This window comes from Saimiri boliviensis, chromosome 8 (genome assembly GCF_048565385.1).
Source record: "Saimiri boliviensis isolate mSaiBol1 chromosome 8, mSaiBol1.pri, whole genome shotgun sequence".
Lineage (NCBI taxonomy): Eukaryota > Metazoa > Chordata > Mammalia > Primates > Cebidae > Saimiri > Saimiri boliviensis.
The window spans coordinates 122,644,087-122,777,823 of record NC_133456.1 but is presented as its reverse complement, the minus strand read 5'-3'; the positions used below and the strand labels follow the sequence as shown (position 1 = coordinate 122,777,823).

The 133,737-nt window shown below is 42.4% G+C and overlaps 1 protein-coding gene and 1 non-coding gene across 4 annotated transcripts; both read left to right on the top strand.

Annotated features, from left to right (window-relative positions):
- Positions 1-27,433: 27,433 nt before the first annotated feature.
- On the top strand, positions 27,434-104,132 carry MTPAP (mitochondrial poly(A) polymerase). 3 transcript variants are annotated; one of them, XM_074405197.1, is made up of 9 exons: positions 27,434-27,627; positions 35,208-35,380; positions 36,702-36,926; positions 40,364-40,588; positions 46,861-47,072; positions 50,897-51,123; positions 57,590-57,682; positions 57,764-57,837; positions 104,059-104,132. In XM_074405197.1, exons 1-9 carry the CDS (start codon positions 27,471-27,473, stop codon positions 104,110-104,112), a joined length of 1,440 nt encoding a protein of 479 aa, XP_074261298.1. In that variant the 5' UTR covers positions 27,434-27,470; the 3' UTR covers positions 104,113-104,132. The 3 variants fall into 3 exon arrangements, with proteins under 3 accessions (XP_074261298.1, XP_003938441.3, XP_074261297.1); XM_003938392.4 differs by lacking the exon at positions 104,059-104,132 and adding an exon at positions 59,605-65,684; XM_074405196.1 differs by lacking the exon at positions 104,059-104,132 and adding an exon at positions 58,946-59,698.
- LOC120367638 (U6 spliceosomal RNA) lies at positions 73,525-73,626 on the top strand. Its single transcript, XR_005581968.1, has one exon. It is a non-coding gene; the product is annotated as a U6 spliceosomal RNA (small nuclear RNA).
- Positions 104,133-133,737: the final 29,605 nt, after the last annotated feature.

Below are 133,737 nucleotides of genomic sequence, written 5' to 3'. Positions count from 1 at the left end.
GTTTCTGCTATGGAAAATGAATTGCAATTCCGACCTGAAGATGTACTGAGAGAATTGCTGGAGGGGATAGGTTAGCTGAGGTGACAAGCTGGGGCCTCTTTGCAGGACTTTAACTCGCAGACAAGCCCAGGTAGCAAATCCATCGTCGAGGGCTGATTGTCTGACGGGGCACTGCCATCCTCCAAGTTATTTTAAATGCGACAGCGATTTCATATTATACTCATTCATCTCATCAAGCCGGACATTTGCCATTCCCTCCAAATCTCCAGGCGGTCCCTTGCACCTACAGGGGAACAGCTTCCTAAAGGCTGTGCCTTTCTGATCGTGGAGGGAGGGAAGACAGCTTCCACCAACCTGGCTGCACAGACCCGGCAGAAGCAGCCTGGGCCGGGGCTGGAGAGGAGACGCCCGGCTCGCCTGCGCGCCGGATGGGTGGCATTTGGCATTGGCTCAAGCGCTGAAGCAAAAGTTATCAATACACTTTTGGCCTTTTCGCTGGAAACCAGGTTAGCCCAGGTTGCTGCCTCTGATTGTAACGTGAGAGATTGAGAGACGTCTCTTTCTCCTCTGCGGTGTTTAGACAACAAAGGATGATCTTTACACGAGTTTTAAAAATAGAAAGATGGAATCACTACCCTCCCCACCCGCCTTGAGTGAGCTCATTAAAACCACACCTAATCTTCTGGGAACTGCATTATTAGCCTTACTTCCTACATAGACGTCTCCCAAATAAAGCTGCATTTTAGGGAGCTGGTGAAGTGCTGGGCTAGCAGAGTTCTCTCTTGCTTCTCCTGGCTTACACCATAGCAGGTTTCATCTTTTGGGGTGAATTAGGTGAGTTTACTTGAAAATATTTGTGAAGTTTTTAACAAGGAGGTCAAAAGGAAAAGAGAAACTGAAAAGAAAGAAAAAGTTTGTGGGCTCTTTGCATTTATTTATTTATTTGAGACAGGTTCTTGCTCTGTCACCCTGGCTGGAGTGCAGTGGGGCAATCTCAGCTCACAGCAACCTCCACCTCCCCAGCTCAAGTGATTCTCCCACCTCAGCCTCCTAGATAGCTGGAACTACAGGCACACGCCGCTACACCCAGATTATTTTTGTATTTTGGGTAGGGTTAGAGATGGGGTTTTGCCATGTTGCCCAGGCTGGTCTCAAACTCCTGAGCTCCATCAATCCGCCCAGTTCAGCCTCCCGAAGTGTTTGCATTTTTCTTGGTCTGGCTTTTGTTTTGATTTTTATTCCGATTTACAAAAACAATCCTGCTCTTTTAGGGGCATGCTAGCTAAGTGAGGTTTTGTTTCTGTTTGCTTGTTTTTGAGATGGAGTCTTGCTCTGTCACCCAGGATGGAGTGCAGTGCCATGATCTTGGCTCACCACAACCTCCACCTCCAGAGTTCAAGTGATTCTCCTGCCTCTGCCTCCCGAGTAGCTAAAACTATGGGCGAGTGCCACCATGCCCAGCTACTTTTGTATTTTTAGTAGAGACAGGGTTTTCACTACTTTGACCAGGCTAGTCTTGAACTCCTGACCTCGTGATCTGCCTGCCTCGGCCTCCCAAAGTGCTGGGATTACAGGCATGAGCCACCACACACAGCCACTAAGTAAGTTTTAAACCTATCAGTGAGAAGTCCCTTAAGCCAGCGTGCACAACCATAGGGGGTTACTCTAGAAGTGATCCGAAAGCACATTACAAAGCAGCTCTATAGAAGCTTTTTGAAGCAAGCAAAATGCATTTGCAAATGAGGTGGTAACCAGTTGCAGTTTACCTGAAGAGGCTTGCTCCACTCACAGGTGGGGACGTTAATGGGTTTGTAGTATGTAGTTTGGAACTCTGAATTATTTTACTCACAGAAAAAAATATTAACAATGGGTAGGTAACCCTGTTGACCCAGTAACCAATGTAACCACAATTGTGCTCTAGACTAATTAATATATGAGGCATTGTTTCTCAGTTTTTAATATTCATAAAATATGGAATTTTGTGAATAAAATAAACTGCAATAAATTGGAGCATAGCTATGGGTCACCTGGTGAAAATATGCATTTTTTTTTGTAAAATAGAAACACAAAGTATTGAAGGAAAATAATTACATACATAATTTGAATAAAGTTTTAAATGAGATAGTTTTAAAGTTCAGAGGAACTTGCGCATGATTTCATGACTGTAACTTTTTCTTTATGGTTTTGTGTTGAAACAGCTATACATATTTGCTAATCAAGATGTTTGAATAACAACCTCTTCATACTTTTGATAATAACCTTCAGGTGAGAAGCTTTACTGACACCTGGGTAATAAATTTACAGCTATTACTGTTGTCTTAAATTGTAAACAATTTGAAACTGAATTTTAAAAGTCTAGTAGCTCTTTTTCCTTTCATTAATGTGTATAAGTTTCTTTTTCTTTTTCTTTTTCTTTTTGAGATGGAATCTTACTCTGTTATCCAGGCCTGTGTGCAATGGCACAATCTCAGCTCACTGCAACCTCCACCTCCCAGGTTCAAGCAATTCTCCTGCCTCAGCCTCCCAAGTAGCTGGGATTACAGGTGCTCGACACCACGCCCCTCCTGGCTAATTTTTTGTATTTTTAGTAGAGACGGGGTTTCACCATGTCAGCCAAGCTGCTCTTGAACTCCTGACCTCTGGTATCCACCTGCCTTGGCCTCCCAAAGTGCTTGGATTACAGGCGTGAGCCACCGTGCCCGGCAGATGTGTGTAGGTTTCTTATGATAATGTGAGTGGATTTCAGATGTAATTGAAGTTTTTCTGTCCAGGCACAGTGGCTCATGCACAGCACTACAGCCTGGGCAACAAGAGCAAAACTCTGTCTGAAAAGTCAAATAAAATAAGAATAATCAAAGTTTTTGGTTTTTTTTTTTTTTTCTGTTTTTTGTTTGTTTTGTTTTGTTTGACACAGGTTTTCACCATGTTGGCCAGGCTGGTCTTGAACTCCTGACCTCAGGTGATCCGCCCACCTCGGCCTCCCAAAGTGCTGAGATGACAGCCGTGAGCCACCGTGCTCGGACTGTTTTTGTTTTTTGAGACATAGTTTCACTCTGTCATCCAGGCTGGAGTGCTGTGGGGAAGTCTCGACTTACCACAAGCTCCACCTCCCGAATTCAAGGAATTCTCCTGCCTCAGCCTCCCAAGGAGCTGGGATTACAGGTGCCTGCCACCAGCCCGGCTGATTTTTGTATTTTTAGTAGTGACGCCTTTCCCACTGTGGGAACCAACAGCTCCACCCCATGCCCCACCCTTGCCACTGGCTGCTCCTTGGACTGTGGCCATCTGCTCCAATACCTGAAACAGAGGGCAGAGGTTGCAGTGAGCTGAAACATCAACTCCTTCTTCTAGCACAAACGGGGTCCCTGTTCATGACCAAGCAGTGTGTCCTGCAGCTGCTGGCTGGTGAGAACCTGTCCAGCCTCACTTAGTATCTTGGGGTAGAGCAGAGCTGTCCCTTAGACCTGTGGGGACCACAGGGTGCATGATTCTGCTGTCCCCCAGCAGCCCTCTAAGACAGCCCAGGTGAGATTGCAAAGACACCAGGCCCTGGAGCCACAGGCCCACCTGCCTGCCTTAAGGAATAGAGATGAGTATCTATAATGCACTCATGGTACAGCAGTGGGAATGGCTATGTCCTCAGCTCTCAGAACCCACTCCCCTTCCCATCCATCCATGAAGACAAGGTTGAAAGGGACAGTCTTCTCCATTCTTCTCTTTCCTCTTTCCTTCTCCTCCCCTTTCCAAACGTTTCTGTGCTCACCAGGTTTTGCCTTTACCGTGTAAAGTGAAAACGGCAAGTGAGCAAGGGAAATGGGGCCCAGGAGAGATGAGATCCTCCCCTGGGGAAAGGGGAGAGAAGTCCCCGGTAACCCTGGGAAGGGAAGGGGAGTTCCTACACTCACTCAGCTGTGGCTGATGCTTATCTTGAAGGCTGGGTGTACGTCCGGCCGATGAACTAAGACCATCTGTTCTCATGTGCAGAAAACTAAAATTTAGGTCACTCAAAGAGCCTAAATAGCGCTGTTCTGTATGCTAAGTGTTAAGAATTTTACTTACTTAGTGTTGTGGCTTCCCCAAATTTGAGGTTCTTGAACCACACTGTGAAAACAGAAACTACTGGTCTGCTCCTCTGTTCCACCTCCAAAATGGAAAGTCCTTGTGCAGGGTTTCTTAATCACCACCTTCCGAAATGACCACGGCATAGCACTGCCTGCCCCGGAGCTCTGCAAGGCTCTGTCCTCACGCCCATGCTTAGCTTTCACTTGCCACACTTTTTTTTTTTTTTTGAGACAGAGTCTTGTTCTGTCACAGGCTGGAGTGCCGTTGCGTGATCTCAGCTCACTGCAACCTCTGCTCCCTAGGTTCGAGCGATTCTCCTCCCAAGTAGCTGGGATGACAGGCATGCACCACCATGCCTGGCTAATTTTTGTATTTTTAGTAGAGACAGGGTTTCACCATGTTGGCCAGGCTGGTCTCGAACTTTTGACCTCAAGTGACCCACCCTCCTCTACCTCCGAAAGTGCTGGGATTACAGGCATGAGCCACGGCAGCCAGCCTCACTTGCCAAACTTTTAAAGGGGTAAAAAGGCTCAGCAATCGTGCTCCCTCCAGCTCCCTATCGCCCTAAACTGCCTGGGGCTAAATGCTGTGGTGTAGCCCCAGTTGAGCTGGTGGAGATTACCCATATGCAAAGTGCCTCCTGTCACTCCTTTACATATGAACCTCACAGTCCTCCCTCCACCCCAGCTCCGAACAATGCAGGGCCTGAAAATACTGCACAGTGAAGGTACTGCCTGGAAAGGGAGGGAGATGCTGTCAACATATTGTTCAGGCAGTGGGAGGAATTGGTTAAAAAACATTTGCACACTCTGATCCCCATGCTGTACATGCAAGTGTAAATGCATAAACAAAGAAAACAAGGCTGGACACCATGGCTCACCCTGTAATCCCACAGTTTGGGAAGCTGAGCTAAGAGAATCACCTGAGCCCAGGAGACCAGCTTGGGCAACACAGTGAGACCCCATCTCTTAAAAATTTTTTTCCAATTAGCCCATGTGGTGGGGGTACCTGTAGTCCCATCTACTCAAGAGGTTCAGGTGAGAGGATCGATTGAGCCCAGGAGGTTGAGGATGCAGTGAGCTGTGATCAGGCCATTGCACTCCAGCTTGGGTGACAGAGCAGGACCCTGTGGTGGCTCATGCCTGTAATTCCAGCACTTTCAGAGGCCGAGGCGGGTGGATCACCTGAGGTCAGGAGTTGGAGACCAGCCTGACCAATATGGTGAAACCCCATCTTGACTACAAATACAAAAATTAGCTGAGTGTGGTGATGGGCGCCTGTAACCCCAGCTACTTGGGAAGCTGAGGCAGAAAAATGGCTTGAATGTGGGAGGCAGAGGTTACAGTGAGCCAAGACTGAGTCCTTGTACTTCAGCCCGGGCAACAAGAGCGAGACTTCATCTCAAAAATAAATAAATAAATAAAAATAAATAATAGCAACCGCATTTTGAGCACGTACTATGTTCCGGGGCCTCTGCTAACCCCTGTGAATGGATTATCTCCTGTGACTGTCTTGACAATCCTGAGGTGGGTCCTATTCTCTCCATTTATGTGTGCGATTTATATGAGTTTAAAGAGGTTAGGCATCCAGGGAAATCCATTTCTAATCCATGCCTGGCTGACTCTAAACTCAAATAAACAGCTTTCCGCATCTACAGGCAGGGGCTCTGCCGCCCGCAGCAAAGGCGTCTCTGTGTGTGGCTGGGATTTGTTGGTGCCCACTGGGGGAAAACAGGGTTACCATGTGCCAGCTGGGAAATGCCTCAGCCTGCTCTCCCAGCCCAGCTTCTCTCCTATGGTGGCTGAAGAAGTGAATGAGTTTCAGACAGTTTGCGGGTCTAACGTTTTCATCTTTGCTCCCTCACTCAGGGGAGGGGCTGTCTAGGAATTTCAGCTATCTCTTGGGAGTAGGGATGTGGGAGGGCTGAGCCCAGGACGCCATGGAACACTAGTTTTGCTCGCCCTTAAAGTGGTCCTTCCTTAATTTCTCCAGGTCTGCAGGAACCCAGAGAGACGTGCTGCCTCCTCTCACCCAGAGACGCTGAGGCAGCTCTGGATGGGAGACAGAAAGTGGGAGGAGGTATTGCTGGAGCTTCAGGCCTGTTTCTACGGCATTCCCAAGAATGCTTGAGGCAGAGGGAGGCATCTTTCCCCAGTCACCCAGCCAGCAATAGCACAAATCCTCATCTTCCAGGCCAACACTTTTCCTAAAACAACAGTTCCCTGCCCAGAAACTCATAAATGCAGTGGCTTGTTACAGCCTTAACCAAAGCCAGCATCAAACTTTTCAGGGATCTGTGTGTGAGAATGAGTTGTTAAACATAGCCATTATTTAAAATAAAGTTCCAGCCTGGCACGGTGGCTCACGTCCGTAATCCCAGCACTTTGGGAAGCCAAGGCAAGTGGATCATCTGAGGTCAGGAGTTCGAGACCAGCCAGGCCAACATGGTGAAGCCCCGGCTCTACTAAAAATTCAAAAATTAGCCGGGCGTGGTGGCACACGCCTGTAGTCCCAGCTACTTGGGAGCCTGAGGCAGGAGAATCGCTTGAACCTGGGAGGCAAAGGTTGCAGCGAGCTGAGATCGCACCACAGCATTCCAGCCTAGGTGACAGAGCAAGACTCTGTCTCAAAAAATACAAAATAAAATAAATAAAATTCTTGGCTGGGTGCTGTGGCTCACACCTGTACTCTCAGCACTTTGGGAGGCCAAGGCGAGTGGATCCCTTGAACTCAGGAGTTTGAGACAAGCCTGGGCAACATGGTGAAAGCCTGCATCTACAAAAAATACAAAAATTAGCTAGGCATAGTGGCTCACACCTGTGGTCCCAGCTACTTGGAAGGCTAAGGTGAGAGGATCGCTTGAGCTGAGGAGGCAGAGATTGCAGTGAGCTGAGATCGCCCCACTGCACTCCAACCTGGGCAACACAGTGAGAACTCGTCTCAAAAATAAATTAAATTTAATTTAAAAATTCCAAGAAAATAAAGTGCACATTAAAGACATAGATAATAAATACGAAAAACTCACCACTTCCTGATAATTGTGTTACACTCGTCCGTTCTTGAGGCTGTCTGGGTTACTTAGGTCTATCATATCATCTGTGTGTGGAAACACTGCATAATGAAGTGCCTCTCCTTCCAACCCTGCATTCTGTGTCCTCACATTGGTCACTTGAAATACATCATGGTGGGAAGATTTACATCACAGAAATCAGCAAATACTACACATCAGGGCAGGCCTTTCAGAAAGCTGATTTTTAAATATTTACCAGCACACCACTGCCAACGGGCAGAGTTTCTATTTTCTGGTACTTTTGACCTACTTTAAGTTTTCTAATATTTACTTATTTATTTAAGACAAGGCCTCACTCTGCCACCCAGACCGGAGTGCCGTGGTGATGGCAGCTCACCGCAACCCCAAACTCCTGGGCTCAAGCAATCCACCATCTTCAGCCTCCTGAGTAGCTGGAACTACTGGCATGTACCACTGTGCCCGGCGACTTTTTTTTTTTTTTTTAGAAGGAGTTTTGCTCTTATGGCTCAAGCTGGAGTGTAATGGCAGCATCTTGGCACACTGTGACCTCCGTCTTTCCAGATTCCAGCAGTCCTCCTGTCTCAGCCTCCCGAGCAGCTGGGGTTACAGGCATGCACCACCACGCCTGACTAATTTTGTATTTTTAGTAGAGACAGGGCTGCTCTATGTTGGTCAGTCTGGTCTCAAACTCCCGACCTCAGGTGATCTGCCCTCCTCGGCCTCCCAAAGTGCTGGGATTACAGGCATAAGCCACAGTGCCTGGACTTTTTTTTTTTTACAGGTTTTTTAGAGAAGAGGATCTCACTCTGTTGCCCAGTCTTGTCTCAAACTCCTGGCCTCAAGTGATCCTCCTGCCTCCCAAAGTGCTAGAATTACAGGTGTGAGCCATCTTGCCTGGCCCCCTGCCTTTTTTTTTTTTTTTTTTTTTTTTTTTTTTTTTTAGCGTTGCCCAGGCTGGAGTGCAATGGCACAATCTCGGCTCACAGCAACCTCTGCCTCCCATGTTCAAGCAATTCTCCTGCCTCAGCCTCCCAAGTACCTGGGATTACAGGCGCCTGCCACCACGCCCAGCTAAATTTTGTATTTTTAGTAGTGATGGAGTTTCACCATGTTAGCCAGGCTGGTCTCCAACTCCTGATCTCAGGTGATCCATGTGCCTTGGCCTCCCAAAGTGCTGGGATTACAGGAGTGAGCCACCACGCCTGGCCACCTGGCTGCCTGGCCCTTTTCTAATATTTAATACCACATCTGTCATCTTTTTTTTTTTTTTGAGACAGAATCTTGCTCTTTTGCCAGGCTGGAGTGCAGTGGCACGATCTCAGCTCACTGCAACCTCCGTCTCCCAGATTCAAGTGATTCCCCTGCCTCAGCCTCCTGAGTAGCTGGGACTACAGGTATGTGTCACCACAACCGGCTAATTTTTTGTATTTTAGTAGAGACAGGGTTTCACCATGGCCAGGATGGTCTTGATCTCCTGACCTCATGATCCACCCGCCTCAGCCTCCCAAAGTGCTGGGATTACAGGCGTGAGCCACAGTGCCCTGCTACATCTGTCAATCTTACTTGTATCTGAGTAGCAAAATCACAGGCAATAAATGGTGACTGTGTCCTCTATTTGCTAGTGGAGGTGTTACTGTAGCTCCATCCTTATTCCAACAGCTTAATCAAGGGAAGAGGAGATTACCCATCACCTGTCCTGAGGGTCAGGCTGTTGCCTTAGGATAGTCCTCCATGGGAATGGCCAGCCTGTCACCGCAGGCAGTGAAGGGGACACATTCACTCAGAATCTTAATTCCATGCTGATGATGGCTTGGTTTAGGATCAGTGATTTCCATTTGCCTCATAAGAATCACCTAGGAAATTCTCATTCAGTAGGGGCAGGCTTGGGCCCCTGAAATTTGAACTTCAGAAAAAAAGAGGGGAATGTTCCTGGGAAATGCTAACCAAGTGAAAAGAACGTTTTTTAAATTCAAATCTCTGCTTCCCCTTTTTCTGTACATGTGGCCTTGGGCAAGTCACTTAAACTGAGAGAGCTTTGGTTTCTGTTATATAATAGAAAAAAGAAAAGTTACCTTCTTTTCATTTTACTTTTGATAATATCAAAACCTCTTAACCTACCGCTCTGACCAGAGGAGAGAAGTGAAATTATGTATTGCATGTATTTATACGGCACTAAAGTGTTTTTGAAAAACATACTTTCATTTACTCAGTTAATGTCACTGATACAGTGACCCTGAAAGTTGTTGTAACTAGGCTTGTTTTGTATTTGAGGAATCTGAAATTTGGAGATCCAGGATCACTCAGACCATACACATGGCCAAAACTCTAACTCAAATGTGTTGCTTTCAAAATGATATAGCCGTTGTATTATTATATTCTTGGACTTAGCAGGTGCTAAGCCACTTGCTCATTCAAGACACACTTAGGCACATCAGTGGACTCCAGGAATTGCTACAGGTCCCAGAGGTAAAGCCCACATTACTCACCGGCTGCTGTCAACCATGAAGCCAATGGCCAGCCCTCCTCGCTTCTGCATGAGCCCTGAGTGGGAGCCCAGGTTGCCTCCCACATCCTTGTTTGCGTGAAACCCACCATCATGAGTGGTGCTAGCTAAGTGAATTGCTACCCTGTCAGATCTCCCAGCTTTATCCCTCAGATCCAAGATTCACAGAGCATAGACTGGGTGTAGAGACATCCTGGCAGAAGGAGATACTGGAATATTGAGATGTATCTTGTTGGCACTAGTTAGTTAAATCTGGGGAAATTTCAGATGCTCCCCATTCTCATGCACAGATTATAGTTCTAACTGCTCCCAGAAGAACAGCAAATTAGAGAGCACACTAAGAGTTTATACTTTTTAAAAGCTTAAATCTGATTGCAAAACAATTCCTGTTTACTAAAGATGTGCTGGAAAAGAGGGATAATGAAATTTACCTAGCAATCCCAACACTCAGATCAGTGATAAGTGCTGTCAACATTTTAGTGAACATCGTTCTGATTTTGCAAAGCACAGATATTAAGATTTTATAACCTTTATCTCTGGCATCTGCTTCTAAAATCAGCTTTGCAAGCGAGAAGAAAAGAATAACTACAATATCGTTTTAAAGACAATCTGCTCCCTCATCCGTTCATTCAGCAAATATTTGACTGTGTAATGTGCGCAGTCACAGTTTCAGGTGCTGGGGAGTAGCAGTGCACAAAACTCAATGGCCTTCATGGAGTCTAGAGTGTAGTCTGGGGGAGAGAGAGAGAGAGAGAGAGAGAGAGAGAGAGAGAGAGAGAGAAAGGGAGACTGGACAAATAAATAAATGCACGTAAGTGCACAATTTATGACTCCTGCCAAGAAGGAAATGAGCAAGGTGAAGGAAGTAAGTGGGATGGGGAGAGTCGCTTCTGGATCAGAACTTCCTTAGGTCACAAAGGATACTTCTGAGACTGTGACACTCACATAAACATAACGCTACAGATTATAGCAACGTGGTATAAGTCTAAAGTCCCCGTGGTTGAACAATCATTTGTCACTGAAGTCCATGTTTCCATTTTGCTATTAATTGATATGGACAGATTCTCAAAGTAAAGATCTTACAGGTAATCTAATCTAACACTTTTACTTTATAAATGATGAAACTGAGGTCAAGAAGGTGTCTTAGTTAGAATCACATTACTAGAAAATAACACAACTACACCCAGAAGCCAACTTTGTTTGTTTGTTTGATTTGTTTGTTCATTTTGTTTGTTCTTTGTTTTTGAGATGGAGTTTTGCTCTTGTTGCTCAGGTTGGAGCGCAGTAGCATGATCTTGGCTCGCTGCAACCTCCACCTCCCAGGATCAAGTGATTCTTCTCTCTCAGCCTCCTGAGTAGCTGGGTTTACAGGCATGTGCCTTGATGCCCGGCTAATTTTTATTTTTAGTAAAGACGGGGTTTCTCCACGTTAGTGAGGCTAGTTTCGAACTCCTGACCTCAGGTGATCCGCCCACCTCGGCCTCCCAAAGTGCTGAGATTACAGCCATGAGTCACCGCACCTGGCCAGAAGCCAACCTTTTGGGCACACAAATTCCATCTATTACAACTATAACATGCAGCTCCTTTCAAAAAAGAATATTATAGGCTGGATGTGGTGGCTCATGCCTGTAATCCCGGCACGTTAAGAGGCCAAGGCAGGTGGATCACTTGAGGTCAGGAGTTCAAGACCAGCCTGGCCAATATGGTGATACCCTGTCTCCACTAAAAATACTAAAATTAGCTAGGCATGGTGGTGCATGCCTGTAATCCCAGCTACTCAGGAGTCTGAGCCAGGAGAATTGCTTGAACCACCCCAGAGGCTGAGGTTGCAGTGAGCTGAGATCTCACCACTGCATTCCAGCCTGGACAACAGAGTGAGACTCAGTCTCAAAGAAAAGAAAAGAAAAGAAAAGAAAAGAAAAGAAAAGAAAAGAAAAGAAAAGAATATTATAAATAAATGTTGTTTTATGTAGTTCCCATAAACACATTGTAATCAAATATAATCAGTTACATAGTAATTGAACCTGGTTTTTTTTTTTTTTTTTTTTTTTTTTTTTTTTTTTTTTTTTTTTTTTTTTTTCCCCCTAGTGGAAAGTCTGGGGTAGAAGCGAAAACATGGGCTTTAATGTTATATAACATCCAGCCCATCTGCCCATTGTTTTTCTTTTTTTGCCTGATACTAGCCGTTGATTTAGAAAAGCCACTTAATCCCTTTGAGCTTTACTTTCCTTGATTATAGAAAAAAAGAGACATAAATAGAGGGAACAAAATTAACCTCCTTGATCCCAGAAAAATAAAGTAGAGCTTGGTGGTGGTGGGTTTTTCTTGCAACTCAACAGGGCTCTGGTTAGTAACAGAAACCCCACGTGGAGTTTCTCCAGTGCATGGAGAAACCTGGGTAACCACTCGGCAGGTTAAAGCCTTATCACTGTGGTTTTTCTCTTTAAGATATGGAAACTTCCGGTTTCCTTTGGTGCCTCTTTTATTTCACTTACTTTATTGCATCACAAGCTATGTGGCAGTGGTTTCATGTTTACCATGTGAACTGGATTATCCCACTGCAAATCTCCCTTGAGTTCTTGGAAAGATATCTAACATTGATAAGAAACAGTACATTTTAAAGGAAATACCCAACTAAGGAACTATTGAATGTCTGACATAGTTTGCAGAGGCTTTAGGGAGATCTTAACAGCTTCTTTTTTCTCTTTTGTTTTGAGACAGGGTCTCAGTGTAGTGGCACCATCTGGGCTCATTGCAAACTCCGGCTCCTGGCTTAAAACGATTCTCCTACCTCAGCCTCCTGAGTAGCTGGGATTACAGGTGTGCACCACCACAGCCTGGCTAATTTCTGTATTTTTAGTAAAGACAGGGTTTCACCATACTGGTCAGGCTGATCTTGAACTCCTGACCTCAAATGATCTACCCACTTCGGCCTCCCAAAGTGCTAGCATTACAAGCGTGAGTCACCTCCCCTGGCAACAGTTTATTATTTTTAATTTTTTAAATTTGTTTTGAGTTGGAGTCTCACTCTGTCATCCAGGCTGGAGTGCAGTGGTGTGATCTTGGCTCACTGCAACCTGAGTCTCCTGAGTTCAAGTGATTGTCCTGCCTCAGCCTCCCAAGTAGCTGGGATTACAGGCACCTGCCACCAAGCCTTGCTAATGTGTGTGTGTGTCTGTGTGTGTGTGTGTGTGTGTGTGTGTGTGTGTGTGTGTGTTTTAGTAGAGATGGGGTTTCACCATGTTGGACAGATTGGTCTCGAACTCCTGACCTTTGGTGATCCACCTGCCTTGGCCTCTCAAAATGCTGGGATTATAGGCGTAAGCCACCATGTCCAGCTAACAATTTCTTTAGAAAGGTCATTTTAAAGGCCCATTTTTGTGTCTTAGGGAGTGTTCATTTTTTCAACACAGGGACAAAGAAGAGCAAACCTAGTGTTTCACGTCCTGAGCCTTTAGCTACGCAGCTGCCCAGGCGGGCTCTTCCTTTTCTAACACAGCTGGGTTGCCATAGATGAAAGGAAAGTGGCTTGACCCAGGAAGAAAACATGGGTTCCATCTCCAGGAGTGGGGTCAGACTATTTCCCAGATGCGGATCCCCATCCAACTAGAGGCTGTGTCTCCTGCCTTGCAACCCACTGGAAGGTACAGTCACTTCTGCCCACAGGAAGACAGTCAGGCAGCAGTAGCATTTTCTAAGGGAGCCAGTGACAGATGGCTCTGACGGTACAACAGTTCGCAGAGGAAAGAAACATGGGACAGTGATCTCTCTTCTCTCTTTCCTCTTCCAAGGATACTTTCTTCCTTTCTTATTTTGAAGAAAAGAAGACATGAGTTAGTATTAAATGTGGCAGGACTAGTGAGCTAGGTGCAGTGGCTCACTCCTGTAGTCTCAGCACTTTGGGAGACTAAGCTGGGGGATTGCTTGAGTCCAGGAGTTCAAGACTAGCCTGGACAACATAGGGAGATGCTGTATCTACAAAAAAAAAAAAAAAAAAAAAAAAAAAAAAAAAGTAAATAAATAAAATTAGCCAGGCACCGTGGCGCACACCTGTAGTGCCAACTACTCTGGAGGCTGAGATGAGGGGATCACTTAAGCCTGGACAACAGAGTCAGACTCCATCTCAAAACAAAATGAAACAAAGAATAGAAAAGAGTAGTGCTGTACTTTCATGAGTGACTCTGCATCTGAACTCATGGGCTTATTGGGGTCTAAGTTCATAGAATTTATTATTAAAGAGGGGATAATGATTGAAAATCACATGTAAGTAAAGTAATAAAACTCTCTGTAATCTAAGTCAAAAATTAATATGGAAGCAATCATAGAAAATAAGCATTCTTGGTTTGCATGGAGAAAAGTGCTTCATTTCCGTATTTTATTTGACTTTGACATGTTTGATCATTCATTGAACACTCAGGCATTTGACAAAGGAGGTCAAGAAGTCCCCAGCCTTAGAGCTGTGGATCTCACATAAGAGCACAGGAATCCCTGGCAGGCAGGGCTGGGGAAAGCATGAGAGTGGAGGACTTTCAATTGTACTCAGCCAATTTGAGGAGATACAAAGTATTTTAATTGTATCGTTAGAGAAAGCGTGATTGTTACACTGTAACAAACATAGAAATAATAAAGAAAATGCAAAACTTCCATGATTTTAAAAATAAAAGACACAGTTTCATAGAATTTGCAAGAATATAATAGTTCATGTGTTTCAAAACTGTCATGCAGCTGGGACGACAGGCATGTGCCACCACACCTGCCTAATTTTTGCATGTTTTGTAGAGACAGGGTTTGGCCACATTGCCTAGCCTGGTCTCAAACTGCTGGGTCAAGTCATCGACCAGCTTTGGCCTCCCAAAGTGCTGGGATTACAGGCATGAGCTACTCTGCCTGGACCAATATATTTACTTATTTATGTATTCAGCTTTTATTTTTATTTATTTATTTTGGAGACAGGGTCTCACTCTGTCATCCAGGCTGGAGTGCAGTGGTATGATCTCAGTTCACTGCAACCTTCGCTTCCTGGGCTCAAGTGAACCTCCTGTCTCAGGCTTCCAAGTAGCTAAGACTGCAGGTGTGCACCACCACACCTGGCTAATTTTTATATTTTCAATAGAGATGGGTTTCACCATGTTGGCTAGGCTGGCCTCGAACTCCTAACCTCAAGTGATCAGCCTGCTTCAGCCTCCCAAAGTGCTGGGATAGCAGGCATGAGCCACCACGCCTGGCCTCTCTGACATTTTGGACTAGATAGACCTTTTTCCAATCTAGTTCTTTACCCCAATGCATGATAAAGGTCACAATGCCAGGCTAAGGCTTTCTAGTAAAGCTCCTGGTTGTCAGGTAGTGGGAGAGCTGAAATCAGGATTATGAGATGTGGCTGAAATGTCTGCTGCAGCTCCAGATAAGAGAGTCCCAAGACCTAGGACAGCAACAAAATCTCCCAAGATCTGCAAGCCAAGCAACCTTCTACTTTCTGGATGTTCCCCGCTGACACATAAAGATCACACTTTTGTCACCCAAGGTGGCTCACGCCTGTAATCCCAGCACTTTGGGAGGCCAAGGCAGTAGGATTGCTTGAGCCCTTGTTTGGGACTAAACTCGGCAGCATGGCGAGACCCCATCACTACAATTAAAAAAAAAAACAAAAAAATTAGCTAGTCATAGTGGCGTGCACCTATAGTCCCAGCTACCTGGAAGCTGAGGTGGGAGGATTGCTTCAGGCTGGAAGGCAGAGAGCTGAGATCACAACACTACACTCCAGCCTGGGTGACAGAGTGAGACCCTGTCTCAAAAAAAACAAACACCACCAACAAAAAAACAAAAACGAGCTTTTGAAAAGTGACAGAGTGACAAAGATCACAGAACAAAGGGTTAACAAAAAAAAGTAGGTGGTTCTTCCATTAAGAACAACCAGAGCTGGGCAGAAGTGAGGCTGTTCCCTCCCAGACAATTGGACCCCTCACCTTTTAGGGGCAGGGTCTGGGTGGGAGTGGTGAGAAGCCTCCTTCAAAACCAGTGTTCAGAGGCCTGGATGCCTTTTGGAGAGGACTGAATTTGGGTTAGCCATTCACATTTATTTCTGCCCATTTGCAGTTACTTCATGGAAGCAAAATCATTTCTTAAAACCAGTGTTATTTCCACCTCTTCCGAAAGGAGCTTTATCATGTAAACTGAGGACTTGCAGCTCCATCCTGTAATGACTTGATTAGTCCTGGGCAAGCTCCTGCCTTTCATCCTATTCTCCCTCATCTCCTGGTGCTGGGAAGGGCCCCCACAGGACCCTCCCAGGTCTGGAGGTGTCCCCCTCACTGTCACTGTCTCCTCCCTTATCACCTGCTAGTCCCTGAGGCCTTCTGAGTGATGGGGAGGGTTCGGCCCAGATCCTCATGGGGAGCAAGCCAGGAGATTCTTCCCTAGGTCAGTCCCTGGGGAGGCCTCACTTGCTTCATTTCCCCATCCATCCAGTTAACACATGCTTAGTGCTTCTCTTATGCCAGACACTGTGCTCTGCACTTCACTCTGCGAGCTCTGATCACAGGGACTGGTATTAGCTTTCATTTATGGATGAGAAAAATCAAGGCTTAGAGGGGTTAAGTTGCTTGCCTGAGACCACATGGTTAATGAGTGGCTTTGCTGTCTTGGGACCTAGTCTGAATCCAGCCAAGCGACTTTCAGTGCCAAGCTCACACCAGATCCACACTCGGAGCAGAGGAAGCCACATTGCAGTGGGCAAGGGCTTCCTGGAAGTGTGTGGCCCAAGGCCAGGAAGGACCAGGCTGGGACAGGGCTACCGACTGCTCACTGTCATCAGCTTCAGATTTTCAGCATCAGCAAGGCAGAACCCCAGTGAGACGGGCCAGGGTGGCAGGAGGCTCTTGGTGACTCTGGACAGGCTCTGCTGGTGGGAATTTGATCCCATCATTAGTTTTTGAGCTCTTGCCACATGCCAGGTACGGGCCCTGCTCCAGGAATCCCACATACCACCATGTGCCACGGCCTGAGTCTCTGCTATGGCTTCAGTAGCTCATGTTCCCCTCTTCCTGGACACCCATCTTGAAGGACCCTAGATCCTCAGGCCAAGGCATCCCCAGAATCCCCAAGCTTCCGGGCCCCTGCCTGCGAGACTGATGCTGATCACAGTCCTTTCCCCTCCCCCTGCTCCCAGTCCAGGCCGGGCATGGCTTCTGTTTACCTGGGTCTCCCCAGCTCAGCTGAGCTCCAGCTCATAGTGAGTTACATGTTGGGAATCAGCTGAGAGCTGGCTCTGAAGATCCCTGAATAATGCATCAAAGCCCTTCTCCCCTGCAGAGCCATTAGGGTGGGGGTGAGGGGGATAGTGCAGAGGAGTCACTGTGTCCCTCACCCCAGGAAGAATACTAGGGCTCCTGGTGTGCATGGTCTGGAGACTCTTTAAGTTTCAAGGAAAAGGATCAAAGGCAGGCACTTTCCCAGGACCCATCAAGTCATTATAGGATGGGATCGCAGGTGCTCATTTTAGTTGATAAAGCTCCTTTTGGAAGGACCAGTCAGCAGGGCTGAGTGACCCAGTACATAAGGAAACTGAGGTAGGTTTGGGGTGACTACAAAACCAGTACTTCCTCCAAAAGAGGGCAAAGGAGGTTCAGCTTCCAAATAGTCAGACTTTTGCCATTGAAAACTTTAAGAAAAAACTTATTTTTAGCATCCACATAAAAGTTGTGTTGGATGGTTTATGGTTTTCTTTTCATTTTGAGTTTTCTCCCCTGCGGAGAAGCCCAAAGCATTTTCAGTGCTTAGACCTGGAAAAGTCAAAGTCCTTCCTGGAGATCCAGTCACAGCCACAGAAGGGCAGAGCTGGGGGGGCCTGCTGAGTTCACTCCATCTACCCCACCCCACTCCCAGAACTCTACAGGCTGGGCAGTCCAGGCCGATTCAGGCATCCCCTTCCAGTCCTATGAAGAAAGTCTAGGAGTGGAGTGGACAGCTTAAGAGAAGAAGGGAGGGGATCAGAGGGAGGAGGAAGAGCAGAAAGAGGGAGGGGAGGGGGAGGGGAAGGAGAGTGCCAGATGGACAGAAATTTTTGCTCTTCCTGGCACCCTGTCCTTCCCCTAGACCTAATTGAGCCTTCCCAGGTGCTGTGCATGGAATGTTTGTATCCTGCATGATGGGATTAGTGCCCTTATAAGAAGAAACACAAGTAAGCAGTCTCTCTCTCTCTCTCTCTCTCTCTCTCTCTCTCTCTCTCTCTCTCTCTCTCTCTCTCTTTCTTTCTCTGTGCCATGTGAGGATATAGCAAGGAGGTATCCATAGGAGAAACCAAGAAGAGAGTTCTTACTCAACCCAAACCATTGCTGGCAGCCTGATCTCTGACTTCCCAGCTCCAGAACTATGAAAAATAAATTACTGTCTAAGCCACCTAGCAATTTGTTATCATTTGTTATCAAAGCTGGAGCTGACGAAGGCACCAGGCCACTATGTGACTTGACTGCCTGCTGTCTCTCTCTTTGCTGTCCAGCCCCTGGGGACGCTGGTTCTCGGCCCCTGATCTGCCTGCTCCTTCCCTGTGTGCTGTCCCTCCCACAGTCTGCAGCTTCTGCTTCTCCTTAGTCCACTGCTCTTGGCCATCTGTTCCACGTGTGACCATCCCATTCCCTCTGGGATGAGCTCACGCCCTCCTTTGGTGCCAATTACTATCATGGCATTTGTGTTGCTATAACAAAACAGCTGAGACTAGGTAATGCATAAAGAACAAAAATGTATTTCTCACAGTTCTGAGGGGTGGGAAGTTCAAGATCAAGGCTCCAGCAGGTATGTAGTCTAGTGAGGGCTGCTCTCTGCTTCCAAGATGGCGCCTTGAATGCCAAGTCCGCCAGAGATGAGGAACACTGTATCCTAACATGGTGGGAAGGACAGAGAAGCAAAAGAAGAAAACTGAGCGAGGTCGCTGCTTCAAGCCCTTCCATAAGGCCACTAACCCTTTTGCTGAGGGGGCTCTTCCCTCCAGACTTAATCATCTCCTAAAGACTCCACCTCTGGTCCCCCCGCCCCCCACCCCCAGCCAGAGTCTCACTCTGTCACCAGGCTGGAGTACAGTGGCACTATCTCAGCTCACTGCAACCTCCAGCTCCTAGGTTCAAGCAAGTCTCAGCCTGCCTCAGCTTCCTGAATAGCTGGGATTACAAGTGCGTGCCACCACGCCCAGCTAATTTTTTTGTATTTTTAGTAGAGACAGGGTTTCACCATGTTGGCCAGGATGGTCTCTATCTCCTGGCCTCCTGATCCACCTGCCTTGGCCTCCCAAAGTGCTGGGATTACAGGCGTGAGCCACTGCACCCGGCCAAGACTCCACCTTTTACTACTATCACGTTGGGGTTTAAGTTCCAATGTGAATTTTGGGGAAGACACAAATATTCCAACCATAGCAAATATACTTTACTAAAAAAAAAGAAAAAAGGAGAATCTCGTCTCTAAACATGATATTTTAAGAGTTCATATATTTACAGCCCAATTTTCCACTTCCTTACATACATATTTGTGACCACGAGTGTCATTCTTAGCTGAGAAAAGTTTCAGTCAAATGTTTTTAAAAGTCTCACATTATCTATTAATATCTTACTCGGGTAAGATCAAATTTCTAACCTAGATTTTAGGGTAAGACAGAAACCCATAGTCATTTGTTGCAATGTGAGAATGACATAGAGACATTAACTAGCAGAATCCAACTATAAAAATAAATGTAAGGGCACAATTCTCTACTAATGACTCCCCCAGACAAATCATTACTTGGCTAGCAATGAATCAACTAAAAACGGAAGTGAGAACAGTTGGAGTCCTTTTGGCAATGGATGGATGTTTATGAGCCCGTCAAGTGAAGAGAGATCAGAAACAAGGGATAAATGGCACGCTAATTTGGGATCGAATGGAGTAATGGGATGATCTTGGAAACAGAAGCATCCTGCTTAATGGGGATTGTCTACTTGCAATTCGATAAACTAATATACGTAAATTCAAAGAGATAAGGACATGAACATTCAGAACAAAATTACAGGAATAAATTTAACAAAGAGGCACCAAAGTGGAGATAAGGGCCACTGTTCCGCATCTGACATCTTTAATTCTTGAGTCATGGGGATGGTAAGGTACAGACCGGAGTCTTCTGACTGGAAGCTAAAACCAGCCTTTGGGGTGGCTTCAGAGACTGCTGAGATTCAAGATGCGAAAGCACATATTGTATGGCTGAAAATATCCCGAATGCGAGGGCATTTTCAAAGGCTATGGTGCTCGGGGGAAAAAGAATGCTGTGTGTTTAAAAAGAAAATAAAAATAAAAGAATGGAAACAAGGAAGAAACAGTGACTGGAGCATAGGGCGACCATATGTTCTGTTTTGCAAGGTACAGCTAGCGTTCTGTCTGCTCTCGCAGTGCAATTATAATAGTGGCCCTTTCACTTTCCAAAGTGTCTGGTTTGGGATGATAAATTATATGATCGCCCTACCAAAGAGGGGAAATCAGCCGGAAGACCCAGGGTGTCGATATCAAAGGGTGTGGACTGATCCGCAGTCGCGCTCCTGCCGCTGCGCAGCTGAGTGATGTGCACCTGCCTCGCCTCACCCCCCTGCCCGCGTCTCCAGGAAGGCTGGAGCAGAACCCTCGGCTTCCGCGCTGCTCTGGTGCCACCTGCTGGTCACGTGGGGGAACTGCTTCTCTCCATCCCGCTACCCATCACCCCGCCTCACCACCCCATCCCGGACAGGCTTTACTTGACCACAAGGCATTCAGAACACGCGAAGCCCTGGCTGGCGAGTGGGCTGGACCCGCCGTGAAGAATCAGACAGGCCCAGCTTAAACTAACAAAGCCAAGCTCCTCCTCTTCTACCCACTGCTGTCCTGTCTCATTTTGTAGAGGAGAAATTGAAGCCCCATTCCGAATTTTCATTGGTAGGATTGTGAGGCGTGCAGCTGGAGTCTCCCAGGTGCCATTGCCAACATCTCTGTCTTTCCCCTAACACATTAGGCTAGCGGGGAAGCAAGAGCACTTAAGCTTACCAAGCGCCTACTGTGTACTGGGCAGAGTGGGCACTTTTCTCGCCAGCCTGGCAATTGATGGGAAATAGGTGATTATACACCTGGGATATAGGATCAGAGTGGGCTTGTGATGTGCGCACAGTCTCTCAGCTGAAACTGGAACTCAGGGGTCTTTGACCCTAAAGCTAGTGCTCGTGTTGGGTCTCCAGCTTGAGCAATAGTTGCAAAATGCAAAGAACACCATGAAAATCTAATACTGATCCATATAAGACTGTATTGCAAACAAAAACACAGAGTGTCCTATGGGGGTGACGGGGAGATAGGGAGATTATCTCAATTCTATGTAACCAGGGAATTCTCTGAGGAAAATGAATGAAGCCTGACGGAGTGTGATTTGTCTGATAAACAAAATCTGTGAAGCCTGACGGAGTGTGATTTATCTGATAAACAAAATCTGTCAGACACGTGGGGCCTTGTGGGTCCTGAGTGAAGGTGAGAATCCATGGTGCTGGGCATTTCCTAAGGTGTTCTTTATGAAATTACTCAGGGCGGGGGTGCGTGGTGGCTCACACCTGTAATCCCAGCACTCTGGGAGGCTGATGTGGGTGGATCACGAGGTCAGGAGTTCGAGACCAACCTGGCCAATATGATGAAACTCCGTCTCTACTAAAAATACAAAAATTAGCCAGGCATGGTGGCACACGTCTGTAGTCCCAGCTACTCGGGAGGCTGAGGCAGGAGAATTGCTTGAACCCAGAAGGCGGAGGTTACAGTGAGTCAAGATTGCACCACTGCACTCCAGCCTGGGCAACAAAGGGAGACTCTATCTCAAAAAAAAAAAAAAAGAAAGAAAGAAAGAAAGAAAAAGGAAAACAAAGAAAATACTCAAGGCCTCAGTGCAAAACCCCATGTCTGCAAAAATTACAAAAATTAGCCAGATATGGTAGTGTATGCCTGTGGTCCCAGCCACCCAGGAGTCTAAGGTGGGAGGTTCACCTAAGCCTTGGAAATCAAGCCCACAGCGAGCTTTGATTGTGCCACTGTACTCCAGCCTGGATGACAGGGTAAAACCCCATCTCAAAACAAACATGGGCTGTGTGCAATAATTTTTGCAGTGTCCTGGGTCTCTAAAGATCTTAATTTAGGCCCTAAACTCAGATTAAGATTAGTGTAGACTGAGATAGGGTAAGTCTCAGGAGAGTGGCTGATATGCCAGTGGTTCTCAATGGCTGCACTTGGAGAGCTTAGCATCACCTGGAGGCTTGAAAACATTCTGATGCCCATGCCCTGCCCATGTTTACATGCCAATTTGGTTGCAAGTTGGCCACTCAAAATTGGTAGTGATGGGAATTTCATGTCATGTTATTTTACCACAATTTTGAAAAGAAAAAAGGAACTTAAGGGAAGTAAGAATGTGAGATCCAGGAAAGTGTTACCCGTGGCAGGGAGAAGTGATAGGGAGCCGGGAACACGGGGAAATGCTGTGTGTCCTGCTGTAAGTTGTCACGGTCCTAACTTTGATTTTGCATAGTAAGCTGCCTTTAAAAATGGTGCTTATTATATTTTTAAAATAAACAAACATATTAAAATGCTCTTGCATTTTGCCAGTGGGAGAGTGTGCCATGAACAGGGAGGAGATCAATCCAGTTATCTACACCTGAAGAGAAAGATAATCAACCTCAAAATTATCTGTGGGAAATTATAAATTGTTTTAGAATTTAAAACAGACCTGAACAAAACCCTGTTAAATAACATCTGATAACAAATCTGAATCAGAATAAATCAATTATCACATTTATTATGGATCAATTCTATTAAAAAGTAGAGATCAGAAATTTTGAGTGGCCAACTTGCAACCAAATTGGCATGTACGCAGCTGTGCCCCATCTCCGAGAACTCTTTCCATCTTGCAAAACTGAAACTCTACACCCATCCATAACTCCGTTTTCCCCTCCTTCCAAGATGCTGGCAATCACCACACCATTTTACTTTCTATTTCTGAGTTTGACTACTCTAAATAACCCCTGCAAGCGGAATCATACAATGTTTGTCTTTTTGTGCCTGGTTTATTTCAATTAGCATAATGTCTTCAAGGTTCACTCATGCTGCAGCATGTGCCTTTTGGCTACTGTGACTAATGCTGCTATGAAATGTGGGTACAGATGTCTCTATTCCCCTAGGGATCCCTTTGATACAGTTTTTTTGAGACAGGGTCTCACTCTGTTGCCCAGGCTGGAGTGCAATGGTGCAGTCATGGCTCCCCGTAACCTTGAACTCCCCGACTCAAGAGATCCTCCCCCCTCAGCCTCGTGAGTAGCTGAGACTACAAACCTGCACCACCACACCTGGCTGATTTTTCTAGTTTTTGAAGACACAGGTTTTGCTATGTTGCCAGGATGGTCTTGAACTCCTGGCCTCAAGCAATCCTCTTGCCTTGGCCTCCCAAAGCGCTGGGATTACAGGCATGAGCTACCATGCCAGGCCTATATATACATTTTCTTTTCAGCTGTTTTCCAAGTTATATAAGATATGTTGTATACATCCTTCTGGAATTGGTTTTTTGCACTTAATATTATATTGTTAACATTCATCTTATTATTTACAGCTGGCGCTCATTCTTTTTGACTGCTTGTGACATCACAGAAGATCGAGATTCTGAGATCTCTTAAGGACCAGTGCTGGGAGTGTGTACTGCTCTGACCACTTTGGAAAACAGTTTGGCTCCATCTCATAAGGTTCACACTCCTCCCAGCCCAGCAATTCTACTCTACATCCAAGAGAAATTCTTGCCTATATAAAACAGGGGATGTGGACAAGGAATGGTCCTAACAGCTCTGTTCAAAATAGAAAAAAACCTATTGCCCATCAACTGGAGAGTAGGCGGCTAAATTGTGCTTTTTATTCCCTTTGACTTCCTGTAGTCTTATGATGCAGGTGGCTTTCCTGTGGCTATCTTGGGAAGGAGGATGCCCTTGGCCATTGAGCCTGTAGTGGCAGTCCTGCTTAACCCTAGGGGAATCAGTGCTGCCCAAATCAAGAGTAAATAGAATAAGGTGCCCCACTGAGCCAATGCCCTGGGTCCCTGAAGGCACAGGTGTGTACCTGTAGGGAATAGCCATCATACAATTCAGTCGTTTCAAACACTTCTGTCACTGGGCTGAGTCCAAAGGACACCCTCTCTCAAAACATTACAAAGTTTATTGGGGCTACCATTTCTAGGGGACTTATCATGTGCCTGATCATGTGCTAGTGTACTAATTGCATGCATTATTTCATGTATTTATTTATTTCTTATTCATTTATTTGAGATAGGATCGCTCTCTGTTGCCTGGTGCAGTGGTGCGATCATGGCTCACTGCAGCCTCAAACTCCTGAACTCAAGTGGTCACATCTCACCTGCCGAGCAGCTGGGACAACAGGCATAAGCCACCAAAGTCCAGCTAATTGTTTTAAAAAACATTTTCATAGAGATGAGGCCTGGCTATGTTGCCCAGCTAGTCTCGAGCTCCTGGCTTCAAGCAATCCTCCTCCTTCGGCCTTATGATTTCATTCAGTCTTCACCATCACCCTGTAGGTGCTCCATACAGTAGCAATGTTATCACCTCCACTCGTAGTTGACAGCGACTCAGTATAGTCAAGCAACGTCTCAAAGGCTACACAGCTGAAGGGTGGCTGAGCCGGAATGAAGATCTAGGACTCTAAAGCTAGTGAGCCAGTAAATGAGAAAAGTCTCTGATGGTTCAGGATAGCTTCCTCCCAATAAATCCTTCTAAAACAATGATAGGTCCATCTTTCATAAAGCAAACAAGACTAGCAGCCCCTTCATTTTAGGTAGTGGGGTGGGGGGGGGCTAAATAAAGGTTAGCTAAGCTCCAGGACATCCCATTTCAATTCTATTTATTTATTTATTTAATTTATGTATTTATTTACTTATTTTTGAGATGGAGTCTTGCTCTGCAGCCTAGGTTGGAGTACAGTGTCGCGATCTTGACTCACTGCAACCTCCGCTTCCCGGGTCCCGGTTCAAGCAATTCTCCTACCTCAGCCTCCCAAGTAGCTGGGATTACAGGCATGAGCCACCGCGCCCAGCTAATTTTTGTATTTTTAAATAGAGACGTGGTTTCACCGTGTTGGCCAGTCTGGTCTCGAACTCCTGACCTTGTGATCTACCCTCCTCTGCTTCCCAAAATGCTGGGATTATAGGCGTGAGCCACTGCGCCCAGCCAATTCTACGTATTTATAAGCTACATGCCAGCACAGCACCCCAAACATAAAGACCCTGCACAGCTCTCTCTGTAGGGCATGGCGTGTCTATGGATGTAAACATTTTCCAGTGTGTGCTTATGGGCCAGTGGCATCACCCCCAGTCACAGTTTAAAAGGCAGCTAGGCCTGGCCTGCTAGGCACCATCAGGAGAATCTGCCAACCTTTCCAACTAATTTATCTGTTGTTTGCAGTCAAAGACGCCCTAAAATGTAGGGGGTGTGGGTGGGAAGAGTTCTGGTTTGAGATCTCCTGATCCAGGCGTGATCTCCTTCCCCCATCTCAGTCTCAGGGATCAGGGGACTCCATCTGTAAACACAGGCTCAAGCCATGTCCCCCAGCCCCCTCTTTCAACCAGGTGCCACCCTCTGCTTCTCTTCCATAGACAGCCTAGAGCTGCCAGCAGTCCCTTAGGATCTGTGGCCTTAGGCCTGGCTGAACTTTTTCCTCTCCAAAGAGCCATCTGCAGGGCCAGAGGCCGGCGAAGCCTGAGTCATTACTGGACACCAGTTCTTTTGTCTGACTGTCAGTGATTCCTACCTTCCCCTGGGGTTTTATGTTTCTTGTCTCAATGCTATCATTTCTCATTCTTCTACCAGTTGAATTGCTCACTCCAGCCAACTGAAGCATGCTCTTCTTGACACAGACAGCTCTAGGCATGTGGTTGGTGCTTAAAAAAAAAAAAGAGCATTATGTCAATTTCATCGATCAACAAAAGTGATGGCTCCACTGCAAAGTCAACTTGATACTGCCTGGGCCTCTGAGTTTAAGAACCTTCTAGATAAAGGGCTTTGACCTGAAACACGAGTATACACACATTGGCATCTCTCTCGGTCTGATGAGATAATTTGGGTACTTGGTTATTATCCTTGAGCATTTTCTTGCCTCATTAATGCATGTGTAGCCAACACAATAATAATCATAGCTAATAACGGCTAAAGCTGAGGACTTTGCTGAGCCAGGCAGTGTACTTTAAAGTTTTCACAGACTCTCACTGAGTAGCATCTGTTTTTCAGATCAAGAAACTGAGGCTTACTATCACATTTGGGATTAAGTTAAAGGAAAAAAAAAAAAAACCCCAAAAACTGAGGCTTAAAGCTGTCAAGTATTTCACAGCCAGCAAGTGGCTAAGTCGGAACTTGAACCCCGCAGTCTAGCCCTGGGATCCTGTGCCCTTACCCATTATCCAGTATTGGCTACACAAAATTAATATGCACATATTTTCGACTATAGGTTAAGTGGGTGACATATTTTTCACCATATTTTATGTATGTGACTTTCAGTTTGAGGGTATTCTACTTACGCAATCTACTGAGCTGGATATTAACTGAGAACAAACAGAAACTAGTGAACTCTGAGAAACACAAAACATGAGCAACATGACATCACTGCAGAAGACAAAACAGCACATAGCCTTCTTGTGAATGTATTTTGCTGACAGTTCACGAGCTAATGATCAGCCTGAACTCGGCAGTGCTCTGTTCCCTTGGGACACACACACACACACAGCACACACAGAGTTGGCGGTTTTACCACCTTGAGCCTCCAGTCCAGAATGGACCAGATGGGTGAGGCAGAAAAGTGCTGGGTCAAGGAGAGGAGGGGGCAGCCGGGAGTCAGCCTTCAGTTGTAGGTTTCTTTGCTCTGTTCCGTATGTCCGTTTCCCAGGCACCAGAGCAAGGACCACTGGTTGGGATACAGGCACTGAGGAAGAGCTTTGAATCAAGGGCAGAGCTCTGACTTTAATCTGTGACTCCCCAGGTGTGACCTGTGGCCAGTCCCTGTCTGATCTGTGCCCAACTTTCTCGTGCCCAAAATGAGAAGACTGAACCAGTCCTCTCCAATGCCTTTCTTATGGCTTTAAGATGAAGTATGCACTTCTCACTTGGAGGAGGGGCTGGCAAAACCACTTTAATTTTAATTTGAAGCGAGGCATCTTGGCAGAGGTTATAAAATGTCCTCACATGGTTCAAGGAAGAAGATGATGTCCTGCCTGCTCTTGGTGCCCCTTTCAGAGGTTAAAGGCCTTTCCATTATTTCAACTTTTTTTTTTTTAGAGACAAGGTCATGCTCTGTCTGTTGTACAGGCTGGAGTGCAGTGGCTCCATGTCGGCTCACTGCAGCCTCCGCCTCCCGGGTTCAAGTGATTCTCGTGCCTCAGCCTCCTGCGTAGTTGGAATTACAGGCGTGTGTCACCATGTCCAGCTAATTTTTTGTATTTTTTCAGTAGAGACAAGGTTTCCCCACGTTGGCCAGGCTGGTCTCGAACCCCCGACTTCAGGTGATCCACCCGCCTCGGCCTCCCAAAGTGGTGGGATTACAGACGTGAGCCACTGCGCCCGGGCTCTGGCTCTATTTTCGTGACGCTCTTTGAAGAGTAGGTGGCAAGCTCCTTGTACGGAGCTTTTCATGTGGAGAACTGTAGAAAGTAAACCGTGTCCGAAAGCTCGGCCATTTTGGCCTCAGTTTCTTCTAAAAGCGAACTTCTTTCGCCTAGTTTGACCCTCGAGGCTTCCCATTGCTTCCGCTCCGGGCGCATGCGCGGAAATGCACTGACCTTTCATCTTGGCGCATGTGCTGTTTTTTTTTTTTTTTTTTTTTTTAACAATGGCGGTACCCGGAGTGGGTCTGTTGACCCGTTTGCACCTATGTACCCAGAGAAGAACTCGGGTCCAGCGGCCTGTCCTCAGGCTCCTGAGTTGCCCAGGAACTGTGGCCGAAGACCTCAGGAGAGACGAGCAGCCTCCGGGGAGCGTGGAGACAGGTGAGGGCGCCGCGGTCTCGGTTTGTTCTGTAGCCCGGTCCCACCGCGGCCGAGGTAAGGGGGAAGAGTCTGGGATCCCGGGCGAACGCGCGGTCTGTGGAAACGGCGTGGACCCTTTGGGAAGAGGGCGGGACTGTGTCCTGTCCTGTCCTGTGATCTCACTAGGGGAACCCAGGGTCGCCGCCGTTGCTGAGGCAGAAGTGAGGTGTGTGACGTTTCTTCGGGGGCGACTCCTGTGTACGGGAATGGACTTGTTTAGACTTCCGGGAGCCCTGCTTGCTGGCACTTTGCAGTGTGACTGAGCAGCGTTCCCAGTGGTAGTGATGCTACACACCTGAGCCTGTCGCTTCGTCATTTACGTATATTTCTGATTTTGATACATTAAGTTGTTGCTGGACGCCGAGTATAGTGTAGCCTGATGCGTGACGAGGATTCTTGGTTCCTAGCTGTGAAGTTTACTGGCGTTTACTTTATTCTTTTTGGCCATTTTGAGCCATATCAGTCTGGTAACAGATTTGCATTCACTGCCACAGGCTATTGTCCCGCGTTCGTTCTACATTAATATGCTTCTTTGTTGAGACGCCACTGTTACCTCTTTTGTGACTCAAGAGCTTATATATGGTATTTACAGTTCTTAAAACAATATTGCAAGAAATGTATCACTGTGTCCATTTTTTTTTTTTTTTTTTTTTTTTTTTGAGATGGAGTTTTGCTCTTGTTACCCAGGCTGGAGTGCAATGGCGCAATCTCGGCTCACCGCAACCTCTACCTCCTGGGTTCAGGCAATTCTCCTGCCTCAGCCTCCTGAGTAGCTGGGATTATAGGCACGCGCCACCATGCCCAGCTAATTTTTTGTATTTTTAGTAGAGACGGGGTTTCACCATGTTGACCAGGTTGGTCTCGATCTCTCGACCTCGTGATCCACCCGCCTCGGCCTCCCAAAGTGCTGGGATTACAGGCTTGAGCCACCGCGCCCGGCCACTGTATCCATTTTACAGATGTAGAAAAAGGCTCAAAGAGCTAAATAACTTGGGCAACGTCACTAGCTCAATTAATTTAGACGTTTAGTCAAATCATCAAACAAAATGTATTGATTTCTACGACTCCTTGGAGCTATTTTTCCCTAAAGTAAGCTGCTGTCTCTATCAGGTTGTAAAAAAGACATATTGACACGCAGTGAGAAATCTTACTTTATATGATGTTTTATTGAACTATTGATTGGATTGTATTTAGTGGAAGCTGCGTCTGTTGAAAATTTCTAAGTAACACTGAAAATTTAAGGATTCTGCCAAAAAAAAAAAAAAAAAAAAAACTATTGTAATTTAACGTTTGTGTAAGAGTTTAAATTTGAGAGTGTGTTCATATGCCCTTTGAGACATGAAACAACCCTGCGGCATAGATGTGGAAGGAAATACTAATACTCCATCTTATAGATTAAGAAACAGGATAGTCCAAGGGTAGCTTGAGTAGTTCAAGCTAAACTCAAGTATTCAGTGGCAAAAAGAGTAAAATTCCTTTTTTTCTTTTTTTTTCCGGTACGGAGTCTTGCTCTGTCGCCCAGGCTGGAGTGCAATGGCACAATCTTGGCTCACTGCACCCACGGCCAGTAAAACCCACTTCTAATTCCAGGGCTATACTCTTCATTTACTGTAGCTTTGATATTTTTCTTTTTTAAGGAAATGTTTCATTTTATATCGTTAGGAAAACATGACTGAATATTCGGGGATTCTTGTGGGACATAACAAATAGCAAAATTCTCATTTGGATGTCTTTACTATTTTAAAAAAGAGCAGATAACTACGCCGTATACTCACCTAGAAGTGTGTAATTTTGTAATTGGAAGGAACTTGAGAAATATCCAATTCAGTTTTTCTTTCAGTGTGAGGATTCATTACCAAAACATTCCTAGTAACAGTTTATAGCAATAAGGAACATTGTTTCATAAATCAGTCAGTTCCATTTTTGGTCAGGCTCTAATGGTTGAAAAATATTTATAATGAGTTAAAATCTGCTAATTTCCCATTTCCTCATTGGTCTTAGTTTTGACACAGCTTTCGTGTGACTAGTGGAAAGAGCTGTAGTAGAAAGAGAACAAGAGTGTGTACTGTATTATTCAGGATTCTTTCTGATACAGGTAACAGAAACTAACTCAAAATAGTTTGAGTAGAAAAGGGAGACTATACCAATCTATGTAGCCAAACTCCAGAAAGAGACATATATCATACTTTAAGGTCAATTGGATTGATGTGGTCAGTGTGAGGTATTTTCATTTTCCTTAGCTATTGTTTAGCGGCCTTATAATCTCAGACTTTTCTACATGGGATGATGATGGTGGGGGTGATCATCACCAGCAGCTTGATGTTCACACGTTCGGGCTTCTGATTGATCACATGCCAACCCTTTGGATGAAGAGGAGGTACCCAAAATAGTCTGATAATCCCTATCTCATGGGGTGGGGGTAAGTGTGACAGTTTCATCACGACCACATCGAGTGGTTTTTTACTAGCAGGGGTGTGCTGTGTGTGCTAGTATTACCAGAACTGTTACCTGAACAAGGTTTAGCTGCTGTTTGGATGCCAGCAGCCAAGGTAGGGCTATCTTTAAAGATAGAACTATCCTATCTATCTTAAAAGGTTGTTGTGAAGTTCAGAAGAGTGTGTATGTGACAGTGCTTGGAAGGCTGCTAAGAGAAGGTGCTGTATTATGTTTAAAGGCAGTGCTCAGCTCTCAGATTCTCATTAGTTTGTTGTTTTATTTTATTTTTATTTTTTTTCAGGCTGTAAATTCCCTCTTTTTCTGTAATGATTGTATATTAGAGTTTCTAGACATTCTGTTATTCCTCTCTGGAGGCACTCTGGCTCATTAATATCCTTCATATCCATTACATCCAGAGCAGAACATATACTCTCTATGTGGTCTGATTAGTAAGTAGCAAAGAAGTACTGTTACCCTTTAAATTTGGATTTTTAGGCCGGGCACGGTGGCTCAAGCCTATAATCCCAGCACTTTGGGAGGCCGAGGCGGGTGGATCACGAGGTCAAGAGATCGAGACCATCCTGGTCAACGTGGTGAAACCCTGTCTCTACTAAAAATACAAAAAATTAGCTGGGCATGGTGGCGTGTGCCTGTAATCCCAGCTACTCAGGAGGCTGATGCAGGAGAATTGCTTGAACCCAGGAGGCGGAGGTTGCGGTGAGCCGAGATCGCACGATTGCACTCCAGCCTGGGTAACAAGAGTGAAACTCCGTCTCAAAAAAAAAACAACCAATAATTTGGATTTTTGAAAACATTTGTCTTAAAAAGGCTCGAAGTTTTATGTACATATTCAGTCTCTTCCTATCCTCAGTCCAGAAGTTAAGACATTCCTTTGATGCATTTCAAGCTGCATCAAATCAAACTTTCGGACCTCTTTTATTTTCAATTTTTCTTTTTTACCATCTAAATGTATTCATAGCAAAACAGTTCAGGCCTCTTATATAAAACTGTGCTAGGTTAATTTTTCCCCCATCATGTGTGTGCATCTTTATTTTGTTTTTAATTCTAAATGAAAGATAGTATTCAGCCTTTTTCTTTTTTTTTTTTTTGAGAGTCTCTCTGTTGCCCAGGCTGGAGTGCAGTGGTGAGATCTTGGCTCAGTTCAACCTCCGCCTCCCAGGTTCAAGCGATTCTCCCACCTCAGCCTCCTGAGTAGCTGGGATTACAGGTGCACGTTACCACACCTGGCTAATTTTTTGTATTTTTAATAGAGATGGGGTTTCACCATGTTGGCCAGGCTGGTCTCAAACTCCTAACCTCAAGCGATCCACCCTCCTCTGCCTCCCAGATTGCTGGGATTAATGGCATGAGCCAACCACACCGGCCTATTCAGTCTTTCTTTTTTTTTTTTTTTTTTTTTTTTTTTTTTTTGTGAGACGGAGTTTCGCTCTTGTTACCCAGGCTGGAGTGCAATGGCGCGATCTCGGCTCACCGCAACCTCCGTCTCCTGGGTTCAGGCAATTCTCCTGCCTCAGCCTCCTGAGTAGCTGGGATTACAGGCACGCACCACCATGCCCAGCTAATTTTTTGTATTTTTAGTAGAGACGGGGTTTCACCATGTTGACCAGGATGGTCTAGATCTCTCGACCTCGTGATCCGCCCGCCTCGGCCTCCCAAAGTGCTGGGATTACAAGCTTGAGCCACCGCGCCCGGCCTCAGTCATTTTTTTAACGTTAATTTGTGTTTACCATATCGTATTTTAAGACCATTGCACATTTCAGTCTGTCACAAAATATTAGCACTTACTAGTTCTTCCTCTTAATTTTGTTATTTATAGATTTGATAAACCTTTGGTAGGCTGTAAATTACCTCAGCGTTTTGTTCCGCCTTCACAACTTTGTCATCGTGTCTGCGTCATTCTTAACCTGCTGTTGCTCAAGTCTTTAGATTCTGCCTTTTTCATCTTCTCAAGCACATTGCTCCATTTTTTCAATCAAACTTTTCTATCTTGTTCTCAAATGTAATCCCTGCTCTTTGCCTGCCATTCACCTGCAGGGATATATTTGCATAGATGTGCAAAGACATTGCATACAGATAACATTGCTGTATTGTTTGTAATAGTGAAAAGCAGTAAACCACCTAAATATTTATCAATAGAGACTTGGCTAAACTGTGATATATTTAAGAGTATATATTTTAAAAGAAATAAATATGTATGTACTGATATGGAAAGATGTCTCCAGTGCATTAAATATCTTACAGCATGTTACTGAATAGAATATATAGTAAGATTTCAGTAAATTTCAGTTGTGTAAAAGATGTTTATATGTATATGTTTACATATGCCTTGAAAATGTCTGAAAAGATAAGTACCACAACTTAATGGTTGGCTGTTAGGGTAAGAGGACTGGGGGAAAACTTATGCTTCTACTTTAGAAAATTCTACACTGTTTGGGCTGGGCACCATGGCTCACGCTTGTAATCCCAGCACTTTGGGAGGCCAAGGCAGGTAGATCACCTGAGGTCAGGAGTTCAAAACCAGCTTGGCCAACATGGTGAGACCTCGTCTCTACTAAAAATGCAAAAATTAGCCTGGTACAGTGGCATGTGCCTGTAATCCCAGCTACTCGGGAGGCTGAGGCAGGAAAATTGCTTGAACCCCATAGGCCGAGATTGTGGTGAGCCAAGATCACACCACTGCAATCCAGCCTGGGTGACAGAGCAAGACTGTCTCAAAAATTAAAAAGAAAATTCTACACTGTTTGACTTTACTTTTGCAACAAGCAGTTAGATATCAGTTTAGACTCAGTAAAAGTCAGAGACAAGAGTGTGTAGGTGGCAGTCACAACTGAAAAAATGGTAAGATGGTCTAGGCAGAGCCTGTAGCATAAGAGAAGGAAATAAGGACCACTCGGAGGAAGGACAGTCGGTAGACTGAGATCACACGGAAAAGTCTCTGTCCTCAGTATGGAAGAAGGTATTCTTCTTCCATATTGCCGTAACCTGGGAGGCAGAGATTGGAGTGAGCTGGGACTGTACCACTGCACTCCAGCCTGGGACACAGAGGGAGACCTTGTCTCTTAAAAAAAAAAAAAGAAGAAGAACAAGAAGGTATTCTTCCATATTGTTAAGTAAATAAATATAACGCTGTGAATTATACGCTTTCATAGTTGTTAAAATTAGGTAATAAAGAGGTGGAAAAGATTCTACCATGACAAGTCAGAAGTTTTCACAGACCTAAGCAAGATTTGCAGGATGAATGAGAGTTTGCCAGACAGAAAATGCGAAGGTGGGGATTCCAACCAGAAGGAGGAAGACATAGGTAGTTCATAGTATGTGATAGTATTGTGTGTGTAGAGTACCATATGTGAAAAGTGCAACAGAAAGAAATGGTATAAGTGACATGAAAGAGAGGGTTGGGACATGGTGCAAGCACTTTATACCCAGGCTATGGGGTTTAGATGTGACCTTAAACGCATTGGGGAAGCTATTAAAGGATTTAAGCAGGGAAGTCAAAGAAAAAGACTTAAGAACAAAAGACCACCCCCCGCCCCCGGTTTTTTTTTTTGAGATGGAGGCTCGCACTGTTGCCCAGGCTGGAGTGCAGTGGCACCATCTCGGCTCAATGCGTCTCCACCTCCTGGGTTCAAGCAGTTCTCCTGCTTTAGCCTCCCGAGTAGCCGGGACTATAGGCATGTGCCGCCACACCCAGCTAATTTTTTTGTATTTTTAGTAGAGACGGGGTTTCACCATGTTGGCCCTGATGATCTTCATCTCCTGACCTCGTGATCAACCCACCTCCGCCTCCCAAAGTACTGGGATTACAGGCATGAGCCACCATGCCCTGCCAAAAAGACCATTTTATAAAGAACACTTTGGCAGTTATGTGGAGGATAGGTTGAGAAAAACAAAACTAGAGTGAATGAGACTAGTTTAGGAGTCAGATTATTGTGATAGAGGCCTAAAATAAGAGATTGATGTTAAAGAATTGTCGTTGGGAATGGAGGTGAAGGCACATAGTTAAAAGCTGTATTTTCAGGCTGAGCATGGTGGCTTCATGCTTGTAATTCTGGCACTTTGGGAGGCCAAGGAGGGAGGATTGCTTGAGGTCAGGAGTTCGAGACCATCCTGACCAACATGGTAAAACCCTGTCTCTACAAAACATAAAAATTAGCTGGACAGGAGTGGCATATGCCTGTAATCCCTGCTACTGGGGAGGTTGAGGCATGACAGTCACTTAAACCTGGGAGGCAGAGATTGCAGTGAGCTGGGATTGTGCCACCACACTCTAGCCTGGGTAACAGAGGGATACCTTGTCTCTTAAATTTTTTTTTTAAAAAAAGATAGTAAAATAATGGGTATGGAGTATTTCATTGATCCATCAGCTTTATAGCCTTTTGGAAGAAAATGAGGCTAAAAGTTTCTGCTGATTTCTGTATATACGTAATTTACATTTTCTGTTCTATTTCTTCAGAATTTTGTTAAGGTTTTTTTGTTGTTTTTGTGTTTTGAGATGGAGTCTCGCTCTGTCACCCAGGCCGGAGTACAGTGGTGCAGTCTTGGCTCACTGCAAGTCTGCCTGCTGGTTTCAAGTGGTTCTCCTATCTCAGCCTCCTCAGTAGCTGGGACTATAGGCTTGTGGCAGCATGTCTGGCTAATTTTTAAATTTTTAGTACAGATGAGGTTTCACCATGTTGGCCAGGCTCGTCTTGAACTCCTGACCTCAAGTAATCTACCCACCTCAGCCTCCCAAAGTGCTGGGATTACAGGCATGAGCCACCGTGCCCAGACCATTGTTATTAATCTCTTATTGTGCCTGATTTATGAATTAAACCTCATCATAGCTGTATATATGTAAAATAAAACATTGTATATATAGGAATTGGTAGTATCTGAGGTTTTTAGGCATTTATCGGTGTCGTGGAACATAACCCCTGTGGGTAATGGGGGGACTCCTGCAGTATAGTTTAACACTTACAAAGGAAGAGAAGAAAATAATAGATTAGGTAAAGTTGTTTTTAGTCATGTATAAAGTCTTTGAACACCTTATCAAAATATTTTTAAATTTTGTGTGTGTGGTGGAAATGTTTTTGTCTCATTCATAGGCTTTGAAGACAAGATTCCCAAAAAGAGATTCTCTGAGATGCAAAATGAAAGACGAGAACAGGCAAAACGGACTGTTTTAATACATTGCCCAGAGAAAATCAGTGAAAAAAAGTTTCTTAAATATTTATCCCAGCATGGACCTATTAATAATCATTTCTTCTATGAAAGCTTTGTAAGTATTTGAAGAACAGTCTGACCTAACGTCTGTGCTTTTCGGGGTAGTCGTCTCCATTAGTTGTTTTTTCTTTTGCCTTTTGCAGTATGGTAGTTAGGCTTTCTTTGCTATACTGCTTCTTCCTTATCTAGATTTCTTTAATGAGTTTTGTTTTTGATATGAGAATGGAAATTCTTAGAGCAGTATTTTAGGATTATAAGTCATTTATGACTGATTTCATTATTTGAATGCTTAATTTTATTTTTTAAGAGACAGGGTACACTATGTTGCCCATGTTGGAGTACAGACTATTCACAGGTACCATAACAGTGCACTAAAACCTCGATTCCTAGGCCCAGGTGATCCTCCTGCCCCTGGAGTAGCTGGGACTGGAGTCCTGCACCAGCGCACCCAGCTTGAATACTTAAGATAGTTCCTTTAATTTGGAGATGAAGCCAGTGGGAGGGGATCTTTGTTTTGCCTTTGGATTTTTTTATTTTTCTGCTTCAGTATTCTTTTCAGCTTTTCTTTTCTCTCTCCCTTTTTTTTTTGGAGGCAGAGTCTCACCCTATCACCCAGGCTAGAGTGCAGAGGTGTGATCTTGGCTCACTGCAACCTCCATCTCCCAGGTTCAAGCAGTTCTCCTGCCTCAGCTTCCCAAATAGCTAGAATTATAGACACCCACCACCATGCCTGGCTAATTTTTGTATTTTTAGTATAGACGAAGTTTTACCATGTTGGCCAGGCTGTTCTTGAACTCCAGACCTCAGGTAATCTATCTGCCTTGGCCTCCCAAAGTGCTGGGATTACAGGCGTGAGCCACCTTGCCCAGCCCAGTGTTCCTCCTTTTCTTAATCTACTTAAAATGGGTAAAAATAGTGCTGTGTTAGGATCATATCATTTGTAAATTTTAAAAGCTTGATATTTTATAGCATGATAATTGTTTTAAAATAAGAGCTAAGGCCGGGCGCGGTGGCTCAAGCCTGTAATCTCAGCACTTTGGGAGGCAGAGGCGGGTGGATCACGAGGTCAAGAGATCGAGACCATCCTGGTCAACATGGTGAAACCCCATCTCTACTAAAAATACAAAAAATTAGCTGGGCATTTTGGCACGATCCTGTAATCCCAGCTACTCAGGAGGCTGAGGCAGGAGAATTACCTGAACCCAGGAGGCAGAGGTTGCGGTGAGCTGAGATCGTGCCATTGCACTCCAGCCTGGGTAACAAGAGTGAAACTCTGTCTCAAAAAAAAAATAAATAAATAAAGTAAAAATAAGAGCTAAAATATATTAGATATTTTGTGAAATGTGTTCGGTTTTTTTCATATATTTTTGGTATAGGGTCTGTATGCTGTCGTAGAATTTTGCCAGAAGGAAAGTGTACATTCACTGCAAAATGAGACTTGTGCTCCAAGCAAGGGCATCGAGGCAGCAATTCCATTCCGGTCACGTTTCTTCAATCTAAAGTTGAAAAACCAGACTTCTGAACGGTCATGTGTGCAGATGAGTAATCAGTTGCCACCTTCAAGCAAGAAGCTTTTTCAAGTACTTTGTGATGCAGAAAGTGTAAGTTTTTAGGTATACTGCAACTTATAGAGATGTGTATTTTTTTAATGTATGATAAAGATTCCTGTAAAATATTTAAGCTACATTACTGTTTAACTGATATAGATCTTCAGTTTTAAAAGGTGAAAAGAGTTACGGAGATGGATGGTGGGAATGAATGCATAATGTGATGAAGGAAGGTTTTTTTTCTATTTCTAGCTTTCTAAGAATGTCAGGGCTGGGCACAGTGGCTCACACCTGTAATCCCAGCACTTTGAGAGGCCGAGGGCAGATAACCTGAGGTTGGGAGTCTGAGATCAGCCTGATCTCAGAGAAACCCTGTCTCTACTAGAAATACAAAACTAATCAGGTGTAGTGACGTATGCCTATAATCCTAACTACTCAGGAGGCTGAGGCGGGAGAATTGCTCGACCCAGGAGGCGGAGGTTGCTGTGAGCCGAGATAGCACTGCACTCCAGCCTGGGCAAGAAGGGCAAAACTCGGTCTCAAAATAAATAAATAAATACATAAATAAAAAGAATGTCATCATGCTCAACACATTGAGCATTGAGCAGATGTTGAGTTTTGACATTTGAGATTATCTTTTTTGTTTTTTGAGACAGCGTCTCCCTGTGTCGCCCATGCTGGAGTGCAGTGGCACGATCTCAGCTTACTGCAGCCTCAGCCTCCCAGGTAGCTAGAACTATAGGCGCATACCACCACGCCTGGCTAATTTTTTGTAATTTTTTTTAGTAGAGATGGGGTTTCATCCTGTTAGCCAGTATAGTCTCAATCTCTTGACCTCGTGATCCATCCACTTCGGCCTCCCAGAGTGCTGGGATTATAGGCGTGAGCCACTGCACCTGACTGAGATTATCTTGATGACTGGCATATGATCTTGAGATGATATTTGGTTTCTCTCCTAATGTCTTTTCCCCCCTCCTCATGTCTTAATGTAGTGAACTGTGGATTCACTGTAGATTTCCTCATGTCAAGTCATTCTTGCATTCACAGAATAAACCTTAGTCAAGGTATATTAAAAAAATACATTATTGCATTTGTTGTGCTAATATTTTTATTAGCATTTTAATATCTCTATAAATAAATGGGATTGCTTTTAAAAAATTCAAATTGCAGGATATGTTGAATGAAAAGTGGTAATAATCCTCTCCTCCCGCCATGCCCCGTTTGTACTCCCACATTCTTCCGAAGTTTTGGGCCTTTTTGAACAATTTAGGTTTTCTTTCTCTTTCCAGCATAATGACATAAAATTGTACATGGTTTTCTGTCCATTTTGAAATGTCTTCTTTCTGATTCTCTCTTTTTTTTTTTTGAGATGGAATCTCACTCTTGTTTGCTGGAATGCAGTGGCACAATCTTGGCTCGCTGCAGCCTCCACCTCCTCGGTTCAAGCAGTTCTCCTGTCTCAGCCTCCCAAGTAGCTGGCACTGTAGGAGTGCACCACCACACCCAGCTAATTTTTGTATTTTTACTAGAGACAGAGTTTCACCATTTTGGCCAGGCTGGTCTGGAACTCCTGACCTCAGGTCATCTGCCCACCTCAGCCTCCCAAAGTGCTGGGATTACAAGCATGAGCCACTGCCCCTGACCCAAGATTCTGTCTCTTTTCTCTGTTCAAATATTGTTTGTATTTGTCTTGGTATTTCTTACTCTGACTTGCCAGACCTTGTTAGTCTTTCCAGAGAATCAACTCACGGCTTTTTATCAAAATACTATTTTTAAGGTTTAATTTTCTCATAAGAAAATTTTTGCTTCTAATCTATTTCCTATACTTGCTTTTATTGTTGTTATTATTTGAGACAGAGTTTCGCCCTTGTTGCCCAGGCTGGAGTGCAATGGCGTGATCTCAGCTTACTGCAACCTCCGCCTCCCACGTTCAAGGGATTCTCTTGCCTCAGCCTCCCAAGTAGCAGGGATTATAGGCACCAGTCACCACACCTGACTAATTTTTTGTATTTTTAGTAGAGACAGGGTTTCACCATGTTGGCTGGGCTGGTCTCGAACTCCTTACCTCACATGATCCATCCTCCTCGGCCTCCCAAAGTGCTGGGATTACATGTGTGAGCCACCAAGCCTGACCTTTTTAATTATTTTTGAGTTGAATGCTTAGTTCAGTTATTTTGTGTTTTTTTGAGACAGAGTCTTGCCCTGTCACCCAGTCTGGAGTGCAGTGGTGCAATCTCAGCTCACTGTAGCCTCAGACTCCTGGACTCAAGTGACCCTCCCACCTCAGCCTCCTGAGTAGCTGGGACTAGATATGCATGCCACCATGCCCAGCTAGTTTTTGTATATTTTTAGTAAAGCCAGGGTTTTGTTATGTTGCCCATGCTGGTCTCAAACTCCTGAGCTCAAGCAATCTTCCTGCCTTGGCCTCCCAAGGGATTACAGGTGTGAGCCACTGTGCCTAGCCAGTTGATATTTTCAGTGTTAGTTTCAAATAAGAGGATTTGAAGCTATCTTTTTTTTTTTTTTTCATTTCAGATACTTTTCACAGTTTCAGTATGGTATCATTTTAATGCCAGTCTTCTAGTGAATAGACAGGATTGTTATTCTGAGAAACTGAGAGGTGCTGGACCTTCATTACTTAAGTGTTTCTAGTTTTTCTTGCCCTTTAACATTGGTCCTTCATCCCCTTGGGTTTAAAATGTCTGCTTTATGGTTGTTCTGACGTCTTCTGGGGTGTGCTAGTACTTTCACTTTCCTGAAACAATACTTTATATTCATTGCTTACAAAGTTTTAATTCTAGCCAATTTTTATTTTGCTAATGGCATTCCTCAGAGCTTTTGAAAATTTTTAAATATTCTATAATTTATTTCTTTAACGAAATAGAGATGAGGTCTTGCTGTGTTGCTCAGGCTGGTCTCAAACTACTGGCCTCATGTGATCCTCCCGCCTAGGCCTCCCAAAGTACTGGGATTACAGGCATGAGCAACCACACCCACCGGCATCCTCAGTGCTTTTTAAAGAGTATTTTTTTTAATCCACTTTTAAGACTGAACAAAAAAAAAATATTGCATATTTCTTTTTTTTTTTTTTTTTTGAGACGAAGTTTTGCTCTTGTTGCCCAGGCTGGAGTGCAATGGCGTGATCTTAGCTCGCTGCAACCACTGCCTCCTGGGTTCAAGCGATTTCTCCTGCTGCAGCCTCCCGAGTGGCTGATATTACAGGTGTCCTGCACCACGCCTGGCTAACTTTGTATTTTTAGTAGAGATGGGGTTTCTCCATGTTGGTGGGGATGATCTCCAACTCCTGACCTCAAGTGATCCGCCGCCCTCGGCCTCCCAAGGTGCTGGGATTACTGGTGTGAGCCACTGTGCTGGCCTTGCATATTTCTAAGGTAGGTCTCCAAAGCCACCAAATCTTTTGAAGTAAATGGTAAGTCTTTTATATGACCTGTACGTTTTCTATCTTTTGTTGTTTTGTTTTGGCCAGCTAGATTGATGATCAGCTGAACACTCTCTTGAAGGAGTTCCAGCTAACAGAGGAGAACACTAAGCTCCGATATCTCACCTGTTCTCTTATTGAAGACGTAGCAGCCGCTTATTTCCCGGACTGCATAGTCAGACCCTTTGGCTCCTCAGTGAATACTTTTGGGAAGTTAGGATGTGACTTGGACATGTTTTTGGATCTCAATGAAACCAGAAACCTCAGCACTCACAAGGTAAGCCTATTTCTTTTGACCACTGTAATCATTTAAAGTTAAGAAAGTAGAAAAGGAAAATCTTTGAACTTAATAAAATTATAAGTGTTGATTTCTAAATTTATTAAACATTATTGTTAAAGAATAAGGTATATTTGTTATTGATTCTTTGGAATTGTATACAGCTGAGATGGTAGGTCAAAAAAGAAAAAAAAATAAAGGAATTGTAAAGTCTTTCTTTGTATTGTTCTATGTGATAATTTTTGTGAATATTCTGTACATATGCAATAAAATAGTTATTCTTTTCAAGGGTTCAGAAGCTTTTCAGTTAGGTCAGAGTTGCCTGTTGTGTTATTCAAATTATGTATCTTAACTAATTTTTTCTTTTAACCCTTGTGATCTAATTACTGAAATATTTTTACATCTCATGATTCTTGGTTTTGTTAACTTTTCTTTAAAATGCTTTTGATTTTTGTTTTATCCAAAGGCTCTATTAGCTACATATAGGTATATGATTATTATATTTACTTGTTGAGTTGCTTTATTATTAGATTATGTCCCTCATACATGCTGTTTTCATCTCTACAAATGCTTTCTTCTTAAGTTCTGTAATATGTTAATATCGCTGCTTGCTATTTGTCTCACATGTCTTCTGTTTATTTTCAGCCTTTATATATGTTACTTTATTTTGGGTGTATCTCTTATAAACAGCAGTATGCTTTTACTCCAGTCTGTCAGTCTTTGAGTTCAATATGTTTATTGTTACTCTGATCATTCTTGGACTTATTTTTCCTGTTTTATTTTTTATTTCCTGTTTTCTGTGCTTTTTCTTTGCTTTTTACTCTGACTGAGGTGGAGTCTTGCTCTGTTGCCCAGGTTGGAATCCAGTGGTGCAGTCTTTGCTCACTGCAACTTCCGCCTCCCATGTTCAAGTGATTCCCCTGCCTCAGCCTCCTGAGTATCTGGGATTACAGGCATGTGCTACCATGCCTGGCTGATTTTTGTATTTTTTGTGGAGATGGGATTTCACTTCATTGGTCAGCCTGGTTTCAAACTTCTGACCTCAGGTGATCCACCCTCCTCAGCTTCTTACGGCGCTGGGATTACAGGCATGAGCTGTCGTCCCCTGTAGCTTTTCACTTTCTTTCTTCCTTTTATTGGATTACTCCTACTTTATTCCTGTACTTCCTCTTTACCCCTTTTTTTCTCTTGCAAATTTGGATATTTTTTCATCCATTATGTTCGCTCTGACATGCATGTCTAACAAGGTAAAGTTAACCAGTATCTCTTCCATCCTCCCGAATAATATAAGGAACTCTCTAATTTAATTATACTGTTAAAAAGGCTATGTGTTTTTGTTTTGTTTTGTTTTGTTTTGAGACAGTCTCTCTCTCTCTCGCCTAGGCTGGAGTGCAATGACATGATCTTGGCTCACTGCAACCTCTGCCTTCTGGGTTCAAGCAATCCTCCTGCCTCAGCCTCCCTTGTAGCTGGGACTGCAGGCACGAACCACCATGTCTGGTAAATGTTTGTATTTTAGTAGAGATGGAGTTTCACCATATTGGCCAGGCTGGTCTTGAACTCTTGACCTTAGGTGAACCACTGCCCTGCGCCCAGCCAAAGCTATGCTCCCGGGACTTCAGGTACATGCCACTACGCCCGGGTAAATTTTGTATTTTTAATAGAGATGGGGTTTCGCCATGTTGGCCAGGCTGGTCTTGAACTCCTGACTTCAAGTGATCCACTCGCCTTGGTCTCCCAAAGTTCTGTGATTACAGGTGTGAACCACTGCACTCAGCTCCCCCTTTTCTTAAATAATTCTAAGTAAAAACAAAACTAAATTATAAAATAAAATTTATGTTTTTTGGGGAAATGACACAAAACTTCCATGACAGCTGAAATTAAAATAGTTTATTTCTAGACTTTCCTGTGTGTGTGTGTGTGTGTGTGTGTGTGTGTACACACACACTCGTCCTTGGTTAGTGCCCTATGTGTGTACTTGATGTATCTACTGTGTCAAGTGAAGAACTGAGCATCAGCTCCTGAAATTTCTGCCTGAAAGTGACACTTAAAATCTCTGATCACATTTCACTGGCCAAAGCAAATCACATGACTTTGCTTAACCTTAAAGGGACAAGAACGTGAGGTCTTCCAAATGCCAGAAAGGTGATGCAGAACATTTAGTGAGCAGCTTCAATAACTACCACACTCCTGCTCATAGTTCAGTTTGCCAGTTTCCTGCACCCAGTTCCATTATTCAGACCTATTTTTTCTTGTCATTTTGACTTCCATTACCTCAAAGATTTTATTCTCTCATTTATAATACTTAATTTAAAAAATCTCTATTGCCTCTCTCCTGAGTGATTCTAATCCTTCTGAGGCTTCTGAGATTGAGTCCACCGTGACTTCTCTTGATGTAGTCTAATACCGCTTTCTCAGTTGACCTCATTTTGCCATCGTGAGATTTATTTGACCCCACATCTGTCTTTACTTTTGTTTGGATTCCTCGTCCTAATATAAATTGTGTGTGTTTGTATTTTAAAATAGAATGGACAGGGAAAAAGGTTATGGAGGTAAATTATGACAAACTGGCTAAGAGTCTTGAAATTTTAATTTTTTAAAGGAAAATTTTTTTTAGTCCTTTTAATGTAAAAATAAACAACAAATCAGTAGAGAAAATATCACGTTTATGGGGATTGTTTGCATACAGTAATGGATTTATTTAATCTATTTTTTTTCTGATTATAAAGCGACAGATACAGAAATATATAACAGAGGTGTCTCTGATGGTCCCACTGCCTCCAGAGATAACCCTATGAATAATTTAATATATTCTGGATTTTTTTCCTTTATGTATAGAAATGCTTGGGAAAAAAAAAAGAAAAAGAAAAAAAAACTCCAGAACATAATCCTTACAGATGATAACTTTATATATACAAATTATAACTTGATTTTTTTCTTCATTAGTAGTGTCTTGACGATTCAATCTACTGTATTGTCCTCAGTGGCTGCAAAATACTCCACTGAATGAATGTATCGTAATTTAATCAGTCATCTTTTTGTAGATAATGAGGGTGGTGTCTTTTATTCTCCTCTTTGAGTGAAAGTGCCAAATCCTAGGCACTAGGCTACCAGGGAACTTTACTCCTCTTTATTGCCAAATATATATTAGTTAATATTCTTTGATTATACATACCAGAAACAACACAAACTAGCTTCAATAAAGAGGTAGAGGAGGCATCGCAGAACACAGGGCCAGGAATATGGAGGAGTCTTGGGAAAGGACTAGAAGTAAGAAGTGTAAACCATCAAGAACCCGGGAAGTGGCTGGGCCTGGTGCTTCATGCCTGTATCACAGCACTGTGGGAGGCCGCGGTGGGAGGATCACCTGGGCTCAGGATTCAAGACCAGCCTGGGCAGCATAGGCTGGGTGAGACCATGTCTCTATTAAAAATAAAAAATTAGCCAGGTGTGGTGGTGTGTACCTGTAGTTCCAGCTACTCTGGAGGTTGAGGTGGCAGTGAGCTGTTTTTGTACCTCTGCACTCCAGCCTGGGTGACAGAGTGATACCCTCCCTTTTTTTTTGAGCCTCTCTCTGTCACCTCAGGCTGGAGTACAGTGGCACAATCTCGACTCACTGCAACCCAGGCCTCCAGGGTTCAAGCAGTTCTCCTGCCTCAGCCTCCCAAATAGCTGGGGCCACAGCCACCATACCTAGCTAATTTTTTTTGTATTTTTAGTAGAGATGGGATTTTACCATGTTGACCAGGCTGTTCTCAAACTCCTGACCTCAAGTAATCTGCCTGTCTTGGCTTCTCAAAGTGTTGGGATTACAGGTTTGAACTACCACACACAGCCTATGATACCCTGTTTCTTTCTTTCTTTTTTTTTTTTTTTTTAAAGTTGGGGTTTCTCCATGATGGCCAGGCTGATCTTGAACTCCTGACCTCAGGTGATCCACCCACTTGGGCCTCCCAAAGTGCTAGGATTACAGGTGTGAGCCACCGCGCCCGGCAATACTTGTTTCAAAAGCAACAACAAAACAACCCAGGAAGTGTTCTGTTCCTGTCTACATATTTTTGCTTCATTTATTGCTTTCTCCCTGTCCTTAACTCCTTCCTCCCCAGCCCCAATGATTTTCTTTACTTTTTAATGCTTATATAGATATGCCTGCCCCAAAGCTTCTGAGTTAGGTGTTTTAGCCACGTGGTTGCCTCTGAACCTTAGTTCCAGTTCTCAGTAACCAGTTCCCAGTAAAGATCTCCAGATGAATGTGGGGTACACTCCTGCAGTGCTTAGATCAGCTGTCTTGCCCAATCCATTCAGCTGGAAGGAAAGAGATAGATTTCCATGGTAAATAAGGAGGTTGGAATTCTAGAAGAGGGAAAAGTTGTCGATAGGGAACTTGATTAAGCTAGATAAAACTCCCAAAAGGTGTATAACCACATGATTAGTACTGCGGTGAGTGAACATCTTTGGAAATTGGCTCATCTGTGCAAATATTCCTTTGACATGATTTATTTATTTCTTTCTTTCTTTCTTTCTTTCTTTCTTTCTTTCTTTCTTTCTTTCTTTTTTAAGGACATTGATAGTAGTTCTCAAGGAATGACATAATTTCTAACCATTTTAATAGCCGACGTTGTTATAGAAGTTTGAGTAGATATGGACAGGTTCTACAAGAAGTATGTCCCTTGTTTACACTCCTGTCAACAGTATATACATGTTTTCCCATACCCATTAGTTTTGGTCACCAACCTGTTTGTCTTTGTTGGACTAAAAAATAAAAAATCTCATTGCTGTTTTAATTTCTATTTAGTTACTAGAAAATATGCACAACTTTTACTGTGGTTTTTAGCCATTTTTATTTCTTCTGTCAATTTTTCTTTGTCTTTTTTGCCCATTTTTAGAATGTAATGGGTTCCCCCTTTCATGTGCATAAAACTGTCATAAATTACTGGTTTGTATGACGTGTTATTTGCCTTGTTTTTTAGTAGTGATTATATGCTTTGCCTTAAGGTGGTTTTAATTTTTTATGCAATCTTATTACTTCTTTTATGTCTTCTCTAAATTTGTGTTATGCTTACAAAGTCCTTCCCTACTCTGATTGTAAAAGCATTAACTCTTTGTCTTGTAGTACTTTACTGATGTACTTTTTACATTTTAGTCTTTGATCCATGTTGAATTTACTTCAGTTTTGTTTTTGGTTTTTATTTTTTTTGAGATGGAGTCTTGCTCTATCGCCCAGGCTGGAGTGCAGTGGTATGATCTCAACTCACTGCAACCTCTACCTTTCGGGTTCAAGAGATTCTTCCTTCTCTATTTTTAGTAGAGATAGGGTTTTTCTGTGTTGGCCAGGCTGGTCTCAAACTCCTGACTTCAAGTGATCCTGCCTCCCAAAGTGCTGGGATTGCAGGTGTGAGCCAAAACACTCAGCAAATTTAACTGAGTTTTAGTAATTTTTTTTTTTTTTTTTTTTTTTTGAAATGGAGTCTCACTCTGTTGCCCAGGCTGGATTACAGCAGCGTGATCTTGGCTCACCTCAATCTCTGCCTCCTGGGTTCAAGCGATTCTCCTGCCTCCACCTCCCAAGTAGCTGGGATTACGGGCACTGGCCACCATGCCTGGCTAATTTTTTTGTATTTTTAGTAGAGATGGGGTTTCACCATGTTGGTCAGGCTGGCTTCAAACTCTTGACTCAAGTGATCCACCTGCCTTGGCTTCCCAAAGTGCTCTAGGAGTACAGGTGTGAGCCAGCTCACCCGGTGAGTTTTAGTATTTAACAAAGGATCTAGTTTATTTTTTTTTTTGATGGCCACTTAACTCATATGTTGAATAGGAATTTTCCCCTAGTAATTTGCAGCCCTAAATATTAGTATTAAATTGCTGTATACAAGCCTATTTATACTGCCTGTTTTCTTCTACTGATACACTGTTCTTGTGCCTGTACTTCCTCACTGCTGTGGGTTTATAGTGTAAATTATAATGGCCAATTAGGAAGGGGTAAGTGTATGCTCACTGAATGTGTAGAGTGAGTGGTTCTGTGCATATTACTTTATGATTCATGTTGTACTGTAGTTCATAATTACAAAAACCAGCAATTGTTCAAGTTAGTGCTTTGTATTCCTCTATATTCTGGAGAAGCAAAAGGCAACTGAGGACCTTTTAAGTTTGCTTTTGGCTGTGATTTCATGAAGAGTTTTGTCAGCAATGATTTAGAGCATCCTTTTACAAAAGTTTATTAAGGAATTATTTTTTACCAAAAGCTCCTATTTAGAAATGTTTTGATTTTTCAGACCTCAGGAAATTTTCTGATGGAATTTCAAGTGAAAAATGTTCCTTCCGAAAGAATTGCAACTCAGAAGATCCTGTCTGTGCTAGGAGAGTGCCTTGACAACTTCAGCCCTGGCTGTGTGGGTGTGCAAAAAATACTAAATGCTCGCTGTCCGCTCGTGAGGTTCTCACACCAGGCCTCTGGATTTCAGTGTGATTTGACTACGAACAATAGGTACCATCTCTTTACGTTTATTATTTTAAATACGAATATTCTAATGTATTAGCTTAGTTTTTCTCATACAGAAACAGTGGCTTTGGAATCTTAAACATGCTTGAACAATAATTTTTAAAAATTTCGAACACTTGGATTGAAAAGTAAAAAATCTTTTATATTATACTTGATAATTTGGTGTTCCTAAATAGTGTTAGGATATTGTGTTAAAATGTTCATGTATCTAACCTCTAAGAAGAAATGTATTTCATTATTTTTGTGCAGCCTGGTAGTGTGTAGTGTGAAAGGTGGCCTACCTTTTAGCATGAATTTCTGATGGCAAAAAAAGAAAAAAGTACAATTAAAAAAGAAAGATTCCTATTTATAGTATAAGTCTTCTAAGAATACTTAGAAAATAAAATAACCACTTGAATTTCACCTTTGAATTGCCTTTAGATGTATAGTCAACTTTGTGTACTAAACAAATGTCCTCTTTACTTAGGTCCGAAAGTGGTTGGAAGAGCTTAAGACTGGATGGTTTTTGTTCAGCCTATGTGTATTGTATTATCCTAGTCATTTGTTTGCTAAAAACAAGTGGAGTGGGAATAATTACTTTTGTACTGATGACTTTTCCTGGATTCATAACAGGGAAAATTTATTTTATTATTATTATTATTTGAGACATAGTATTGCTCTGTTGGCCAGGCTGGAGTGCAATGTGGCTCATGATCTTGGCTCACTGCAACCTCCACTTCCCAGGTTCAAGCTATTCTTGTGCCTCAGCGTTCCAGGTAGCTGGGATTATAGGTGCCTGCCATCATGCTGGGTGAATTTTTGTATTTTTAGTAGAGATGTGATTTCACCCTGTTGGCCAGGCTGATCTTGAACTCCTGACCTCATGTGATCCACCCATCTTCGCCTCCCACTGAGCCTGGCCCACAGTAGGGAAAAATTTCTTAATTGAGTTTATTTCCTAAATTCTCATTGCATGAGTTCAGTTTCTCTATAGTTATTTGTTAGATAAATAATCATTACTGAAAATAGATTCAGAAAATCAAGGCTAGAGCAGTTTGATTAAACTCGTGTTCACCAACAAGCGAATCCTCAGTATTTTTGAATTTCTCTCAAGTCAAACTTATGGAGTAAAGTCTGTGATTTCTTGTCAAATTTTAATATAGAAAATAAAGATATACACTGTACTTTTTATCATCATTGTATTTTCTTTATAGTATGTAAAATAGGACAAAATGACATTTATCTTTGTAATTGTGTAATCTTCTTTATATCCGATACCTTATGCTTTTTGATATTTATTTTTAGCTTAATTTAGCTTCATTTTCATAAAATAATCACCATGAATTTTTTTTTTTTTTTTTTTTTGAGACGGAGTTTCGCTCTTGTTACCCAGACTGGAGTGCAATGGCGCGATCTCGGCTCACCGCAACCTCCGCCTCCTGGGTTCAGGCAATTCTCCTGCCTCAGCCTCCTGAGTAGCTGGGATTACAGGCACGTGCCACCATGCCCAGCTAATTTTTTGTACTTTTTAGTAGAGACGGGGTTTCACCATGTTAACCAGGATGGTCTCGATCTTTTGACCTCGTGATCCACCCGCCTCGGCCTCCCAAAGTGCTGGGATTACAGGCTTGAGCCACCGCGCCCGGCTTCACCATGAATTTCTAAGTTGCTGTTTCTTCTTTATTTTTTTTGAGACATAGGCTTGCTCAGTCACATAGGCTGGAGTGCAGTGGCAGGATCTCGGTTCACTGCAATGCAACCTCCGCCTACCGGGTTCAAGCAATTCCCACCTCAGCTTTGCGAGTAGCTGGGATTACAGGCACACTCGATCATGCCTGGTTAAATTTTGTATTTTTGTAGAGATGGGGTTTCACCATGTTGGCCAGACTGGTCTTGAACTCCTGACCTCAGATGATCCGCCCACCTCGGCCTGCCAAAGTGCTGGGATTATAGGTGTGAGCCACGACGCCTGGCCTTGTTTCTTCTGTTCTTTTTACTTTTTGATTGGGGCATTTAGTCTGTTCTTTTTACTTTTTAAATGTAAATGCCACTTCAGAGACAGTTTTAACTTGATGCTGTTAAATTATTTTTTGTGCCCTTTGTTGGTTCTTTGAGAAATTGTAAGACATGTTTTGATCAGTAGGAACTTAATATTTTTAATTCTGTTTTTACTTTTTTAGAGACAGCTTCTCACTCTGTTGCCCAGGCTGAAGTGCAGTGGTGTGATCATAGCTCACTGTAGCCTTGAACTCTTGGGCTCAAACAGTCCTCCTTTCTCAGGCATGCATCTGTAATCCCGAGCAGCTAGGATTACAGATGCATGCCACCACACCTATCTTTTTTAAATTAAATTTTTTAAATTTTGTTTTTATTTTATATATACATTTTTTATATTTATAGAGACAGGGTCTTACTGTGTTACCAGGGTGATCTCGAACTCCTAGGCTCAAGCTATCTGCCTGCCTTGGCCTCCTAAAGTGCTGGGACTACAGGAGTGAGCCACCATGCCTGGCCAACGAACACCTCTCTGTCTTTATCGATTATATGTATGTATATGTATGTACATATACATATGTATATATATGTTTATGTATATATAGTTTGAAATGACATCTTACTCTGTTGCCAAGACTAGAGTGCAGTGGCTCAATTTTGGCACACTGCAGCCTTGACCTCCCTGGGCTCAGGTGATTCTCCCACCTCAGCCTCCCAGGTAGCTGGGCCTAAGGTGTGTGACACCACACTCAGCTAACTTCTGTATTTTTTGTAGAGACAAGGTCTCCTCATGTTTCCCAGGCTGGTCTTGAACTCCTCAGCTCAAGCTGTCTGCCTGCTTCAGCTTCCTAAAGTGCATGAGATCACAGGCATGAGCTACTGTGCCCGGCCATTTATTAATAATTATAAAGAGCTTTGTGTGTTTTACTTATTATTTAAAATCATGTTTAGAAACTTTGATTTAAAAATTCTAAGTTCTAGAACATTTTCTTTCTTTTCTTTTGGAAGTAGGGTCTTGCTCTGTTGCCCATGCTGGAGTACAATAACGTGATCTCAGTTGACTGCAGCCTCCACCTCCTGGGTTCAAATGATTCTCCTGCCTCAGCCCCCCAAGTAGCTAGGATTACAGGCATGCATCACCACGCCCAGCTAATTTTTTTATTTTTAGTAGAGATGGGGTTTCATCACGTTGGCCAGGCTGGTCTTGTCTCCTGACCTCAAGTGATCCATCCACCTTGGCCTCCCAAAGTGCTGGGATTACAGGTGTGAGTACCACACCCGGCCCTAGATCTACATTTTCTTTTTCTTTTTTTTTTTTCCATTCTTTCACCAGGCTGGAGGGCAGTGACTCGATCTCAGCTCACTGCAACCTCTGCCTCCTGCGTTCAAGCAATTCTTGTGCCTCAGCCTCTTGAATAGCTGGAATTACAGGCGCACACCACCGTGCCTGGCTAATTTATTGTATTTTTAGTAGAGAAGGGGTTTCACCATGTTGGCCAAGCTGGTCTTGAACTCCTGGTCTCAAGTAATCTACCCGCCTCAGCCTTCCAAAGTACTGGGATTACAGGTTTGAGCCACCGTGCCCAGCCTATATTTTAATTATCAATTTTAAGAGGATTAAGAGGATATTTTAATGGGAATAATTGTATTTGATATTCAGTCATTAATACTAAATTTTATATTGCAAATTCATAATGCTTTTGATTGCCTAATATGATATTCTGAATATATTCAGATATAGTAGGATGTTTAGATATGTTTCCTGGCATATGTTTAATTTTACCCCTAGTTTATAATTTGGGGATTTGAAAATTTTTCTGTTTTTATTTTTGAAGGATTGCCTTGACAAGTTCTGAACTCCTTTATATATATGGTGCCCTAGACTCAAGAGTGAGAGCCTTGGTGTTCACTGTACGATGCTGGGCTCGAGCACATTTACTAACAAGCAGTATTCCTGGTGCATGGATTACAAATTTCTCCCTTACAATGATGGTCATCTTTTTTCTCCAGACAAGATCACCCCCTGTTCTTCCAACACTGGACTCCTTACAAACCCTAGCAGGTAAGACTAGAAAGAAAAACTTCTCCATTTTCTTTTTCTGATGTTAGGAGCAAATATAATTACAATGTGTTGCTAAAGCCCCGTCTGTTTTTTCTCTTAGTCACAAAATTTGTCTTGACTTTTAAAGCCTTGTGAATCTAAACTTTTTATCATTAGAATTATTATTATTATTTAAAGCCTACCGGAGTCATGAGAGCAGATAATTTGGGAGGCTAGGGCCTTTAGGATTTTTGAGAGTTCTGTTTTCTTTGAGTCAGTTGGCGAGGTTGTTCACCACAGTCATGAGGTCGCTGGAGCTTCTCCCCCAGTTGGCCGAGTCTAGAATGACCTTTTCAGATGCAGCTTCTTCAGATACAACTTTTGATTGGATCACAGTCTCGGAGATGACTTTCAGATCTGAACCTGTGTTTAGACTTGGGTTAGAGATACTAAAACTGTTTCATGATGTTTCAAAGATTCTAAATGTGTTTTTAATTAAAAGTTTATAATCAGTCTTAGGTGTGTTATTTTAAATTTGACATACTATTTAGTTTGTATTATGAATGATTTTATAAATGCCTCCCAAGTTCAGGTGATTCTTATGTCTCAGCCTTGCTGAGACCTGCTGGAGAAGTTATATTATAAAATCTTGCAATTGTAAATGCTGAAAGGAAGATAATTAAGGGGTACATACATTGAAAATGCATGCTCTGTCTTCTACCCATCTGATATAATTGCTGCCTGATAATTCGATTGAATGCTTTCTTGAATCTTCCTATTTAAAATAACCTTAAAAGGGATTATTCCATATAGAATAGACCTCAAACTATTTCCATCGCTTGGTGTTTAAAATCTTTAGCTCTCTAGACACAGCCCAGTTTTCCAGCCTCTCCTCTGCTTCTCTTCATGTGTTCCACATTCCAGCCAGTGCTGTGATTACTCTTGGAACGTTTCATTGTAGCTCTTTGTTCACACTGTTTTCTGCCTGGAGTCTGCTTTTTTTCTCCCAGATTAAATTATTTCTTCCACGCTACCATCCCTCATTATCCACTTTAGAAGTGATCTCTTCCTGTCAACACTGTAAGTGTTTGATGTAGTTTGAAATTGACCTTTAAAAAAGCTCAATTTGTGTTTACAACTAATCACAACCAGTTACAAATGTCTTTGTTCCTTCTCCACTCCCACTGCTTCACTTGACTAGCCTAAAAAAAGAAATAAAATCTAGATTTGATAGGTTAAGGGAAAATGGAAAGTTTTCAGTGGGGTAGAGTGGTGGTCATGTATCTCACTTTTAAAATTAAAATGGCAACATGCATATCTGAGCTCATTTCAGCCCTTAGTGTCATTCATTCAGTATTTACTGATTACTTCTATGCGTCAGGTGTTACTGGAGGAGTGGGGATATGAACAGTATTCTCAGATAACTCACAATCTAGTGGAGAGGTAAGGCATACATAAGATATGGGCAAATCTTCACTGCTAAACTACCTGCTGTGTGCACTGATGCTTACTGCTAATCTCATAGAAACCATCATGCGGAAAAATCACAGAACTTTTGGAGTTCAGAAACTAAGAAACAGTAGGTGTAAAAAAGAGGAGCGGAAGAAAGTCGACACTGGGGTAGGCTACTCCTGAGCGTCTTGGTTGCCTCCCTCGGTCTTAAAAGTCCTGCCACCCCTGCCCATGTCAGGCCCCTGTTCTCTGCCTGGGAAAGTTTCTACTGTCTTTCTCACTTATCTCCATTTTGGTTCCCATCAATCCATTCTTAGTTAACAGAGTGATTTGCAAAAATAATGACAGTATTATTCTCCTTTTCAGTCCTTCAGTAACTTTCTATTATCTTTTTTTAAAATGTCTGATTTTTAAAAAATTTTGTTTATTATTTATTTTGAGAAAGGATCTTGCTCTGTTGCTCAGGCTGGATTGCAGTGGCACAATCTCAGCTCATATAGCCTCGACCTCCCTGGCTCAAGTAATTTTCCAACTTCAGCCTCCTGAGTAGCTAGGACTGCAGGCACGCACCCCCACACCTGGCTAATTTTTTTATTTTTTGTTGAAACGGGGTCTTGCTGTTTCCTATACTGGTCTTGAACTGGGCTCAAGGGATTCTCCCACCTTGGTCTTGCAAAGTGTTGGGATTACAGGCGTGAGCCACTGTGCTCTGCCTTATAGGCAGGCTGGAGTGCAGTGGTGCAGTCTTGGCTCACTGCAGCCTCTGCCTCCCAGGCTTAAGTGATTCTCCCACCTCAGCCTGCTGAGTAGCTGGGATATACAGGCTTGTGCCACCACTCACTCAGCTAATTAAAAAAAAAAAAAATTTGTGGAGATGGGGTCTCACTGTATTGCCCAGGCTGGTCTCAAATTCCTTGAGCCCAGGCTCAAGTGTTCCTTCTCGGCCTCCCAAAGTGCTGGGATTATAGGCATGAGCTACTGTGCCTAGCTTCCACTAATTATTTTAGGAAGAGAATAGGATATGTGCACAAATTTTAAATGACCTGTTGAGTTTTTAGTCCAAATCTGCTTTAAAATAAATTTAAATGTGTTCACATCTTACGGCATCAAAACAAGCAAAACTAGCTTGGAATTCTTTAATATTTCACTTGAAACATCAAATTTGACTGTTTTGAAACTTTTGTGCTAGTTTTTAAATACAGTAAGATAATTTTTCAGACTATTTTTTGCAATTGCTGCTTGGCATATAGCACATTGTAGGTGCGAATTGCCAGTAAATGCCCAGCAAAATTTGATAGCTTTTTGCTTTCTGTCACCTGTGGTTTTTGAAGTTGCTATAAAATAACTTGTCTTAGATTAATGTGTGTTAAAAATGTGGTGAAGATCATTTTGAGGAGAATTTATCAACATTTTCCTCCTCCTTTTTCTTTTTTCAAAATCCATGGTTTTTATACTTTCTAATTTTTACCAGTAGTTCAACATTGGTGGACATTAAACCTAAGGAAGAAAACAATTTTAAACTGTGAAACAATAAAAAACCCATCTTGAATACTCTGCATTTAATCATCTAAGTGACTTGAATCTTCTGTACAACCATTTCATTTCTTCTAAGCTGTATCTCTCATTTGATGTACAAATAAAGTATTAATTTGTTCTTTTTTAAAAGAAAAAAATACTTTGCTTCCTTGCTTGTTTATTAATAGAAGGCAGCATGAATTTCTAGAATATCTTCCAGAACGTCTAGGACTTTGTAAAGTACTGTTTAGAACCTAAGCTAAGATAAAGACCAAACTTTTTCGCATTGTGTGCAGGGCCCTCTATCAGCCTTTTCATCCTGTTCTCTTAAATTGATTCCTGTGTACCGGTTGGAAGCTTGAGCCACTCCTGATCTCCTTGATGAGCCTCAGATGTTTCATGCTTTTTTTCATTGCTCCATGCTTTTGCCTGAAGTGGCCTTCTCCCTGCTCCCCCTTTTCAATGGAGAACCTCCTCAAGATTAAGCCAGAGAAGACACACAAACCCAGTACAGGATCTCATTTGTTAGGTCTTTTCTTGCCATGCTCTCTGCTTCCCAGTGGGTAGTGCTTTCTTGGTTTCCAAGCCCTTGGTACACATCTATATTGTAACAACTGTTAGATTGTTGTAGTTCTTTTATCTACCTGCCTCAGTGTGGTCAAGCTTTTCTGGGGCTGGCTGTCTTTGCTTCATCTCTGCATCTTCTATTCCTGGCATAGTATTGGGTTCATAGCAGGAGTTCACTGTATAGATTTCGAAACGATTGGATGACCATTTTAAAGTTGAGGGCTGTTTGTACTGAGCAAGATGGACCATGATGTTAGCTTTCATATTTGGTTCCTCTTGAATTGTTCTGTTTCTTTGTGTTTTCTATAATCTCCATTACTTTCTCTCATGTCTTTTATTTTCTTGTGTTTTCCATGCTTTCTGACTTCGCAGCTTTTCTTACATTTACTTCTGTGCTTAGTGCTTTAATGGAAGATTCATTCCTGAAAAAAGACACAGCAGCTAAAAGAGCATCAATATATGTGACTAGCACTGCATCACAAAAAGACAAACTGTTAATCATTTGACATAGTAATACATGTGCCCAGGTTCCTAAAAAATGGATCTAAGTAGAAATACACACACACACAAACACACACACACACACACACTAACTATATAGCTCTTTCAGCATACTATAAATTGTATAGTAGAACACATAAAATGTGCTGTTTAAAATATGTTAGAACGTAGAATAATTTTTGAGAAATTACGTAAGTAACCAGGTCTTGACAAAAAAATAAATAAATAAAAACCACAAAAATGAGAGACAGAAATGTATAGGAGTCTTATTTATCTTTCTGGTGATTACAGGCATTTAAAATCAAATATCAGGACTGGGTGTGGTGGCTCATGCCTGTAATCCCAGCATTTTGGGAGGCCAAGGCGGGCAGATCACTTGAGGTCAGGAGTTCAAGACCAGCCTGGCCAACATAGTGAAACCCTGTCTGTACTAAAAATGCAAAAATTAGCCGGGCATGGTGGTGCTCACCTGTAATCCCAGCCACTCAGGAGACTGAGGCAGGAGAATTGCTTGAACCTGGGAGGCGGTTGCAGTGAGTTGAGATCGTGCCACTGCACTCCAGCCTGGGTGATAGAGCCAGACTCTATCTCAAAAGAATTTTAAAAAATAAAAATAAAAATTTACCAGCAGTCATTCAGATTATTGATTATATGCCTGCTATATGCTAGATGCCTGTTGGGGGCAGATAGGTGGTGGGGAGGTGGGCAATAATGAATAGGAGAGTGACTTCTGTAGTTCCAGACTGGGGCACAGAGTGGACAGCATGCAGACAGTCAGAGTGCAGTCAGACAAGTGCACATGGTGAGTGGAGCAAAAAGGATGGAGAACCAGTTTGGAATTACCAAATACTTCTAGATAGGAAGGAGCCGTTGACGAGATTTCTGAAGAGTAGGAATTTGCTCTTGAAAACAGCTTATTATCTATTGTAGATAGCATGGGCCATGGATTTCACGGTGATTGTGTATTTATCAATAATTAGGAAAATGAATACATCTAAAGATATAAATACTAGTAGGAAAGGTGAACGCCTGAGTCTAATGTGCTGTTACTGAGTTTGTGTTACTGAATTACCGAATTCCAGTTACTCTAGATCAGGCGTCCCCAAACTTTCTACACAGGGGGCCAGTTCACTGTCCTTCAGACCTTTGGAGGGCCGCCACATACTGTGCTCCTCTCACTGACCACCAATGAAAGAGGTACCCCTTCCTGAAGTGCGGCGGGGGGCCGGATAAATGGCCTCAGGGGGCCGTATGCGGCCCGCAGGGCCGTAGTTTGGGGACGCCTGCTCTAGAGTGCTACGTTTTAGAAATTACCTGAAGCTTTTTCAGTTAGCATTCAGTTTGCGTCATGAATGAAAATGGTAAGAATGGAATTTGGAGATGTAAATTGAGTATTGACTTAAAGATAGTGCCAGAATTTAGTTTGGTGGATGATGGGGGAACTCTCTACATTTTCATCTACTACTAGAAAACTGATTACCTCAAAAATTGATTAGGAATCATTGGGTTGTTGATAGACAATAATTCTATTATGCTAAATTAAATGTTAATTTTACTGTGGTATAACTAGTCTCAAATCTTTTTTTAAATTTAACTCCATTAAAAGAAGATAAAAAAATTTGAGATTAGTTATACCATAGTGAAATTAACATCAAGTCAGACAAGAAATCATAGATTAAATCATTATTAAATCATAATTATTCAATCATTTATAAAATCTATGATTTAAATAAAGAATAGAGTAGAAATTTATTTAAATTTGTTTGTTTGTTTTATTTTGTTTTTTTAGACTCCTCACTCTGTTGCCCAGTCTGGAGTGCAGTGGCCTGATCTCAGCTCATTGCAACCTCCATCTCCTGTGTTCAAGCGATTCTCATGCCTCAGCCTCCCCAGTAGCTAGGATTACAGGCATATGCCACCATGCCCAGCTAATGTTTGTATTTTTAGTAGAGATGGGTTTCACCATGTTGGCCAGGCTGGTCTCCAACTTCTGACCTCAAGTGATCTGCCTGCCTCGGCCTCCCAAAGTGTTGGGATTACAGGTGTGAGCCACCGTGCTCAGCCTTAAATTTATTTCAATCATAGATTTTTATTATGAGGTATGGAATATCTTTGAAACCTGTGAAATAGGCCAGACATGGTGGCTCTCGCCTGTAGTCCCAGCACTTTGGGAGGATGAGTCAGCCAGATCACCTGAGGTCAGGAGTTTGAGACCAGCCTGGCCAACATGGTGAAACCTTGTTTCAATTAAAAATACAAAAATGAGCCAGACCTGGTGACATGTACCGATAATGCCAGCTACCCGAGAGGCTGAGGCAGGAGAATTGCTGGAACCTGGGAGGCGGAGGCTACAGTGAGCAGAGATCATGCCACTGCACTCCAGCCTGGACAACAGAGCGAGAGTCTGTCTCGGCGGGGGGGAAAAAAGAAATACTTTTCATTTGTGTTTAAGATGCAGAAGATAAATGTATAATAGAAGGCAACAACTGCACATTTGTTCGTGACTTGAATAGAATTAAACCTTCAGAGAACACAGAAACATTAGGTAAGTGTTTTTCTTTTCACTTGATCCTTTTTGGATTGAAATAGGCTTTCTGCTGATTGCCCTTATTTTATTTTCTTACAGAAATACTACTGAAGGAATTTTTTGAATATTTTGGCAATTTTGCTTTCAATAAAAATTCCATAAATATTCGACAGGTAAGAAATGTTTTATTATTTAGTTATTAGAATCTGGTCTTCCACTGTACTAATATTTAATTAACTGTTTTCAAAACACTCTAATAAATGTAATTTTCTTTCTTTTCTACGGTAATGGGTGGTAACCAGGAGGTTGATGGCCAGAGAAGTCACGTGACTTGAGTAAGATCAGTCATCATGTTGTACTAAGAGCAAAAGCCGGCTCTTTGGCATCTGCCTCTGTCATTATGCTTATGGGACTTCTGTCCTCACTTAGTGCTAATGCTATTTGCCTCACGATGTGGAATACATTCTAGAAAGTTTTCGGAAAAATATAATTTACATACAGTTGTTTTTAAACTGGATTTGTGTCTATGGAATAAATTTAAGTCCCAAAGATAGATTTCAGTGATTCCCTCAGTTTGAGCCCTCAGGATTTAGATGTGTGTGTGTGTGGTTTTTTTTTTTTTTTTTTTTTTTTTTTTTTTTTTTTTTAGAGCAAATGAACTTATGATTTGGATTTCTCTGAGCAGCTGGGATGAAAGATATTTCTTATTTTAAAAAAGAAAATCAGTCAGGCAGAAGCCTAGACAAAACTTGTTTACAAGTGGGAAATGACTTGCGATAGTCCTCTGTTTGGGTTTATTCTGTTTAGCATTTGGCTACTTGGTTACAAACCTGACCACATCGGCTTCATAAAACACAAACCCAGATATTCTTTCTCCTTACTTCTTCACCTCTCCTTTTCTCATTCTTCCCTCTTATCCTTCTCATGGACTCTTTGTCAAAATAAAAGATTGGAAAAAGGAGAGAGAAAGCACTGCAGATGCAATCTAGAAGGAAAAGGTCATCAAACATACAAAATTCTTTGCCCTTTTTGTAATCCAGAGTTCAGAGGTGCCAACCATGAAATGTTAGGGAATAAACAGTTGCTGCTTACATTGGGGAATTCTGACCGTTGGCTTTGTAATACTAATTAATATTTATGGTATCGTTTGAAAGAGGAAAAGATATATAGACTAATGGCTTATGTTGGTCACATGATTCATAGCTTTAGCGTATCTTTTTTTTTTTTTTTTTTTTTTTTTTTTTTTTTTTTTTTTTGAGACATTCTCACTCTCTTGCCCAGGCTGGAGTGCAATGGCATGATGTTGGCTCACTGAAACCTCTGCCTCCCGGGTTCAAGTGATTCTCCTGCCTCAGCCTCCCAAGTAGCTGGAACTACAGGCATGTGCCACCACGCCTGGCTATTTTTGTACTTTTAGTAAAGACACGAGTTTGTTGATCAGGGTGGTCTTGAACTCCTCACCTCAAGTGATCCACCTGCCTCAGCCTCCCAAAATGCTTGGACTACAGGCGTCTTTTTATGAGATACCATCTTATGTGGCAGGGCCCTGTTGTATTGTTGGATCTATAGGAATGTAATGGAAACTTTCTAGTGTTTTAAATAAATAATGAATAATCCTTTGTTTCTTCTTTTTTTTCCTCATCTCATACTTGGGAAACATTAATATATTTAAAGTAGGGTTTCTAATTCGGTGTGTTTCTGTTTCCAACATAATAGGTATGTTTTTAGCAAGTCTCAGAAATAAACACATCTTCATCTTCCTTCTGCTGTTTTTAATCATTTTTTCCCCTTTCATGCTCCACCTTGTTAGGTAAAAGTTACATTATTTTAAAAATACGTTTGTTGGTTGACTTAGTGCAGATACCTCTTACCTGAGCAGTGGTGTAATCATAAACCCTTCACATACTTACTCACTTTTTCTTCTGTGTAATCATCTATAGGGAAGGGAGCAAAACAAACCTGATTCTTCTCCTCTGTACATTCAGAATCCATTTGAAACTTCTCTTAACATAAGCAAAAATGTAAATCAAAGCCAGCTGCAAAAATTTGTACATCTGGCCCAAGAAAGTACCTGGATTTTACAACAGGAAGATCTAGATGGACCTGACACATCAGGCAATCGGTCCTGGGGCCTGGTAGCCCTGCTGCTACCATCTGGAGCAAACAGAAAATCCGTTGGCAAGAAGAAAAGCAAAAAGGCTACAAGTGAAAAAATCAAAGTCTTGTTAGAATCCATAAAAAGTAACAGAACAGAAAATTTCACAGATACCAATGGGAAAAGAAATGTTAGTACTCAAACATAATGGCTGCTATGTTGTGTAAAGAACTGGTCTTACCTTATCAAATCATCTGTGGACTACTAGGAAAAACTGGTTTGAAACTTTCACAGATCTCAACTTTCATCTGATGTCACTTTTCATGATCTTCTCATTGGCTCCCTTTACCTGGTCTAAAGTTCTGGGATGTTTTCAGTCTGATACTCAGTGGCACTTTATTACAACGTCAGCTGTGGAGTGTGAGTGCATTCCTGTAGTCCCAGCTGCTCAGGAGGCTGAGGCAGGAGGATCTCTTGAGCGCAGGATTTTGAATCCATCATGGACAATGTAGCAAGATTCCATCTCTAAAAAAATGAAAATAAACTCGCCACAAGGAACAGTAAAAGATTATTGTAATGTGCTTTAACTAAATAGATAAACTGTATTAAACAAATGCTAAAACTCAGTTTTAGGATGAAACCGTTGTTGATATCCACATCAGTCCCTGTTTAGAAAACATTTAAAATGACTTTTAATTGTGCATAATATGCTGGCAATGAATACATTAGCTTCAGAATTTGGTAGTGCTCTTGAATATGTATATTTGTATTTTTCAAGCAAAGTTCTCTTATTTACATATACCTTAAAGTGGGTTGGTACTGATATAAAAAAATGTTTGTGTTTTTAGAACAGACACTTTAGTTACTGCATTCTTAGGTATTCCAAGCCAAATATGATGACATCAGTAGATTGTATTTTTTAAATATTGTTCGATTTTTCTGTTTTCAAAAATAAAACCGTGTTTCTAACTACAATGTGATATTCGCAGTATTCCTTCACATCTCTTTTGAGAACTCCCGACTTCACGTAGAAAATAGACATACTTGTTTCTCAGTATCTGCAGAGGATTGATTCCAGGATGATCTCATGTATACCCAAATCTACACACACTCAACTCCCTCAGTCAGCCCTGTAGAGCCTATGCGTGGGAGAATTCCACCTTGCACATAAGCAGATTTTGCATCCTGTGAATACTGTATTTTTAATCCAAGTTTGGTTGGAAAAAATTTGTGAGTAAATGGACTTGATGCAGTTCAGACCCTTGTTTAAGGGTCATCTGTGTATTGAAATGTAATTTCCATTACATTCTCTGTGGAGTAACTTTTTTCTTTTTCTTTTTCTTTTTTTTTTTGAGACAGAGTTTTGCCCTTGTCACCCCAGGCTGAGCGCAATGAGTGTCACAATCTTAGCTCACTGCAACCTCCACCTCCTGGGTTCAAGCCATTCTCCTGACTCGGCCTCCCAAGTAGCTGGGATTACAGGTGCATGCCACCACACCTGGCTGATTTTTGTAGTTTTAGTAGAGACAGGGTTTCACCCTGTTGTCCAGGCTGGTCTCAAACTCCTGACCTCAGGTAATCTACCTGCCTTGGCCTTCCAGAGTGCTGTGATTACAGGCGTGAGCCACTGCACCCAGCCTCTGTGGAGTAACTTTCTATTTAAGAAGCAAGTAGGGCCTGCGTGTGGCAGTGCACGCTTGTAGTCCCAGCTACTCAGGAGGCCAAGGCACAAGGATTGCTTGAACCTGGGAGGCAGAGGCTGCAGTGAGCTGAGATTGGGCTACTGTACTCCATCCTGGGCAAAAGGAAGACTCTGTCTCAAAAAAAAAGAAAAGAAGCAAGTAGTATAGTGTTTAAAAAGAGTCTTGAGCCAGACTGGCTCCATGGCAAGTTACTCAGTCTCCTGGGGCCGCCGTTTCATCTGTAAAATGGGGACCATGATCAGGGCATCGTGAGGATTAAGCGAGGGATGTAGGCGTGTAGTAAATGTTACTTCTCTTTAACTTACTTTTCGGTGTTTGTGGCATGTAATTATCTTTTTTGCTACTCAAATTCAGATTTAGAGTTTGTAGTACTTAAAAAATTTTTCCCATTTAAATTTTATGTCAGGAATTGTAATGGGTTTTGCTTGAGATGTTTTAAGAAACAGTAATAGCATCATTATAAAGCAAATGAATTCTGTGTCCTTGTGGCTGTGCTATTGGATTTCACATTTGACAGCAGCAAACATTAGTGTTCTTCTCTACAGGCAATGTCCTGAAAAGTCATTTTAATTTGTTCTTTATTTTTTTGAGCTAAAAATTCATATTGATTTAAAAAGTTTAAAAAGCATTAACCACTTAAGTGTTTCTAAATGAATTTTTTTTCTTCTTTTCACAGATATTTAAGCAGATATTTTCTTTTTTAGGTTGGTGCTAGGTACAAAATGGTCATAACTAGCATTATACTGGTTATACTAAGCACATAAAGTATGTGTATGTGTTAGCATTTTCTTTTTGGTAATTTGTAGGACAAGCATGACACTAAGCTGTTTTACTTTTCAGAATCAGATTTAATTATGTGATTAATTTTAAATCCACAAAGACCTTTATTTATTTATTTTGGAGAGAGAGTCTCACTCTGTCACCCAGGCTAGAGTGCAGTGGCGCATTCTTGGCTCACTGCAACCTCTGCCTCCCAGGTTCAAGCGATTCTCCTGCCTCAGCCTCCCAAGTAAGTGGGATTACAGGAGCTCGCCACCATGCCTGGCTAATTTTTTTATGTTAGTGTTAGTAGAGACAAGAGTTTCACCATGTTGGCCAGGCTGGTCTCAAGCTATTGACCTCAAGTGATCCACCCGCCTTGGCCTCCCAAAGTGCTGGGATTACAGGAGTGAGCCACTGCATGAACTTTTTTTTTTTCTGAGATGATGGGTCTTACTGTCACCCAGGCTGGAATGCAGTGGAGTGATCACCTCATTGCAACCTCCACCTCCTCGGTTCAGGTGATTCTCCTGCCTTAGCTTCCCAAGTAGCTGGAATTACAGGCTCATGCCACCACACCCAGCTAATTTTTATATTTTTAGTAGAGACAGGGTTTCGCCATGTTGGCCGGGCTGGTCGCAAACTCCTGACCTCGGGTAATCCACCTGCCCAGGCCTCCCAAAGTGCTGAGATTACAGGTGTGAGCCACCACACGTGGCCACAGAGACCTTTTAATACACAGTTTTAAAGTTTATTTATCTGAATAGACTATAGAAAAATATATTTTCTCAAAACTTTAGTGTATTGTACCCCAGATTTTAAAAATATTTTTATTATATGATAATGATAACTAGCAATTATTTGTCATTGCCATTTCTTAATTAAAAATAATTGCAATGATAAGGAAAACTTTTTTCTTTTCTTTTATAACTATTACTCGGCTTTCATTCAGTAACTTTCACCTACAATGAGTTTTATTAAATATGTGAAAGTAGTTTTGTTATGAGACTGTCCAGATCAAGTCGATTTCAGCTATAACCCACTAGTATAATTTCCTGAGCTATTACCCATCTTTAGAAAATTAGAGAATTGGCTAGAGACTTTGTAGGAAATAATGATTAGCCTGAGACATTATAAAAAAACAGTGTGTAATTATCTCATTCACCAAGGCTTCAGTTACTATAAAGGAGAAGCGAAAGAAAGTTGAAATGACTTTCTTCCTGCTGTCATTTTCCTACTGGCCTCTTTCTTTTGCTCTAGTCAGGTGTAGAGCCCTAGTCAGGTGACTTAACACTGTAGTCAGGTGAGATTAGAATAATTAGATTTTTCCACCTCATTTCATGCTCTGAGAATTTCCTTGGCCTTCCAAGGACAGCCATATTCAACTCCTTAGAGCCTGATAGTGCTGTGGTAGGGAAACGCTTTCTTTGCCTGTGTCAATAAGCAACCGCTGAATATCTGCAGCAAAGCCCGAAGGGGAAACCAACCAGATGCATCTTGTTGAAGTAGCAACTCCACTTTCCAGAGTCTGACATTCAGCTGGTGAGTAGCTATCATGGGTTTGGAGAATTGGAGGTCCAGATTGGCTAGGATGTAGTTTTTAATGTGATACTCAGAAGTTAAGATTGAGCAAGATGGGGAAGAACTGCCAATTGCAAGTTAAGGAGGCTGAGTGTATCTTCACTGGTAAATCATGAACGGTTTTTTTTTTTAATTTTTATTTTTTTGAGACGGAGTCGTGCTCTGTTGCCCAGGCTGGAGTGCCATGGTGCGATAGCTCACTGCAACCTCCATCTCCCAGGTTCAAGCAATTCTCAGGCCTCAGCCTCCCGTGTAGCTTTATAGGCGCACACCACTTCACCCGGCTAATTTTTGTATTTCTAACAGAGATGGGGTTTTGCCATGTAGGCCAGGCTGGCTTTGACTCCTGACCTCAAGTGATCTGCCTGCCTTAGCTTCCCAAAATGCTGGGACTATATGTGTGAGCCATCACACCCAGCCCATGGATGGTTTTCATGCAAAGGGATAATAAAATAGCAATGCTTTCAGATGATTAATCTGTTGATACCTGGTAGTTTTAGATCATGGTTCCCTTTTTTTATTTTTTATTTTTTTGAGACAGGATCTCACTTTATTGCCCAGACTGGGCTGGACTGCAGTGGCACAATCTCAGGCTCACTGCAACCTCCACCTCCCAGGCTCAAGCAATCCTCTCACCTCAGCCTCCTGGGTAGCTGGGACTACAAATGTGTACCACCATTCCCAGCTAATTTTTGTATTTTTTTTTTTTTTTTTTTTTTTGTAGAGATAGGGTTTCATCAAGTTGCTCAAGCTGGTCTCGAACTCCAGGACTCAAGCAATCTGTTTACCTCAGCCTCCCAAAGTGCTGGGATTACAGATATGAGCCACCATCCCCTGCCACGATTCCTCTTTAAAAAATAACAAATTTTAGGACTATAGGTTTTATCATTCACTTAGATAAAATTTGGCTATTAAATTTTTCACAAGAGGCCAGAAGGTAACTGGCTTTCATATGCCTCAGAAGAGTCTTTCTGCTTAGTGTTTAATAAGAAAGTAAAGCTTCAGTAGTTTAAAGCTATCAGCGGGAAGTAACAACTCATGGCTTACATAATGATTGTATGTAAAGCCTTATTAATGATAAATTCTTTACAGTATATACTTGGAAAGGAATGAAAACATGAACAGAAAAATCACTTTTCATTTTGGTATGAGGTTGGAAACTTTATTTTAAATACTTTAAAGGCTTATTTGGGTTTCCACAATGAATTACTTGTGGATACAGATTTCAAAGAATATAAACATTATAGCATTCCTCTAGAATTCCCATGTAGCAACTCCCAGAAAGTGTCTACTGTAGATAGAATCTTTAATCTGTAGTATCTATGATACAGGGTATATGAGATCACCACAAATGATTAAAAAATGCACTTGATATTTTCAGTGTGGTTGCTTGTGTTTTATGTTATCTGTGTATGTGTGTGTATCCACCCCTTTCAGTACTCAGTGGAATCAAAGTGAGATTAAAGGCATTATTCACGTTTCTAAGATGAATATATTGCAAAAATATGTAGCAAAGTTTCTAAGCTTCTAGGATGTGGTGCCAAGACATATTTTAAAGAGAATATTAAAAAGGTCTAACTTGGCCAGGTGCAGTGGCTCACGCCTGTAATCTCAGCACTTTGGGAAGCTGAAGTGGGTGGATCACTTGAGGTCAGGAGTTCAAGACCAGCCTGGCCAATTTGGCAAAACCCTGCTTCTACTAAAAATACAAAAATAGCTGGGTGTGGTGGCAGGCATCTGTAATCCCAGCTACTTGGGAGCCTGAGGCAGGAGAATTGCTTGAACCCAGGAGGCAGAAGTTGCAGTGAGCCAAGATTGTGCCACTGAACTCCAGCCTGGGCAACACTGAGACTCCACCTCAGAAAAAAAGAAAAAAAGAAAAGGATCAAAGGATCTAACTTGAAACTCTAGATACTATACTGTACTATAGATAGATAGTATAGTACTAGATACTATACTGATGAGTACATGGTATGGGGAAAATAACCTAATTTGGAACAGGCCAAGTCTAATGAAAAGTAGGCCGGGCCCAGTGGCTCATGCCTGTAATCCCAGTACTTTGGGAGGGCAAGGTGAGCAGATTACTTGAGGTCAGAAGTTTAAGACCAGCCTGGCCAACATGGTGAAACCCTGTCACTTCTAAAAATAACAAAAATCAGCCAGACGTGGTGGCAGGCACATGTAATCCCAGCTACTCGGGAAGCTGAGGCAGGAGAATCGTTTGAACCTGGGGGTTGAGATCACTCCACTGCACTCCAGCCTGGGCAGCAGAGAAAGACTTTGTCTCAAAAAACTAAATAAATTTAATTAATTATTCGTGAAAAGTTAAATTGTAGGTTATTATTTTTGCCTGGGTTTATTTTGAAGTATGGCACATTGAAAAGTTACTGTAATGGATGCTGTCAAATAAAATGGGACAAACTAATGAAAAGATCACACATTAAGTCTATATCATGCTCCAGGTCACTAAAATCCTTTAACATGTTAAACTTGTTAGGTACGATGGAAGTGTTACATTTCTGAAGCTTTCCCTCTTACAGAGTTAAAGCATATTGACATTTCTCTCTAGTTCTACACTGTCTTGACAACTGGCAGTAAAAGGTGGATTATTAGCAAGGAAACTGGCTGATTAGCGAGGAAAGCAAGCTCATGAATAATTATGTAAAACTTTACTATGTAGAATTTTGAACACAGGCAAAAGTAAATTGAAAAGTCTAATGAATTTGGCACACATCCATTACCTCTTTGAACAATTATTTTATAACCAATTGCCTTTAATTTATAACCCATTAACTTACCACTTCTGTATTATTTTAAGCAAATTCCATTTTGCCATTTCATTGGTAAATATGCATATGTCTAAAAGATAACTTTTGTTCTAACATAATCACAAAATCATTGTCAGACCAAAATGCAACAAACAAAAACAGTACTTCTCTAAGAATATCATCATATTTGATTACTGTTCAAGCTCCCCATTGTCTTTTGGACATCACAATGGTTTTTTCCTAGTGCATTTGTTTGAATCAGTATCCAATTACAGTCCACATATTGTGATTGGATGATCTGTTTCTTAACTGTCTTAGACTCCAGGTTTCTGCTTCACCTCGTTTTTCTCTTGCAGTTTATTGAAGATATGGAATTGTCTTGGGGAGTTCCTACAACATAGATTATGCTGATGATGTCAGCACATATGATTGTTCAACATTGTTCACATGTGAGCTGTTCAGCATTACTTAATGACTTGAAAATATTTTTTATTAGTTTTAGAAAACAATTTTCAAATATTGCTTTGGCTACATTCGCCTTCATTCCTCTGGGATTCACCGTAACATTTATTAGGCCTTTTTGCTTACTTCCCTGTGTCTCTTCTATACTTTCCTGTATTTTCTATTCTTGTGCCTCTCTTTACTCTGAGAATTTACTTCTGTTTGTTGTTTTTGAGACAAGTTCTTGCTCTGTTGCCCAAGCTAGAGTGCAGTGGTGTGATCTTACCTCACTGCAACCTGGGGTTCAAGCAATTCTCCTGCCTCAGCCTCCTGAGTAGCTGGGATTACAGGCACCCACTACCTCACCCAGTTAATTTTCGTATTTTTAGTAGAGATGGGGTTTCATTATGTTGGTCAGGCTGGTCTTGAACTCTTGACCTCAGGTGATCCACTCAGCTTGGCCTCCCAAAGTGCTGGAATTACAAGTGTGAGCCACCATATTCGGCCAGAATTCTGACCTATCTACCACTTTATAAATTTTTTTCATCTGAGTCTAATTTAAAAAATCCATTTATTGAAGTCTCAATTTCAGTATATGTTTTCAGTTTGACACAATTATTTTAAAGCCTGGGTCTGATAACTTGATCACGTGGTTCCCCTGTGATCTCTTTGTTTTTCACGATGTTGACCTCTCTCCTGCTATACCTGATGGTGGCAGTGGTGGCATTGTATGTTGGCATTGGATGGGAGAAGTAGTAGGAATTACTTCGAGGGAGGATGATGTTTTCTCTTCAGAAAGGATTTCCTTTTGCTTCTGGAAGTGGGTAGGGGTGTTTATGATCCTGGATCACTAACCAGAAAGGCTTTGAGATTTTGAAGTTGGATGCAATTCCAGATTCTCGTTCATCTTTACTCGCACTGTGGCAGGGAGGATCCCAGTCCAAAGCCTGGAGTGCTGACCAGGGGCCCTTTTCCTCGGCAGGTCCTGAAGTCCGTTTTGTCTCCTATCCCCGTGAGTCTTTTAAAACCTCTACTCCCCTCTGATCTACCTCATCAGCAAATGTCTCTCGTGGGGGGAAGCAACCCCAAATGCTAGGCTTACCTGTTTAAGTCTACTTCTCCACAATTTGTTAGTTTTTCACTGCCTTGTTAGCATTCTGATGCTTTCAAGCAGCTGTTTTTGTTTTTCCAGGATGCTTTCTCTCTCTCTCTTTTTCCCTTTTCCCTTTCCCTTCCTTTCCTTTCCTTTTTTGAGATGGAGTTACACTCTGTCAGCACATGCCACCACACCCAGCTAATTTTTTGTATTTTTAGTGGAGACAGGGTTTCGCCATGTTGGCCAGGTTGGTCTCGAACTCCTGACCTTAGGTGATCCACCCGCCTTGGCCTCCCAAAGTGCTGGGATGACAGGCATGAGCCACCTCATCGGGCCTATTTTGCCAAGCTTTTCTGGTGGTTTTCCTTAAGTGAGAGAGTTGATGGATATTACCTAGTCTGCCATTACTGGACATCATTCTTTTTGACTCCAGCTTCTGATCCTTATATATATTTGATCTCATAGAAATGTGCACTATTTATTTAGTTTGCTTCCTCGTGGGTAGCCTTCAAATGTGTCACCTGCCGGTGCCCGTTCAATTCGGCTTTGGATAACAGTACAAAATCGGGCTGACATGAATGCCTAGTTCACCACTAAAGTAAGCTGGGCACTGCAAATGTTCTGTGCTGTGCTTCAGAAATCAGAACTTGCCAGCTTTTATATCTGGACTGTGATTTCCTCATAGAGGATTTCATACATGCGAATTCAAAGTTTAAATTTGTGCCGTGTGTGAATATGTGCACAAAATGCCCAAATAGGAATGAGAAAAATATCACTTTTTCCCATCCACATTGAGATACCTCAAACAACTATGAAATACAAATTTTCTTTCAGTTTTCCAAAATACCTACCTGAGTTGAGCTCAAGAATAGAGCATTTTAGGCCAAAATGCTTCTTAAAAATTTTATGATTTATGAGTTTAGAAAAAAATCTCTTTTGAACTTGAGGCATATGTTATTTTTAGGATATCTTATCATAAAAAAATTTAGTGTATTTTTTACATAGGTGAAATAATTTATGTGTTTGTATGAATCAGTTATTTCTGTGACTTTTATTTTTGTAGTTTTTCAGCTGCTTTCAGTAGCCTACATTTGTTTAGTAACAGAATTAACAAAAACTACTGTCATTATTTTGAGTTAATTTTCAATTCATATTTTTAATTTGCTAAATACATTCTGGCACAATTGTGTTATCAGAGACCTTAATTCAAGTCTTTAAATATTTTATAAAATTATATGAAATTATTTGATGTTTTTATTTTGGTTCCTCTGGACTACAACAGTATTTCCAGCTTCTTCATGCTTCCAGATAAAAGTTGCATCAAACAATATTTGAATCTAAATGTGGTTTAAAATATTTCTTAATTCTAAAGCTTTTTGTAGTTCCCATTTTCTAAGCAACATTAGCTATATTTGATCTTCTAGATGAAGAAAGATTTGACTATGATTAAATATGTACAGTACCATCCTGGAATAGATTTTATTCATAGATTAATAAAATATGTGCAGCATGATTTAGGAGAAAATATTTTGGGACATTAAATTTAGTTACATAATACAGTCTGTTTTTAATTCTGTGCAACTAAAATCTGGTTTGCTGTAAAAAGAAAAAATGTTTAAATTTCACTGGGAAATGTAGAGAATTTGTTTTCCAGGCCCATCAAAATCATACCCAATCATCATTTTAGGGAATTTTCAAAATATTAGATTTAGCTTTTCAACCTAATGATTGTTGTCTAATTTTTTTCTTTTTTTTTTTTTAAATTATGCTTTAGATTCTGGGGTACATGTGTAGATCGCGCAGAGTTGTTGTATAGGTACATATATGGCAAGGTGGTTTGCTGCCTCCATCCCCCCATCATCTGTATCTGGCCTTTCTCCCATGTTATCCCCGCCCACCCTCCTCACCCCTGGATGTCCCTCCCCTAGCCCCCTGCAACTGATCCCAGTGTGTGATGCTCCACTCCCTGTGTCCATGGGTTCTTATTGTTCAATACCCGCCTATGAGTGAGACTATGCAGTGTTTGATTTTCTGTTCTTGTGTCATTTTGCTGAGGATGATGGTTTCCAGATTCATCCAAGTCCCTACAAAGGATATAAACTCATCATTTTTTATGGCTATGTAGTAGTCCATGGTGTATATGTGCCACATTTTCTTTGTCCAGTCTATGATGTCTAATTTTCTGACCTGTACTTACCATTTGGTTACATAATTCTTATAGTACCTCTTTGGTTCAAATGTAGTTCTTTTCTGATATTGAATAAACTGTAATGTAAAGGACCTAGCACAATGCCTGGCATATATTTGGTAATCAATAAACATTACTTTCTTTCCCTATCCTCTCGTGTTCTTAGCTACTGATTTTTAAAGGTATTGAGAAAATGGCAGCAAGAAAAATTTAGGAGCTCAACTTCCATTCTAAATCTTTAAACTTTTTTTACTAAAAGAAAGATTCAAACCAATGCATGATGTTTTAGGCATAATTCTGTAATGACCTTTTGAGACTTCTATCCTTGGTGCACACATCCTGGAAAATCTCCTCCCCATGAGTGTGATTGCAATCTGAATTTGATGGAATACTCATTCCCTTGATTGGGTTGCATTAAATTGTAAAGGTGTTGGTATAATTATTCCTGTGATTGTTATATAATATGACTCCTTCTTAGGAGGCTGGAGAGAGAAATTCCTGCTGGCTTTGAAGAAGTAAACTTCCATGTTAAAGAGGGCCATATGGCTAGGACCTGAGGGTGGCTTCTAAAAGTTGAGAGCGATCTCTGCTGTCAGCCAACAAGAAGTCAGGGGTATCAGTCCCAGCCAAAAGGAGACTGTGAGTGCTTTATTCATAAGAAGTTTGCCACCAACATATAAGTATTGTGAAAACCACTACTAAATTAACCCATTTATTCCTAGTGTTCCATTATTGGAACTCTAAACGTGTGGGAGTTATTTATATCCTACTGCTCAAGGTCATTGTCAAAGTCTGATTTCTCCCCATCCCCCCAAAATTTGCAACCTTTGGCATAAATGGGTTAAGGCCAAAATGGGAAAAGCAAAGAATCGTATCAACATTACCATCATTCGACATGTAGGTTCAGGCAAGCCCACCGTCTGATCAACAAAAGAACCATCAAAAAAATTCAGGGGGAGCCTGCCAAGGTAGAAAAATACATCCTTCACGTATGTCTGAGTCTTGTAAAAACTGAAAGCTGAATGTCAGCATAGTCTCACCATTGACAACCCCTGTGGAAATTGGAGACCAGCGAGTATTATGTAACCATCATTGTTGCTCCAAAACAGACTTTAAAGAAATGATTATAGGCACATCAGAGAAACATTCTCCATAGGAGTACAGCTCTTCCAACACTTCGATTTTAGGATTTCTGGCCTCCAGAACTGTAAGATAATGATGAATTTGTGGTATTTTAAGCCACTAAGTTTCTGAGAATTTGTGCAGCAACAGAGAAATAATGCACTCGATATCTGAGAAGAGCCTCTTAACATGGAAGAAACCAAAACAAACTCGAAGGATAGAAACTGTACAGGAGCAAGAGCCCCTCAAAGATGAAAACTTTTCCTAATATACGTGGAGAGACAAGTGAATATATGCATCCATTAGAGAACAGAATCATACATAGTAAACACTCAGAACAAAACGATTCTTGAAAAGTGAAATATCATAGAATTTTAAAACACAATGTAAGTGCTGGTGGATAAAGTTAAGGAAATTTTACCCCCACCCCAAAATTAAAGATAATAGGAGAGAGAAAACAAAAAAGAAAAAGCAAAGGAGCAGAACAGTAGGTCCAAAATCTGAATAATAGAGGAAATCATCAACAAAAAAATGTGTCAGAATTGAAGGATATGCATTGTCAAGTTGACAGCATTCACTGAATAAGCAGCACAATGTGTAAAAATAAATTCACACTAAAGCACATTACCGTGAACTGGGATGGGTGCAATTAGAAGATTCTGTAGGTCTCCAAGGAGATGTCGGATGGGGAGAGAAGGAAAGATTATGTACAAGGAAACCAAAGCGCATATGAAGAGGAATATATCAGGAATCAGAATCGGTTTGACCTTGTTAACGTCAGCATGGAGTAGCAAGATAATGGTCAATGCCTTCAAAGTTCTGATGGAGAAGTAATTCTAACCTAGAATTCTATACCTAGCCAAACTGTCATAAGTTGATGCTGGAATAAATATTTTTATAATAAAGTACCCTTACTACGTCACTGAGGGGTATCTTCCATCAAAATGAAAGAGCAAATCAAGAAAGAGGTAGATGGAATTCAGAGAGAAAAGGAAATTGAAGAGAATACCATATGATAGGAGATCTCTGAAATGCCCAGGGAACAGTCCCTGAAGCTCTTTTCTTTCTTTCTTTTTTTTTATTGATTTATTTTTACCATCCCCATGGATACCATGGATGAAGCTCTTTTCTATCAACAATAACTTGCCATGAAATTATTTCCTTTTTTCAAATTGAGTATAATTGGCATATTGGAAACTGCATATCTAAAACGTACAATAGTGTAAGTTCTGACATATACACCGATCACCAAAATCAAGATACTAAATATGTTTGTCACCTCCAAAGCCTTCATGATGCATCTTTGTATCCCTTCCTCTTTTTCCTTTCTGCCTCTGCTTCATTCCCAACCCTAAGCAAGCACTTACCTGCTTTCTATAACCATAGATATTTGTATATTCTAAAAAATATTATAAGGGGAAGATACAGTATGTATTCTGTCTGACTTCTTTTAATCAGCATAATTAATTTGAGTTTCATTCATATTTTTGCTTATATTGATAGTTCAATCTTTTTGGGGTTTTTGTTTGTTTGAGACAGGGTCTTGCTCTGTCACTTAGGCTGGAATGTATGGGTACAATAATAGCATAGTTCAATCTTTTATTGCCGAATAGTGTTCCATTATATGAATCATTTGGGTTGTTTCCAGTTTGGGGATGTTATAAATAAAGCTGCTGTGACTGATCGTATACAAGTCTTTATATGAACATATGCTTCCTTTTTCTTGGGCATATGCCTAAGAATGGAAGTAATGCATCACATAGTAGATATATATTTGGCTTTTCAAAAAATTGCCAAATTGTTTTCCAAAGTCATTTTAAACTTCACTTTCTCATGATACCTATATAAATAGTTTCACTTCCTCCTCATCTTCACCAACATTTAATACAGTCAGGCTTTTAAATTTTAGCCATTTAATGATGTTATAGTCACTCTTTATAAGAAGAATGGACCGTCACCCAGAATTTGGTTCAGAATCCAACATTGATAATGCCACACACACACACATATACACACACCCCAAAAGATGTGAAAGGATTTGTTACATAATGAGTCTCTGAGAAGATCAGGGAAGGCTTCCCAGCTGGTTTGAAAATGGGTTGAAAACTCACTTCAGCAGCACATGTACTAAAATTGGAGTGATACAGAGAAGATTAGTATAGGCCCTGAACAAAATGACAGGCAAATTCGTGAAGCATTCTATATTTAAAAAAAAGAAAAAGAAAATGGCTTCAGAGTCCAGGTGCAATGGCTCATGGCTATAATCCCAGCACTTTGGGAGATTAAGGCAAGCACCTTGCTTAAGCCCAGGAGTTCAAGACCACCCTCGGAAACAGAGTGAGACTTTGCTTCCACAAATAATTTTTTTTTTTTTTTTTTTTGAGACAGGGTCTCTGTCGCCCAGACTGGAGTGCAGTGGCATGATCAGAGCTCAGTGCAGCCTCAATTTCCATGGCTCAAGCAATCCTTCTGCCTCAGCCCCCAAGTAGCTGGGACTACAGGCACACACCACCATACCTGGCTAATTTTTCTGAATTTTAATAAAGACGGGGTTTTGCTATGTTGACCAGGCTGGTTTTGAACTACTGAGCTGAAATGATCCTCCTGCCTCAGCCTCCCAAAGTATTGGGATTACAGGCATGAGCCACCATGCCTGGCCTACAAATAATAATTTTTAAAAATTAGCCAGGCTTGGTGGTATGTGCCTGTGGTCCCAGCTACTCAAAAAGCTGAGGCAGGAGGATCACTTGAGCCAGAGAGGTTGAGGCTGCAGTGAGCTGTGGCTGTCCCACTGCATTCCAGCTTGAGTGACAGAGTGAGATCCCCATCTCAAAAACAGCAACAAAGAAAATGGCTTGAAAGAACAAGGGAAGGAGACTGACTTAGGGATTCAGTGGTGATTAAGAGGTGGGTGAAGAAGTGAAGATTCTTAAACATAGGTCAGGTTTGTGCGGTTTACTTCTCGCTGACATTAAAGAAGGGAACACCAGTTTTCTTATCAGCTTTCCCAGTTGTTTGGCAGCAGATGGAGAGGTGAACTTCAAAGCTATTAGCTACCAAAATCAAAACTGGAGTCAGATACTTTATTACAAATGAGCATGTAATGGGGTCTTATTTTAGCATTAATCTGCATTTTCCTTGTAATTAATGATGCTTAGCATCTTTTCATGTGCTTACTGGCCATATTTACATCTTTTTTATTGTGATGTTTGGTCAAATCTTTTGCATTAAAAAATGAGTTCTCAAAGTATTAAAAGCATATATGACAAATCCACAGTCAACATCATACGAAATGGGGAAAAGTTGAAAGCATTCCCTCTAAGAACTGGAAAAAGACAAGGATGCCCATTTTTACCACTTCTACTCTGTTCTATTCAATATAGCACTGGAAGTCCTAGCCAGAGCAATCAGACAAGAGAAAGAAATAAAGGGCATCAAAATTGGAAAGAGGAAGTCGAACTCTTGCTGTTTGCCAATGATATGATTGTATACCTAGAAAACCCTAAAGACATCCAAAGCTCCTAGATCTGATAAATGAATTCAGTCTCAAGATTCAAAATCAGTAGGTTTGCCATACACCAACAACAATCAAGTTGAGATTCAAATCAAGAACTCCATCTCCTTTACAACAGCTGCCAAAATAAATAAAATAACATAAAATAGTTAGGAATGTACTTAACCAGGGAGGCGAAAGATCTCTATGAGGAAAACTACAAAACAGTGCTGAAAGAAATCATAGATTTCACAAACAAACAGAAACACTTCCCATGCTCATGGGTGGGAAGAATCAGTATTGTGAAAATGACCGTGCTGCCCAAAGCAACCTACGGACTCAATGCAATTCTCATAAAAATATCACCATCATTATTCACCAAACTAGAAGAAAAAGCACCCTAAAATTCATATGGAAGCAAAAAAGATCCTATGTAACCAAAGCAATGCCAAGAAAGAACAAATCTGCAGGCATCATGTTACCTGACTTCAAACTATACTACAAGTCTCTATTTACCAAAATGGCATGGTACTGGCATAAAAACAGGCACATACACCAATGGAACAGGATGGAGAACCTAGAAATAAACCCAAATACATACAGCCAACTGATCTTCGACAAAGCATACAAAAACATAAATTGGGGAAAGGACACCCTATTCAATAAATAGTGCTGGGGAAACTGGTGAGCCACATGCAGAAGAATGAAACTGGATCTCCATCTCTTACCTTATACAACAATCAACGCAAGATAGATCAAAAACTTAAATCTAAGACCTGAAACCGTAATCATTCTAGAAGATAACATCAGAAAAACTTTTCTGGTCATTGGCTTATACAAAAAATTCATGACTAAAACCCCAAAGCAAATGCAACAAAAATATAACTCACTAAATAAATGGGACTTAATTAAACTAAAAGTCTTATGCACAGCAAAATAAATAATCAGCAGAGAAAACAGACAACCCACATAGTGGGAGAAAATATTCACAAACTATGCACCCAACGAAGGACTACTATTTAGAATCTACAAGAAACTAAAATCAGCAAGAAAAAAAAAAACAAATAATCCCATCAAAAAGGGGCAAAAGGACATGAATAGACAATTCCCAAAAGGTGTACAAATGGCCAATAAGCATATGAAAAAACACCCAACACCACTAATTATTGCAAGTGAAAACCACACTGAGATACCACCTTACTCCTGCAAGAATGGCCGTAATTAAAAAGTCAAAAAGCAATCGACGTTGGCATGGATGTAGTGAAAAGCGAACACGTTTACACTGCTGGTGGGAATGTAAATTAGTACAACTGCTATGGAAAACAATATGGACATTCCTTAAAGAACTAAAAGTAGAACCACCATGTGATCCAGCAATCCCACTACTGGGTGTCTACCCAATGAAAATAAGTCATCATATGAAAAAGACACATGCACATGCATGTTTACAGCAGCACAACTAGTAATTGCAAAGATATGGAATTAACCTAAGTGGCCATCAACCAAATGGATAAAGATAATGTGAGATATATATATATATATATATATATACATACATATATATATATACACACCATGGAATACTACCCAGGCATAAAAGTAATGAAATATGTCTTCTGCCGCAACTTGGATGGACTTGGAGGCCATTAGCGTAAGTGAGGTAACTCGGGAATGGAAAACCAAATATCATGATCTCACAAGTGGGAGCTATGCTATGAGAACACGAAGACATAAGAATGATACACTGGACTTTGGGGACTTGGTGGGGAAAAGGTTGGGGGGGAGCAAAAATAAAAGGCTACCTATTGGGTACAGCGTACACTGCTCAGGTGACAGGTGCACTAAAATCTCAGTTATCATCACTGAAGAACGTATCCATGTGATCAAAACCCACCTGTACCCACAACACTATTGAAATAAAGAGTCCTTACTGAATTTTGAGTATTATTTATATATTCTGAATACAAGTCCTGTATCTGATAGATAATACGCAGATATTTTCTCCCAGTTTGTAGCTTAGCTTTGCAGTCTGTTATCAGTATTTTTTGAAGAGCAGAAGTTATTAATTGTGATGAAGTCCAGCTTACCATCTTTTTCTTTTCTAAGTCATGATTTTGGGATCCTATCCTGGCCTAACCCAAGGCAACAGATTTTCTCATTTATTTTCTTCTAGATATTTTATGGTTTTACTTTTACTTTAGGTCTATAGTTCATCTGAAGTTGATTTTTATATTTGATAAGGAGTATGGAATGAAGTTTTTATGGGATACAGGAAAAGCAGTTTTAAGAGGAAAATCCATACCTGTAAATGCCTACATTAAGAAAAAAGAGGCTGGGCATGGCCTGTAATCCCAGCACTTTAGGCTGAGGTGAGTGGATCACTTAGGTCAGGAGTTTGAGACCAGCCTGGCCAAATGGCAAAAACTCATGTCTACTAAAAATACAAAAATTATCTGGGCATGGTGGTGCATGCCAGTAATCCCAGCTACTCAGGAGGCTGAGGCAGGAGAACCGCTTGAACCCAGGAGGCGGAGGTTGCAGTGAGTAGAGATTTGCCACTGCACTCCAGCCTGGATGACAGAGTGAGACTCCATCTCAAAAAAAAAAAAAAAAAAAAAAGAAAAAGGAAAGAAAGAAAGATCTCACAGAATAGCCTAACTTTACACCTAAGGGAAATGGAAAAAGAACAAACTAAACCCAAAGTCAACAAAGAACCCGAGATGAGGAAAACAATTGGAAAGATCAGTGACACTAAGGATTGTCTTTGAAAAATAGAAATAAGATTGGCAAAACTTAGTTAGACTAAGAAAAAGAGAGGACTTTGCAGGACAGTGACCTCTTGAGAGTGATCTTGGACCAACTCAGTTCTTTCCCTATCTCACTTGCAGTTTTCAAGAATAACTATAGAATGTGGTAGGAATGTGTTATTCTGAGGCAGGGGGAAATTGCCTGAAACAACCCGTGCCTCAGTCCTGTCCTTCCTAGGGAATGTAACATCATAAGTTAGGGAGGAAGTACCTGGGACAGCCTGGGCTTTGTTCCTCTCTCCCCTGGAATCAGGATGTCCTTCAAAGCTTTGCCTAAGGTGTCATGTGGCCCTTGAGATATATAACCTGAGATGGGCTGCCTTTCAAAGTCCCTCAGCTGTGGTGCAAATGAGGCACATGCAATCCAGATTTTATCCATCTGATGCAGCTTTCATGAATGCTGGGGGACTGGCTCATAGTGGATCCTAGGCTTATTTTTTTGTGGCAGAGTCTCGCTCTGTCGCCAGGCTGGAGTGTAATGATGCCATCTCTGCTCACTGCAGCCTCCGCCTCCTGGATTCTCCTGCCTCAGCCTCCTGGGTAGCTGGGACTACAGGCATGCACCACCATGTCTGGCTAATTTTTGTATTTTTAGTAGAGGCGGGGTTTCATTAGGTTGGCCAGGATGGTCTCTATCTCTTGACCCCTAGGAATTTTTTATTGGTCCCTTGCAATCCATCAGGTTCATATAACATGTGTTTGTTCTGTCTTTCCAGACTCAGGGAAATGTTAATTATAGACTCAAACAAATAAAATTAGCAGTGAAAGAGGAGAGCTTACAACAGATGCCACAGAAATACAAAGGATAATAGACTAGTATAAATAATTATATGCCAACAAATTGGATAACCTAGGAGAAATGAATAAATTCCTAGAAACATATATGCAAACTAACAAGACTAAATTATGAAGAAATAGAAAATCTTAACAGACCAATAACAAACAAGGATATTAAATCGGTAATCAAAAATCTCCCAACAAAGAAATGCCCAGGACCAGATGAGCTCACTAGTGAATTCCATCATCCTTTTAATGAAGAATATGCCAATCCTTCATAAACTCTAACAAAAGATTGAAGAGAGAATACTTACCAACTAATTTTATGAGCCCAGCATTACCCTGATACCAAAGCCAGACAAAGGCATTACAAAAAAGAGAACATCAGAGGCCAATATCTCTAACGAGTACAGATTCAAAAATTCCCATTGAAATACTAGCAGACCAAATTCAACAGCACGTTTAAAGGGCCATCCACCATGATCAAGTGGGATGCAAGGATGCGTCAACATAAACAAATTAATAAAAATACAAAAATTAGCTGGGTGTGGTGGCACATGCCAGCTACTCAGGAGGCTAAGGCAGGAGAATTGCCTGAACCCAGGAGGTGGAGGTCTCAGTGAGCCAAGATCGTGCCACTGCACTCCAGCCTGGGCGACAGAGTGAGACTTCGTCTCAAAAAGAAAAAAAAAAAAAAAGCAAGCACTCAGAGATTTCATCACCACCAGGCCTGCTTTACAAGAGCTTCTGAAAGAACCACTACACATATGAAAGGAACAAACAGTATCAGCCTTTCTAAAAAAATTATCAAAAAGAGCATCAATATAATGAAGAATTTACATCAACTAATGGACAAAATAGTCAGCTAATGGCAGTATTAAACTCACATATATTATTATTAATTCTAAATTTAAATTGACTAAATCCCCCAATCCAAAGACAGGCAATTTGAATAAAAAACTAAAACCCATCAGTATGCTGCATCCAGATCCATCTCACATTCAAGGATACACAAAGACTCCAAACAAGGGATGGAGAAAGATTTACCAACCAAACAGAGAGCTAAAATAAATAAATAAAAAGCAGAAATTACAATTAAGCAACAAAGATCAAAAGAAGCAAAGAAGGATATTATATAATGATAAAAGGATCAATGCAACAACAAGAAGAGCTAAAGATCCTAAATATATACGCACCCAATACAGGAATACGCAGACATACAAGACATAAAGAGACTTAGACTCCCACATAATAATAGTGGGAGACTTCAACATTAATATTAGACAGATCAATGAGACAGAAAATTAACAACGATATTCAGGACTTGAACTCAGATCTGGAACAAGTAAATGTAATTAACATTTATAGAACTCTGCACTTTAAATATACAAAATATACACTCTTATCAGTACCACATCATATCAACTTAGAAGTTTAAAAGAAATCTTGGTTGGCTCCTTGTTTGCTATTCTCTTCCCTCATTTTCTTTCATGTCTCCATTATTAAGGACAATTATAGGCATACCCATATTTAGACTGCATTCTAGCCCGGGCAATAAAGCAATACCCCCATCCTCTCTCCTTCTTCCTCTTTCTCTTTCTTCCTCTTCTTTATTCTTTTAAAAAAAAAAAAGGAAAAGAAAAAGAAAAGAAATGTGATGCACCACATTAACAGACTGAAGGGTAAAAATTATAGTGTCATCTTGTTAAAAGAAAAACTTCAGCCAAATTACATTTAAAGGAGTTTAATTGAACAATTAATGATTTGCGAATCAGGCAGCCCTCCGAATCACAGCAGATTCAGAGAGACTCCAGGGTTGCCTCATGATTAGGACAAATTTATAGACCAAAATGTAAAACTGACATACAAAAATCGGAAGTGTGGTACAGAAACAGCTGGATTGCTTACAGCTCGGCGTTTGCCTTATCTGAACAAGGTTTGAACCCTCCAAAGTATATGAGGGGAGAGAGGAACAAAGCCCAAGCTGTCCCAGGTACTTCCTCCCTAACTTACGATGTCACATTCCCTAGGAAGGACAGGACTAGCAATACCATTGATGTATTCAACTTTACACAAACATAACCTTAAAATATAATTTTAATTTTTTTAAGGGAGGAAATTTTTTTAATGCCTATGAAGACAAAAGCACCCAGGGTCTTAAGTATTATTCAAGGTTCACGACTAATAATGCAATAATAAGGTTACATATTTGTTATCTATGACCAGGAGAGGGTATGTTACAGGCAGAAAATTTTAATAAGGTTAAATGAGAGGAAAAAAGGCATATTGGGAGAAAAATTTGCCTCGTGATGAAGGTCTTGCTTCTGACATTTGCTTTTCTTGATTTCTCCATCATTTTTACCCCTCCCTTGTTTGATATAACTGGTGTCACTGGTCATCGGAAGTGACACGAGTGATGTCGAACAAGCGAGGGGTAAAAATGATTGTCATGTAGCCATGTGGAAGCATGGATGGCTCCAAGGTAGAATTCTCATCTGCCATTTAGCCATGAGGGATAAGTGAGAAAATAAGATAAAACAAGTAGCCCATGACCTGAGACACAGCGAGTACCTAGGAGATCATCTTCCTCCCCCTTGCCCCTCAGCCTTCATCACTCCTCTTCCTTCCTCCTTTCCTTTCACTGTCTGCCTCATTCCTTCCCTTCTTCCTACTCAGTGCCTCCTTCCCTCCCTCCTACTTTCCTGGCTTCCCTGCTCCCCACTCCAGCCCCATGCCTTTCCTTGCACCATGCCTGCTGGAGCCAGAAATAACACCGAAAGCAGAAACTCAAGCCTGGGAATTAGAAGGTACATGCAAAGCAATGTTCTTGAGTTATGCCTGCCTTTCCCAAAGGACTCATCTCTTGTCCTTTTACATGCAAGTCAGTGTGCGTGTGAAGCTGCCTGCTTTAGTTTCTCAAGACGTCTTGCTACAATTTTTTTTCAAAGTTTCCACACTGCTTCCCTTAGACATATCTTAAAAAAATATTTCTGTGGCTTGACAGCAAGCTGAGAAACATGACAGCTGAGGACACTGAATGAACGTAAGTCATAAAAGTTTAACCTCCATGAGATTCGCTCTTGAGACCATAAAACCGTAGTCAATGGAAAAATAGCACTTGACAACAAGCATGGGGGTAAATAAATTATCTTCTGCATTTTGCTCCAATCTTGGGTGCAGAGTGGGCATCATATTACCTTTGGTACAAAACTGAGTGTGTAAATAAACATGATTTCGACTCAAAAAATTGGGTGGGGCAAAAGTTGGTTGCATACAAACGAAGGTTTCTAAACCGTTAGATTCAGGACAGTTCTGAAAGGAGGCTTGGTCTGGTGGAAAGTTGAACCATATTTAAACACTGACTCTGCCGCTTGCTGCAGGGGCCAGATAGACCTCATCTAGACCTCATCTAGAAGAGTGATATTCTGGAATTTCTGTCATCTCTTCCTAAAAGAGCCCAATAATCTCAATAGAGAAGTTTGAGCCTGTCAGTTATTATACCTAACATAGAACATAAGGCATGTAAGGTACAAAATAGACATAGTTTATAATAATATTATTTTGACAAACCTTTTATTTATTATGAATATATTATGCAAAGTAATTAAAGATTACATTGGTTTCTAATTACCCACATGTTATTATTTATCTAAAATATCTGCTCACTTGAAAATGAAAAAACCCACAAAAATATAGGGAGAGGGTAAAATAGGAGGAGCATAAGGAATTTTTTAGCATGGTGAAACTATTCTATAATGGTGGATTCATTGCACTATGCATTTGTAGAAACCCAGAGAATGTTAGAGCATAGAGTTAAGCTTAATATATGCAAGTTTTAAAAATTATGTAGAAAGCTAGATGATCCCAGGATGGCAGGCAGACTATGACAAAGACTCTAACTCTATTACAAATCTGTGATATGCCTTCACTAGAGAAGGTGGGGAGAAAAGGTGCTGATTAGGTCAAGGTCACTGGGGGAATGAATGCCGACTCTAAGACCAATGGCAAAAGGCACTCACTGTTCATTAGTACATTAGACCCACACAAAGTGCTTAAAATTCAGATTCCTAAGCTAAACTCCAGACCAGTTGGAATAGAATCCCTCCAAATAGAACCAAGACAACAGAGCCAGCAGGCAGAAGCATTTAAGTGTGCTGACGCCATGCCCACAGCCACTACTTCGCCTAAGTGCTCTCTGCCCCAGGGAGATGGGAGTTTTATCTATAAGCCCCTTCTTTCAGAGACGCCCTGCCCAGTGAAGAGGAATCTAGAGAGGCAGTCTGGCCACAGCCACTTTGCTGCACTGTGTCGAGTTCTATGCAGTCTGAACTTCCAGGCCTCCTTGGCGCTGTCAGGGGAAAACCACTTACTCAAGTCTCAGTAACGGTGGATACCCCTGCCCCCATCAAACTCGAGCACTCCAGGTCGACTTCAGATTGCTGTGCTGGCAGCAAGAACTTCAAGCCAGTGGTTCTTAGCTTGCTGGGCTCTGTGGGATTGGAACCCACTAAATGTGACCACTTGGCTCCCTGGCTTCAGCCCCCTTTCCAGGGGAGTGAACGATTCTGTCTCGGTGGGGTTCCGGGCACCACTGGGGTATGGAAAAAACCTCCTGCAGCTGGCTTGGGGTTTGCCTGAACAGTCACCCAGTTTTGTGCTTGAAACCCAGGGCCCTGGTGATGTAGGCACACGAGGGAATCTCCTGGTCTGTGGGTTGCAAAAACTGGGAAAAGCATAGTATCTGGGCCAGATAGCACAGTCCCTCACAGCTTCTCTTAGCTAGAAAAGGGAGGCCCTGGCTCCTTGCACTTCCAGGCGATGCCCGACCCTGCTTCAGCCTGGCCTTCATGGGCTGCACCCGCTACCTAACCAGACCCAATGAAATAAACAGGGTGTCTCAGTTGGAGATGCAGAAATCACCTGCCTTCTGCGTGGCTCTCACTGGGAGCTGCAGACTGGAGCTGTTCCTATTCAGCCATCTGCCAGATCTCCCGGACTCTTAAACATGCTTGAATAATAATTTTTTTAAAATGTGAACACTTGGATCGAAAAGTAGGAAATCCTTTCTCTTACATTATACCTGTTGATGATTTGGTGTTCCTACACAAAGGGTTAGGGCATTGTGTTATGAAAACCATAATTAAAAACCACAATTACTTTTGCACCGACCTAATGTTAGCATATCTAATCTCCTCTGAGAAGTATATTTCATTGTTTTTACTTGTGTAACCTGGTAGTGTGAAAGATGCCTATTTATAGTATAAGTCATCTAAGTATACTTAGAAAATAAAATAACAACTTGAATTTGACCTCTGGATTGCCTCCAGAAAGAGTCAACTTTGTATACTAAACAAATGTCATCTTAAGTCAGAAAGTGGTCTAAACAGGGCTTTTATGTTCAGCCTGTGTGCGTTGTAATATTCTAGTGATTTGTTTGCTTAAAAAAGTGGGGTTGGAATAAGTTCTTTTGTACTGATTATTTTTTCTGGGTTCACAATAGGAGTTTCTTAACTTCTCATTGCATGAGTCTGATTTCACTGTTATCTATTAAATAAATAATCATTACGGAAAATTGGTTCCGAAAATCAAGGGTAGAGCAGTTTTAATTAAACTCAAGTGTTCACCAATAAACCAATCCTAAGTACTTGTGGATTTCTCTCAAGTAACCCATGGAGTGAAGTTTTTGTGATTTCTTGCTACATTCTAACATGAAAATAAAAATATGTACTGTTCTTTATATCACTATTATGTTTTCTTTATAGTATATAAAATAGGACAAAATGTCACTTATCTTTGTTATAATGTTTTCTTTGTCTTGTTAGGACGGTTTTTAATACTTTGTTTTAACTTGCTCTCTACAGATGGTTATACTCTTGCAGTGTTTCTTTATATCAGATACCTTGTGCCTTTTGATATTTATTTTTAGCTTGATTTACCTTCATTTTCATATGTAAAACACTTAATCCTCATGAATTTCTAAGTTGCTGTTTTTTCTGTTCTCTTTAAACTCAGGATATAAATTCCATTTTAGAGAAGTTTTAAGTTGACACTGTTAAATGATTTTGTGCCCTCTGTTGGTTATTTGAGAAATTACAAAGTATGTTTTGATCACTAGGAACGTAGCATTTTTCATTTCATTTCATTCTATTTCTAGTTTTTAAGAGATGGTGTCTCACTCTGTTGCCCAGGCTGGAGTGCAGTGGTGTGATCATAGCTCACTGCAGCCTAAAGTCTTGGGCTCAAATAATCTTCCTGCCTCAGCCTCTGGAGCAGTTACGATTATAGGCACATGCCACCACACCCAACTAGTTTTTAAAATTAAAATTTAAAAATTTTGTTTTTCTCTTATGTGTATATTTTTTATTTTTATGGAGACAGAGCCTCACCTTCTCACCCAGGGTGGACTTGAACTCCTGGGCTCAAGCAATTCTCCTGCCTTAACCTTCCAAAGTGCTGGGATTACAGGCGTGAGCCACCATGTCCAGCCGAGGGTGCCTATTACTTTAAACCCTCACCAAGAGAGTAGCGTCAATTTTTTTTTTTAAATATAAGTTAAAACTAATGTCATCGTTTTACTTTGCATTTACTTTCCCATAAGTTAGGCTGAGTATCTTTTAGAGTTTTATAATGTTTTAATATCTGAAATGGCTTATCACACTTATTTTCAGAAATTCCCTTGCTTTTTTTTTTTAACTTAGAAAAACATTTATTTAATTCAAAGCAAGTCACATATTAGCACATTATGAAAAATCAACATTCTAATAAGTCTAATGTACATTTTAATAGAATAATTTCAAAAATGTAAAACAATACCATTGAATGAAACAATGCTTCGTTTCTGTTTGTTTTCTTGAGATGTAGTTTTGCTCTGTCACCCAGGCCGGAGTGCAGTGGCACCGACCTGAGCGATTCTCCCGCCTCAGCCTCCTCAGTAGCTGGGACTGCAGGTGCATACCACCATACCTGGCTAATTTTTATGTTTTTAGTAGAGTCAGGGTTTCACCATGTGGGCCGGGCTGGTTGCTGTTTGTTTATTTTTTAATATGAACTTCGCCAAGTTCCATCAAAACCTGGCTGGCATTTTTGTTGGGATTGTATTAAATTAACAGATGAATTTAGACAGAGTTAACATCTTCGTGATGTTTTGTCCGCCTGCAAACGCGAGGCTCCCTCCCATTTGTTGACCTTTTTCTGTTTCTCTCAGTAGCGTTTAAAGTTTTCTTCATATAATTCATGGAAATTTCCTGTTAGGTTTGTTCTTAGGTTGTTTATCTTTTTTATTGCTACTATAAAAATGGAGAATTTTTTCCCATTATGTGTTCACATCTACTGTTTTTTGTTTGTTTGCTTGTTTTTGTTTTTTTAAGAGACGGGAGTCTCACTATGTTGCCCAGGCTGAGCTCAAGCAATCCTCCCACCTGGCTTCCCAAAATGTTGACCGACAGTTTTCAGTATTCTTTTTCTTTTTCAGACAGAGTCTTGCTCTGTCACCCAGGCTGGAGTGCAGTGGCACAATCTCGGCTCACTGCGACCTCCGCCTCCCAGGTTCAAGCAATTCTCCTGCTCAGCCTCCCGAGTAGCTGGGAAATACATGCATTTACCACCATGCCCAGCTAATTTTTTATTTTATTTTATTTTTTTAGTAGAGACAGGGTTTCGCCATTTTGGTCAGGCTGGTCTCGAACTCCTGACCTCAGGTGATCCATCTGCCTCAGCCTCCAAAGTACCGAGATTACAGGGGTGAGCCACTATACCTGGCTCAGGTATTCTTATTTATACACATGAGGAGACTCACACTGATATAGATAACTCACTCAAAAATCTCACCATGAATTATGGCGGAGATGGAACTTGACCAGAGGTCTTCCGATTATGCCCTCTATACCAACTTGGAGATAGAAACCATCTTCTCTTTAACATACACTTTGATGACAAATACCTATAATGTCTCTCACATGTTTGTTCCTTCTCAGAGCTTAAAGGAACCTCAAAACATGATCTAACCCAGTCTCATTTTATTTATGCAGAGAATGGTGCGGTATTATCAAGGAGCAGACTGAAATTCATAGGTGCAAGAGGAAAAATAAATTTCTATGTGCTTCTGTCATCTTTGACCAATTTCTTTCTCATGAGAGCAGCTTCAAAATGTCAGGGAGGCTTTTCTCTATTGGAGTTGGAAATCATACCTTGCAGCCTGGATTATACTTTAACTTGGCAATGCTATTTTATTCACTCTCTGCTGAATTTTTTCATGAAACTGACATTACCAGGACGGTTTCTATTTTACGTACTTGTTTAAAATACTGCATTTTGCTCTGCTACTATAAAATGCACAACAGAAAGTCGTTGGTTTTTTTTTTTTTTTTTTTTCTTTTTTGGTTGTGGCACATTTCGTTTTATTTTAAAGTAATTGTAGTTTCTGGTGACCACCGTCTTCTGTTTTTTCAAAGAAGCCAAGAATGGAAAGGTGGCCAGTTATGACTCTCAGGGACCTGCAGAGGGAGCTCAGTGGTTGGTTCGTTTATTTTTTCTCCAACGTCTGCAGGTCCATTAGTTAATGTGGGAGAATTTAGAACTATGTTATCATTAGCTTGTGCCTTATCAACTATGTTTTTTGTTTGTTTGTTTGTTTGTTTGTTTGTTTGTTTGTTTTGTTTTGTTTTAGACAGAGTTTTGCTCTTGTTGCCCAGGCTAGAATGCAATGGCACAATCTTGGCTTACCACAACCTCTGCCTCCCGGGTTCAAGCAATTCTCCTGCCTCAGCCTCCAGAGTAGCTGGGATTACAGGTGCGTGCCACCACATCCGGCTAATTTTTGTATTTTCAGTAGAGACAGGGTTTTGCCATGTTGGCCAGGCTGGTCTCAAACTCCCGACCTCAGGTGATCCACCCTCCTCGGCCTCCCAGAGTGCTGGGATTACAGGTGTGAACCACCACACCCTGCCTCAACTATGTAGTTTTGAGGAGTCAAGGTAATTGTTCCTTTCCCTACAGCTTCACTATATAATGGTTACCACTATGGAACCGGGGTCAGCGCATAGGTAGTTTTAGTCAAATATACTCTGCAGTGCTTCTGAAAACCTCTGGAAAATCTCCCTTCTAGGGCTGGACCACAAGACATCTTCTGGCTTGGGTGCTGGGGAAATGTGGTACTAGACCAGGAAGCCCCAGAAACAAAGAATAATTCTCTTCTCTTCCCTTCTCTCCTTCCTCTCCTCTCCTCCACTCCCCTCCCCCCTCCCCTCCCCCCTCCCCTCCTCTCTCCCCTCCTCTCTCCTCTCCTCTCTTCTTTTTCTTTCTTCTTTCTTTCTTTTCTTTCTTTCTTCTCCTTATTCACAGAATCTTGCTCCACTGTCCAGGCTGGAGTGCAGTGGTGTGATCTTGGCTCACTGCAAACCTCCGCCTTCTGGATACAATCAATTCTCTTGCCTCTGTCCCCAAGTAGCTGGGAGTACAGGCATGTGCCACCATGCTGGGTTAATTTTTGTACTTTTAGTAGAGATGAGGTTTCACCGTGTTAGCCAGGCTGATCTCAAACTCCTGACCTCAGGTGATCCGCCTGCCTTGGCCTCCCGAAGTGCTGGGATTATAAGCATGAACTATACTACCCCCAGTCGTCTTCTTCTTTCTTAAAAAATAATTAATTAGGCAGCAGGTGGTGGCTTGCATCTGTAATCCCAGCACTTTGGGAGGCTGAAGTGGGAGGATCACTTGAGGCCAGGAGTTCAAGACCAGCCTGGGCAACATAGTGAGATCTCGTCTCTACAAAAAATAGAATTGGCTGGGGTGTTGTGGGGTACACCTATAGTCCCAGGTACTCAGGAGGATGAGGTGGGAGGATTGCTTGAGCCAAGAGGCAGAGGTTGCAGTGAACTGAGATTGTGTCACTGCACTCCACTCTGGGTGACAGAGTGAGGCCCTGTCTTGAAAATAAATGAATACTTTTATTTGCATTTTCTCAGATTGATTGCTTCTTGGTAAAATGTTTTCCTGTTTAATTAAGTGAGGTACCCTTAGCATCTCAACAATGAAGAGTAATAGAATTCATAACGGATTAAAAAACATCCATTTTAAGAGCAGTATTTTATTTTTTACATTTTAAAGATGAGGTCTCACTATGCTGCCCAGGCTGGGCTCCAACTTCCGACCTCAAGAAATCCTCCAAAGTCAGCCTCCTGAGTTTCAGGTGTGAGCCACTGCACCTGGCCCAAGGGCAGCATTTGAAATCAAGGGCACTATGATTGCAACGTGTTCTGACCTGTTGACCTGCATAGTGCTTTTGTAAGAGGTGCTGAGAAGCTAAGGTCCTACAGAAGTTGAGGAAGATTTTTTTAAAAAGTGATCTCTCTGAAAGATTGAAAAATCCCCCAGGTTTGCCTCCAAAGAGCTGAGGGTAGTTCCTGAGGGTGAAGTCAAACCTAAAAGGGCTATCATGCTAGTCAGACTGAGGATCAGACTTAGGCAAATTGAGATGAAAAATGTTCTTTCAGCAGGAACCATTTTCGAAATTTCAGTTATGCAAGTTTCATTCAAATGGGACCATCAATTCTCCAGTTGAAATGTGAGACTAGAGAAGTAATATTGTAGGAGCACATTTCCTATGTATCACAGACTTGATTTTATTTCAGTAATAGGAAGGGATGCTGCACAGCCTTGATTAAAGACTGAAGAACTCAGCCGGGTGCGGTGGCTCACACCTGTAATCCCAGCACTTTGGGAGGCCAAGGTGGGTAGATCATCTGAGGTCAGGAGTTCAAGACCAGCCTGACCAACATGGTGAAACCCCATCTCTACTAAAAATTCAAAAAATTAGCCAGGCGTGGTGACGCGCACCTGTAATCTCAGCTACTCTGGAGGCTGAGGCAGGAGAATCGCCTGAACCTGAGAGGCGGAGCGTTTGCAGTGAGCCGAGATTGTGTCATTGCACTCCAGCCTGGGCGACAGAGCAAGACTGTCTCAAAAAAAAAAAAAAATAAATAAAGACTAAGGAACTCGATGAAGGTGCTAAATTTTAAGTTGCAACAGAATAATTCCTGGGACTTTTGTTAGCATGCATGAATTTAAGAACCAGGGAAGCCTTATTCTCAAAGGTAGAATTTTTGTAATCTTGCTAGAGGAGGAGTTTATGGTTTGTATCTATGTCAAACATTATTGTTGCGATCTTGTTTAATATCAACGAACAGCAGCAGAACAGTAGAGTGGAAGAGGCTGATTAAATTCATAAGTTAATGTCCTTGAATTCAAGGTTGCATGACCTAAAAGCATGGTGTTTGTCAATGTCTGGGTGCTCAGTAAACATATGTTGAATGAATTTAATGAATCACTTTTTTTCTGCCACTATGAACTGCACACCTGGGCCCATTTCCTGAGATGACATAAAGGAAGCACCTATGTGCCTCTACAGGCCATTGGGTGTCTTCTTGGGCTGGACTCAGAAAACAAAAGGTGAGCAGCTGACCGGGGGTGGCCCAGATAGCTGCCAAGAGACACAGCTGGAGATGAGGGGCTTTCGGAAAAGAACCTGGCTGGCTTGGGTGCTGGGGAAACATGGCTTTAGACCAGGAAGCTTTAGAAACAAAGAAGCTTCCTGCTGGGCCAAGGGATGATTATCTTCATTCTTCTTCTTTTAAAAAAAGTAATTAATTAATTAGGCCAGGCGCAGTGGCTCACATCTGTAATCCCAGCACTTTGGGGGACTGAGGTGGGAGGATTGCTTGAGCCCAGGAGTTTGAGACTAGCCTGGGCAACATGGCCAAACTCCATCTCTACTTACCAAAAATACAAACAATTAGCCAGGCATGGTAGTCTACACCTATAGTCCCAGCTACTCAGGAGGCCAAGGGAGGAGGATCACCTGAGCTACGGAAGTGGAGGCAGTAGTGAGCCATTATTGTGCCACTGCATTCCGGCCTGCGTGACAGGAGTGAGACTCTGTCTCAAAAACAAATAAATAAACAAATAAAATTAATTAATTATCCCAGCTTTATTAAGGTATAACTGGCAAATAAAAATTATGTTACAGTATACAATATGATGTTTTGAACTACACATACATTGTAAAATGCTTAAATTCAGCTAATGTACGTATCCATCCCCTAACATATTTACCATTTTTAAGAATATTTTTAATTTTCACTTTTGAGGCACAGTTTCCATCTGTCACTCAGGCTGAAGTACGGTGGCATGATCATGGCTCACTGCAGCCTTGACATTCTGGGCTCAAGGGATTCTTCCACCTCAGCCTCCCGAGCAGCTGGGACCGCAGGTATGCACCACCATGCCAGGCTAATTTTTTTGCTTTTTGTAGAGATGGTGTTTCACTATGCTGCCCAGGCTGGTTGAACTCCTGGGCTCAAGTGATCCTCCCTCCTTGGCCTCCCAAAGTGCTAGCATTACAGACATGAGCCACCGCACATGGCCTTTATCACCTTTTTTTTGGTGATAAGAACCTTTAAAATATGTTCTCAGTAATTTTCAACTATAGGCTACATTAGCTACATTATTATTAGCTACAGTCTTCATGCTGTGCAATAGATCTCCACAACTCTTTCATTCTAACTGAAATTTTTGTACCCTTTGACCAACCTCTTACCATCTGCTTCCTTCTGACCCTGACTTCCACCCCTACCCACCCCCACCCAGCCACATTGATTTCTTTCCTTTTGAAATTATGTGTTCTTTGTTTCAAATCTCAGGAGAACTGTGTGTTCCTTGTGAAAATAAAGAGTAAAGCACAAAGGAGAAAGTTACCCATAATCCTGGTACCCAGAGCAGGGATCATTCATGTTTCAGTGTATGACCCTTTCATACATATTTCATTCGTATTTAGGCTTTTGCCTAAATATGCCTGTGTATACATATGGATTTTTATAGTAGCATACCGGTGGGATTTTACAATATTAGGATTTCTGATACATAGTGTTTCACATGGTTAGTGTTATTAAAACACAGTATTTCTTAGAACATGTGTTTTATGTCTGCATAACCTAACCAGTGCATGAGACTAACTCCATCGGTCAAATGCTGGCTCTTGGCTCTTGGCTCTTCTATTTGATCATTATGTGACTTCAGACAACTTACTAATTTCCATGTACTTTAGTTTTCTTTTCTTTCTCTTTTTTAATAAAATGTTAGTTCCATTATTTACGTATTGAGTTTCCTTATCTGTAAGATGAGAAAGATAATACCTATTTCACATTGTTGTAATGGAGATTGAAATATGTTAATCAGTAAAGTGTTTAGAATGACACATAGTGAACTCTTAATGTTATCATTTACTGCTAACATTAGTAATATGAGCAATAGCATGAGTAGTAATTTAACAACTCTCTTAATTGTGGGATATTTAGGTCTCAGGTTTTTGATACTATAACTAATTCATTAGAACATTCTTGTAGATAAATTTTTGCACACAGACCTGATTATTTCCTCTAAGTGTAACTGCTGGGTGTGCATAATTTTAAAATTTTGGTCCATTTTGCAAACTGTTCTCTGGAAACTTTGCACCATTTCACTTCGCAATCAACATTGAAGAGAATGCCAATGTGCTCCCTTTAAAGGTTGTTATTTAAAAATCTGTATGTGAATTCATTTTTTCTTTAATTAGAAGTAAGAGAATCTTTCCATGTGTTTATAATCAGTTGTATTAAATGTTTGGTGGGTTGCATCCTTTTCCATGAACTGAATTAAACTGAACACATAAGTTTAATCTATTTATGTTATATATAGTTATATTGTAACATATTTTATATAACCCACACTTATTGTAAACACTTCATTTCTGCCACATTGTTTTGTGTTTTCTGTTTACAATATACATACAGCTCTTTTCTTCGTATTTTGCCCTTTTCTGCTGGAATGATTACATTTTCTTAATTCCCTTTTCTTTCTTACTTGGCTGCTGTTTTGGAAGGTATATATTCTATTCAATTTCTATTATTCTGTGGCTACTTTCCAATTTTTAACTTTGTTTCTGAATTAACAAAGGCTTTACTTGTTGTTCTACTTTTTTTTTTTTTTTTTCAGATCGAGTTTCACTCTGTCGCCCAGGCTAGAGTTCAGTGGTGCAATCTGGGCTCACTGCAACCTCCCCCTCCCAGGGTTGAAATGATTCCCATGCCCCAGCCTCTTGAGTAACTGGGATTATAGACATGTGTGACAACACTTGGTGAATTTTTGTATTTTTAGTAGAGATGGGGTTTTGCCATGCTGGCTAGGCTGGTCTCTAACTCCTGACCTCAAGTGATCTACCACTTCAGCCTCCCAAAGTGCTGGAATTACAGGGGAGAGCCACCAACCTTACTCAGTAGTTATTTCTGCCTTCCTCTTGCACAGTACACAGTCCCTATCCCTCCGACTCAGTCAAACATGTCATGGTTGTCTAGTATTTTATTTCACTTTTGTACTTCATTCCTAAACACTGTCATCATTCTTGTATAGCTGTTCCTTGTTTCGATTTTTCTGAATGCTTACCAATTTCATTGCCTACCATTGCTTTTACATCATATTAGTTTCTTCTGAGATTGTTTCTTCCAACATTTAAAGAAATTAAAAGAATTTAAAGAAATTTAAGTGTTCATTCAGTGAGAGTTAATGGGCTAAAGGCTCTCAGTCTTGGTTTGTATGAAAAAAATATATATTTTTGTTTTTGTTTTTGTTTTTTTTTGAGATGGAGTTTTGCTCTGTCACCCAGGCTGGAGTGCAGTGGTGCAATCTCAGCTCACTGCAATTTCCACCTCCTGGGTTCAAGTGATTCTTCTGCCTCAGCCTCCCAAGTAGCTGGGATTACATGCACATACCACCACACCCAGCTAATTTTTGTATTTTTAGTAGGGGATTTCACCATGTTGGCCAGGCTGGTCTTGAACTCCTGACCTCAGGTGATCTGCCTGCCTCAGCCTCCCCCAGTGCTGGAATTACAGTTGTGAGCTACTATCCTGCCATGAAAATATTTTTAAGTTTCCTTCACACTTGAACAATAGCTTTAATGAATGTAAACATCTAGATTAAGAGTTGCATTCTTTCAGCACTCTGAAGGTATTATCCCAATGCCTTTTGGTTTTTATTGCTGCTGTTAGAATGTATTTACTATCAGCCTAAAGAATGCCCTCTCTGGTGACTTTTAAGATCTTCTCTTTGTCTTGTATTTTGCATTTTTATTTTGATGTATTCAGATGTGGACTTGTTTTATTTATTTTTCATACAGTGTGTTGCACTTCCTGAATCCACAGATTCATGTCTTTGATAAATTCCAAAAAATGTATAGCCATTCTCTCTATAAATACTGGCTCTTCTTATTCTCTCTTCTATTAGATGTGTTTGGATATTTTCATTCTATCTGAATATCTTTTTCTTAAAAATGTATTTTTATTGATGTAAAAATTCACATAAAATTATTCATTTTAAAGTGAAAGTACAGTCACAATGTTATGTAACTACCACCTCTATCTAGTAATAAATATTTTCATCATTCTGAAAGAAAGCCTTATACACAAAAAGTAATTGGTCTCCATTCTCCTGTTCCCCCAGACCCTGACAACCAGCAATTTGCTTTATTTCTCTATGGATTTACATATTCTGGGTGTTTTTGCATCTTTTGATCTGTATACTGCATGTTGTATGATTTCTTCAAATTTACTTTCCAGTTCACTGATTCTCTAATCAGCTGTGTCTAATCAGGTGAAACCTAGCTGCTGAGTTTTTCATTTCAATTACTCAATTTGTTTTTTTTGTGTTTTGTTTTAGAGACAGAGTCTTACTCTGTCACCAAGGCTGGAGTGCAGTGGCACAATCATTGTGCACTGCAGTCTTTCATTTTTCTTTTATTTTCTTTCTTTCTTTCTTTTTTTTTTTTTTTTTTTTTTTTTTTTTTTTTTGGTACAAGGTCTGGCTCTAGTGCCCAGGCTGGAGTACATACAGTAGTGTGATCTTGGCTCACTGTAACCTCTACCTCCTGGGCTTAAGCCAATTTCCCATCTCAGCCTTTCAAGTAGTTAGGACTACAGGTGCACATCACCATGCCTGGCTAGGTTTTTGTATTTTTAGAAGAGATGGGATTTCACTGTGTTGCCCAGGCTGGTCTCAAACTTTTGAGCTCAAGTAATCCACCTGCCTCGGTTTCCTAAAGTGTTGGGATTATAGGCATGAGCCACCACACCCAGCCACAAACTGCAGTCCTTAATTCCTGCACTCAAGCAATTCTTTTCCCTCAGATCCCCAAGTAACTGTGACTCCAGGTGCATGCCACCATGCTAGCTAATTTAAAAAAATTATTTAGAGATGAGGACTGGCTATGTTGCTTAGGCTGGTCTTAACTCCTGGCCTCAAGTGATCCTCCCACCTTGGCTTCCTAAAGTTCTGGGATTGCAGGCGTGAAATGCTCTGTGTGGCTAGATCTTTATTTTTAAATTTTGTTTATTTCTTATTTTTACCTGATTTCAGTTTTGATAATGTTCTAGTATTTCCTCATGTTTTGATTTCGTTTCTGACATTAATCATGTCAAATACTCTTAGTTTATAATCTATAAGATTATCCAATTTTCTGAAGTCCTTGGGTTCTAATACTATCATTTATTATGTCTGCTGGTTCTTAATCATGGTGGATTATTTCCTCAGGCATTTTGGAGGTTTTGATTGTGAGCTCATCCTCTGTGAAAATCTTGTGCAGCCTGAGTTTGGTCCCCTGGGGGGTTTTATTGGCTGGAACCATTTTCATATTCTTTTCTTGGCTTTTCGTGAACCACGCTGATAGTGTGAATTTGAACCCAAATTTGAATGAAGTGCAGCTATAAATTTCCAGGAAGGACTTTTTTTTCTGACTCCCAGTGCACTAAGTGACACAAAATCTCTCTCGTAGTGCCACTGTGTATTACATGGATATTTATCTAGTCTAATATTTTATTGAGATTGTTGTTCTTTAAGTGTTCCTACTTGCTGTAGGAGTCTTTACTTGCATGAGACGAAAACTCTGCCTTCTATCTTAGCAGGGATGCTAAAACCCAAGCCCCAAGGTTACTGAGGCTAATTATTTCTGGGCAGTCACAGTATCAGCTCACTCACTCATGGCTCTGGTATTCAGCTCGCTCTTTAAGCTGCATTTAAAATCATGTTTATCCTACATTATGCCGTATTACCAGATGTTTGTAATGGTTTGGTTTTCAACCCATCTCTTTAAAAATGGAATTTCCCCTCTTTTGGTTCAGTTGCAGCTGACATAATATTTCCTGTAGGATGGAACTGGAGCTTCAAGAACCACCTATGCGTTCTCCCCAAAGACTCACAAACCTGAATTCAGATGCAGTCTTTCTGAATACTTATCACGAATGGAGGGCCTTCCTGTCACACCGAGAGCATACTCTCGCTGAAGTTTTGCAATGTGGTAGCCTTGGGAGAAGGTTCAAAGGCACAGCTCAGGACATGCTATACAGAGACTTGGTGTGGTGCCACCAAGTCGCTAAGAGGAAAGATAAAGCAATGGCAGACAGACCTATCTGAGCCCCAGTGCTTTGAGATGAGCCCCAACCTCTGGAAATAGAAGGCCTGGGAGAAAATGGTACAAATCCAACATGGCTCTTGGCCTTGGAAAGGTGAATTTATATAATCTGCCTTGTGTAGGATACTGGCTGAGAAGCACAGGCAGGGGACTGTGTTAGTCTCTTTTGCTTTGTTATAAAGGAACACCAGAGCCTAAGAAATTTATACAGAAAAGAGGTTTATTTGGCTCGTGGTTCTGAAGGCTGTATAAGCATGGCACCAGCATCTACTCAGCTTCTGGTGAGACCTCAGGAAGCTTCTAGTCATGGTAGAAGGGAAAGAGAGTCAGTGTGTCACATGGCGAGAGAATGAGAAAGACAGAGAAAGAGGCCCATGCTCTTTTTAACAACCAGCTCTCATGTGAATTAACAGAGGGAGAACTCACTCATTACCATGAGGAGGGCACTGAGCCATTCATGAGGGATCCATCCTCATGATGCAAACACTCCCCACGAGGCCCCACCGCCAACACTGGAGGTCACATTTGAACATCTGGGTGAGACAGACTTCCAAACTATATCTGGAATGTTCACTTTCTAGTCAAAAGCAACCAGAAAGATAGTAGTTCTAAATCTGAGTGTTAAGTGTCTCACTTATGAGGATGATCTGTCATAGATGTAATACTGGTTTTGTATGTTGCAAATAATGACTCTTCGAGCTTGCAAAACAACAAACCCCATTTGCTCTAGATCAACCAATGAAGTTAGCAGGGCAAACTTAGTGTGAAAAAGGTCATATGTTGGCCGGGTGTGGTGGCTCACGCCTGTAATCCCAGCACTTTGGGAGGTTGAGGCAGTGGATCACTTGAGGTCAGGAGTTTGATACCAGCCTGGTCAACATGGTGAAACCCCATCTCTATTAAAAATACAAAACGTAGCTGGTCATGGTGGCACATGCCTGTAGTCCCAGCTGCTTAGGAGGCTGAGGCAGGAGAATCGCTTGAACCCAGGAGGCAGAGGCTGCAGTGAGCCAAGATTATGCCACTGCACTCCAGCCTGGGCAACAGAGAGAGGCTCTATTTTAAATTAGTGCCATGGAAGCTTCTTGAACTCCAGGTTAAAAGGCTGAAATGGAAGATAGTTTTAAGAAGAAAGATAGTTTAAGGGAAAAAATACAGGTCTCCAGACCTCTTAGTCGATGTACCTAATCAGTTCCTTAGAGTGACAAGTATTTTTATTAACTTCATTATAGAGAGTCTGGAATTAATGGAATCAGATCAAACTTTGGGAAAAAACGGATGCTCAGAAATAAATAAATGATGCAGTCAGTTTTCCAGTAGCTCGCTGACTGGGGGCAGGAGGTCTTTTATATAATTGAAGTATGGACGTGGGCCTAGGATTACACAGAAATGTGCTGGGGAATGGTGAGGCAGCTATCTCATTATTTCATCTATCCGAAATGAATGTGCACAACTTCACGTCATTCCCTGGCCTCAGGTGCTGTGAAAAAAACATGCCACTCTATAAAATCCAGGCTTCCCTTCCTGAATAAACAGCTAGATCTCCTTTCCCAGACTTCCTTGTGTAACTGAAATGCAGGCTCAGTTACTTGCTGCTTGCAGAGTGCAATTAACAGGGGCGAGGTCTGGTATAAAGAAAGTGTCTTTATTTTAAGTCTTAGCTTAGGGGAAGGTGTACAGACTCCCACCTTTAAGGGGACTGCTTCCCTCTGGGGGCAGAAAGCAGAGCTTTTAGATGGGAGCCTGGTCTGAGCAGCATGCAGAGAGGGAGTGAGCAGGTGCAGGGCCTACCGACTCACTTTGTTGCCTTATCTACTGAGTGGTCCAGTTGGTGCCATCACGGGCAGAGCTAGGTTGTAAGGTGGCCATTGTCTTGAGATTCTGTCCAGGTGGGAGCAAGTTCCATCTTGCTCCTTCAGGTTGCAAATTGCGTGTTGTCTCTTGAGGTGATCTCCTGGTGGGAGAGAGTTGCGGCTCTGGAGCTTCTAAGTAAACAGGTAGTTAGATCATCTGGCCATGTAGGGAGTGTCTGGCAGGTGAAGGTTTTAATTGCATTTCGAAAGAGCTAAGTGGGAAGTGGGGAACAAGGAAAAAAAGGAGGAAAGGGAAAAGAAGAAAAACGTAATTAACAAAATAACCATTCTCTTTCTCTTGGAGAAATGGGGGTACTCGGTTATACCTGCAGTTCGGGTTTTGTTTGTTTGCTTGTATTTTGATGGAGTTTTGTTCTTGTTGCCCAGGCTGGAGTGTAATGGCTTGATCTCAGCTCACCACAACCTCTGCTTCCTGGGTCCAAGTGATTCTCCTGCCTCCCAAGTAGCTGGCATTGCAGGCATGCACCACCTCGCCCAGCTAATTTTGTATTTTTAATAGCGTTTGGGTTTCTCTATGTTGGTCAGGCTGGTCTTGAACTCCCGACCCCAGGTGATCCACCCACCTCAGGCTCCCAAAGTGCTGGGATAACAAGTGTGAGCCACCATGCCCGGCTGAGCTTTTATATTTCTATGATGTTGAGCTAGTGCACATTTGGGTTTATTTTTGTTATCTCAGCCTAACCTCCCTGAACTGATGCAGAGTATAACCAGGATGCCAAGGATATTAGATGTCCTGGGAGCCTGTGTGTGTGCCTCCCAGTATAATTATTTTTTCCTAGTTCTTTGATAACAGGTGCTGTGTAGTGTCTCTGGCCATCACCCAGAGCCTGGCACCTGTGCTCTCTGTTCTTGCCATCTATGGCAGCCCAATCGCCAACCAGCCTTTGTCTAAATGTGCCTGGAGATTCTGGACACTTGATGATTCAAATCCCTGAGCATCTGAAACTGGGCCATGTGTTCCCCTGCCACACCCTCCTAGAGCGTTGGGTTTGACTGAATGATTTTTAGAGGAGAAAAAGCATGATTTTCATATTAAAATAAACATTCATGGGTAGAAGGCAAAACTAGATGAATTTCAAAGACCAGGCATAAGACTTCAAAGAGATCTTAGGCTTGCATTTGCACTTCTGGATCAAGCCTGCAGAACTCTCCTGGGGTACACGTTCACTGTGTTTTGGGTTGTCAGAACTGTACTTTATTTATTGTTATTCTAAGGGCTTTTAGGTTTTAATCCAATAGCCAAATATTTTCTTTCAATACAGTGCAGACACCTAATTCAAGGGTTGTTAAATATTATTAGAGCATCAAATCACTTGTTATTGGTCTCTTTGCTCTTCCCGTATCACCACGCCCCCCCCCAAAAAAAAAAAAACGAAGAAAGAAATTTACTACCCTAGAATATAAACTATGAAGTCGATTTTAGATGTGGGTCTCCCAGCCCACATGGGGAAGAACCAAGCTCTCTTTCAGCCTGTGGCTTCAGAAGCTCCCTCTCCTCTGCAGGATGAGCTCCCAGCTCCCCACTTTTCAGGGAGGCAAGAGTAATCCTTCAGGCCCACAGGCCAGTGTTTCTTCACCCTCAACCTGGATAAGTCTCGAGTCTGTGTGTTGGAATCCGTAGACACTTTATGATTATCACTGTGACAGCATTGGTCTGGGTTGGATCTTCATTCTTTAAGAGGATCACTCACTCACCCATAAGACAATGATTGATCGCCTATCCCTGTGCCAAGCCACAGTCAAGGGGTACATGTGCTACACTAACAGCAGCATCTCCCAGGAGGGACAAATACCCTTTCCACTGTGAAAGCCACCGACATTAGAGCTGAGGGGGATCTTCACACTTGGGTTGTCTGAACTTGGCTTCAATTCTGGCCCATGTTTTATCAATTTAAAAAACGGGGGTGGATTGGCTCACATCTTTAATCATAGCACTTGGGGAGGCCAAGGCAGGCAGATCACCTGAGGTCAGGAGTTCGAGACCAGCTTGGCCAACATGGTGAAACCCTGCTTCTACTAATAATATAAAAATTAGCTGGGTGTGGTGGTGTGCACCTGTAATCCCAGCTACTTGGGAGGCTGAGGCAGGAGAATTGCTTGAACCCGGGAGGTAGATGTTGCAGTCAGCTGAGATTGTGCCATTGCACTCCAGTCTGAAAGACAGAGTAAAATTCCATCTCAAAAAAAAAAAAAAAAAAAAATTACTACCCAGTAACAGTCAAGGTGGGTCTGAGGGCCACTTGGGGTTTGGGGAGCTGCCGTTAAGATGATCTGGGTTATATATCAAACTATGTTTCCACTTTCTTTTGGGAGGAAATTGATCATTTTCATATGCTTTGGCAAAAGCAACTTCAACCATGCCATTCGTTCTTGTCAGTTTTGGGTCTGCTGAAAATGCTGACATTTAAAATGGCATGTATTTTGCCCTGTGATGAAACGCACAGAGTGAAAATCTAGAAAGCCTCTGGTTTACCATGCTCCTGTCATGTGGGTGTGTGAGTAGGACCAGGGTGGAATTAGACTGTGGCCTGGTCACCAATGGTAACGTGAACTTGGAAGGGTGCATCAGGAGCTGTCCAGTGACTAAAAGTGAGTGAAGCTCACTGCAGAGACCGTGACCCTGAAGTCAGACAGCCCAGGCTTAGTTGAGCCTCTCTTTGACTAGCCAAGGGGACCTTATTTTTCTCAGGTATAAAATTGGGATCATAAGACCATTTCTGAATTTTTAATAAGAGATCTTAGGTAAAGTGGCTAAATGATGGCCAGGCGCAGTGGCTCACACCAGTAATCCCAGCACTTTGGGAGGCTGAGGTGGGCAGCTCACCTGAGGTCAGGAATTTGAGAGCAGCCTGACCTACATGGAGAAACCCCATCTCTACTAAAAATACAACATTAGCTGAGTGTGGTGATGCATGCCTGTAATCCCAGCTACTCAGGAGGCTGAGGCAGGAGAATCGCTTGAACCTGGGAGATAAAGGTTGTGGTGAACCGAGATTGTGCCATTACACTCCAGCCTGAGCAACAAGAGCAAAACTCTCTCTCAAAAAAAAAAGCGCCTAAATGAACATCAGTTATAAATGAAAAATTATAGGGAGATGGGACTTGATACCAATTCCAAAGCAAAAAATATACTAGGAAGAATAAAAGATTTGAAAAAGGCAAGGCTTCTATAAGAAACATATACTTTAAAGGGTTATAAAAATAATATATGCTAAAGCACTGGTTATTATTATTATTATTATTATTTGAGACTGAGTTTCGCTCTGTTGCCCAGGCTGGAGTGCAATGGCACAATCTCAGCTCACTGCAACCTCTGCCTCCCAGGTTCAAGTGATTCTCCTGCCTCAGCCTCCCAAGCAGCTGGGATTACAGGCGTGCACTGCTATGCCCAGCTAATTTTTTATATTTTATAGAGATGGGCCTTTCACCATGTTGGTCAGTCTGGTCTTGAACTCCTGGCCTCAGGTGATCCACCCTCCTCAGCCTCCCAAAGTGCTGGGAGACAGCACTTTTTAAACGGTGTGAAGAACTGCATAAATTATAAATCTATTATGATTACCATTGTGACAGCCTCAGTCTGAGTGAGATCTTCATTCTTTAAGAGGATCACTCATTCACTCATCAGACATTGATTGAGCCTCTGCTCTGTGCCAGCCACTGTTGAGCTATGGAGCAGCGGCCAGCACAGGTGAGGCTCCTCCCCTCAGAGGGCCAGGAGGCCAGCAGGACAGACAGACAATCAGCAGCAGTGACAAGGTGATGAAAGTTAAAGACCCCGAGGGTGTAACAGGACTTCAGAGCAGAGGCCTAACTGCTTGAAGAAGTCAAAAGCTCCGCTCAGAGGAGATGACTTACCTAGAAGAGCTCCCAGGAAGTCAGAGCCAGGGAGGGGACCTGGGGCAGGTGTGTTCGTCTGTTTTGTGTTGCTATAAAGGTACCTGAGGCTGAGTAATTTACAAAGAAAAGAGATTTGTTTGGCTCACCGTTCTGCAGGCTGTACAAGAAGCATGGTATCAGCATCTGCTTCTGGTGAGGGCCTCAGGAAGCTTCCATGGAAGGTGAAGCGAGAGCAGTCATGTCACATGGTGAGAGAGGGAGCCAGAGAGAGAGAGAGAGAAAGAGAAAGAGAGAGAGAGAGAGAGAGAGAGAAAGAGAGAGAGAGAGAGAGGAGGAGCCACATTATTTTTAACAACCGGATCTCATGTGAACTCATGACCATGGGGACTGTGGGGAGGGCACCAAGACATTCATAAGGGATCCGCCCCCCATGACCCAAACACCTCCCACTAGGCCCTCACCTCCAACATTGGAGGTTATTTCTTCTTTTCTTTTCTTTTCTTTTCTTTTCTTTTCTTTTCTTTTCTTTTCTTTCTTTCTTTCTTTCTTTCTTTTTCTTTCTTTCTAAGATGGAGTGCAATGGCACGATCTCGGCTCACTGCAACATCTGCCTCCTGGATTCAAGTAGTTCTCCTACTCTCCTGAGTAGCTGGGACTACAGGCATATGCCACTACAGCTGGTTAATTTTTGTATCTTTAGTAGAGATGGGGTTTCACCACGTTGGCCAAGCTGGTCTTGGAACTCCTGACTTCAGGTGATCCGCCCGCCTCAACCTCCCAGTGTTGGGATTGCAGGTGTGAGCCACCACGTCCGTCCTGGAGGTCACATTGCAACATGAGATTTGGAGGGGGCAAACATCCAAATTATTTGACAGGCACGTGTTCGGGCGTCCAGGCAGAGGGAACAGCCCACGCAAAAGCTGGGTGATGGGAGACAGAGTGGCACAGATGAACTGAGACAAGTACTAGTAATATCAGCATGGAAGCAGCAGGAGCCACAAGAAAGGGGAAAGGATTGGAAATTTACTGGGAAAAGAGGAGCACAAACATTCTCTTTGGAGGGGAACATAGATATTTTAGGACACACCGTCTGAGACAGCTCTGAGGGTCATGAGATGTGACAGGCACCAGCTCTGAAGCAGGTTTGCTGAGGGGTCTGCAGGGAGCTCAGAGTGTGTCGCATCCACTGGTCAGGGCAGTTCCCAAAGTGTCAGCAGCCCGGCTGGGAAGGAGGGACGTAGGAGGTGAGGGACCTTGGAGCTGAACGGTGTGGGGCACTGGCATTAGCACTGTGGCCACTGCAGTGGCCAGCCGCAGGGCGGCACTTACATATTAGGGTTACGAAAGTCTTGCACAGGCAAAGGGATTTCTCTAGGGGCTTCCACGAATCTTTTGTGACATCCATGGGTGCCAGAAGGCAGGATCTGTTCTTTGACATTTGCTTTCCAGTTCACACAGGGACCCAAAATCAAGCTGGGCAGCTATCCAGTGGTTCCTTGGCCTCATTCCACATGGCTTTGTGTTTTTAAGGTTCGCTTACTCCAAAGAATTAAAATGCTTTATAGACTTCATGTAGCAGCCTCGTCAGGAGGAGGCTGTTTCAAAGGGAAAGTGACATTCATGCACGTGACTTGGGGGAAATGGGCAAAGGTAGGCATTGAATGGGAGCTTTAGGCCCACTGCAGTGAGTCAGGACTTTGAAATCCGATGCACCGTGTCTTTTATTGCTGCTGTTTTCTTTGAGACAGAGTTTCACTCTTGCCACCCAGGCTGGAGTGCAATGGTGTAATCTCGGCTCACCGCAACCTCTGCCCCCTGCCTCAGCCTCCCAAGTAGCTGGGATTACAGGTGTGCACCACCACGCCTGGCTAATTTTGTATTTTTAGTAGAGACAGGGTTTCTCCAAATGGTTCAGGCTGGTCTTGAACTCCCGACCTCAGGGGATCTGCCTGCCTCGGCCTCTCAAAGTGCTGGGGTTATAGGCGTGAGGCACTGCACCTGGCCTATTGCTGCTGTTTTGTTTGATGTTGTTGTTTTTAGAGACAGGGTTTCACTCTGTCACCCAGGCTGGAGTGCAGTGGTATGATCACAGCTCACTGCAGCCTCATATTCCTGGGCTGAAATGATACTCCTGCCCCAGCCTCCTGAGTAGTCAGTAGCAGGAAGTACAGATGTATGCCACCACACCCAGCATTATTTTTTCTTTCACTTTTTGTAGAGATGGGGTCTTGCTATGTTGCCCAGGCTGGTCTCAAACCCCTAGCCTTCCACGTAAGCCTCCAAAGTGCTGGGATTACCGACACGAGCTACCATGCCTGGACTACACCTTGATTTTAACTCTTGCTTTGCCATTTGCTTGCAGGTACTTGACCTTGGACAATTCATTTCCTATGAAGCTCAACTTCTTTGTGTGTGAAATGGAATAAGATGGCTTCATTACAACATGGAGATTACTAGGTAAGTGTCTATCAAGTATCTGGCCCAGTTCCTGTTTGTCTCGGTGTCTCCAGGTGCAGTCTGTGCATTATGGAAATGTCTGTGTGTCTGATACCTTCGGCACGGAATGTTCTGCGGCACCAGGGTGTTCCTTGATGTAGTCTGTGCGTCATAAAATGCCACAATGGCTGCTTCGTTTATTGGCTTTCCCCAACAGCAATGGGGAAAATTGCTGCAGAATATTTTTGCATTTATAGAGAGCTGCTCTCCATATATGTGCTGCTTTTATATAGGATTATGGCTCAGGCTGGCTGGTGTGCATCTTATTGTTCCTGAATAGGGAAAAAGAGCGTCCCACTGTCCCCTGATGAATATACAAACTGAGGGCAACGGGAGCCTGAATAACCTCCCTGCATTTTACACTCAACCGGTGTTTTCCCATCCCTTATACACCTCCTAATTCAAAGAGGATTCCAGGCAACTTACAGAGCTAGAACCAAGGTAAGAAGAAATCATGAGTCACTGAGGCAGGAGAATGGCTTGAACCCGGGAGGCAGAGGTTGCAGTGAGCCGAGATTGCACCACTGCACTCCAGCCTGCTGACAGAGCGAGACTCCGCCTCAAAAAACAAACAAAGAAACAACAAAAAAGAAATTATGAGGATGCAAAAATAAGAATAGTAACCCAAATGCAGGTCATAAGGCTTTGATTGTATTGGTAGAGGTGGCCTTCAAATTTGGCTCTGAACATCTCAGCAGCCCGGGTGGAACAGAAAGCAGATGTAGCCTGCTTGTGATACCATCCGGCAAAACCATGTTCCAAGTACAAAAATGAGCGTACATTGTTTTAGCTGGTATTAAGCGTAAATATATTAAGTACTCATCAGGCACACGGACATTTTATGGAGAAAGGAACTTGTTGGATTAACAAAAGCAACAGTCTTATCGCTGGACTCAATAACATTCGTAATCTGATTTTTCAAGGCAATTAGTTTGTAGAAAGCTACAAGCGATATTCAACAGATTTCACGGAGGCAATGGAGCAGTGGGGCATTCTGCAAGGTGCTCTGCTTCTGGTCTCTTGTCTCTTCTCTTTTATGACTGCTCAGGCGGCATCAGCTCGTCTGAACCTACCATTCGTGGCACAGCTGAGCACAGGAATACAAATAGATTCCTATCCAAAAGATGAGTGCCACCCTCTGTGTGTATTTTAAACCAGTTAGCTTTGACCACACCCTTTCAACATGGATGAGGTTTTTGCTTGTAGTAAATTAAAAATAGTCAATTCAATAGAGAACCTGAAAAATATGTGATTCTGTTTCACACCGTGAAACCATAATTCTTTGTGCTCAGTTGGGAATCTCTAGGTTTACATGTGGTTCTTTCAAAACCCCAGTAGCCTCATGATGTAATCCTAGCACTTTGGAAGGCAGACGCAGGTGGATCACAAGGTCAGGCGTTAGAAACCAGCCTGGCCAACATGGTGAAACCCCATCTCTACTAGAAATACAAAAAAATTAGCTGGATGTGGTGGTACGCACCTATAATCCCAGCTACCCAGGAGGCTGAGGCAGGAGAATCACTTGAACCTGGGAGGTGGAGGTTGCAGTAAGCTGAGATTGATTCTGTCTCAAAACACACACACACACACACACACACACACACACACACACACACACGCACAAACACACACACACACACAAAACAAGCGAACAACAACAAAAAATTCCAAAAAACAGTAACAAAGGAGGCTTTTCAGGGAAGGCTGGGCCTGAGAGCCCTGAGCAGGCAAATTGAAGAAAATAACTGCACAGGATTTCTTTTAGTGATGTGGAGGAGGGAGAGGGTACAGAGGCCTTGGAAATCATCGAGCACATTGAGGGCAGAGAGGGTAGAGGCAGGTGAAAGAACTGAAACACACTGAGAGGTCACAGAAAGTCCTCTGTAAACAAGAAGAGCCAAAATATCTCCCGGACATTGGGAAGCATTGCTGTTATGTATAAACTTCTATTAAGCTTCCAGCTCGGAGCCCACGTGTCTTCCTTCGGCTGCACATTCCTTTCCGCCGCTCACTTTGCTGCTTTCTCCTCCTGTCTGTGTAACTGACGAGTGATCTCTCAAAGCCAAGCCTGGACTTGACTTCCCTCCTTGACCCTTGTTCCAAAAAGAGACCCTCTCATGCTGCAAGCTTTGGCTCCCCAGAACATGAAGCTGCCCAGGAAGAGTGCCCACTGCTTTCGTAGCAATGGCCCGGGGCACGTGGATTCGGTTTGCCATTTCACATTAGTGCTGCACACAGCCTCACAGGGTGATCCCCGACTGACAGCTGTGCCCCTCCCCGGCTGTGGGGGAAGTTACTATTCTTATCTGAGCGCACGGGTTCATCATTACCTTTCCTGCAGCAGCCTCACTCGATTTTCCCCAAGTATTATCATCAGGACCTTCCTCCCAATTTCTCATTTTGAAAATATTCAGACGTGCAGAAAAATGGAAAAAATCGTAAAGTGAAATTCTTACACTTTGGACTGGAGTCACCAATGTTGCCACATTTGCTTGCTCTCCCTCCAGTACACACTTGGGTGCACCGCTCTCTCTTCACCCTCCCCTCTCTCTCTTTCTCTTTCTGTTCCTCTCCCCCTACTACTCCCTCCCTCTTTTTTTCTGTATACATATATATATCTATATATAGAGAGAGAGAGAGATAGATACATATATATATATCTCCACTTCTTTTTGCTTAATTATTTGAAAATAAACTGTAGTCATCAGAACAGTTCACCTCTAAACACTTCAGCATTCATCTCCTTAAATTAGAATGTTTTCCTACCTAATTGTAGTATCATTGTCATACTTGATGAAATGAACAACTTCGGCCAGGAGCGGTGGCTCATGCCTGTAATCCCAGCACTTTGGGAGGCTGAGGCCGGTGGATCACCTGAGATAAGGAGTTCGAGACCAGCCTGGCCAACCTGGTGAAACCCTGTCTCTACTAAAAATATAAAAAATTAGCTGGGCATGGTGTCACGTGCCTGTAGCCCCAGCTGCTCAGGAGGCTGAGGTAGGAGACCTGCTTCAACCCAGGAGGCAGAGGTTGCAGTGAGCCAAGATTGCACCACTGCACTCTGGCCTGGGCAACACGACGAGACTCCATCTCAAAAATTAAATAAATAAATAAATCGAATGATTTCATTCTTTCTTCTCATGCAATATATATTCCTTTGTGCAATTCAGGATCCTATTCAAGTTCAAGCACTGCACGTGACTGTTACTGCCCTTTAATTTCTTTATAATAGAACAGTCCACATGCTTTTCTATCTTTTGGGATGCATTTTTTGAAGAATTCAGACCAATGGTCTTGTGCCGTATTCTGCCTTCCAGATTGATCTGGTTGTCTCTTCGTGGTGGTGGTTACCACGTCCCTGGTAGCTCCTGTTTTGTCCCTGTCAGAGTACTCGAAGTCTAAATGTGTGATTAGATTCAGCTTAAACAACATGGTAAGAACATTACAGAAGTGACCTTAAGGACTTGTTTCATCACATCAAGAGGCACATGCTATTCGGTGGTCCTAATATTTGTGATGCAAGTTTGCTATTTTGGCTAAGACTGGGACCACCAGACCCCTCCATTAAATAGAAGCAGTTTGCTGTTGTTTTTAACTGTCAGATTATCTGTAGGGGGGATACCTTGAGACTGTATATATACTTCGTCATGAACAATATTGTGTCCAGCTGTTAAAGCATCCCTGTAGATCTCTGCCTGAATCAATTATATTGAGAGCTGCAAAATGATTTTTTGAATTTGAGAATCTTTTGTACATTTATTAGCTGGAATTCTGTAAAAGAGGAGCTTCCTTTCTCCTTCCACATTTATTTCTCTTTCTCTCTCCCTCTCCCCCTCCTCCCCACCCCCTTTCTGGCACAAGTCATCTCAGGCTCATCTTGGGCTTTCTCTGCCCCATATCTAAAGTCAGCCATTTCTTTGGGGAGCCCTGGTTCCTTTTAGTTTGAATGACACTTAGAAGCCAAAACCTGGGCACTGGCTGTGTTCTGGCCATTTCAGTGAGCAAAGCTGGGAGATGCGTTTTCAACATGATCATGAGTTCTTAATGTCATTTCCTGCACAAATGTCAGGGTATAGGGCTTCTCTCATCTTCCTTTATTTTGTATTTTTATCTCTTTTCTTTTACAGAGAGAACCTTGTTTCCTAAGTAGATCATTACAGTTCCTTATTTGTTTATTCAAAATAAAAGTAGAACTGTTTTAGAATTACAATAATGTCTTCGGGTTTCCCACAGAAACAGAGCCAAAAGGATTTGTGTGTATGTGTTTTTATATATGTATCTATAAACATGTATATAAACATATATAATGTTTATCAGCCAGGTTTGGTGGCTCATGCCTGTAACTCCAGCACTTTGGGAGGCTGAGGTGGGTGGATCACTTAGGCCCACTAGTTTGAGGCCAGCCTGGGCAGCATGGTGAAACCTCATCTCTACTAAAAATACAAACATTAGCCAGGAGTGGTGGCACATGCCTGCAATCCCAACTACTCAGGAGGCTGAGGCACAAGACTCACTTGAACCCAGGAGGTAGAGGTTGCAGTGAACTGAGATCGTCCCACTGCACTGAGATCGCCCCAATGCAATGAGATCGCACCACTGCACTGAGATTGCCCCACTGCACTGAGATCGTCCCACTGCACTGAGATCGCCCCACTGCACTGAGATCGTCCCACTGCACTGAGATCACACCACTGCACTGAGATCATCCCACTGCACTGAGATCACACCACTGCACTGAGATCACCCCACTGCACTGAGATCGCGCCACTGCACTGAGGTCACACCACTGCACTGAGATCACACCACTGCACTGAGATCGCCCCACTGCACTGAGATCACACCACTGCACTGAGATCGCCCCACTGCACTGAGATCGCACCACTGCACTGAGATCACACCACTGCACTGAGATCATACCACTGCACTGAGATCGCCCCACTGCACTGAGATCATACCACTGCACTGAGATCGTCCCACTGCACTGACATTGTCCCACTGCACTGAGATCACCCCACTGCACTGAGATCACACCACTGCACTGAGATCACACCACTGCACTGAGATCACACCACTGCACTGCAGCCTAGGTGACAGGACGAGACTCCATCTCAAAACAAACAAACATATATAATGTTTATATGTACATATATAAACATATATAAATAAGCATATATTTATGCAATAAATATATGTATAAGATATCTTTATATACAGTAAACAAAGATTTACTCTAAAGAACTGGCTCGTGCAATCACGGAGGCTGACAAATCCCAAGATCTGCAACTGGCAGGACCCAGGAGAACCAGGCCAAAGGCCAGGCAGCTTGAGACCCTGACAGAACTGATGTTTCCGTTTAAGTCTGAATGTAGGAGAAGGAATGATTTCCCAACTTGGAGACAGGCAGGCAGGAGGAGTTCTCTTTTATTCATGGGAGAGTCAGTCTTTTTGTTCTGCTTAGGCCTTCAGCTGATTGGATGAGCCCTGCCTGCAGGACGGAGGGCAGTCTGCTTTTATTCATTCTACCAACTCATAGGTCAATCTCACCTAGAAACACCCCCACAGACCCACCGAGAGTGTGTGACTAAATGTCTGGGCACCACATGGCCTGGTAAAGTTGACCCGTAAAATGAACCATGACAAATACCAACATTACTGCTATCAACAAAACTAGCAAGTCAAGTTTCAAATTTATTTGCCATTCTTTTTGGCCTTAGCAGATTTCCCATTATAGATGACAGTCAGAAATAAGAGTAAGTTGAGGGCTGAGCACAGAGGTTTGTACCTATAATCCCAGCACTTTGTGAGGCCAAGGTGGGAGGACCACTTGAGGCCAGGAGCTCCAGACCAGCCTGGGCAGCATGGCAAGATCCCACCTCTGCAGAAAAAGGGAAGAAGAAAAAAAAGTAAGTTTATTTAGCCAGAATCACAAGATTTTTAAAATTAAAAGTTACTTAAAATGCTTTTTTTTCTCTTTGTGGTTACTTCTGAACTTTGATATATACATTTATGCTTACTCGCTTCTGTTTGCATTCAATTTTAGAATTTGAAAAATCCATTTGAATTTAATTTTGTTTTTGAACATGTAAAACATTTATATGTTTCAAAAATCAAAATGATATAAAAAGTTGTACTCTGAGAAGGCTCATTTCCATCCCCACCTCCCATCCTACTCCTTCCCACTCATCCATTTCATGCTTATTATTTTTGCATTTCTTTTAGCAAAAATAAGAAAACACTCTCTCCACTATTCACTGGAGGCTTTTCTAATTGATTCCTTTCCATTTTTGATCACCAAAGTATTACAAATTCACAGTAGTCATTTCACAAAATGCACAAAAGTGCCTAAACACCACAGAAACATTTTGGACACCTATTGTTTGATAAACTGTGTTAATTCACTGAGCTAAGTCAGATATTCATACGATTGGATTGAGATTTGGTTCAGTTGATTCTTTAGTTTCTTTAAAAACCTCATACATCTTATTTGATTTACATGATTTAATTATTTTTTCTATTTTTGCAAACACAGTTCCTCTCTAAAGTCAGTATTTCCTTACAAGGATGACACCCCGGAGAATAGGATGCAGGAAGTCATGAGGCACCTTCTTAGCCTAACAGAAAAGAGGCTTCAGTTAGACTAGTAACCCCAGGGAAGACCTCAGCCTGGGCTCCACCCTGACTCCCGGGAGGAAGTGCTCATCTCCACAGGCCAGGGTGTCCTCTGACAGCCGACTCCCTGGAGGAGGGAAACACGCTTTGAAAGCACACTCACTGCATTTCGGTAGCAACCCAATGCTGCGTTTAGCCTCGCCAGGTTGTGTACAGTTTCAGTTGGTCGTATTTCTCAGACTAAACACGACACGGCACAATTGGGATTGTACCAGAGCTGGAGGTATTTAGAGAAATAAGAACAGAAAGTGTCAATGGGGCCAGGACTGGCTGCTAAAAACGAAACATTTCATGTGGGTGCAGTGCTTCATTTGCTGAAGGTGGTTTTACATGTATTATTTCTACTGGTGTAACTCTGAAAAGTAGGGTGGAAACGATCAGATCTTTTTTAAAGACGAGGAAAGTGAAGGTATTTAACCCAGAGATGCTCTGTCAGTCAGCCGTGGAGCTGGGGGGCTCAGGGAGAGACATCCTGGGTCAGAGCCACTGACTTTTCCTTCAAGTATGAACAAACGTTTCAGAGAGTGCAAACACTCTTGAAGCCAGTCTTACATAAAGGCAAATACCGTGTATTACCAGTACTCAGTATACTAGCTATCTATTGCTATGTAACAAATAACCCCCAAACACAGTGGATGGAAGCAGCAGACATGCATTTCAAGACTCTTGTCTTACAGGGATCAGGATGCAGTTGCGGTTAATCTGGGTGTCTGAGACTATCATAAGCTTAAAGAAAACACGGGATCTCTCACAAGAGGGACTGACATCAAGGTGTCGGCCAGGGCTGCAGTCCTCTGGAGGCTTCCTAGAGGACACTGCTCCCAAGCTCATTCACGAGGCTGTCGGCAGGCCTCAGAGCCAAACTCACGATTGGCCGCCGACTCCAGTTCTTTGCGAATCTTCCCACAGGGTTATTCACAGCATGGAAGCTTGCTTCACCCAGAGTAAAGGGGAGGCGAGAGAGAGACAGAGAGAGACAGACGACAGACCAGATAACAGGAGAAAACTCAGAACCCGAATCTTTTTGTAACCTAATCTTGAAAGTGACAATCCATTGCTTTCACCATGTTCTTTTTGTTAGAAGCAAGTCACTAGGTGGGTCTAGCTCACACTTGAGGGGAGGGGATTAAACAAGAGCAAAGGCATGTATGTCGAACGGTGAGGCTCGCCAGGAGCCGTTCTAGAGGCTGTCCGCTCTATTCAGCAATTCAGTTAAAGATTTTTTTTAATTAATTTTTTTTTGGGGGGAGACCACAGTCTTGCTGTGTTGCCCAGGCTGGAGTGCAATGGCGCCATCTCAGCTCACCGCAACCTCCACCTCCTAGGTTCAAGCTATTCTCCTGCCTCAGTCTCCTGAGTAGCTGAGATTACAGATGCCCGTCACCATGCCCAGCTAATTCTGTGTTTAGTAGAGATGGGGTTTCACTATGTTGGCCAGGCTGGTCTTGAATTCCTGATCTCAGGTGATCTGCCTGCCTCAGCCTCCCAAAGTTCTGGGATTACGGGCATGAGCCACTGTACCCGGCCTTAAAGATTTCATTTTATAGTAGCCCTTATGGTGTTGTTTTTTTAGAATTTCAACAATTCAGTGAGATCTTTTTCAAAGAAAATTAAAAATATTATTGTCCTTAGAAGATACAGATTACTTTCCTTTACCCAAATGACAGCAGAGATTTATCATAAGGTATCCAATGTGATTGAAATTAATTTTGTAGCCCCCCAAAAAAACCAAACACCTAAAAACATCTAATGGATAGGAGGAACTTCATGGCTGCGGTGTGAGACAAGGGTAATGTTCATTAGGAATTCACAGGTCTTCAGAGAAAGATGATGGCAGGTATCAGTCCTTCTTCCTGGAGAATAAGTGCTATTACAAGCTGGGATGGCCCTGACCAAGGCTTAGTGACAGATATGTGCAATTGAGGCTCTCTGGATAAAATTACCCCAAGGGCAGAAACTGACGTGACAGTGGCCAGGCCCCTTGGCCAAGTCCAGGGACGAAAGGAGAACCATGCTTCTGGCAGCGGATGCTGGAGCCTCCCCTCCTCAGTCATCCTGGGCAATGCCTTTTGCCCGATGGGTAAGTCCTTAGCAGTGAAGCTAAAGCGCTCTGACACTGGGAGCCCAGGGCAATTCTGGCATGGGACAGCCCCGGTCAATTGTAGCACTGGAGAGGGGGAACTTGTCCTCTTCCCACACTAGTGAGCCACTCTAGCCTGAGCACCCCGGACACCATTGGTATTGGGGGTCTCAGAAGCAGGAAAGTCAGCACCATCCATGTTTCTTTGGACCCACCAGTGACAACCTATTCCAGTGCCAACAGCTGCAATGGTGACGGGAGTATTATCTGGGATTTGTTATGTCCAAGCAACCAGGGCTGGTCCGTGGATGTGAGTGAGGGAGTTTCCTGTGAGAGCCTTGGGTTTATAGGGAATGAGGTGTTCTGAGGGTGGGAAATAGATTCCCTACGAATGTGAAGATCTGTTTATCCCACTGTGGTATTTTAGACGCCATTGCATGACCTTGGCCTCCCAAAGTGCTGGGATTACAGGCATGAGCCACCGTGCCTGGCCTAAATTATTTCTTTTTAACCCATTATTCTTCCTCCCCCTTCTTTTAGCTTCCATGCCTGGTTTTTATATCTTATCTATCTATTTATTTATTTATTTATTTTTACTGATGCTGGGGACTCTGTGTTCAGCTAGAAATACTCAACATAAACTGGCGTTTATGCTTCATCCACCCTGGGCTGCAATTCACAAGATGAAGAGCACAAACTTCCTCCCAGCTTTCCTCTGCCTCCCCTTTCTGATTTTTGTTTGATATGTTATTAAACCTTGTGATATTTACCTCCATTTCTCTTCAATCATGACATGCTCAGAACAGGCCTGTAGCATAGTGGATCATGAATTTCGTGTACCTAAGAATCAGGCATGGTGGCTCATGTGTGTAATCCCAGCACTTTGGGAAGCCGAGGTGGGCAGATCATGAGGTCAGGAGTTCGAGACCAGCCTGGCCAATATGGTAAAACCCAGTCTCTACTGAAAATACAAAAATTAGCCAGGCTTTTGGCACATGCCTGTAGTCCCAGCTACTTGGGAGGCTGAGGCAGAAGAATTGCTTGAACCTGGCAGGCGGAGGTTACAGTGAGCCGGTGAGCCGAGATTGCACCACTGCACTCCAGCCTGGGTGACAAAGTGAGACTCCATCTCAAAAAAAAAAAAAAAGAATCGAACAGGAGGTCCGGGTGGACCTCAGGAATCTGCATTCTAAACAAGCACCTTAAGCAAGTATGTCATGAGGGTTCTACAAGGCCAGACTTCAAGAACTGATGCCCCAGAGATGGAAGTTGCTCTGGTGCCCAAGAGTCTACTGCCTTGGGTGGTAATCTCAAGGTTAGAAGCAGCAGGCATGTGGGGTAGCTACTGCCTTTTCTTTTGCCCATTTACAAATTGTATCTCTTCTTAGATGCCTTCATATACACTGAGGACAGGAATGGTGATGGTGTGCCAGCTAAACCATTGGGTTAGTTTTTCAGCCTAGATGACTTACCTGCACTATGCTTCATCGAGTTAAAAAAGAAAGCCACACGCTAGGAGCAGTGGCTCATGCCTGTAATTCCAGCACTTTGGGAGGTCAAGGGAAGTGGATCACCTGAGGTCAGGAGCTCAAGACCAGCCTGGACAACATGATGAAACCCTGTCTCTACTAAAAATACAAAAAAATTAGCTGGGCATGGTGGCAAGTGCCTGTAGTCCCAGCTACTTGGGAGGCTGAGGCAGGAGAATCGATTGAACTTGGGAAGAGGAGGTTGCAGTGAGCCGAGATCATGCCATTGCACTCCAGCCTGGGCGACGGGCAAAACTTCATCTCAAGAAAAAAAAAGAAAAGAAACAAAAAAAGACACAATAACATACTCAGTTATACCATAGGTCACTCCTAACCATCTGAAGAGATGGTTAACATTCAAGTTATGTTTTGTATTTGTCCGATAAGATGAAGAAAAGTGACATGTATATGATGTATATATCCCTTAATGATTGCCTTGTACTGTATTTAAGGTTTGGGCTCTGAACCAGCGCAGCAGCATACACCTACGTCCCAGCCACTCAGGGGGCTGCGGCAAGAGGATCATTTAAGGTCAGGAGTTCAAGATCGGCCTGGGCAACACAGGAAGTTTCCATCAAAAAAAAAAAGAAGAAGAAGAAGAAAGAAAGAAAGAAAAGGTAGGAAGGAAGAATTCACCTAGTGTGGTGATGCATGCCTGTTGTCCCAGCTGCCCAGAAGGCTGAGGCAGGAGGATCGCTGGAGTCCAGGAGTTTGAGGCTGCAGTGAGCTATGATTGCACCACTGCACTCCAGCATAAGCAGCAGAGTGACACCTTGTCCCTTGTCCCTAATGGAAAACAAAAAATGATTCAGGCTCTGGTATGAGACATATGAGTTAGAGTCTCAGCCTCACCACTTAGGAACCTGACCAGTTTCTCAGGTTCTCCAAGCCAGAGTTTCCTTATTTGTAAATGAAGAGAAAGGTAGTTCTCATTTAATCCTCAGGTATTATCTCATTTCATCCTAACATGAATCTCCACAGGATAGTATTAAATGAGCTAATATGTGTAAAGTGATTGGAACAGTACTTGGAACATAGTAAGTCCTTATTATTATAAACATGCAGAGGAATCACTAAGTGCAATTCCTAACAAATGGAAAGATTGTTGGCAGCTTTTATACATTTGGAAAAATATAAAAGTGGATACACTTGGCTGTAACTAAAAAACTATGAATATAACCACGCTCAAGTTTCGGTCCTATTTCTTAGACAAATATAAACCCTTTATCTTATTGTCCACCTGGTCCCTTTCCCCATACTACTCGGGACTACTGTGGTTCATTTGTAAGGGAAAATACCAAGGTCAGATGCAAGGAACTGCAGAGTTCAAGTATTTTTGTTGGAACTGTTAGCAAGCTCTTCCCCTGGTGTGAGTGCCTGGGGGTTTAGTGACTATTGTGGTTTTGCAGAGCAACATGGGGGCTATCTAGGGGGCAACAGGAAACAGTGGCCCCTTTCCCAACTTTGATTTTGGCATTCAGATCTGAGCTGCCATTTCTGGCCCTCGCAGCAATGCCTGCCTCACGTTCTGCTGAAAGACAGTGTTAGAATGAATGGAATGTCTGCAAAGTGGGAATTGACCACCGTCACTGTCATCGAGAGCATTTACTAAGGGCCTGAGGCTATATATAGGATAGCCAGGGAAGCTGGGTCATTAGGAAAGATCGCCTTGCTCTTGAAGCTAGGCTTTGAAGTGTGGACAAGAAACATCAGTGATAATAAACCACAGCTGTTTGCAGCTCCCTTTCTAAGGCTGTTCAGTTTGCACCCGGCTCCTTTCTGACTTCTTATCCTTTATGCCCCATCAGGTATCTCCTCTCTCTCTGTGTCTCGGCATAGTTGATCTCTCTGCAGTGGCTTCGCTGACTTCTGCAAATGTGCTCAGGTCTCCGCTACCCTAAACAAAACCTCTCTGGGCTGGGCTGTCACCCTCAACACCTGGCCCATCCTGCCGTCCACTCGCTGCCACAATCCTCACGCGCTGCCATAGCGTTTCCTTCACACGTGCTTTGCACTGCTCTTCGCCACGTTTCTTACCCGTACCTTGAATTAACACTCTGTTAAGAGCGACCTCCAATTGCTACTGGCCACTTTTTCATCCGGTCCCCTCAGTGGGATTTTGACACCCTTTCTCCCCTGGCTTCTGCACCTGTGTGCCCTGCCCTGTTTTCCTTCGTTTGGCACCAACTATTTTCCTCTTGTTAGGACTATGTGAATGTAAATGACGTTTTTCAGAATTCTCTTTTTGATCTTTCTCGCTCTCTTGCTACATTCGTTCACCCGTTGGCGGTATTATCCTCTTTCATGACTTCGGATCTGGGCCAAATAAGTTAAGTTTTAATTTCTATCTATCTATCTATCTATCTATCTGTCTGTCTATTTCATCAGTTGCTATTACTTCAGGATGGGCTAAATCAGGTAAGATTGACCTCTAATTCTTAAATCTACTTAGAAGTCATCTCCTGAGAAGTAGGCCCCTGTTTTCAACTATGCACTCAGATGTGGCATTTGGGATGCCAAAATTAATATTTCCCAAAGCCGCCCATCTCCTGGAGATCAGTTCTTCTGCCAGCCCAAGCTAAACCTGGGATTCCATTCTCTTTCACCTTCTCCTTTTAGTTTGTTGCCAGGAACAATGGATAATTCCATTATGATGTCTCCTCCCCTTTCTTTCTAGTGGTGCTACCTTGGTCAGTGCCACCTCACACCTGGCTTGGACAATTCCAATAGCAGGCTCTTAACGGGTTTCTTCACCTCCAGTGTCCCTGTCCCCCTGTCCTGCACACCATCTTCTGATTGATCTTAAAGCCTTACATGGGTCTTGTTACATAAGTCTCATTACCAACTAAGTCAAGTTTAGTCACCTTACTGGGATAGTCAGGGCCTTTACAATCTATTCCTATCCTATCTCAGGTTAGTGTTTTCGTCAAATCAAACCATTCCCTTATTCAACAACTCATTTCCTCACAGTGCTTCATTCATTGGACAATGAATTAGTGAATACCTCTTATGGACCAAACACTGTTTTTATTTATTTTTTAATTTTAGTTTCAAGGGTACATGTGCAGGTCTGTTAATGTGGATGTATTGAAAGATGCTGGAGTTTGGGCTTCTGTTGAACCCATCACCTGAATACTGAACATGGCACCCTACAGGAAGTATTTCAACCTTTCCTCTCTGCTCTTCTTCCTCTTTTGGAGGCCCCATTGTCTGTTGTTTTCATGTTTATGTCTATGCGTCTCCATTGTTTTGTTCCCACTTATAAGTGAGAACTGCAGTATTTGATTTTCTGTTTCTGTGTTAATTGACTTAGAAGGATGGCTTCCAGCTCCAGTTGCTACAGAGAACATGATTTCATTCTTACTTATGGCTGCATAGTACCCCATGGTGTGCATGTACCACATTTTCTTTATCTAGTCCACTGTTGATGCGCACCTAGGTTGATCCCATAACTTTGCTATTGTGAGTAGTGCTGCGATACACATATGTGTGCAGGTAATGTTTTGGTAGAACAATTTCTTTTCCTTTTGGTACTTACCCAGAAATGGGATCACTAGGTCGAATGGCAATTCTGTTTTAGTTCTCTGAGAAGCCAAGCACTGTTTTAGATGCTGATGATATGCAGTGATGAGCAAGACCCACAGTCTCTGCAGTTATAGATTCTACAGTCTACTGGGCTTCAGAAGTGGGCTTTGTGTTTGGTAACAACAGTGACCTAAAGAGACTTGCATGAATTTTACTACTTACTACCATTCCCATTTTCAAATTCCACGGCATTCATTAACTTTTGCTGCAATCGCAGACAGCCCTAAAATCTCAGTATTCTAAAACAGCAAGTATTTCTTTCTCACTCACTTGACTCATGGATATGTAGGTAGGCTGGGGCTGATATGCTTCGATCTGAGAATTAATCAACTTTCACATGTTATTTTCATACTAAAGGGTAGAAACTCCCAGGGACATGAATGGAAGCATACAATGTGTCTTCAGGTTTAGAGTCCGAACTAGCTCTTCTGCTCTGATTCCTCTGATCAGAGAAAGTCTCATGGTCAAGACCAACATTACCGGGTGGGACCAGCATACCCCCTTATGGTGGGAGAAGGAGAAATATAGTCTGCCACACCTACAACCTTCAAGGAGAAGAGCAAATCCTTTCTTTCTAATGTATGTTTTAGAAGTTGTAGGGATTGAGATATATAATCTTCACATATCGTGGTTTGCTTATAGTTAATATGTACCTGATGATACATATTAACATATTTAATTTGCAAAAATTAAAAGTGCAGTAATATCTAGGACAATTAAGATGCAGAGAAATAGACATTGCTGGTGGAAATGCGCAATGCTATTAAGCAGTCTTTGTGGGAAGTAATCCGACAATGTTTATTACAATTGAAAATACATATTTATTATACAACATCACATATCATGCATATTTCCCTTTTGTTTTTCTTGCCAGAAATGTGTAACTTGAATCTTATCAAGCCCCTAGACCTAACTTTCAGTTTCAGAAATAGCGGAAGTAAAGAGAAAGTTGAATGATTAATGGGAAGAAGTGATCAGAGCAATCCAGAATGTGGAACATTCTACAAAATAACTTGGCTGATCACCTTCAATGCCAATATCTTAAGAAAAGAAAATGAGAGGACTCTTCTGCACTAAAAGAGACCAAGGGGTGTAAAACCCAAATGCAATACGTTAACCTAGGTTGAATCCTACTTAGCAAAAAGAGAAAACTGTAGAGTCTTAGGACAATTGGAGAAAATATGAATATGAATTGAATTATTACATGATATTAGGAAATGATTTTACATCATCTTAGATATGGCAGTGGTTTTATAGCTGTGTAGGAGATAATCCCTATTCCTAGAGAGGCACACTGAGATATTTAGAAGTGAATTATCAAGTCGTATGACAAAATATGAATTATACGTACTTGTAGAGATAAATCACATACATTCAACCTAGCAGTTTCATCTTTGTGAGGCACTACTACAAAATAACTGTGCTAACACATAAGAATGAATGTGCAGGAGTGCTTGTTGCCTAATTGTTTATTATGACAAGAAGTTAGAAGCAACTGGAGAGCCCATTAATAGCAGGAGGGGAAGAAAGTATGACCCATTTATGTCATAGAATATTATACAGCAACTAAAAAGGAATGAGTTAGATTTGTCTGTACTGACTTGCAGAGATATGCATGATCTATTAAGTAACAAAAATGTTATAAAATAATAGTGAAGTGTATATTCATTTTATATAAGGCAATGTTTATATAAAAACAAACCATATCCTCTCCAAACTACCTATAGATTGATCAGTCATCTACCTATCATCTGTGCGTGTGTGTGAAGTATAAATATCAGGTGTGAGCTCTGGTGGCCTTAAAGGAGTAGAGAGAGATTAATTTTTTTTTTAAATCTGTGAGTGACAATTTAATTTCTTAAAAACTTTAGGAGATAAATTTTGATCCGCCTATGACACCTTTTCCTGGTTTCCAACACTGTTATGGATTTATTCTTTGAAAATGTCATTTCTTATCATTGCAATGGGATTTGGGGAAAGAGGGCAACTTAATGCATGCTCAGTGCATCATCTTAAACCTGGGTCCCTCCCACTGCGCTCTCCAGCTTCTCTGTCTGTAGTCATGCAGTTTCTTTTTCCTGGGGCACTCCTATCTGCATGTAGAGCTTCTAGCTAGAAATAGTGGATCTGGGAACTCCTTCATGGAACTGCTTAAAGTTTAAGCATTGAAGCATGATATGAACTCCTGGACTTGGTTTGTTTTGGGAAGAAAGAGGAATGAACTGTGACCGATGCCTATCTTCAAAATTCCTCCATTCTCTTAAAAGAGATGCATTTGATGGAACAACATTTCCAGCTGGTCTGATAATACACAGGCTCTCTGTTGGAGATTCACAAGAGATCTTTGCTCTTTCCATTAGCTGCGCAGACCAGGAGCCTTCTGAAGCCATTAACCTGCTTTCAAATTGGCACCTGCTGCCTTGGTGTAAGTTACAGGGACATAGTTATAGCAAGCAGTGGGTTAAAAGAGGGTAAGCCAACTTAAATCACCAGTCATAGAATTGGCACAACACAGGTGGCTGGCACGCCCATGTTAAGTAAGTAGGTCAGCTGTTCCCTTTAAGTGCATACAGGTAGTTTGTTGAAGGAAAGTTCTGAAAGAACATAATCCCTAGGTTTGGTAACGTAGTTTGTCAAAGGTGGAAAAGGTATGTCTCAGAGTGCAGGTGGGGGTGGAGATTTCTTCTCTGGGAACGACTGAGAGTGTGTTGCTCCCATGCCAGGTCAGGAAGGCGCCTCTGGGAGTCATCATGTGCAGCACTGTGTCTGGAGTGAGGATCTTCCTTTTTCAATAACTGAAGGACAGAGATGCCACTCCTTCTACAGAAATAGTTTTTGTCATAAAAAGTATATTTCCTCTTTAAATCAATGTTCATAAATGATCAAAAATGCACATTTGGTAAAAGTGGGACTTGGAAAGAATGATCATTCTGGTCCTTTTCCTTCTTCTTCTTTTTTTTTTAAATGGTCTTACTCTGTTACCCAGACTGGAGAGCAGTGGCACAATCATGGGTCCCTCAAACTCCTGGGCTCAAGCACTCCTCCCACCTCAGTCTCCCAAGTAGCTGGGAATACAGGTGGGTGCGACACCATGCTTGGCTAAATATTTAAATTTTTTTGTAGAGATGGGATCTCACAATATTATCCAAGCTGGTCTCAAACTCCTGGCCTCCAGCAATTCTCCTACTCTGGGATGCCAAAGTGTTTGAATCACAGGTGTGCCACTGCACCCAGCCTTGGTCCATTTTGTCCTCAAGACACTCATCCTGGCTGCTTCTCCTCAGTGTGTCCCCAGAAAAAACAAGGTGAAGGGTAACAGTAAAAGCACCAAAGAAACCCACCTAGTGTAGCCCCAAGAGCAAAGGTGGAGAGCGCCAGTGAGAAGTTATGACTGTTCCTGTGACTGTTCAGCAATGCTTAGCCCTGGCTGACTCCACAAATTATCTGCCCCAGCAGCCAAGAAACTGCCCTCTGCTTGAACAGCAAGGTCCCAAGCCCCCACTCTGCATGACCGTGCCCGCCTTGAATCTTGGATTTCCTCTCATCCTTCCCCACATTTTACCGAAACAAATTTGGACCATGGACATCTAACTCAAAGCTCTCATTGACTCTCCCTCACCTGGTGTCTGGGTCAGGTGTAGAGACTTCACCCTGTATTTTGGTCTTCTAGTTTGACATGTTGGTATGAGGCTTGCCTACTGTTTGCACATATTTGGACTTCTCTTTCACTCACATAATTTTCCCCATGGGCAATGTGTGCCCTGTACGACAAATTCCAGGGCAGATAAACTTCCCTTAGGCAGCTTTTCAGCAACACAGATCAGCCATCACCATGTCTTGCATTGAAATGGCTCTTAGAGGCTGGGCACAGTGGCTCACGCCTGTAATCCCAACACTTTGGGAGGCCGAGGAGGGTGGATAATGAGGTCAAGAGTTCCAGACCATCCTGGCCAACAGGGTGAAACCCCGTATCTACTGAAAAAATACAAAAATTAGCTGGGGGTGATGGCGCACACTTGTAATCCCAGCTACTCGGGAGGCTGAGACAGGAGAATTGCCCAGGAGGCAGAGGACAGAGTGAGACTCCATCCAAAAAAAAAAAGAGAAAAAGAAAAAGTAAAAAAAAAGAAATGGCTCTTAGAGTTTATAATGCACTTATACACATATTGGCTTGATTTATCTTCCTAGCTGACTTTTAAGGAATGTCAGTGATAGTACCCAGCTTTTTAAAATAAGGAAATTGAGGCCCAAGAAGGTTAGGCAGTGTCTTGTCTACTCAGCCAGTCAGTGCTGGGTTGGTGCCAGGATCCAGGTTTTCGACCTCTCCGTGCTCTGCCCTCTGGCCTCTCGGCTCTAAGGTCATCCTGCTGCATTTGGAGCCGGTGATCTCCAAACTCCACTTCTTAGGCCCTTGCCAGCAGACTTCCTGTTAGCTTCTGTCAATAGGAAGCATTCAGGGCAGACTGGCTGGGTAGGAAGAGGTCACAAAAAGCGTCTTTCCCAGTTTCCAGTTCCAGTCAGCACTGCGCTCATGGCAGAAGGGAGAAGGTTCTAGCTGCCCGTTGTGTGACTGCTCCCAGCACCTGCCATGCTCTGCCTGTTCAGTGATGTCCACAGCAGCTGGACCCTTTGTAGTTGGACAGCCAGGCAGGCTATCCTTTTATTCTCACCCTGATCCAGTCCCTCTGGGCCATTTGAACATCTGTGGGGCACACTCTCCACTCCATGAGTGACTGGAAAACCCACTGGGTTGTGCTGCCAGCTCAGACATCCAAGGCATGACCAGGCTTCCTTTTTAGGGGTACAAACCAGCTAGACTGAAGACCCTTCTCCGAATATGAGGGTCCACCACCATCAACACCCTACTTAGAGTCTAGGCACTACAAAGTGTCCCCCTAAAGGTCTGATCTCCAGAACATGGCACCCTGCCCTCAGAGGCTACAGCACCAACTGTGTAGAGATTTTCCCTCAAAGGTTTAAGTGGAACTCCCACAACACCAAGGTTCTGATAGCAATATCCCTTTGCTTTTATTCTCCCAGCCTGGGAGGGTAGTTTCTTCCTGCTCTGAGTAATTCAGGGTTATTTTAGCATCTGCTTTTTGTTCTTTCAGTCTTCCAGTGCCTGTGATGAATCCATAATTACCTGTGGTTGCTTGTAGCAGAGTGGCCCAGAAGGCAAAGCCTTAAGAATGCAGCTGGCTGCTTCTGATGGCACTGGAGAATTTACAGAGGGAGGGAAAGTGACAAGCCCAGGTCTTTAAGCCCTCAGCTCTGTTTCTTGGTAGAACAGCCCCAAATCTCTAGGATTTATGTTATAAACCTACTTATGGTTACTCAAACCACCAATTCCACTGGGAGGTATATCCCAAAGAGACATGGAAAAATATGGCCCTATAAAAACTTGTATAGGAATACTTCAGAGATATTGCAGGTTCCAGACCACCACCATAAAGCAACTATCACAATAAAGGGAGTCATACAAACTTTTTCCTTTCTTCTGCATATGAAAGTTATGTTTAAGTTTCTTACAGATTCTGGATATTAGGCCTTTGTTGGATGCATAGTTTACAAATATTTCCTCCCATTCTGTAGGTCGTCTGTTTACTCTGTTGATAGTTTCTTTTAATTAGGTCCCATTTGTCAATTTTTGATTTTGTTGTATTGCTTTTGGCATCTTCCTCATGGAAATCTTTGCCAGGAACTTAAACAAATTAACAAGCAAAAAACGACCCCATTAAAAAGCTGACAAAGGACATGAACAGACATTTTTCAAAAGGAGACATACATGCAGCCAACAAACACATGAAAAATGCTCAACAGGCCGGGCACGGTGGCTCAAGCTTGTAATCCCAGCACTTTGGGAGGCCGAGGCGGGTGGATCACGAGGTCGAGAGATCGAGACCATCCTGGTCAACTTGGTGAAACCCCGTCTCTACTAAAAATACAAAAAATTAGCTGGGCATGGTGGCGTGTGCCTGTAATCCCAGCTACTCAGGAGGCTGAGGCAGGAGAATTGCCTGAACCCAGGAGGCGGAGGTTGCGGTGAGCCGAGATCGTGCCATTGCACTCCAGCCTGGGTAACAAGAGCGAAACTCCGTCTCAAAAAAAAAAAAAAAAAAAAAAAAAAAAAAAATGCTCAACATCACTAATCATTAGAGAAATGCAAATCAAAACCAACATGAGATACCATCTCACACCAGTCAGAATGACTAGTATTAAAAAGTCAAAAAATGACAGATGCTGGTGAAGTTGCAGAGAAAAGAGAACACTTACACACTCCTGGTAGGAATTAGTTCAGCCATTGTGGAAAGCAGTGTGGCAATTTCTCTAAGAGCTTAGAACAGAATTACCATTTGACCAAGCAATCCCATTATTGGGTATACATCCAAAAGAATAGAAATTACTCTACCGTAAAGACACATGCACTCATAAATTCACTGCAGCTCCACTCGTAATAGCAAAGACATGGAATCAACCTAAATGGCCATCAATGGTAGATTGGATTTTTAAAAAGTGGTATGTATACACCATAGAATACTATGCAGTCATAAAAGAGAACGAGATACACCATAGAATACTACGCAGTCATAAAAGAGAACGAGATAATGTCCTTTGCAGCAACATGAATATAGCTGGAGGCCATTATCCTAAGGGAACTAATGCAGAAACAGAAAACCAAATACTGCCTGTTCTCATTTATAAATGGGATCTAAACATTGAAAACGCATGGACACAAAGAAGCGAACAGGCACCAGAGCCTACTTGAGGGTGAAGGCTGAAAGGAGGGAGAGGATAAAAAACTACCTGTTGATTACTATACTTATTACCTGGATGACAAAATAATCTGAACACTAAATCCCGTGACATGCAATTTGCCTATACAAGAAACCCACCATGTACCCCCAAACCTGAAACAGAACTTAAAAAAAAAAAAGGCCTTGGGTAGACGTTTCTTCTAAGAATATCTACAAATGGCCAATGAACACGTAAAACGATACTCAACATCATTAGTCATTAGAAAACTGCAAGTCGGATCTATGAATGAGACACTAAATAACACTAATTAGGACAGATATTACAAAACTAATAATAAAATAAAAGCTATATTTATACTGTGGTCTGTTAAGTGTGCAATAGCATTATGTCTAACAAAACAAGCTTAATTAAAAAATACTTTATTGGTGGGAGCTAAGCTATGAGGATGCAAAAGCATAAGAATGACGCACTGGGCTTTGGGGACTCAGGAAGAAGGGTGGGAAGAGGCTGAGGGATAAAAGACTACACATTGAATTCAGAGTCTACTGCCCGAGAGACGGGCCCACTAAAATCTCACAAATCACCACTAAAGAACTCACTCATGTAACCAAATACCGCTTGTTCCCCCGAAAACCTATGGAAATAAAATAATAATAATAAAATACTTTCTTGGGCTTGGCACAGTGGCTCATGCCTGTAATCCCAGCACTTTGGGAGGCTGAGGCAGGCAGATCACCTGAGGTCAGGAATTCGAAACCAGCCTGGCCAACATGGTGAGATTCCATCTCTAAAAAAAATACAAAAATACAAAAATTAATCAGGCATGATCAGGTGTGTGTTTTTAATTATATGTGAAAGTGTTTTTCTTCCTGAATGGTCCCTATTTTCTCCAAGTGAATTATTTTCTGTTTGTTTCAGTCTTCTCAGCTGTCTGCTAATCCTCATCTGGCACAGTTTAAGAGCTGAGAAGGCTGGGCATGGTGGCTCACACCTGTAATCCCAGAACTCTGGGAGGCTGAAGTGGGTGGATCACCTGAGGTCAGGAATTCAAACCAGCCTGGCCAACATGGTGAAATTCCATCTCTACTAAATACAAAAATTAGCTGGGGTGGTGGCACACACCTGTAATCCCAGCTACTCAGCAGGCTGAGGTATGAGAACACTGAAACCCAGGAGGCAGTGGTTGCAGTGAGCTGAGATCGCACCACTGCACTCCAGCCTGGACGACAGAACAAGACTCTGTCTCAAAGAAAGAAAATACTTTATCGCTAAAAAATGCTAACAATCATCTGAGCCTTCAGTGAGTTATAATCTCTTTCCTGGTGAAGGACCTTGCCTAGTTGATGTTGATGGCTGCTGACTGATCAAGATGGTGTTTGCTGAAGGTTAGGATAGCTGTGGCAATTTCTTAAAAGAAGACAACAATGAAGTTTGCTGCACCAATTGACTCTTCCTTTCATTAAAGATTTCTCTGTAGCATACAGCACTGTCTGATAGCATTTTACCCATAATAGAACTCCATTCAGAATTGGAGTCAATCCTCTGAAACCCTGCCACTACTTTATCAACTAAGTCTGTATCACATATGAAATTCTTTGCTGTCATTTCAACAATGTTCACAGCGTCTTCACCATGAGTAGAAGATGCTCCTCAGGGCTTTCTTTCCACATCCATAAGAAGGAGCTCCCCATTCTTTCCAGTTTGATCATCAGATTGGAGAAATATTTTGCATTATCAATGAGCAGCAATATTTTGAAAGGGATCTATTTTTTTGAGCAGTAGGTCTCAACAGTGGGCTTAAAATATTCAGTAAATCATGCTGTAAATAGATGTGCTGCCTACCAGGCTTTGTTGTCCAGTTTCTGGAGCACAGGCAGAGTAGATTTAGCATAATTCTTAAGGGTGCTAGGATTTTCAGAATGGCCCATGAGCATTAGCTTCAACTTAAAGTCATCAGCTGCATTAGCTCCAAGCCTGTCCTTTGGAGCTTTGAAGCCAGGCATTGACTTCTCTCTAGCTATGAAAGTCCTAGATGACATCTTCTTCTAATAAAAGGCTGTTTTGTCTATATTGAAAATCTGTAGTCTAGTGTAGTCATCTTTGACAATGATTTTAGCTAGATCTGGGTAACCTGACATAGCTTCTACATCAGCATTTGCTGCTTCACCTTCTGTGTTATGGAGACAACTGCTTTTTTTTAAGACTTCATGAAGCAACCTCCTCTAGCTTTGAACTTTTCTTTTGCAGCTTCCTGACCTCTCAGCCTTTATAGAATTGGAGAGAGATCGGGCCTTGCTCTGGGGGAGGCTTTGGTTTAAGGAACTGTTGTGGCTGGTTTGATCTTCTTATCCAGACGGCTCATACTTTTTTCCTATCAGCAAGCCTGGTTTACTTTCTTGTTACTTGCTTGTTCAGTAAAGTAACACTTTTACTTTTGTTTGCATTCACAGCTTGGCTGACTGCTTGGCACAGAGGCTTTCAGCCTGATTCACCTTGCTCACTAAGCGGAATCATTTCTAGCTTTTGATTTCAAGTGAGAGACATGTGACCATTTCCCTCACTTGAACATTTAGAGGCCATTGTAGGGATATTAATTAACCTAATTTCAGTATTGTCTGTCTCAGTGAATGAGGGGCCCAAGGAGCGGGAGAGAGACAAGGGTACCACTAGTCGCACACAGTCAGAACACACACAACATTTATCCATTAGATTTGTCATCTTGTCTTATATGGTGAGGTTTGTGTAGCCCTAAAACAATTGCAGTAGTAACACCAAAGATTGCTGATCACAGATCACCATAAAGGATATAATAATCATGAAAAGGTTTGAAATACTGCAAGAATTACCAAAATATGACAGAGACAGGAAGTGAGCACCTGTTGTTGTAAAAATGGCACTGATAGAGTTGCCTGATGCAAGGTTGCCACAAACCTTCAATGTGTGAAACACAAAATCTCTGTGAAGTACAAGAAAGCAAAGTGGAATAAAATGAGACACACCTGTACACGAGTGTTCATAGCAGCATTATTCATGACACTCAAAAGGTGGAAACAACTCAAATGTCCATCAACAAATGAAAGAATAAGCAAAGTGTGATATGCACATACAAGGAAGTATTATTCAGCTATAAAAAGAAACAGGCCAGGAGCTGTGGCTTGCGTTTGTCATCTCAGCACTTTGGGAGGCCGAGGTGGGCGGATCACTTGAGGTCAGGAGTTCGAGACCAGGCTGGCCAACATGGTGAAATCCGTCTTTACTAAAAATACAAAAATTAGCCATATGTGATGGCAGATGCCTGTAGTTCCAGCCCTCAGGAGGCTGAGGCAGGAGAATTGCTTGAACCCAGGAGGCAGAGGTTGCAGTGAGCCAAGATCATGCCATTGCACTCCAGCCTGGGTGACGGAGCAAGATTTCGTCTCCAAAAGAAATAAAAGTAAAAAAATAAAATATCCACAATAGGCAATTTCACGGAGACAGAAATTAGTGGTTTGTAGGACTGGTGTAAAGAGGAGGATGGGGGTGGCATAGCTTTGGAGGTGGTGGAAGTGTTTTCTAAATGATTTGTGCAGATGGTTGCACCGCTCTGTGAATATACTAAAACCCCCTGGGTGGCGCACTTTAAGTGAATAAATTATATGGTATACGAGTTATATTGCAATGAAGCTGTTCCCCCCACCAAAAAAACACCTGAATAATAAGAAAATTTATTTATTTTATAACAGGAAGTCCAGAATGAGGTCAGTTTTATAGTTGATTAATTCAGTGGATTAACTATGTCATTAAAGACTGATTTCCCATCATTTCACTCTTCATCTTCAATTAGCTGCCCTCATGATTCTAAGACAATTGCAGCAGCTTCAAACATCCTGGAGAGAGAAAAAAGAAAGTTCTTTCCTTATTTCCTTTATTTTGGGTGGAAAAACCTTCTCCAGTCAGTAGTCCTCAAGCTAATCATCCATCATATTTCATTGATTAGAAATGGTCTCCGGCCAGGCACGGTGGCTTACGCCTGTAATCCCAGCACTTTGGAAGGCTGAGGCTGCCGGATTACCTGAGGTCAGGAGTTCAAGACCAGCCAGGCCAACACAGCCAAACCCCATCTCTACTAAAAATACAAAAAATTAGTTGGGCATAGTGGTGGGCACCAGTAATCCCAGCTTCTTAGGAGGCTGAGGCAGGAGAATTTCTTGAACCCAGGAGGCAGAGACTGCAGTGAGTTGAGATCATGCTGTTGTACTCCAGCCTAGGTGACAGAGTGAGACTCCATCTCAAAAAGAAAAAAAAAAAAAAAATCTCCTACTAAAAACTGACCCAGTACCAGGCAAGGGTACTGAAGGGTACTGGGGTCACCAGGACTGGCTTAGAACAATCAGATTTAACTCTGAGTCCTCAGTAAGAGAGGTGGAACTGAACCAAACCAGGGTTCTGTCACCATGGAAGAAGGGGACAATGGCTGCCAGGTAGGCCACCCTAGTGCCTGCAGAAAATGATAGAAAATTTTCCTGCAGGAAGAATAAAATCAGAGAATTGACAGAGAATTTACTTCTATCTATCTCTCTATCATCTATGTATGTATACATCCAGCCATTGAAGCAAACTAAATATGGCCTGAGAAGCACTCTGTGCTTCTATATTTGAGTCTTTGTGGATGAAGTGCAACTTAGCTTAATAGGCAGACAAATCTGAAAACCTAACTTAGTAATATGCACCTGTAACAGTAGCTGAGTCTCAGCCAATCCCAGCCGCCATACTTCAACCACTCATAGACTGCTAAGTGTTCAAATAAGGTAAACACCAACCTGTAACCAATCCTTCTCTTTCTTTACCTCACTGCTGACATCTGTACGTCATTTCCCTTTTTTTGTCTATAAATTTGTTCTGGCCACGAGGTATCCCTGGAGTCTCTTTGAATCTGCTGTACTTCTGGGGGCTGCCTGATTCACAAATCATTCATTACTCAATTAAACTCCTTTGAATTTTACATACATCCATCTACCTCCCTACCTACCTATCATTTATCATCTACTATTATCTACTGTCCTCTACCTACCATCATAAATTATTTATCTATCACCTATAAATTTAACTAACATCTATCTTTCTATTTACCTATCTTCTATCTGTCCATCTATCTCTGTCATCTGTTTATTTACCTATCTACCTATGTGCACATGTGTGCACACACACACAGATTTTAAATGCCTATACTTTTCACTTCTTGTAACTAAGAAACATGGTTTTTTACCTTTTAAAAAAATCTGCAAAAATATGCATTTTCTTCCAAGTGTCTCAAGTCTGGGAAGATCAGAGCCAATTCAGCTAGCATTCTCCTCTCCTCTGGGAGAAGTGTGGGCCTGTGCCACGTTGCCCACCTCTCCATCCTGGTAGAAGCAGTGGCTACCCAGACGCAGGCCAGGAGGAGGGAGCCTTTGGCTGAGGTCTCCTCAGAGTAGGGGGCACACCCTTGATCTTGGCATCACTTGCCTCTCTAAAGTTTCCGATCCCTGTCTTGCCTTTGCAGACATTGGCAAATGGGCCACTAGAGCCGCCTCGGTCACATGTGGTTGTGTTTAACGCTATAGAACTTTGAACCTACCTCAAGCTGTGCCAGTGGGGAGATCAAAGTCAATAAAGTGTATGTATTTTATAAACGGTGAACTTCAGTGAAGAAACAAAACTCATTTAAGCCAAAGCCAAGGGGAGTGTTATGTTTTGACTGATGCATAAAACACAGAAAGATTTCTTTCCCTGTGTGTTATTTGTTTTTTTTTTTTTTTTTTAAAAAAGACTGTTTATTAAAGTCCATACTTTAAAATAAACATAGAGAACTCTCGTGTTCTCTTTGTAAACATGTTGAGCCCTTTGAAGCCAAGGATAATGAGGATGATAACAGATACTGTTTATCCTCTCCTGGGCTCCATGTTTAGTTAGCTGGGTCTTGAATTCAGACTCTTTCCTCCAGAAAGAGCTTTTCAGAATTCACTCTGTTAGAAGAGAGGAAGAGGGAGAAGACTTGGAGAGTCAACATCTCTGCTCAAACTTCTCTGCCAAGGAAGTCCTTCCCCTGGAGGACACGGCCTGGGCCACAGGCTCATCTTCCTGAGCATCCACATTCAAGCCAAAACCCATCAGGAGGGAAGTCCTGCCGCCTGGCGTGATGTGCTGGGTCCCTACTGGTCTGTCTGCCTAGTGGTGTGTTGGTAAACGTGGAACCTTCTGTTCCGTGGTGGCGGGGAGAGGAGCCTTTATGGCACGTGCCTGTTTCTGCAGTGTGGCTCGTCTCATCGTGGACTGTGTCAAGCTACCCACAATCTGTCACACAACCCAGAACTGAGGAACAGATCGATGTGCACAGCGGTTGGTTCCCAGCTTGGGGGAGCCGGCCTCCGGCACCCAGACCTCTCCCTCTGCCCTGGAATATTTCCTTCCTGGGTTTGGGAGTGAACGCACAACTTTGTCTCAGTAAATATTTATAAACGGCAGTTTCCTCTGCTATGGGGAAACTTTCTTTTCTTTTTTTAAATGCCCCATCTCCTTGTGCTGGACAGACCCCGGCTTCCATTTTTCTTGACTCTCCCAGCATGCAGGGATGTGCTGGGCTATTTTGGTCGCTTCCCTTGGACATTTCCTTGAATTGTTTGGATGGCATTGTGTGATTCACAGAGCCCAGCTTCCTTTCCCCTCTTAGCAACCGGGAAAATCAGGCCCCTTCATGTGTTTCTTTGTTAAGCGATGGATCCTGAAGTCATTCATGCCTTGCTGGGGAGGGGTGGGTGAGCTAGGGGCTCCAGTGTTCAGGACTCCAGATGTCCGAAATGTCTGATGTTGATGTCCCAGGAGAAGGCTGGGCTGCCGGGGGTGGGAAGGTGCTCAGCTCCACGGGGGTTTCAAAAGCTTTGAGGTCGCGGTGAGTGAGTAGAGAGCCTACATCCCATCATACAGCTGGAGGCATCTATCCAAGGTGATGAGATTTTTATCCAAATACAGAAACACATATTTTGTCTCTATGGTTTAAAAGTTGGAGGAATAAGGAGCGCCTTGCAAAGAGGCTGGGCGCTCAGGAGGTGATGCCTGTAGCTAACGGGGCATTTGTGGGTTCAGAGAGCATGCTTAGACCTAGGTGAGGCCAGGAACAGCCGGGAACGGCCTCTGAGCTGACAGTCCTGACCTCCTGGAGCCTGACTTTCCATCCCATCAGCTTCCCAAGACTGACTCAAAGGGGCCCACGGTACTCTTCTGGGAAAATGGCCTTAGAAATCAGTGGCAGCTCAGCTTTGCTATGACTATTCGGATCAAAGGACCCACAGTGGCTCTTCTGGCTGAGGCAAGAACTGAGGTGAGAGGTGGCTGGGGGAGAAGGCCTAGGGCTTCTTCCTGACCTGCCACCCTGCCGTCCCTTATGCACCGGGCATCTGCTCAGGATTCTGGGGAGGGGAGATCCTTTGGAAGGGCTCATATCCAAGTAGTTAGAAGTAGGGGAAGAAAAGGGAGCCCCACAAACAGAAGGATGATTGAGCTCAGCCCTGCCCTCTCCTGCCACCTGCCAGCCAGCAATGTTTGTTTTCCTGATGCTGATCATAACAACCAATAGAGGTATCATTTAGTGCATATTTAGTGCAAGTCGACCCTGTGCACCTCTTACGGCATTTCACTACTACGTTAACCTGGCGAGTTACATGTTTTATTAATATTCCCATTTTATAACTGGGAAGACTGAGGCTTAGAGAGAGGTTATAGATTTGCCCGAGGTCACAGCTAAGAGTTAACAGAGGCCAAAGTCTGAGTCCAGGTTTATCTGTTTCCAAAGGCCACCCGTCTAACCACTCTCCAATCTGCTTCTCTGAACGCCAGACGGAGATGCAGTGAGCTGGAATTCCTGTGTGTCCTGGTTATGTCCTAATAGAATATACTAGTAAGTAGACCATACCCCAACTCCAGGCTCTGCCAAGCCAGGAATATGAGAAGAGGAACAGCACCTCCCGCACTGTGCCCCAGAGACTCTCCAGGCCTGAAGGCTTCCCATGAGGAGTGTGGTGCGCTCGGAAGGCATCTGTCCCCACCTCTTCTTAGCTGCGCCTGCATGCTGGGTTCCTGGTTTCCACCCTGCTAACTCACACCTGCATTCTTCTGCCCTCTCAAATCCTCTTGGGCCGATGACCTAGTCAGGCAGTTGGCCTGGCTTTCTGTTTCACTTTGACGTTTGGACTCTGAGCTCAGTTAACATCGCACAGTTCACAATTAAGCCCTGCAGTGCCCCAACCCAGCTCGCTGTCCCTGGTCACTGCTGGGGAAGGAGGGAGACTGGACAGAGCCCCCTCCCACCCTGAATTTCCTAGTTGGTCCTTGAGTGGAGATGCAGCCCTCAGCTTCACACTCATCTTGCCTTTCCTGGTTCCTGAGTTCTCATCAGTTCAGCAGGACTATGATTCTTCCTCCTCATGGTGGCAGCACAAATTCAGCCTCAGCAAATCAACTCCATTAATTGCCCAGAGTTGATTAAAAATCATGGTTGGCTTTTGCCAACGTGCAAGGCGAGACAGGGACTGACCAAGTCTTGGGTCTACATAAGGCCCAGCTTACCCTGCGTGACCTTGGGGAAACTGCTTACCTCTCTGACTCCGTTTCCTTGTCTGCACAATGGGGATAGCAATAAAACTCACCTCAGCCAGTGGTTTTTAGGATTAAATGAGTTAATATATGCAAAATGCTTAGCATGATGCCTGGCTCAGAAAAAGCTCTGTCTAAGTGTTAGCTGTTCATATATTACACATAAATTACTTCACTTCTTCTGTGGATCAGAATTTGTGGTCACTAAGCAATGAATGGCCACATCTCTGAGCCAAAATAAACTAATTCTTTCCTGTTAGTTCCAAGCACATTAGTCACCAACCAGATTCATAGTATGGCACTTGGTTCAATTAGTCCC

Excerpts from the sequence above, each read along its gene's own strand:
- MTPAP (XM_003938392.4), top strand. The coding sequence starts at position 27,471 with ATGGCGGTACCCGGAGTGGGTCTGTTGACCCGTTTGCACCTATGTACC. Across the intron at positions 27,628-35,207 it reads TCCGGGGAGCGTGGAGACAG|GCTTTGAAGACAAGATTCCC; the intron begins GTGAGGGCGCCG and ends TCTCATTCATAG. Across the intron at positions 36,927-40,363 it reads TACTTTGTGATGCAGAAAGT|ATTGATGATCAGCTGAACAC; the intron begins GTAAGTTTTTAG and ends TTGGCCAGCTAG.